This window comes from Apodemus sylvaticus, chromosome 19 (genome assembly GCF_947179515.1).
Source record: "Apodemus sylvaticus chromosome 19, mApoSyl1.1, whole genome shotgun sequence".
NCBI classification, from domain to species: domain Eukaryota; kingdom Metazoa; phylum Chordata; class Mammalia; order Rodentia; family Muridae; genus Apodemus; species Apodemus sylvaticus.
In genome coordinates this window covers 8,427,403-8,558,765 of record NC_067490.1, presented here as the reverse complement: position 1 = coordinate 8,558,765, position 131,363 = coordinate 8,427,403, and the positions used below count along the sequence as shown (strand labels likewise).

The following is a 131,363-nucleotide window of genomic DNA, read 5'->3' as shown; positions in this document are numbered from 1 at the left end:
CACAGAGCCAGACAGCAGTGAGCAGCAGATGGCCCACCCCAACAACCCCAGTCCCATCTCCACTTTTAAGGCCATGGTGTTCACTACCCCACAGCGACGTCATTCCACATGTGGATGTCCCTGGCCCACTTAACCTGTGTCCATGTGGCCAGTGGAAGCACTCAGTGGTGTGGGCTAGAGGAGGGGGTCCAGCCTCCATGTCCTAGCCAGGCGCAGCTGACTGGCAACAGGCTTCTGCCTACCCTCTGGCTCTCCTTGCCCTGGGGCCAGCAGCAGCTCCTGGTCCCTTAAGCACAGCTTCTGAGCCTGTGATTGGTCCACTTTGAGGGGCCTTAATGCCTGTAGGCTGGGTACACAGCATTATGTTTACAGGACCCTGCTAGCTAGCAGTCTAGTCCACATGCCTACGCTTCAGGTTGTTCAAGAAATTTCTTCCACAGTAGGGTTTGTGGAGTCCCATTCTTATTAGGACTATACTTCTATTTAAGAGGATTTGTGTCTTTTTAACCTGTTTCAGGCCAGTCTGATCTAGGCAGTTCCTGCCATGATTTCAGTTCCCTAGAGTTCCTGAGGGCTGAGGTCTGCGCTGCTGGAAGGGAGGCTTGGCAACAGGTGACTGGAGCAGCAGCCAAGAGTTCCCATCTCCTTCCACAAGCAGGAATGGCACACCTCCAACAAGGCCATAGGTCTTAATCACCACTGGAGCCGTTCCCATACAGACCATGTGCACAGAGCCCTCTCCTCCGTCAGTGACAGTTTAGACTTGACCTCTACTCCCTAACCCCCCTACCTCATTAAACCTTATCTTCATTCCTCATTACCACATTGTCTCTGTGGCTTGCTCTGAGAGATTCCTTGCACCCTGCCCCACCTCTCTGATTCAGTCCATCTGTCGGTGTTCAAAGTCCTGTTTCCTTACGATGGGAGGCGGTGTGGCGCACAGCTGAAGTGCACACGATCTCCCCACTTGGAGTCACATGCAAAGGTGCCCTCAGGAATGGCATTTGCTGGGCCCAGAACTCCACACTCCTCTGTACTTGCTGACCAACACTGGTGGGCAGTCTGACCTCCGCCTACACTCCTGGACCTGGCCGCTCTTGCTGAGGCCTCTGAGGTGTGCTCAATACATGTGGCTTAGGTGGTCCGTCTGTGAAGATCAGATACTAGTCTGCTCTACTCACAGGCACCGGATGATTTAAAAGTGTTGGTCAGTGGAAGACTGCTGTGGTGAGCTTTCGAATTCCTGCTATTTGGTAGTATTTCTGTGGGGGACAGAGGTATCCAACCATGTCTGTTGGAGATACTAGCACTTCCAAGATAGCAATACCCCATATTGTGCAGATGTTCAAGTCCCTTGCATACGTGGGTTTTGTAGCAGACTCTCCAACCCCCTGGACTCACTTTTGGTGCAGTGTGAGAATTCTCCCTCCAATCCTAGGTCCTGAAGATTTTTGTTTGTTTTTTCCAAAAGGCTCCTGGTTTCATTTCACATTTGTTTTTCAAGACAGGACTTCTCTGTAAAACCAACCAGGCTAGCCTTGAACTCCCTGCCTATCTCTGCCTTCCAAGTGCTGGGATTAAAGCCATGTGCACCACCACCAGGCCTGACTTTCATTCCAGTTTTAAGTTCAGTCTACTCTGACCAGATGTTTGTGTGAGCTCCGAGCCTCTCCCGTCTTGACATCCCATTGAATTGCTTCTGTTTGTTTCTTTGGATACAGTCCGAGGTTGTGAATGTAGTCATTTCCCCCCTCAGGCTTTCCTGCTTTGCTTCTGGCCTGTAGATGTCTCCTCTGCTGACTGTTCTGTCAGCTCTCAGAGTCTTGTCCCCCAGCTCCCAAGCACCCTAACTGCTTTGCTTTGTTATCCTGGAGATGGACCCCCGAGGTTTCTCCTCTGCTTGCAGGCACAGTGCTAAACTCTGCCACTAGAGGGAGCAAGAGGCACACCAAGGATGCCGGGGCTCTGGCTGCCTTCCAAGTGCTGCCCTTTCTGGCTTCTGTGTCATCTGCTTGCCTGCGGTGACTTTTCTAGCTCTCAGGAGGGAAGGGATTCCAGTGTGGGCCTCGGTTGTCAGCTCTTTGACAACCCCACCATCCCGTGTGACACGGCCACTTCCAGGTTCTGCGTCTCAGATGCAAGGGATGCCCAGGGTCCCCTCAGCATCTAGGCTCAGCACTTCTTTGTGCCTGTCACCTACCCTGGGATGGTGGCTACCCCTGAGAATACACATTTTCTTACTGGGCACAGGGTCGTTCTTCCTGGTGCTTTTGAAGCTTTTTCTCGATCATTTGTTTTCTGTGGTTTAATCTCTCTCTCTCTCTCTCTCTCTCTCTCTCTCTCTCTCTCTCTCTCTCTCTCTCTCTCTCTCTCTCTCTGTGTGTGTGTGTGTGCATGCATGTATTCTATTTGGGGCTTCCTGATTATTGTTGAACTTAGCATTTTTGTCAAGCATGGGATGCCCCCAGCTCCCATCTATTTCTGTAGTTCTGACTCCTATGTGACCGGTGACTCCTTGGTTTGGTGACTTCCAAGTCTCCGCTCTTGGTTCCTCTTCAGGCTTCCTTTCCCACTGTGCCTCAGTTTGGGTTGATTTCAGTTGACTAACCTTCCCCTGTGCCATCTAAAACACCGCTGCTCAAGGCCGAGGATTTCTTTATTTCAGTTTTGACCTAGGCCTTCCATTTCTCTTGACAGTCATAACGTACGAAGCTTCAAATTCATCTTGTGCATTGGGGTGTGCGAAGGGCTTCTGCTTGCTCTGCCATCTGTGTCATTTCTACATCTGTTTCTGGGGATTGGTGGAGAGGGAGAAAAGGGGAGAGAGATGGGGAGGGCGGATGTGTGTATTTGTGTGTGTACATGTCTTAATTTTTTGATTGTTTCTGTGTATGTGTGTGTGTGTGATTGTGTTCTGTTGTGTGATGGAACTTTTTGTAGACATGCTTCTCTAAAATGTGGAGTTTTTGTGTAGATAAAACATTTTGTCTTAGAGGAAGCTTGCTTACCACACGACTTTCCTCTTCTCTCTCTCTCTCTCTCTCTCTCTCTCTGTGTGTGTGTGTCTGTGTGTGTACACATACACCTTCAGGGAAGCTCTTTAAGGAAGTAAGCAACCCAAAAGTTTCAGAAAGTCCCTGAAACTGACCAGATATACTAGGCCTCTACCTCCTCAAGCATATAACTTATAAGGACTAGCTGCGCAGTGGTGGTGCACACCTTTAATCCCAGCACTTGGGGAGGCAGAGGCAGCTGGATCTCTTAAGTTTGAAGCTAGCCTGGTCTACAGAATGAACTCCAGAACAGCCAGGGCAGCATGGAGAAATCCTGTCTCAACCCCCTCCCCTCCCCAAAGAGCATTTATAACCTATAAGGACTGCTGACAGACATGGTCAGACAACCTGAGCTTACTAGAAGAGGCTCAGGGCAGCCAAATCACTTGGAAGAAACAGGCATTGGTGAAGATCCCCGGATAGGCTCAGATCACCTAAACTGACCACTAAAGCGTCTACACCCTGACAAGCTGCTACGGGCTGTGCAGCATTTTACAGACTCCCATGCTGGGTGGCCTTTGGAGATGCAGCTGTCTTTGAGTCAGTTCTGCTCCTGTAGTAACCCCAGTTAACACTCACTGGTTCACCATGTTGGCTTTGGCGGTGTCCTTCCTTCCTTTGATCGCCATTGGTCTCTTGTCTGGGGTGCAGAGACATCTGTTCACGTCTCCTCAGGGCTCACAACAGGGCTCAGTGACAACCTTGGGTGTTGGTCCTCTGTGCTGTTTGAAGAAAGGAGTCTTGGTCATGGCTGCTTTCTGTGCTTGAGCCAGCTCGTGAGCTTCCAGAGTCTCTGTCTCCGATCTTCCCAGTAGAGGCAGGCTGGGTGGGGTTACAGACATGCGCACTACTGTGCCTCGCTCTGGGGACCCAAACTCAGGTAGCCAGGCCGGCTCAGCTGGCGCTTCACCGATGGGCATTCTCAGCCTCTAACTGTTCTGTTAATGCCAATATTTGGAGTCACAGTCTCAGATTTGCTCATGGTTCCTCAGAATGACGTTATGAGAGCTAGCTCTCGCTGCTCGCTCTTGCTTTCAAGGGAATGGTTGGCCAGCGTGGAACGGGAAGGAGGGAGGGGCGGAGAGATGGTCTCCCGTGAAAGCCACTGGGTATGAGCGTGTTTTCTTACCTGTGGAATGAAAGCGGAGTAGCTCTCAGCCACTAGCCACAAGCTTGTCTGGTTTTTTTTTTTGTTTGTTTGTTTGTTTTGTTTTTGTTGTTGTTTTTTTTTTGAAACAGTTACAAAATTAAGACTTTGAAATGCCCCCCAAAGCTGTAACCACAGAAGGAACACATCTCTGGATGCTATCAGGCTTGGATGCACATCGGAAGTGCAAGGCTGCATCTGCCCTAGATAGAACAAAAGCTGGCGCCTTAACTTTGCGAAGAGGTCCCACAGCCCGGATATACATGAAGAACGAGTAGAGCATGGAGGGCCGGAGAGCTAGCTCAGCGCTTAGGAGCACTTGTCGTTCTTTGAAAAGACCTGGGTTCAGTTCCCAGGACCCAGTGGTGGCTCACAACCATCTGTGACTCCAGTTCCAGGGGACGCAGCACCCCTCTCAGACCTCAGCGAGTACCAGGCATCACACGGTGCACAGACATGCACAAAGGAAAGCATCTATATGTGTAAAATTTAAAGAAGATGACAATGGCGATGAAGTAGGAGGGGGAGGAGGGGGAGGAAGAGAAGAGGGAAGAAGAGAGAGAGGAGGAGGAGAGAGAGGAGGAGGAGAGGGAGGAAGAGGAGAGGGAGGAGGTGGAGAAGGGGGAGGAAGAGAGGGAGGAGGAAGAGGAGGAGGAGGAGAGGTAGCTGCTCTCACTCTGCCCACTTCTGCAATTTCATCTTAGGTGTGCCATCCCACGTGGCACGTGAGGGTCAAATCCACATTTGCTCCCTTCCCGTCTGGCCATATCTTCTGGCTAGGGTCACCCTGGCTCAGTTTCCCCTTTCTTGTGTTGAAACCTGTTTCTGTGTTCCAGTCTCCCCCCTCCCCCCATCCCCTCTCCCCGGTCAAGTTCAGGCTGTGTAGATAGGCTGTGTAGACAGAACTATCTGATATACAAAGGACATGGGCCATAAATGCCAGCCACCACGTGACTGAATGCTCTCAGAACCATATTAAACAGCCAAAGCTCAGGAGAAATTAATAAGCTTTTTAATTAAACTAACATGGCCAAAGTGCTCTCATTTCAGTAGACAATTGATATAAAATTAATGAGATATTTCACACTATCTCATCATACTTGAGTGTTAAACCTGGTGGCTCTCTGCTCTTTCTGGGGCCTTGTGTGACACAACAGCTCTGGCCACCTTCACAGAGGAGTTGGACTCAGACCCATGATGGCACAGGTATGCAGTCACGCTGGATCCAGGGCTTCACACGGTCACCAAAGTACACAGGGGGGGGGCGGGGAGGGGAGAGGGGGGAGGAACAGGACCTGCAGGAAGTGGAATGCCCCCCCCCCCCCGGGGAAGGGCGGGGCTAGATGGCTGGGGGCGGGGTCTTTAGGGATCTGGAAGTCAACCAAGATCACAGGCTTTGCCTCAGAGTGTTGGTCATCCCTGACCTCTTTCTCCTTTAAGTTGCTCTAGGTCAGGGTTGCTTTTAGCACAAAAACAGAGATGAAACTCGAACAGGCTTCCCAACATGTACAGGCAAAAAGAGAGTGGAAAGTGCCAGAGGCTTGGGAGTCAGTGCTCGGGAAGATGGAAAGTTCTAGACAGGGAAGGTGACAGCTGCGTGGCAGTATGAACGAACTCTTACCGAACTGCACCTCGGGTAGTCAAAATGATAAATGCTGTGTTACGTGTACAAATGGTTTCCCTACATAGCACAGGCTGGCCTCAAACTCAAGGGGCTTCTGCCTCAGCCTCCTGAGCACTGGAATTACAGGCAAGAGTTACCAGGCTCACTGCTCTTGGAATTTTTTCTTTTTTGGATTTGTTTTTTTGTTTTTTTGTTTTTTTCCCGAGACAGGGTTTCTCTGTGTAACCCTGGCTGTCCTGGAACTCACTCTGTAGACCAAGCTGGCCTCGAACTCAGACATCCGCCTGCCTCTGCCTCCCAGAGTGCTGGGATTAAAGGTGTGCGCCACCACCACCTGGCGGAATTTTTTTTTTAACCATCAGAAATTTCCAGTAAAAGAAACATTTCCAGTCCAACGATTGCTTATTCTTCCTTTGAATCGCTCTCCTTTCCAAATATTCAGGCGAAGAGGACCAGGCAGAACCTTTTTCTTTTTTCTTGTCCCTATAGTTTTCAACTTGTTGTATCTCAAAGTCAGGAGACACTTATGTGGTTTTTGTTGTGGTTGTTTGCTTTTTATAGATTACAATTGACAGGTGCCTCTATCTTTCCCTTTCTTTAATATTTCAGTAATAGGCAGGTTTGTTCATTTTTTATAGAAAGAATCATGTCAGGCTAGAGAGATGGCTCAGTGGTTAAGAGCACTGATTGCTCTTGCAGAGGTCCTGAGTTCAATTCCCAGCAACCACATGGTGGCTCACAACCATCTGTAATGCAGTCTGATGCTCTCTTCTGGTGTGTCTGAAGACAGCAATGGTGTACTCACATACATACAATAAACAAATCATTAAAAAAAAAAGAAACATGTCTCTGTTAAGGGGAGTTGACTGGAGAAGCCTCTATTTCATTCATTCAATCATTCATTCACTCATTTATCTTCAGATGGGGCCTCATGGAACCCAGGCTGTCCTTGAACTTGCTCTATGGTCAAGAATGAACTTGAACATCTGATTCTCCACTTCCTGAGTGCCGGATTCCAGGCGTGAGCTACCATGCTCTGTTTATGTGGCGTTAGAAATTGTGGTGTTAGGAACTGAAGTCAGGGCTTTGTGTATTCTAGGCAGACGCTCTAGCTCCCAACTGAGCCAGATCCTCTGTTTGTGGATTCTCTGTTCATCTGTCTCTGATCTTCTGTGTAATCCTTATAAGAGTTTAAAAAAAAAACACATTAAAATTTTTATTTAAAAAATTCTTTCAAAAAAATGCCATTTATTCCATGGCTTAAAGATGCTGATTGTGTGTGTGTGTGTGTGTGTGTGTGTGTGTGTATTTCTGGGGTTTGAACCCAGGGTCTTAGTATAGTAATAGGTATCATGGTGAGTGTTAATTGTCAAATTGACAGACTAGGGGGCTGGAGAGATGGCTCAGCGGGCAAGAGCACCGACTGCTCTTCGAAGGTCCTGAGTTCAAGTCCCAGCAACCACATGGTGGCTCACAACCATTTGTAATGAGATCTGACGCCCTCTTCTGGTGTGTCTGAAGACAGTTACAATGTACTTATGTTTAATAAAAAAATAAATCTTTAGGCCAGAAGCGAGCCCGGCAGGAGCGAGCAGGCCGACCAGAACGAGCAGAGATCCTCAACTCAAGTTCCCAGCAACCACACGATGGCTCACACCCATCAGTACAGCTATAGTGCACTCACAGACATCAAATACATACATCTTTAAAAGAAAAAATTCACACGTTGAAATAAGTTGATAAGAGAAAATGTACTGTGCACACACAAATTGCAAGGACTGCTGGAGTAATCTGGCTGCTTAGGAGACAGATGTCCCTAAGGGTCAGGGGCTGCCAGGGCAACACAGTGAGGCGGTGCCTCAGGGAATGCATAATGAACATAGGTAAGAACACAGTTGGAGTATAATCTTAGCCCCAGACATAACCGACTTCTGGCCCAGGACAGCAGTAGGGACCAAGATGGACGCCACTTACAGATAAAAGTTGGGCTCATTAATGACCTGGCGCAGTCCAGTTAAGGGCAGTTCTAGGAAGCCACCATTTTGCATGTATATGATGTATGTATGTGTGCGTGTGCGTGTGTGTGTGCGTGCGTGCGTGCGTGTGTGTGTGTGTGTTCTCAACTACAAGAAAAATGACCCTTAAGAATTGTTTAACATTTACCCATCTGTCCATATTGTAACTGCATCCTTTTGAGCTCTGAGAGAAAAATCCTCCTTTTGGCCAAACTTTAGTGAGGCTCTTGACCCTTCTCCTAGGCTCCACTGGTGAACTTCCTTGTAAAATCCAGTCTTCACGAGAACTGTTATCGAGGACACCCCACCCCCATATCCGATCCATGTGTGGGGGTGGGGGTGGGGGTGGCAAGGTCTTATGGAGTCTAAGCTGCTCTAATTTGTTTTGTAGCTGAGGCTAGCCCTGAACTCCCGATCCTCTTACATCTGCACCCCAAATGCTGGGATTATAGGTGTATATGTGCTTCCACACTTAGCATGGTTGACATTTCTGAGGAATGCTTTGGCCTCTTTGTCTTCAGGACAAACGTGTCTGGTGACCCGGATCCAGTCATCAGCAGGAAACTGGTTGGCTCAACCAGCTTGACCTCTGTCACCCACGTAACTTCACAATGGTTCTCAAGTCCTCTGCTCTGGGGCTGCAAAATCTCCAGCTCCCCTTGCTGCATTGAGGGGAGAGCCAGTCTCTTGCCCACTGCCAAGCTCCCTTGCCTGGTCCCTGCCCCTGCTGAGTTGTCTAGAGGCAGTCTGCCTTGATGAACTTTGACCCTTGCCTCCTACCCTGCCAGTAACTCCTCCATTGACCCACGTGGAGAGTGAATGTTTGTAGGCTTGTGTACTGTTTGGTTTCTGGGTTCCCTATGACCTGCGCTCTGCTGGTTTGGAGGATGATCTGACACTTCTCCCTAATTGTGTGGGAATAATGGTCTTGGAGGCTTTCTGAATGCTAAGAGGAGATAGAGGTCACCTTTATGCATTTTACTGGAGCCAGTACTTAACAAGCTCCCTCTGTGAGCTCATCTCCTGCGGGATTTCCTCTCTAGGGGTCCTGGGTAATGGCAGTCTAAGACATCATTCGAGAAGCCCACAGCGAGAAAAGAGATGGCACCGAGAACTGGGTCACCCCAGAGGGTTTATGAGTCTGGCTTCAAAGATGGGGGAGGTTAGAAAAACCCATATTCTAACTCAAAGGGCGCAGGCAGCTGCCGATTGCTTTAGATCCAAAAGGCCAAAGAGGAACTTAGTTCAGAGTAGGTGGGTGGGGGTTGGGGGGTGAGGAGAGCTTTGGTCTTCAGCAAAGACAAGGACAGAGAGGATGGCAGTGATTCTGCCAGCGTGGTCTACACAGCACAAAGAGACGATCCACCCACTCACGGCACCAGACGCACTCCTTTCCAGCACCAGGAAGTGTGTGCCACCACAGCGTGTGACAGTCCATCAAACCAAGCTCCAGACACTTGAAAGGACTGACATGTTCCATTACAGTGTGGTCTGTGTTCACAGTGAAATCAAACTAGGTGTCAATAACACGATGACGGCAGAGAACTCTTCAAACAAACCAGGGCCCAGGTAAACTAGTTTTAAATGATCCATGGCTAAGAAAGAGTCTCAAGGGAAATTTAAAAAAAAAAAAGACTCTGAACTGAGTGGAAATGAAAATACAATGTATCAAATTCAGGCCGCAGCTAAAGCCTGGCTGGGAAGGAGCTTTACATCGGGAATGCCAGGAGGGAGACAAAAGATCAAGTCTCTTAACTAGACATCAACCCAGATAAAAAGGACCAAAGAAACTGAAACAGATGGAAGGAGGAAATCTAAGAGATAAAATTAAAAATAACATAGGGAGTCGGTGGAACGGTGTTGGCTCTTTGAAAGGATCAATACACGTCTCACAGGGCTGAGAAAGGAGAGGAAAGAAATGGAAGAGACCAGAGACTCCATGGCCGCAGGGTGTGGCCAAGGGACCCTGCAAAGCACCCACACCTTTAACACCGACAGCTTGTGTGAGAGGGACTGGCTGTTGGAACTGCACAAATTAGCAAATGCATTGTCCACAAGGTACTGAGTTCAACAGCTCCTACTATGAAATGGAATCAGTGATTAAGATGTACCATCACCACTGCCTGACCATGGTGTAGGCCTTTAATCTCAGCATGCAGGAGGCAGAGGCAGGCAGATCTTTTTGAGTTCAAGGCCATTCTGGTCCACATACTGAATTCTAGGACAGCCAGACTATGTAAGAGACAATGTGTTTCAAAATAAATAAATAAGTAATCCACTTCTTGGGGCTGGAGACATAGCTCAGGGGTTAAAAGCTCTGTTTGGTCTTCCAAAGAACTCAAGCCGGGCAGTGGTGGCACATGCCTTTAATCCCAGCACTTGGGGGAGGCAGAGGTGGGTGGATTTCTGAGTTCAAGGCCAGCCTGGTCTACAGAGTGAGTTCCAGGACAGCCAGGGCTACACAGAGAAACCCTGTCTCGAAAAAAACCAAGAGAGAGAGAGAGAGAGAGAGAGAGAGAGAGAGAGAGAGAGAGAACTCAGGATCAATTCCCAGCACCCACGTGACAGCTCATGACTGTCTGCAACTCCAGTTTCTAGGGACCTGACACCCTCACAGCAATGCACATATGATAAAATTAAATAAATTATTAAAATATACCGTCAACAGAAGCCTGGCTCCTGCCTCAAGGGGAAGAAAAGACAGTTTATTCTGGAGCTAGACGTAAATGGCTATGACCCAGGAACACAGCCTAAGTTTACCCTGGGTGCTATATGCTTCAGCATTGTATCAGTTACATGGAGAGCTCACAGTACCAGAACAAAGCGAAGCTTAAGTCAAGGCTCTTTAGAACACATTTGTGGGAATATCAGGTAGGCAGGGGGTTTCAGCAGCGAAGGCACTCTTAGCCTGAGGGTGGGTAGAAGGTAGAGGTCTGTTTACCTAATAGTCACAGGCTAGCATATCACACACAGAGGTGACCCATAAAGTGGCCCCGAGGAGGCTAAGACACCCCAGGATAATTTCACCCTGGACCTGCAACATTCCAACTCCCCCAACTCAGAGGTGGCAATGACTGAATCATTATAGAATCTTTACATGGGTGTGGCTTTTTCTGGGACCCTCAGTTCATGTCCCCCTCTACCCTACCCTCCTCATACCACCACCAAATGCCTATTCTTCAGTGGTTCCATTGAAAATTTTTTTTTAAGATGTATTTATTTATTATGTGCAGTGTTCTGCCTGCATATATGCCTGCCCACCAGAAGAGGGCGTTAGATCCCATTACAGATGGTTGTGAGCCACCATGTGGTTGCTGGGAATTAAACTCAGGACCTCTGGAAGAGCAGTCAGTGCTCTTAACCACTGAGCCATCTCTCCAGCCCCCATCATACCACTTTTAAAAATGTAATTAAAATATTATTTCATTCCCCCTCTCCCTCCTGCTTTTCCTATGTCTCTCTGCCACTCCCTCGAAATATACAGTATCCTCTTCTTTAATAATTATTTTTACATACATATAAGTACATATACATACACATATACATATGCATTATATACATATACATATATATCATATACACAATATATACACATATATCATATACATATGTATACACATACACATACATCATATACATATGCATTATACACATACACATACACATATACATATATATCATATACATCTACATTTACATCATATACACATACATATCATATACATATACATTTGCACATGCATATACATCATATATATACCATATACATAAACATACACATATACATCATATACACACATATACATACACATATACATGTATGTCATACACATACACATACACATATATATCATATACATACAGATACACATATATCATATTCATATATATATACATATAAGCACATCATACACATATAGATCATATACATACACACACACACACACACACACACACACATATACAGGAATAGACATATAAACACAAATTGCTGAATGTTGCCTGCATTCTGTTTTAGTTTTGAATAACCAGCCAGGGGCTCACCCCAGGGGAGAACTTTAGCAGCTGCTAATTGCTTTATGGCTCTTAGGGACTGGGCCCTGTGAGCCTCCCTCCCTCCTCCCCATGTCGATGTCAATCGGTGTTCAGGTCCCGTTTAAGCAGCCACCCCCTGGGTGCTGTTTGTCTGTCCTCTTCATCTGCCCTTCTGGAACTTTCCATCTCCCCACAGAACTGGCAGCTATGGAGGCATGCCCTCCTCATCCTGTGGCTTTCTCACACTCCCCTTGTTCTCTCTCTCTACGGGCCTTTATGAGTTCTTAACAGATGCATTTCTCCAGATGTGCAGAGACAATCCACTTAATTCTTATCTGGGAATAAGAATAATGCTTTTTGCAGATGTAGTACTGGCGTGTGAGGATGCTCATCCAATGGTTGGAGCCCTTGTAAGTAGAGGGAGGTCTGGACGCAGCCACATACTGAGGGAAGGTCCTACAATGACCAGTATCTGTGCAGACATCTGGCGGTGGGGAGCAGCAGGGAGACCCAGAGTTCCTGGCTGACTCTGAGATGTGGGGCAGGTCACAGGACAGCTCCAAAGACAGAGGCAGGAAGGCGCCTAGGTAGGACCCTTGCCCAGTGACCCAGCCAATTCCATATATCTTAGGCATGGCGATGAGACTTAGCATGTACAAGGTCCCAGATGCAGCGCAAACTTCCCACACACAGCACTCATGGGTGGGTCAGGTATTGGGGAAGCAGCAAAGACAGGGGGTAGACCCACCAGTGAAGTTGGTAGTGTGAAGTCTTCAGAAGGGCTGGAACTTACAGTGCAGGGAGTAAAAATTCTGGGCCTCAGCCCTGCAACAGAGTCAGGTCACTTTAGAGTACACTGAAGGACAATAAAACCGGGAAGGGGAGAGGAGCCTGTGAGGTGGGGTGAGGCTGGGTCAAAGTTTCCAGTCAGGAAAGTCCTGCCATCAGGAAAGAGGAGAGAATCCACACAAAACAGCTATCCCTTGTTGGTGATGGCCATGTCCTGCCCTCACCTAGGATGAACTCCTTTATCCAGCCAAGGAGATGGTGTGAGGAGATCCAGGCTAGGCCCCGATGATGGGGCTATCCTGGGTTATCCATGTAGCAGTGAGTTCTAGTTCTGGAAGGTAGGGGATGAGGCCTGGGAGAGGGACAGAGAGATGTGGAAGAGAGAGAGAGGGAGGGAAGGAGAGACGGAGGCAGAAGCAGCCCAGGGGAGCAATCACTTGGAGCCACCCAGAAATGGTTTTTATCTGGAGCCTCATGGATGAAACTGACCTTTGACTCAGAGTCTGGAACTCTGGGAGTGGACTTTCTTGGGGAGAGGAGGAGGCTGCAGCTGCGCGGAGGGAGACCAGCAGAGGTAGGGAGGTGGGAGCTGCAATTTCTTGTCACCCTTGGCTAGGAGCTTGCTGCCCCTATATGATGTGTTGTGTGTGTTTGTGGGTGGGGGACAGCACACAGCAGACAGGCTTCTCTGAGTTCCCAGGCAGGAAGCCAGGTGTCTGGGTGGTCTGCTGCAGCAGGCTCTTTAGGGGCAGGGAACGCATCTGTCTTCCCCCGGGGTGAAGAACATGCAGGACTCTGTGAGAAAGGTAAGGAAAGAGTGAGAGGGAGAGCAACAGAGAAAAGAGAAGAGAGGAGAGTGGAGGGAAGGGGAGAGAAGAGGGCACAGAAAGGGAGGCGGGGCCAAGCATCCCCTTTTATAGTGGGCCTGGCTACCTGCCGTTGCCAGGTAACTGTGGGGCGGGGCAAACCTGGCTGTAGCCAGGTGACTGTGAGGGTGGAGTCCAGCCAGAACACTAGGGGCCTGGGGTGTTGTCCTACATGACTGATGGCTGCAGAATCATGGAGTTAAGGGCCTCTGGTGTCAGTCTAGTGCCTGGGAGCATGGGCAAACAGTCTTCTGTCTCTCGTGGATTAAATCCACTGGGTCGTCGGTGTTCAAATCTAGCTCAACCAGAACATAGACCGCCTTTCACCATCAGACAGGACTCTGCGTCTCTTTTGCCAGGGTGCAAAACTCAGTCATTGGGCTCTATACCCAGGGCCTCTTAGCGCCATGCTCAGGCCACCACAGCGCCTCAGACTGTCGATTATGATACTGTAATAATAACCACAAGGTTCAGAGTTCAGAAAATAAAGAGCTCCTGTGATTGATAAAGATGGTCCCAAGAGGAAAGAGAACAAAGGTTTGGTTCCACAGAAGAGGAAGCTATGTGGGCAGCGAACAAACACAAAGCTTAGACAAGGCACGGACCCCACCGGCATCCGCAATATGCAAATAAGGGGGTGGGGCATTCTCCTTCATAAGGCAAGATGGGAAGCCAGAGCATATGACTAAAAACTATGGGGAAGGGTGGCGGGAGTCCTGCACCCAACAAACTGGAGACTAATTTATCTGAGCAGGGCAGCTCGGAAAGAGCTCTGTTCTGACGTAGAGTCTAGTGATGTTGGGAGAATAGTTAGCACCGTAAGTTTGTTAGCTGGGCGGTTTAAGAGTTGCTTGTGCCAAGAGGTTAAGTGGCTGAAGTGACATCGGCAGGTTGGAAGGCATTTGAAGGCCTCCTGAGTGACCCCAGTTAAGTCTCCAGTCCCTGGTCCTCCTGGTGTGGATGGGGCAGTATTCAAGCTAACCTCAGGCTGGGTGTGGCTTTGGGGGTCTCGGGAGACTCCTAAGTCCTAATGTCTAAGAACAGAAGCCAGGTGGTCCTGTGCCCAGGCTGATGTCCAGGTCCACCAGTCTTCTGCATTCTCCTTATCAGAGCAGAGTCCTAGCCAGTCCACTTTGCCAGCTGGCCACTTACCCAGACATGGCCCCTCCCCCTACTCTGTTCATTTTTAGCTGTTGACACCAGGTGTCCCTGAGGATGACCAGAAACGAGGACTCAGGAGTCTACTAGTGCAGTAGTACAAGACACAGAACTCAGGATCCCAGGCCTGGGGAGGGGCGGGACTTGGGGGAAGACCTTGATGGTGAGGTGGGAAGATGGGACTGGAAGGGTCTTTTTCCAGTCAGCATAGTAGGTGACTCTCCTGTCCTGTAGGGTGACAGGGGTTCTCTGAAGTTCCTCTGGATTAAGGTGACAGACAAAAAAGCAAAACCCAAGAAGAGATGTGATGTGAGGGCTGAACCAAGTGGGTACAGGAGATGGGAGTGGCCGCTGTGGTAGGAGGCTGAGAGGCTGAGGTGGAGGGCTCAAAATCCAAAGGCCAGCTTGGGCTACATGGAAAGCTTGAGGTTAGCCTCAGCAACATGGTGAGGAAAACACACACACACACACACACACACACACACACACGCACACACAAGCATGTGTGTGCATATCCTACAAGGACAGAGAGAAAGAGAAAGAGGGAGAGACAGAGACAGAGAGAGACACAGAGACAGAAAGAGATAGAGAAACAGAGGCAGAGAGACAGGGACAGAGAGACAGAGAGATTTAGAGAGGGGGCAGAGAGATAGAGACAGAGAGAAAGAGACAGAAAGAGACAGAGACAGAGACAAAGAGAGACAGAGAGATAGAGGCAGAGAGATAGAGATAGAAAGAGAGAGAGACAGAGAGAAAGAGACAGAAAGAGACAGAGACAGAGACAAAGAGAGACAGAGAGATAGAGGCAGAGAGATAGAGACAGAAGAGAGAGAGAGAGAGAGAGAGAGAGAGAGAGAGAGAGAGACAGAGAGGGTCTACCCCCCAAAAACAAGAAGTAACATTCTAGAACTCACCCAGAGGGATAGGTGCTTCAAGGAAAGCCAATTCAGGACCTAAGCGTCCCAACAATGGACAAGTTCCTCATGGAGTGACCTCTCTGGTGTGTCCTCTGGCCCCCAGGGGAGTAGCACTGGCCCAATGTCTTGGGTGAGGGCCTGCAGCTTCTCCATGCTTCTTGTAATTTGAGAATTCAAGTTCAAGTGCCTGAGAGACAAGGGGGCCACGTACGCAGGGTATGTGTGACCACCTCTTTATGACCTGTAGGATCTGGGCTCCCTGGGCAGTCACCATGGGACTCTGGAATGTCCCTACTGTCTGTCTTCCAAAAATGAAGGACAGGGCATCTCTTCTTTTGGGACAGAGTTCCACTGAGCATTTGAGCAGTAAAACCCAATTCCCTGTGGGAATTCAGCAGATGTCACTGTCGAGGTGTGTGTGTGTGTGTGTGTGTGTGTGAACTCTGTCTCCCATATCACCACTCTGGCACACGGTGCCTCAGCCTGCCTCGATCCCCCAACTTCTGTACACATCACTGATGCCTTCCCTCTGTTCATAAACACAGGACACATGCACGCCCCTGTACTCGGGCACCGTTCTGATGTTTAATGTGGAATTTACATGATCCCCCACATCACATCCCACAGTTCAACCACATGAAGACATCCAAGGGAAAACTAGAGTCCTTGGACTCGGGCGAGTCCAAAACCCAAAGAAAAAAAAACATACAGAGCCATTTCTGTATAAGAATATATTATTTAAAAGACAGTTTAAAAATAAAAATTCTGTACAGCATCGTGAATTCCTGTTTTTATATCAGTGAACAAAATAGTTCTTAGAAAACATGGTCTGTGGCAGGTCATCGGGAGGGGGGGTCATCTGGGCATGACCGTCCTCGTGCGCAAGATCCTTGGAAGCCCCGCCTGGCTCTGTCCACTCAGGACTGTCCACAGTTCATCTGCTCTAACTGGTACAGGCTGCTGAAAAAGAGGAAGACGGCATGTGTTTCTCTGCGGGGTCTGGAGACGGCACAGCCACAGGGCCAAGTGGGGATTTGAGATGGTAATCACAGTGTGACCAAAAAGCGGAGAGACCTGGGCTGGGAGTGCGAGGAGCCAGCATGGCTCTTGCAAAGGACCCAAGTCTGAGCCCCAGCAAGCACAACCCCCTGTAACTCCAGTCCCAGGTTCCTGTTCTCTTTCCTGTTCTCTATGGCACCTGCTTGTGTGTGTGTGTGTGTGTGTGTGTGTGTGTGTGTATTTAAAAATAAAACATGGCTGGAGAATCGATGGCTCAGCGGTTAAGAGCACTGACTGCTCTTCTAGAGGTCCTGAGTTCAAATCCCAGCAACCACATGGTGGCTCACAACCATCTGTAATGAAATCTGATGCCCCCTTCTGGTGTGTCTGAAGACAGCTACAGTACATAAAGTAAATAAATTTAAAGATAAAATAAAACCAATATTCATTCCTTCTTTCCTTCCTCCTTCCTCCTTTCCCCTTTCCTCTTTCTTTCTTTCTTTCTTTCTTTCTTTCTTTCTTTCTTTCTTTCTTTCTTTCTTTCTTTCTTTCTTTCCTTCCTTCCTTCCTTCCTTCCTTCCTTCCTTCCTTCCTTCCTTCCTTCCTTCCTTCCTTCTTTCTTTCTTTCTTTCTTTCTTTCTTTCTTTCTTTCTTTCTTTCTTTCTTTCTTTCAACAGAAGTAGGGCTGGGTATTTCAGGTCTTCCAAAGGACCTAGGTTTAATTCCCAGTATCCACATGGTGGTTTATAACTGTAGCTTTAATTTCAAGTAATCCAGTACACACTCTTTTGGCCTCCACAGGCACCAGACATGCCAGTAGTACACAGACACACAAAGAGGTAAACACACACACACACACACACACACACAGCCAAAGGGGCTTGCTAACTGGAGGACGAAAGAGAACCATCTGGCCAGGACAAGCAGGTAGGGGGGTTGGGGGGAGGGGCAGGAGCAGACAGAAGGGATAACAACGCACATGGTTAAGACACCAGGGTGAAAACCACGACTTTGTATAGGAATCTAAAAAATTAATATGCTATGAAAGAATGAGGTTGGAGCTGGGAGATGGTTTAACAGTTAAGAATGCTGGCTACTTTGGGGTTCAGTTGCCAGCACCCATGTGGCAGTCCATAACCACCTGTAACTCCAGTTCCAGGAGATCCCATGACCTCTTCTGACCTCCGTGGACTCTAGCACACATGTGGGGTACATCCTCAGACAGGCAAACACATGTACACACAAATCGGATAAACTGAAAAAAAATGGGGTTGTCGGCCACACAACACATGTGGGCAAAATTAGACAATAGCAGCACCATTTTCTTTTCAAGAACATGACCTGGTTTCAAGGTTCACTGGACGGATGCCTCAGTATGGAACAGCAGTTCACACAACTGCTCAAGTCCCAGTGACGAACGGCATAGTGACCTCAGGCTTGCAGACGACAGCTCTGGGGTTCACACATGGCTGCCGCTTGTTACTAAAAGCATGTCCTAGGCTGACGTCTTTGCTGTTTCTCCTTCAAACCCAGCCTCTCCGGCTCCATGCACAAACCTGAAGCTTCTCTGACAGACCTAACAGCCATGTGCTTAGTGAGAGGTTAGGAAGCTCTGGAGCATGCGCGGGAGAGTGAGCCAGCGCATTCTCTGGAGCAAGCGCTGGCTGATGGGTGTTTGGAGTGAGGCGCTGTGTCAGCAGATGTCAGGTGGGACATGCTTGTGGTGGATGAGGGCAAACGCTTTTTAAAAGCTTTTAATATTCCAGACGCACTTCACAGACTATCTCATCTAAAGAGTGGCACACATCCTGGTAATTAATCCTTTCTCTATCCAAAGTGTGAACCCTTCCAAATCAGAGCCCAGGTTCTAATTGGGATGTGCAGGATTAGAGTTTCACTTGTTGGAAAGCCGGCTGCAAGCTGTGGCTTGGACTCCGCTCTTACCCTGTAAGTGTATCAGGCAATTGATACTTTGTATGTGTCCCTGGAGTATTCCCGTGCTGACACTCAATCTCCACTGTGAGGTTAAAGGTGGAAACACCCAACTATAGTGTTTGGAAGGAGGCTGTGGGAGGCGATTAGGATAGATAAAAACATCAGGTTGGACATCCCATGACTGAGTTTCTGGTGTTTTATAGGAAGAGGGTGGGGGAAACACACACACACACACACACTCACACACACACAAATACACCCACACACACTCACACACACACACACACACTCATACACATATACAAATGCATATACAAACACAAATGCATATATAAGCACATGTGCATATACACCCGCACACACATGCATGTACACATAAACTCTCTCTCATGCCCCCAGTCCTCCCCCCATATAGAATTCCTCCCACTTACTGCACACACTGAGACACCCATCAGTTTGGAGGAGAATGGCCTTCACTGTCTTTCACATCTCTGTTCTTCTCTGTGGCATTTTCGGTGGCCCCAGATGTTAAGCTCTCCGTCTTCTTCTGCAACTAGGGGAGCAGAGGTCAGAGTTAGGCCCTGGAGAGGCCTGGCATCCCTTCCTACTGGGTAGCGGAATGTAGGATTGCAGACTCAGGCCTGCCCCCCACCCCAGAGCAATGGCTAATGGGATAGCCATGATAGCAGAGGCTCCTGTAGCCTTCCTGTGGGAGTCTGGACTTGGAAAATGCCCTTGTGCTGTGGCCCTTTGGTGTGTTTTGCTCTTAGCCATTTCAGCTTTTCAGAGCTGTCTTGTGTCTGTGGCAGGAGATGCCAACCGGGAAGATTGGGATTGACAATCCAGATCACTTTTGGTCAACCTGTATGAGTTCACCATATGTCTGTGACATGCCTGGCACTGCACACTCCAGGTGTGTGTGGCACATGTGGCTGAGGGGCATGTGACCAACACCAGGCCACACCTGGGAAAGAAGGCAGAAGAGATGGATATTGAACCATCCATTTCCAGGGAGCTTGGGTGGATGGGTAGTGAATAGAAAATGGGAGTCTGGGGGGACATCCCAGATTGGGTGGTGGCATCACGGTGGCCAAGGAGAGGTCTGGAGTGTACAAGAACTGGGTCATGGATGTCCTGGTAGGAGCAGGGGGTCAGGTGGGTAGAGAAAGACTACATCTGGTAGCCATATCAGGCAGGAAGTGTGAACAGAATCCCTAGTGCCTCTGGAAGAAGAGATGCTCACGCAGGGGCTGAACAAAACAGCTGTGCTCCTTTTAAGAATCTGTTAAGACTGTAGTGGCTGCTACCCTCTCCTGGGATCCAGCATCCACAGTGCCCTATAAAACCTCTCCATCTCCCAGGCCACAAGGGTGGCCAAGTGGTCCTGTGTGCGCTGCTTCTGAAAGCAGGGACCTGGGTGCTAGCTTTGTTCCTCTGTCTTTTTCAATGCAGCCCTCAATGAATAGGCATCCTGGCCGGGAGGAGGCCACGGGCTGCGGAGGTAGACACAAGCCACAGAGGTGGACACGGGCCACGGAGGTGCTAAGAGACACTGCAGAGGCAGTTCTCCAGGGTCACACAGCTGGGTGCATGCTTTCATTGGCCAGCAGGCTCAGATGAGAGCACTGCTGGGGAAGAAACTCTGCTTTTCGCCTGTGTATGAATACACCGTAGCTGTCTTCAGACACCCCAGAAGAGGGCGTCAGATCCCATCACAGTTGGTTGTGAGCTACCATGTGGTTGCTGGGAATTGAACTCAGGACCTCTGGAAGAGCAGTCGGTGCTTTTAACTGCTGAGCCATCTCTCCAGCCCAAGGCTTGGCTCCTGTGCCTGGCCTTTGTACCGCTGCCTGCCGGTGCCTGGCCCACCTGCCCGCGCCCTCTGCACTGCCTTTACCTCCTTCATGGCATCGTCTAGCTGCTTCAGCTCCTCATAGTGTTCCCGGGACTCCCAGAGTGGCCGCAGCATGGTTTCCTCGACAATGGGGAAGAGCTGGGGAGAAGAGGGTCCAAGGTCAGCCCATAGTCGTGCTAAGGTGTGGAGAACCCTGGAGGAGGGCTGTCAGGCTCTTGTGGGTACTTGTGAGTCTCAGCGGTGTCACTTTGCAGTGGCCTCAAATCAAGGTCTTCAGGGAAATCCAAGGAACGTGAGTCTCCTGGCTAGTTCCACGTCCCGGAGACCCTGGTGCATCCCCACCCACCTTCCATCTCAACCTGTGGCTCAGATTCCTGTTTATTCCCCGCAGGACCTCAGAAAACCTACAACCTTTCCCTGTCTCCACTCCTTCCAGGAAGGCAAGAGTAGGTATGGCTTCAGAGTGGCTAATGCAGGGGACTGATCTGATATTTGTGGTGGTGGTCCTAGGAAGAGAAAGGATGTGGGTGGTTCTAAGATACCCAGAGAATGATGGACAGGGGATTGGAGTGTGTGTTTGGGAGCCGGGGATAGGGGGTGGGGAGCTGGAAGTGGTGGCCTTGGACAGGATGCATAGGCAGCTCAGGACCTGGAAGGAGGAGGCTACAGAGACCGGATGGTGGAAGGCTAGGATCTGGTTGTGGGTACCAATTCCAGTCGCTCCTTTAAGGCAAGGCCTGAAAGGACAGGAGAGCCAACAGCTGGTACAACTGGCTGGGTCGTAAAGCTGGCAGCAGGGATGGGCAGTGGAAGAGTGGGCACCGAGGGCCCGATATGCATGCATGGAGCTCTTTGAAGAGCATGGGGGCAGAGCACTGGGCACAGCAGAAAAGAATGGCTGCCAAGCAACCATTACCATGGCAACAGATGATGAAGCTGTAGAGAGTTCATGCATTGCACCATGCGTGCCTGTGTGCACACATGTGTTTACTGCTGCTGTACTGGCAGCATGTACTCACCATGCATATCCCTGAAGTGTGCATGCATGCCCATGTGCACACGTGTGTTTACTGCTGTTGTACCCGCACAATGATCCCTCACCATGCATATCCCTGAAGTGTGCATGAATTCACGTGTGCACACATGTGTTTACTGCTGGAGTACTGGCAGCATATACTCACCATGTGTATCCCTGAAGTGTGCATGCATGCCTGTGTGCACATGTGTGTTTACTGCTGCAGTACCGGCAGCACAATCACTCACCTTGGTCACTGTTTCAAACATTGGGATCAGGACAAACTTGAGGAACCCAATTTGGGCTGTCGCCTTGGTCACTTTGTCTCGGTCCATGAATGGGGCCACGGGAAGGCCTTCGGACTTCTCACGGTCACTCTGCAGGGGACACAGAGACAGTGACATTAAAGGCACAAAGGCTCGAGGAATCGGGTACACAGAGCAGTACTAAGAGGAAGAACAGGACATGCTGCCTCGCTGTGATCCTCCTGGCCACACAAAGGCAGTGAGGACACAGAGCCTGCAGTGTAAAGGCTACATGAGCCAAGGTGCAGTGAGTAGGTTGGAGCTGTAGGGACCAAGTCTAAAACCAGGCTGAGTGTCTGTCTCAAGGGCATGGCAGAAATTCTCACATCTACAATACACCCTAATCGGGGCTGGCCTTGAACTCCTGATCTTCCTGCCTCCCAGCTGCTAGGATTACAGGTACATGTCACCATGCCCACTTCTCAAAACGATGCCAAAAGCAGAATGTCATTGCTGCCGGATGTCTATGCAGACAGTGTTGTGGAGGCTGCTGGGGTGTGGATATGCCAGCCTCCCTGGTCTGCTCTTTCTAATGCAGCGCTGTTCGTCCACAGAGCTGGAAGGAGTGCTCGTGAAATGGCTCGGTGTTTCTTACCTGCATAAAATATTCTTCCAGTAAACAGTCCACCCACGGTTCTGACACCTCCATGGGACGGACCTCATTGGAGATATCACAGCATTTTATGAGAATCATCTTCAGCTGAAAGGAGATGCTGGCATTTAGGGTGTCGTCGGTAGATACAGCACAACCCCCGCTACTGTGTGGGCTGACTGGATTCACCATCATAGGTGGGGAAAAGGACAGGATGGGTGGGGGTTGTTGGCCAGTACTGGCCATCAAGACAAGAGGATTTCTACCTTGAAGGTCACTCTTCTTCTACTCTCTCTCTCTCTCTCTCTCTCTCTCTCTCACACACACACACACACACACACTGAGATCTTGCAGTCTGAATTTCCCAGCTTCCCCAGGGAAGGATATACATGCTTTTAGAATAGGACCCCGTGTTCTCTCATGTTTGAAACGGTCTCAGCTCAGGCTGGCCTTTAGAACTCAAGGCTGACCTTGAACCCCTTATCTTCCTGCCTCCCAGCTTCTAGGATTACAGGTTATGTGCTGCTGCTGCCAGGTCTAGTTGTCAAAACAATGCTCTAGCAAGAACAAAGCAAGAAGATGCAAATTCAAGGTCTGTCTACGCAGCCAGCCCGGACAACTTGATGAGACTCTTGTCTCAAAGCGCCGAGTCAAAACAGGGCTGGGGACTTGGCTGAGGGTGCAGTGTTTGCCTATCACATAGGAAGTTCAGTACCTTGACAAGTTAAGTAATTTTGTGACTGTGGAAAATAGAAAAAAAATATATGGGGGGGACATTGTGTTGTTCCAAACACAGAGCTTTCCTAAGCAGCCTGCCTATGCCTGGGGCTACATGCCCAGCAGACATGTCTCCTGTTAAGGCACCAAGTGTGTGACTGGCAGTGCCTGTGTAGGTCAACTCTGGCCAGCCTTCAAGCCAGCCCAGAGCACATGTCCCTGTAGTAATGTCCACAGCAACCTCTTGGGTGTGGTCTCCCAGGAGGAGGTAGCTCCTCCTATGCAGAAGGCTGGATTTCAGCTGGCCTGGGTCACACCAGTCAAAGGATTTGGACTGAGCTTTTCTCTTGAGCTAGCTAGAGAGTTAACTCTGCCTGGCTGTGGGGCTGGTGTCCTGGTGCTCTGGTTGTGCAAGGACAAACATCATGAGATACCGTGACCTTCCTGCATGAGAGTGGGGGCTATTGTCCAGGGTTGGAGGGTGAACAGGCAGGAGCATCTGTCTGAGGCACACAACCTTAGACTCTGGATTCAGGTCTACTTACTTCGTTGACTTTCCCATGTAGGAGAGGGAACATGGCCCGACTATGCCTTGTGTCTACATAGCAGGGTGGATTAATGTTTCCAACTCTGCCTGGGCCTCAAGGGCTTATAGATATTTGCTGTGCAGTCCCATTTCGGGGACCTGGGCATTGATTTTTCTTCAATGCTCTGTGGGTCCAACCCAGTGGCAGTTACAAGCTTGGTCTGATTGGTCTTATAGGGAAACTGTCCCAGTCTCGGTAGTGGCTGGGTCAGGCATGTTGCTATGTCTTCGGGCTGTGTTCTGGGCACTTCTGCTTTCTTGGCCCAGGAGAGGCCTGAGACTGAGACTTTGAACTCTTTTTCCCAGACCTTTCTCAGTTCCTCCTCCAGCCTTTGGGGACCTTGCAGTAATGCAAATTCAACCAGCATGATCTTGTCCCAAGAGAGAAGTGGATCTCTGTTATAGGGTGGGAAAGTGGAAGGTTGGGGGGTGAGGGTGGGGGTAGGAGGTGGGGGGGGGCTGCCATGGTGGTGGGGGTGTGTGTGGGGGTGGATATTCCTCCTGCTCCTCTCATCAGTGGGTGGGTGGGCGGGCAGAGGCGGCCGGGCAGAGCCTAAGGTAGGTGGGCATGCTTGGTCTGGGTTACCACCCTATCTAGCCACCTGAACCCTGGGCAGGGTCTTTGACCTTTTGCATGGCACACAGATCTAAAGCTAGCTTTCTTCACGCCACAGCTGGAAGGAAGGTATGCGGGGTGTAGCCACCTGGCTCTCTTTAGTTCCTCCCCATCATCCTTCAATCTTGGGTTTTCCCCCAGACCTTAGCAGATCTTGCCACGGATCCAACACGGCTGTACAATAGCCCGCCTCCTTTGTCCCTGCCTTCTATGCTTTTAGTTATCCCCAAATATATTGAACAGAAAGTTCCAGAAATAGAGAGCCCATCCGTTTTAACATCCATGTTGTTCTGAGCAACACAGAAAGATCTCACACCCTTGTCACCTTTCCCAGGATGGGGGGTCTTCCCTCTGCCCTTGGTCCATTTTGACATATCACCTGACTATTATTTACTGTGTGGCCCTCTTGGTGCTAGGCTCTTCTGTGCCTGATTTGTGAGTTAAACTTTACTGTGGAGATGTGTGAATAGGAAAAAATATGGTATATACAGGGTTGGGCTTCTCCATGGCTTCAGGCACTCACTGGGGTCTTGAGGGGTGTGCCTCTCTTCTTTCCTTGGAAAGAGGGTGCTCTTGAAGGCCTCAGCTTGGGGACGACACATCCTCCCACTGTTCAGGTGTTAGCCATGAGGGCCCTTACTTCTCTGCACCCCTGTCTGTTAACTGGGATTCAGCTTTTTTTGAGTAATGGCCCCACAAAAGCTCAGTGTTCATGGGATGGAAGCCACAGATTCAGCCTGACCTAAGAAAGGAAATTTTTTAATTTCTCTGTATAGTCCTGGTTGTCCTGGAACTCACTCTGCAGACCAGGCTGGCCTTGAACTCAGAAAACCACCTGCCTCTGCCTTCCAAGTACTGGGATTAAAGGCGTGGGCCACCACCACCCAGCTGGTGGTATTTGTTTTAAAGACGTTTATTTTATGTGTACAAATGCTCTGTATGTATGTGTGTGCAATGCCTGCAGAGGCCAGAAGAGGGCACCAGATCCCCATGGATCTGGACTTACTCGGGATTGTGAGTTCCCATGTGAATGCTGGGAATTGAACCCAGGTCCTCTGCAAGAGCATCAAGAACTCTTAACTGTTGAGCCAGTTCTCTAGCCCCATGGTATTAGTTTTAAAGAGATCAAATGGCTTAAAAGAGACTATGGTATGAGTCTCTCCAAAGTAAGGCACAAAACAATTAACATAATCTCTGAATGATGGGGTATTAGTTGTTATTTATTTTGTTAATGAGTTTTGCTCACTTTGAAATTAATTAATTGTCCAGATAGAGTCCTACATTATAATCCAGGCTGGCTGGGAACTCATTATATGTAGCCCAGGTGGGTCTATAGTTGCTGCAATCCTCCTGCCTCAGGCTTTCCAGTGCTGCAGATTACAGGGATGAAACATCTTGCTGGGTTTGCATTTTGCTTTTTTGGGAGGGACAGACACTGGACACATTCAGGGTATCTCCTTAAGGGAGGAGGCAGTATTTGAACCATGAAATACTCTCCAGGAGGTAGCTGTGTCTACTGCTGTCCCAGGAAGGGTTGTGATACAGTAATCCAGTCACTCCAACACTCCACTCACCCGAGCTACTGCTCAGCTTTCCAAAGACACAACCTACCAGGGTCAGGTGCTCCTCGTTGCTGTAGTCAAAATTCTCCATTTTTTCTTTGAAAGAATCCATAATTTCAGCATGCCTTGCCATGTCAGTGGCCAAGATCAGCGTGATCATCCCCTGAACGGTAAGAGGACATGGTGTCAGCACATACCAGAACCTCACAGAGCACTCCTCACGCTGTGTCCACAGGGTGCAGATCACAGGCTGACAGGCTGACAAATGGGTCATCAATGTTCACTTGTGAAACAAAACAGATTTTAGCCAAAGCTAGAGGTCTCCTGGATTTAGTCTGCAATTAGACCTGCTCAGCGGTTGCTGACGGGTATCAGTAATGGAGCTTCATTTATATGCAACTATGTATGGATTTTCTAAGTCACAACATACTTGATGATATTCCCGCTCTGAAGTTTGGAAATGAGGATTGTAAATGAGGCTGGAAGCTATAGCTATGCTGTGGTTGGAACATGGCTGATGCCTTCCTAAACTCAGGTTGAAATCTGGTCCCTATGGTGACTGTATCAAGAAGTGGGATCCTTAGGGAGTGTATGGGGTCTATCCTTATGAAGCAATTCACAGTCTTCCCCAAGTCACCCAGCACTGGGTTAAATCCACAGAGAGTGAATTCTCACTCTTGTTTTGACCATCTTTCTGTTCACATCACCAGAAACATGGTAGAATGTGGATGCCAAGCTCCCAGACATCCCAGCCTTGAGAACTGTGAGTGGACACAAACTTTTTCTCTTCTTATATTTCCCAGCCTGTGGGATTTTCTTATAGCAGCTGAAACTATAGACTAAGGCATTTATTTTGTTAAGTAAATACTTGCTTAGGAAAAGTATCATAATTTGAAACTATAGCTTTCATTTCTCCTGCCTACCTAGCTTCCTGTGAATCTACAGTATTCTGCTTGTCTGTATGTCTGCCCATCTCTCCTTCCATCCATCATCCATCTGCCATCTAGCCATCTGCCACCCACCCTCCCACCCATCCATCCATCATCCACCCATCTGCCACACAGCCATCCACACATGCTTCCATCCATCAATCACCCAAGCATCTGCTACATGCTCCTCTGCTTGTCCATCTGCATTCAACTCTTCCATCTATCTGCTCGTCCACCCGCCCATCTACCACCAGTCTATCCATCCACCTATTTACCATCCATGACCATCATCTGTCTGTCCTATCCATCTATCCATTCATCCATCCTTTATCATCCATTAATCCATCCATCAACCATTATCCTCCATCTATCCATCCTCTATCCATCCATCCATTCAGCATTCATCCAGCACCCACTCATCCTCCATCCTGTCTATCCAACTTCTATTCATCTATCCTTTATCTACCTATCATCTATCCATCCATCATCTATCCTCTATCTATTCATCCATCCTTTATCCATCCATCCATCTGTCCATCCATCTGTCCATCTGCCTGTCTGTCCATCCATCTTCCATCCATCCATCCATCCATCTATCCATCCTCCATCCATCCTCTCTATCCATCCATCCACACTCTATCTATCCATCTATCTATCTAACCATCTATCTATCCATCCACCCACCTACCAACAATTCATCCATCCATCCATCCATCCATCCATCCATCCATCCATCTATCCATCCATCCACTGTCTATCTATCCATCCATGCATCATCCATCCATCCTCCATCTATCCATTCATCCATCCTCTATCCATCCATCTACCCATCCATCATCCATCCATCTCTCCCACAAATATTTACATAACATCTCTCTACCAGGTGTAGAGTTTCACTCTTCCAAGAAAATAAGACCACCAGCCTCAAATGCTAATGTTAGACAGTCAATATGCAGAATCTCAAATGTATATTTCTTGTGTGTGACATCACCTTGTATTTTGAATTATGAACTTTTTTCTGTAAAGACTAGTATTAATATAACATTTGGTTATCCCTCAATGACAAAACTATTCTGTGTGTGAGAGTGTGTGTGCACACATGCCATAATTAGTACACGTGGAGGTCACGGGACAACTGTGACTGTCGGCCCTTGCCTACCACTGTTGTTTGCTGTAGTGTACACTAGTTGGCCTGTGAGCCTCAGGTGATTCTCCTGCCTCTGCCTCTCATCTTCTCATAGCACTTCAAGATGCTAGTATTCCCTGTAGCTGTGTGATTATAGCTGTTAGTACTACTGCATCTAGCTTTGATGTGGATTCTGGGAGTCTGAACCCCAATCTCAGGTTGTCTGGCTCTGTGGGAAGTGCTTTACCTATTGAATCATTACTATTCTGTGATAAAGTATTTTTAAAATGTGAATAAGTGGGGCTGGAGAGATGGCTCAGCAGTTAAGAGCACACTGACTGCTCTCCAGAGGTCCTGAGTTCAAATCCCAGCAACCACATGAAGATCCTGTTTGTAGGAATGTATTGTCTCCTCACCCGTTTAGATGAGTCTCTCTCTCTCTCTTCTGGGATGCTGTCTGATATACCTTGCTGGGGAAAGTTGCACACAAAGGGTGCCCCATCAGGCCCTCTGGGCACTCACTGGGTGGCACCGATCTGTGTGGCCATCTCCCTTCCTCCCATTGTCCTTTAGCCACTTCAGGAAGGTTGGTTATAGTCATCACCACAACCTATGGCACACACAGACAGGGCGGGGCCGCAAACATGAAAGAAAGGGTGGAAGCCTACAGATGAGGGCGGAGAGGGCGGGACTGGGCATCCGCAGTTCAGTACTGACTGTCATAAGCTCTACAGTTGGCTTGGAACCTCACAGGGAATGGACAAACAAGGAAGCAATGGTTTATGAGGTGGCTGCTCTTGGACAGAGTCAAGCTTGTTGGTTCCCCTGCATTCAGGTTCAGCTGTGTGGGGAAGGAAGGCAGCCAGCTGAGACTCAAAGATGGCAACAGATGACTCTCAGAGGGCCTGGTGATATTCCTTATGTGCATAGGCTGGGTGGCCTTGCTGAGTGCTGCTAGGTATGGGGGTATAGAGCCTTGTAGTTCTGGGGTCTGGAAGGCAAAGATGAAGGTGCTGACATGTTCACATTCCTCCCAAGGGTTGAGAGGAAACTCCTTCCTGCCCATTATAACTACGGTAGCCCATGACCTGGCTTTGTTTATACCGGTGTCTGCCTCTATTGTCCCACGGCCTTTTACTCTGTTCATGTCTCTTTCTGCTCTGTCCTTCATAAGGACGCTTGTCATTGGGTTAGAGCCCGATCCACAGTGGCACCAGGAGATCCTAAGTAGGTATGTGTGATGGTTTGCATATGCTTGGCCCAGGGAGTAGCACTATTAGGAGGTGTGGCCTTGTTGGAGTGGGCATGACCTCGCTGGAGTGGGCGTGGCCTTGTTAGAGTAGGTGTGTCACTGTGGAGGTGGGTTTTAAGGCCTTCATCCCAGCTGCCTGGAAGCCAGTATTCTGCTAGCAGCCTTCAGATGAAGATATAGAACTCTCAGCTCCTCCTGCACCATGCCTGCCTGGATGCTGCCATGCTCCCGCCTTGATGATAATGGACTGAACCTGTGAACCTGTAAGCCAGCCCCAGTTAAATGTTGTCCTTATGAGAGTTGCCTTGGTTATGGTGTCTGTTCACAGTAGTAAAACCGTAATGAAGACAGTATGCCAAGACATCCTCCATCCTCCTGCCCCCAAATAAGGGCTCATTCCCAGGTTCTGAGGGGCAGCTACCACTGAGCTGCTACATTTTGGACAGGAGTCACTCTGGGTCCCTCCCTCCCTTGTAAACAGCACCAGTGGCTCAGTTATGGTTTGGATGGGACTTTCGCATGGGGAGGGCAATATTTTAAGCGCCTAGAAGTGTTTGTCTCAGGGCAGGGGTGACTAGGCAGGATAATCTGCTAGTACAGGTCACAGGGGAGATGAATGGCCAGTCTGGTGGGTAGCCACAGCTGAAGCTACATGGCAGATGCCAGCTCCACCGGGTTGCATGTAACATAGGTGTCTGTCCAGAGTGCACTGTGGCCTTGAGCCAGATATATCCCTTTCTCTCCTCAGCTTCTTCCCTGACTGCAGGGACATAGGAGTCACCTTAAAGGGAGCCCATTAGGGTTGTATTAATAACAGCTGTGACATGCAAGTGACATCAGGTGCATATGGCAAAGGCCCATCTTCTTGGGGACCACTCTAGGCCCTGGTGGAAGAGGAGACGGAGGGCTGGTTTCAGCATCCCCGACGGGCACCGCTGTAACCAAGCGCCTCTGCAGAGCAGAGCTCTGCTCTGACCCCACACACCTGCCTGATCTGCCTGAAGCCCTCAGGCGGCACGCTGGCGAAGATGTTGCACTCAGGTCTCGCCAGGATCTGGAAGGCAACGGCGCAGTGGTGGTTCTCCAGCGGCGAGATGTCGTTGTAGCGCACAGCAAGTTCCGTGCGGGCGTTGATCTGGTATCTAGGGTATGTGGAGAGAGTGGGAGACTCAGGCACCTCACAGATGGCATTTGTAAGCCAGGGTGTGCCTGGTGCCTGGAGGGAAGTGCTTAGGGCCAGTGACCAGGTACCATCTGCGCATACTAGAAACTTGCTTCGTTTGAACCCTTGACTCTTATGCTTCTGTAACTAGATATCCTGTGCCTTTAGGTCTAACCTGTGACCTTAGCTATCTCCCTGAGTGATACCTTGAAGGTATCAGGGTTCCAAAAACTGCCAGGTTTTTCAGTATATGCAAAGACAGGATTTTGGAAAGAGGAAACAGGTTTATTCTCTCATTCTCTGTCTGTCTGTCTGCCTGCCTATCTGTCTGTCGGTCTGTCTAAATGATACATCTAAACCAGGATCTCATTCTGTAGCACAGGTTGGCCTGGGACCTGGCATCTTCTTGCCTCTATCCCTAGAGCTCAGGTTATACAGGAGTGCCCCCACTGTGCCATTCTAAGGGCTGAGTTTTGGGGGGGAGGGGGCAGGTTAATGCTAAAATGAAGAACTCTCTGCCAGCCTCGTGTTGGCAGCTGAGCTGACCACTAAATAGGCAGAATGGTAATAACAGATACATTCTTGGGACAGCCCCCGAGGAGCAGTCACGGCCATAGCTGGCATCTATTCTGTCCCGACCAGCCTCTGAGGGACACATCTGACTAGACCTAGGACCCACACTGTCCTGACACATGGTGGCAGTGGCCCCAGGTGCATCTGATGGTGAGGTACAGCCACAAAGATGCATTAGGAAAAAAAAAACCCATGTGTCACTGAATGCAAACTCACACCATGATAGTGGCCTGTCCGTTCCATGAGGCAGCATTCTACCCAATGCAGACAGGAAGTTAGTGTCCCAGATCTGGGTCTATCACATGCAAATTCTTTCTACTCTGCCCTCACTCACCCTGTCCCACCCCCAACCCCCTCTGCCCGTGCCTTTGGAAGCAGCCTGAGGAAGAAGCTTCTTGGCAGAAAATAGTCCGGAGACCTTTTGTCTCTACCTTGGGGAGGGGACAGGCTGCTGCTGCCCTGCTCCTCCTGAGCCTAGGCTGACACAGAGAGACTGTGGCTGCCTGGAGGGTTTGGTGGTCTTGGGGGTTCTGTCCCAGGGGAGGTCAAGGGCCCTGGACAAAGTCTGAAAGCTGGGAGCTGCATCCTGCAGGGCTAGGGGGTGGTCTAGATTAGCGGCTCGGTCTGAGAGTTGCTGAAGGGTAACCTGAGCTTCAAAGGAGAACCGAGAAAGAAATCCCAAACGTACGTATTGTTGTACCCTGGGTGGTCCAGGTCATGGCAGATGGCCGCAGTCATCAGGACCAAGATGTCCATCTGGGAAAACTTCTCCTGGATCAGGTGAGAGTCAGACAGTCTGTCCTCCTTGTGGGAGGGCAGGAGGGGTGGGGACAGACTGGGCTGCAGTGACAGAGGAGGACACAGTCCCCCCTGGGCTGGGGGAGAGGAGGGCCCCGGCACTCGGCAGGGTTAGGGACAGTGGGCAGGGGCTGTCATGACCCACCTGGAGGCCACAGAGCCAGACCATGCTGTACATCATCTGGGTCACACAGAAGCAGTGCCGGAAGTTGTGGAAGGGGTTGTTCCTGTAGTTGTCATGCACACAGAGCTGCGGGGAGGAAAGGGTGACCTCTGAAAAACCCTATAAGGCTCTCGGGGTTTTGCATGCTCAAGCCCAAGGCCTTGGATACTTCCAAGTTCACCAACATAGGACAGAATGGCCCAGGAGCCCTGCAATGTACCCCTCACTACTCTACCATCTGGGGCAGGGATTAAGGTATCCCCCAGGTGTCTGCTGAGCCACACTGGGATAGGAGGTTGGGAGTAGATCAGGGAGCACTTCACCGGGAGTTCTAGGTTCCCGGGCCTACGGGAACAGGGTTTCAGTTCTTGGTTAGCAGCAACATGCCATCGCTCTAAGAAAGATCACACTCTCACACCCACACAATCACACACATCCTCCCATGCACACTCCCAGACACACATGCACACGCAAACATTTACATGCTCACAGACATAAAGCACATACATGCTTGCGTAATCTTGTCACCGGCACACACTCAGACATGCACGACACCCCCTACTCCACCCACCTCTGCTTTCGTGTGCTGCCTTATGGGCCTCTCCTTGATGGTTGTACTGCTTCCTCTCTCCTCTGAGGGAATGGGGGGACAGGTGGGACAAATGACTTCATAGGACTTCCTTGACACCAACACCCACTCTACAGAAGCCCACTGCCACCAGGTCATGCAGGGCAGTCCACTCCAGTGTGATAGGGAGGAAGTGACTGGTCTGAGTGTGAGCACACCACTTACCAGCCATCTGCGGAGTGTGATTGGGTTGATGCTGAAGTCCCTGACCAGACCGAGGTCATGGTACATGTGCTCTAAACAGCTCAGCATCTATGGAAACAGGGCCAGGGGTCAGGGGTCAGAAGGAGCAGGTATACCAGTTGTCCCTCATTCCCATGTACTGTCCTGAGCAGTGCCACCAGGGTAACCTTGGAAGTGAGACCTTCTTATGGGTGGGAGAGGCCAGGGGAAGGATCACCCAGATGGGCTGGGGTGGGGGGGGTCTGTGATTGCCTGTGAGTCTCCTGAGAGTGAAGTGACAAGTTCAGAAGCCCATGAGCATTCCAGGCAAGATAGCCGCTCTGTCCATAGTGACACTACTTCAGGGGATGATACCAAGATGACGATAATCTGAGCAGCGGGCTCAGGGTCAGGAGGAAGCTAATCCATCCACCATCTACCATCTGACATCCGCCATCCACCTCGCTTGCTCAAGGCTAGAGATGGGAAGGGCTTTGATGGGCTGCAGTTTGCTCCTCTTACAGGGACTGGAGATGCTTTCTGACGTCTTCATCATGATCTGGAGGGTGAACCTCTTTGTCTGAACTAATCTCATTTCCAGGAATTCCGTCATCTGTGGACACTTGGTGGTGGTGGTGGTGAGGCAAGATAGACACGGTATTTAATCCTGTAGCCATTTTGCAGGTCTCTGCAGACGTCTCCCAGAGTTTTAACATTGACGAAGCCAGTGAGGAATTTGTAACTACAAGCCTGGCTATAGCCGCTTTGCTTCTGGGAGAAGAAGATCTCAGGGGTTCAGGAAGTCTACAATACAGAGTGAGCCAGCCCTGTGGGTACGTGGCATGACCCCAGCAGAGAGCACTTCCATAGAGACCACATATCAGTGCCTGCCTGGTCCTGGGCACCAGTGCTCCCAGTACCTGCACAGAGCAGTAGTTGTCAGTGCTATAGCCTGGCCTGTCTCTCCTGCATCTGGGCATTGAATTGTGTCCTATGGACATAGTCTATCAAGGCCCCACTGTGACCCTCCAATGTGACCATATTAGGGATGGGTTGTTATAGAGGCTGCTAAGATGAATGTGGCCATCAGGAGAGAGGGCCAAATTTGATCTGACCATGACTCTGTAGGGACAGATCAGAACACAGGCACACAGAGGTGACTGAGAGAAGACGCCAAAGCGAGAGAGAATTCAGGAACAACCAGCCCAAGATACCTTGACCTTGGACTTCCGTTCCAGGGCAGGAAGACAGTAAGACACTGGTGTTATTGAAACCACCCAGTCTCTAGTGGTTTGGCTGAAGCCAAAGGGGGAGTGGCACCGAAGGGCTATCCTTTTTTTTTTTTTTGTTATGTAATATGTATGGGCTGGGCATGCTGTAATTAAGGAAAAGCTTTGTGACTACAATATTTCAGTTCTGTCGGGAGCGGAAAATTCTATGGTATCATGAAGAGTTCATTTGGAAAACAGAAAGCAACCTCTTATTCACACCTAGTAGGGCACGCAGGGAGGCTAAGCAGGGGGACTTCAGACTGTCACAGAACATCTGGAGAGCATGCTGGCCACACATTCATATCTTCCTTGAGATGCCAATGGCTTTGAAGCCAAAGGTCCCAGAAGGGCCTTCCTGCAGAGTGACAGAGGTCCTGATCCTGGCTTGAGGAGAACTGGCTCCCAGGCTGCGGGCAGCTGCTGTCCACAGCTTCCTGCCCCTGCACCCATTGTCCTGGATGCCAGCTCTCAGGACCCTTGGGCTAGAGCCCCAAACCATTGTTTTTTTGTTTTTTTGTTTTTGCCTCAGAGGCCCAGACAGTGTTCTGAGGCACCCTGGAGAGATGAGATAGCTGCTGTGAAATCAGAGTTTAGAGATACAGAGAGCTGGCAGACAGAACCATCTGCCACCACTTCTGTGACGGACACGGTGGCTTCGGAGCAGTAGTGACAGTCTGTTTCCTTGACAGTCCTCAACCCCAGCTGAGCGAGTGAACCAGGTGGCTCCCGGATGTGGCCACGAGTCCTGAGTAAGTCGGGGAAGACTTACAAGATGGCAGTGGGTGGCTCTTCAGTGTGACAGAGCAGCCACCTTACTGTGAGTGGCCTCGGGGTGGAGTCAACGGATCAGAAACATCAGAGTAACATGAGATCGCATCCTGGGTGAGGCTGAGAAGGGCCAGACACTGGGCAGAGATGTGGGTCAATGCGGCATGACATCCACCAGGAAAGATAGGTGAGCCCCAACAGGGCCCTGATGTTCCCTGACATCTCAGGCCCGGGTGTCTGGCCAGGTCCTCAGCAAATCTTCAGTTATACATCACTGCTGGCCACACTTGGATCTGCCAGAGGCATTTCTGGCTTACCACCGGATGGTAGTGAGAAACCGCCCGATGCATCCCGCTAGCCTCCCTATGGGTTAGTGCCACAGGGCTGGGTCAGGCTGTGAGAGCCACTCACCAGGCCTACTTGCCTGCCAGTCAGAGAGCAGCTAGGAGTACAGTCTCTAAAGCGAGGGCAGAGGGGTCACGCTTCTGTTATAGATGGATGAGTTCTCCAGCCTCGGGTGGCACTGTGCTCTGAGGTCCCACGGAGCACGGAGCGGTGGCAGAAGAAAACTCAAGTATTGATTTCTATGCAGCCATTCTCACGGGTGACTTTGTCTGGTTAAGGTCAATGACTGGGTATTTGGACCTTTCTCGAGGATGCGCCAGAAGCAGGGCCGGCCACCTGCTGCTGGGAGGAGCCACTTGGCCTCTTGCTGTCCCTTTATTTGTCATGGCTTTGCTCTGTTCAGGTCCAGGAGGCATGACACTGACACGTCTCCTCAAAGCTCTATCTTTGTTTCCGGTACCTGTGCTTGGCGACATGTGACTCCACGCTGCACATCTAAGAGGCTGTCTGAACCTTTGATTTCTGCATTCTGTATTGTGTGCACATGTATGTGCCCTCCTGTGCTCCTGTATGAGAGGTTGCTATGGTATCGACCTTCATTGCTCACTGACGACCTAAGCCCACCAGCCTGCTCGGGGCGTTTCAGCCGCCCTTGCGCTGAGATTATAAGCACCGGCCACACCCACCTGAGGTTTACATGGGAGCAGCAGATTCAAACCCCGGTCCTCACTGGGCACAGCAAGTTCTTTTAGCCACCGAGCATCTCCCCAGCCTGTTCTCCGCTTTTCTGGCCAGCACACCCCAGCCAAAGGCCTTTCGCCGGGCAATCGCATGTTGGAAGAAGAAGCCTATTTGGGAAATATGGGGACCCTCTTGTCTAGAGGCATGGAATCCCATTTGCTGTGACTGATCTTGTCAAAGGCAGCAGGGAACGCTTTTGCCTGTCTTTATATGTCCGTGCTTTGGAAAAGCTGGGAAGAGTCCTTAGATTTTGGTGAGTTGTCCGTGAAGAGCGAGTTATATTCCATATCGGTATTTCTTTGTGAATGAGAAATTTTGAAGAAACATTTTCTTGTCAGAAGTGACTCCTTTCTCTGTAAACTTCAAACCTCCACTATCTTGTGTTCAGCTGCCCGGGGGTTGGGGGCACTCTGCTGGCGACTCTTCCCACATCTCCTTTGGAGGCCCCTTTCTGCAGGAAATGGCTGTTCCAAGCAGCTGCTCTGCTGCATGGTCCCCGTCTTCCCACGCCTCCCACAGATGTGGCTGTACCCAGCCTGGGGCCTGGGGTCAGCTGGGCATGCTTTAGCAGCAGCCTAGAGATGATGTTTGTTTTCCTCAGGAAAGCCCCTTTGCCTTGGGCTCTGTCTCCTGTACCCCCCTGAGCCCATCAAATGTCCATTTGAATTAAAATCTATTGATTTTAACTCAGGGGGTTTTAATTTAAAAAAAAAAAAAAGACAGGAGAAATGGACAGGAGGACTAGCCTGGGCTCAGTCCGCATTCGAGACGTGTAATCCGGAGCAGCTGTTCCCAGTGACAGGGGAACTTGGATGTCCCTCACCTACCTCGTTGGGTTCCCAAAGCCAGACATCAAAGGTGGGCTTCCGCAGGGCCTCAATGGTCTCTGGGGAGAGCAGGTACTGGAAAGGATGGGAGTGGTATGTTAGTCAGACAGTGGGGCTTCCATGAGTGACAAGGGCTGGGGCCTTAGAGGTCTGGGTGAGCATTTTCTATCCCGCCTCGTAGACACTGTGTACAGACTCAAGCCTGCCTTTCTCTGGGAAGTGTCAATGGACTCCCATCTGTAGTGGTCTGGGCTGGGGCACAAGGGGCTTTTCTTAGGGATGTTGTTTCAGTGATAGAAATAACCCTATAAACTCCACGGGAAGACCAACCGAGTCAACGAACCCGGACCCCTGGGAGCTCTCAGAACTGAGCCATTAACCAAGGAGCATGCGTGGGCTGGACCGAGGCCCCTGCACGAGTGTAGCAGACAGGCAACTCAGTCTCCACGTGTGTCGCCCAACGAGGGGGTGGGCACGCCTGTCGTTAAAGCTGTAGCATGACTGTGGTACCCATTCCCCAACGGGGCTGCTTGGTCTGGCCTCAGTGGGAGACAATGTACCTAATGGGGCAGAGACTTGATGCGCCAGGGTTGCGGGATATTGCGGGGGCACCCTGTCAGAGGAGATGGGGGAGATAGGGAACTCTGTGATGGGAGGGGGATGTGAGGAGCAGCGAAAATAAATAAATGAATAAATAAATAAATAAATAAATAAATAAATAAATGAAATATTATTTTCTATATTTGTCACGATAGCAATTTCATGACTATGTTCGTCAGAACTCGGATTCTAAGAAGATGATCTCCCAACTGTCAATTAGATCTCAACAGTAAAAGTTATATTAATTAATCACAGCACTCGGGAGGCAGAGGCAGATGGATCTCTGAGTTCGAGGCCAGCCTGGTCTATAGAGTGAGTTCCAGGACAGCCAGGACTACACAGAGAAACCCTGTCTTAAGCCCCCCCCCCCAAAAAAAAAGTTGTATCAGGTGAAGTGGTTTCCTGAAGAGACAGGAAACCACTCAGCGTGAGCTCAGATCTCTGCTGAGAAACTCTGAGAGGTTTGCCTTGACAGGAACGGCTCCTGGAATCAGCCCTGAGCTACATCATACTCTGGTTGATGAAGGCCTTGTTGAATGTCAGTTCCACTGGGGACTAAGGTTGAGAGGGAACTGTAGGAATCAAGGTTGATATTCTAGACATGAGGCAGCAGTAAGAAGCCATGTGGGTTCGCCTTCTCCATTTTCTTAAGAAGGGACTGGTGTGGAGGCCAGCTCAGGTTGTTCCAGGACTGGGTTGTGTCATCTCCAGAAGGATCTGGGCCATATTTTCCCTTGTGGAAAGGTATTGATGTCTGGGATGATAACTCAGTGTATGGCTTGGACCCAGGTGGAGCAAATCACTGACTTGGGGCCACCATGGACCTCTGGGGTTTCCACGAGGACCTGTGGGTGGCCAGCCTAATCGCAGAGTAACAGCGAGCTTAGAGTTAAGAGGAAGCATCTAAAATAACTTAACTCAAGGCTTGGCTTCTTTCAAAACTCACAAAAGCTTCTGTGCCAAGCTTTTCATAAGAACTCTCTGTCCAGGGGCTGGAGAGATGGCTCAGCGGTTAAGAGCACTGACTGCCCTTCTAGAGGTCTTGACTTCAAATCCCAGCAACCACATGGTGGCTTACAACCATCCATAATGGGATCTGATGCCCTGTTCTGATGTGTCTGGAGATAGCTACAGTATACTCGTATAAATAAAATAAATAAATAAATCTTAAAAAAAATAAACTTAAAAAAAAAAGAACTCTGTTTAGGAACAGGAGAATCAGCAATGCAGATTTTAAAGAACCTTGTTAAAGTTCCTTGGTGGAAATGTTTGCATGCAGATGTCTTTTACTGTCAGCTGCGAGGCCCGGGAGGGAGCCAGAAGGGCCATTACCTCCCTGCTCTGGAATCAGTTCTCTAAACAAATGTCCAAGAGAAAAATATCCTGCCCGAGAACCTCCCATCCTTCCTCAGTCAGAGACAGGGACAGAACAGGGTTGTTACCACTGTGCGGGGTGATGGGCCAGACCTGAGTTCCCGTGTTCTGGTGCTGGGGGACACAGAGCTCAATTTGCCTCCTGGGCCAGAAATCTATCTCACCTTGGGGTAAGTGGGGACATCACGTCGAGGCGTCAACTTCTTGGTATCCAAAAAACTGTATTTACATGGACAGTTGGTCCTGGAGGGCAGAGGGAGAACTTGGTTACAGCGGTGTGCTCTGGCTTGGAGGCACTGTGTGTGCTGCTTGGGGCATCCAAGCAAATGGAGCACCTAGCCACCAGCCAGCCCCAGGACCCATAGCCCCAGCCCTGGAATGCACAGACCCACCCAGCTGGATTTGTCCTCAGTCACAGAGACAGTGAGATGTTTGGCTCTTAATCTGCAAATGGGAAATACCCATAAAGCCAGATGCTAATGCAGCCAGAGTTCATGGTTAGTTTAACTTCTATAAAATCTTTTTAAGTGGCACAAGTAAAAAAAAAAAATCTCTTTTTATTTACCTTTGCTTTATTTCTGAGATAGGATCTCAAGTGACCCAGGCTGGCCTCAGACCTTGAATTTCTGATCCTCCTGCTTGGTAAGATAATAGAGGTGCCTAACTACCCTCAGTTTGTATGGTACTGGTCATGGAAGTCAGGGCCAACTGAACCACATCCCACAATTTTTTTTTTTTGAGACAGGTTTTCTCGGTGTAGCCCTGGCTATCCTAGAACTCACACTGTAGACCAGGCTGGCCTTGAACTCACAGAGATCTGCTTGCCTCTGCCTGCTGAGTGCCGGGTCTAAATGTATGTGCCAGCACTATCCTGCTTACAGTAAAACATTTTTATTCTTGAAGATGTGAATGGATGTGACAGTGTGTGAGGTCATCACTCAGCTGATGAGGTTGAAGAATCCGGAGTCCCCGGGCTATAGTAGAAGATCCTGACTCACAAAACAAAACAAAACAACAAACACAGGAGAAAACCAAAGAGAAGTCCTGAAGTCCACAGTCATCCATTTTCCCCCTAAGCCCCATACCCTGGAAGCTACTCTGAGAACACCTTGGAGTGTCCTTTCAGAAGGTTCTGAGGCATGGATGACACGCATGGCTAAGACATTTGAGCTTTCCCAATGACACTTGATTTGGGTTAAGAAAAAGAGAAAAAAAAAATCTAAGACCTGGAGGGTTCTAATTGTTTCTACTTATTTTTTACAACGTTACAAGTGAAAAAAAGATCACAGAACAGTATATTTAAGTTTCTTTGTTTCCTTCAAAACTAGATGACCACACCTGGGAGGGTGGGGGAACCCAGGAACCAGGCTTTGCAATGGATTTCAATGGAACCAGTGACCCCCACCCCACCCCCGCCTTCAGCTGGGTTGTCTGGAGTTTCCCGTGAGCCTGTGCTGTTTCCCAGCCCAGAATCATAAATCTTCTCCATTTGAAACACAGCCTTTGGTTGCCTCTCTCCCATCTGCACCACTTGCAAAACTTATCAGGTTGTTGTGACAGTCACGGTACCAAGGGGATTCTAACAGATTTAGCAAACTTATAGGATTTGCTATAGGAACCAGCAAAAGGAACCACAATCAAATGTCCAAGTGAAGCCATCTCCACCCTGACCACAAGCCCACTCGCTCAGGTTTGAGGTTGGCTATGCCTTTGGCTGTGTAGGGTCACATTGTTTTTCCTTCAGCCTGGCTTAAACACGCATCCCCCCTCCCCGGTACTGTTCTGTATTCTGTCTTCTGCCTTCCCTGGAAGCATATGGACGTCCTTCCCAGGCACGATGCTGACTGCTGGAATCCAGTTCCTTCCTAGCCAGAGGCCTTGGGGGCAGATTGGGCTGCTGGGTGCCTGCTGACCCTGCCTTGGCCACCACTTCCCATGGAGCCCCGTTGCTACAGGAACCAGCATCCTCTAGCGGGCAGAGCAGCTGGCGTAGTGCCTCTTCTTTTTGTTCTGTCTGGAGCTCATTTTTGCCTCATTTCCTGGGCTTCCCATCCTCCCATCCCCCTGGGGCTCGGTTCATGGCCAAGGCCATTTGTCTGAGACACATGCAGAGATTACAAAGCTCAAGCTTCAGTCAACACTCTGTTTCTGCCTTACCCTGTGCTGGCCTTGCTGATATTCTTCCCTTCCTAACCTAAACCTCAGTGAGCTTTAGGACCGTGTATGTCCCGTCTCTTGTCTCCAGGGAGGTCTGGTACATCCAGTTCCTTGTCAGGGTGTGTACAAAAGTGAGCAAATGTCTGTCTGTCCTTCAGGCTCATGAGTGTAGGGCTAGGCTCCACCTCACCTGGTCTCCTATTCCTTCTGCTCCCTAAAGAAGGGAAGAATGTGGTACCTGTACCCCTCAAGGGTGTAACCTTTCTCCACAATCTAGGTGAGACTACATACCCTCATCCCGGAGGGGAGAGGGGGCTTGATTTCTGAGTGTGCTTAAGTACTTAAAAATGGACTGCTTCCACCTGTCAGATGGAAGAGGTACCACAAATACCACATTCTCCATCCTGCATCCTGAACGTTAAAGCACCGGGTTGGATAGAAAAGTGGCCACAGGTGCCTGAACCAGGACTAGGCATGGACTAGACCCAGGCTAGACCGCAGGCCAGAGCTTCGCACCTGTCTGCTCATTTGGAGGCACAGCCTGAGTATCTCACCCTCTAGTGGGCATTGCTAACATCCCATTGGCCCGTCTCTTCCTTACAAGGGACGCCTCCAACACTGTCTCCAGAGAATGCTGTCTCTACGATCCTGCTGAGGCACTAGAGGGCTCTGGTTTGTGTCTCTGCTAGCTCTAAACTGTACTTGTGGGGTACAAAGGCACACTTGTCACCGAGACAAGCCAAAAGCCCACTACAGGCAGGCTGCCAGCACTGCTGATGGAGGCTGGCACAGAGGCCACTTGCCCCTACCTGGTCTTGGGAACCATGCCTTCTGGGGTGATCCCAGGCTGAGTGAGGTCTCGGGTCAGAGGCTGTTGCGTTGGTTCTCCGCCAGCCTCAGTTGAGTGTCTGCCCCCCACGTAACTCTGGTTCTTCTTAGAGGTCACGCCTGAGGGACTCTCCTGTCCTCTGAAGAGCTACCTTCACAGGAGCAACAGGAGTGAGCTGACCACTCAATTTCCTATGGCTGCAAGATTCTTTGCCCTGCCTTCACCCAAATCTAATGGAACAAGATAGCTCAGCAGTTAAGAGCACTGACTGCTCTTCCAGAGGTCCTGAGTTCAAAGCCCAGCAACTACATGGTGGCTCACAACCATGTGTAATGAGATCTGATGCCTTCTTCTGGTGTGTCTGAAGACAGCTACAGTGTACTGTATATTACATTATTATATTATATACCGTGTACTGTATATTATATTGTTTATTATTTATTATTATACTAAATAAATCTTTAATAAAAAAGAAAAAAGATCACCTTAATTCTACACCAGCTAGCCACTCCTGATCCTGATTGTGACATGGTCCCTGTAGGATACCATGATTCACCTTCCTTCCCTATACTGTGCCCTCTCTGTGACAACCGGACTGTCTATCATGGTGGGAGTCCATGGGGACCACCAGATTTCCCAGTATCCCCTACCTGCAGGCAAGAGACACACCCTACTCTCAGCAGGTAGCCTGAGGAGTGTTGTCTCCAGAATGCCTGATGTTGGGGTCCTAAGATGACTGACATCATTTGTTCAGGCTGGTCCTTACTCAGTACCCACTCTGTTCCTCTGACAGAGGGGGCTACGCTTAGGAACTAGGAGACTTGGGGATAAAAACTGGGCACTTGTTCACTAAAAACCAAACCAAATACCTTTTTTTTTTTTTACTGTTATCTTTAAAAACAGGTATCAGTTGAGCATGGTGGTACATCCCCTTAATCCCAGACAGAGGCAAATAGATCTCTGTTAGCTTGAGGTCAGCCTGGTCTGCATAGTAGGCTCCAGGACAACCAGAGCTAAATGCACGTGCACATGTACACACACACACACACACACACACACACACACACACACCCCAATCAAAATAACAACAACAAAAAAATGGACACCAAATTCTTTCAAGTGTGGAATTTACTGTTACACAGGGCTCTGGAAGGGAGTTATTTTCCTTGCATGTATAGACGTTTTCCAGGCACAAACCCCATCCCTTTCTAAGAAAATCTAGGGGTCTGGAAAGTCAGCTTAGCAGTTACTAGCACTTACTGCTCTTGCAGGGGGCTGGGGCTCTATTCCCAGCACCCACATGGCAGCTCACAACCGCCTGTAACTCTAGTTCTAGATCTGATGCCCTCTGCTGGCCACCATGGGCACCAGACCTGCAAGTGGGACACAGACATGCTTATAGGCAACACCCGTAGATATAAAAATAAATCTTTAAGAAAATGAGGTTACAGGAGGATGAGGACTGAAGAGATGGCTCAGTGGTTAAGAGCACTGGCTGCTCTTCCAGAGGTCCTGAGTTCAGTTCCTAGCAACCACATGGTGGCTCACAACCATCTGTAATGGGATCTGATGCCCTCTTGCTATGTGCATGAAGATAGAGCACACATGCACACGCATGCACATACACACACATTATATATATATATACATATATATGTCATATGTATGTGTATGTATATATATATGTATATATATATACACATACACACACACACACACACACACACACACACACACACACACACATATATATATATATATATATATATATATATATATATATATATATAATGAATCTTAAAAAATGGAAAGGAAAGAAAATGGGATAGAGTAGTTGATTTCTGATACAATAGGCTGTGTCACCCGTGTTGGAACCAGATCAAGGTACATTAACCACAGCCCATCCCATAGTTTCCACCGCACCCTGTCCAGGACCAGCTGCCGCAGGCTCAGGACACAGACTTACCTGCTGTTCCTAGCTGCCAACTCCTCCCGCATCTTTTTAATGTCACTCTTGCATTTTTCAATCTCCACCACTTTCAGTCCTTCCACTGGTGACAAAGAGACACAGACAGGGGTCACTCGAAGTCATCAGAGGGGCCTTGCCAGACTGGCAGCTGAGGGTCCCAGAAGGATGCTGGTTTGTGGCAAAGACTTCTCTACCTTCCCACACTACTATATCTGGGGTTCCCTCACTGCTCCATCAGCCAAGAAATAAACAGGCAAAAGTCAAGGAGGAGCGGGGTCAGATTCAGTCCTAGCCCTGGGGTCCCAGCTAACTGACTGATGAGTGGGCCTGCCAACACGCCCGTAGCCTGTGTGCTCCCTCAGTGCTGGAAGCTGGGTTCTTGTGGAAGAGAAAAAATTGTCTGTTACTTTATGACTGCACCTCAATTTCCTGCCAAAGGACACTACCCACAGTGTGAGTGATTCCCTTTCTCGATAATAATTGATTAAAAACACAGTATGACCCTTTCTACAGGAAAAAAGCCATTTGGGGACCTGGTGGGTTCCTGATGATGGCTCCGACCCAAGAAGAGGACCTGCAGTTTGGGTGCATGTGCAAAGGCAGCCTGGTGTGACTCAGCCTCCTTTTGGATTTTCCAGAATTTCCCAAGGTAATGGACAACCCGGGATAGGGTTTCGTAGGGACAATGTCTCTTTTGCACAAAGGGACATGGTTAGCTCTGGGTCGGTGGCTTGCTTCTGGGCCAGAAAAACTTCTACGCTTCTCATACAAGGCTGATCTGTGCAGACCAAAATGAAAGTCTTAGGAATCAGTGTCTGGGGACAGGGCGGTGGCAGCCTGGGGACAAGTCTAGGTAGAAGCTGAGGGGAACATAGAAGCTAGGCATGTTTGGCCACCCGCTCGGTCACCCTTCCTTTTGCATGGGGTTCTTCATGCTTTCTTGTATCACAGGCACCCCAAGAAGTTGTTGAAGGCCACTGGACATTCTTCTGAGGACATCACATCACTCAGGCACCCTTGGGGTTCCCTTCAGTCTTGGCCACTACAGTCTTATTTAAACTTGGTTGGTTGCATTTTTGCAGGCTAAAGACTTGCCTCTGGGACATGGACCGAACGTGAGGTAGAGCAGATTGCATTTCAGTCAATAGAGCCAAGGAGACATGTGGCAGATTCCACTTGCCACATGTGTGAGAGACAAGGCTGTCCTGTGTACCACCGGCTGGCTCTGATGTCTTCCCGTCTTGGTTTGTAAGGGGTTGGGATTATAGGCATGACCTACGACCAGACCTGGTGTTTGGCTGTTCATCACCGGCCCCATTCAGTCCTTCTACCATCAGATCCTACAGAAGGAAGCCTGTTCCCAGGGGTAGGTAGGTACGCCAAATTGCAAGGCCTTCAATGGTGGAAGGCCACTGGACTCATGGCGTGACCCAAGCTTCATCTATTAGGGTATTGTGGTAGTTTGAATATGCATGGCCCACAGAATGGCACTATTTGGAGGTGTGGCCTTATTGGAGGAAGTGTGTAACTGTGGGCGTGGGCTTTAAGGCCCTCCTCCTAACCATGTGGGGTGGGTTGGGGAGCCAGTCTTCTAGTAGCCTTCAGAGATGAAGATGTAGAGCTCTCAGCTCCTCCTGCACCATGCCTGTCTGGATGCTGCCATGCTCCCACCTTGATGACAATGGACTGAACCTCTGAACCTGTAAGCCAGCCCCAATTAAATGTTGTCCTTATAAGAGTTGCCTTGGTCATGGTGTCTGTTCCCAGCAGTAAAACCCTAACTAAGACAGGTTCCCTTGTTCCTCTTAAACTTGACCTATGGGTAGGCACAGATACTCCAAGCTGAAGGAGAGGTCACCCTGACCCATTTGCTATTGCCAGTGCCCTGGTGACACAACCAATGTAGGCTTTCTGACATGCTGGCCTGCGGAGTTATCTGCTTTGGAAACATGGGAAGTGCATTTGGACTTCAGAAGAGGGGAAATGCCTGCAGAAGAAGACAGAGAAGGTGATGGAGCCCTCCCTGGAACTGGAATTACAGATAGATGGGAGCTACCACATGAATGGGTGGCCGGAAATCAAACCCAGGTCATCTGGAACTGCAGCTAGCGTTCTTAATCGTGGGCTTCTCCAGCTCTAACTTCAGAAAGGGTTTCTGTGAGCTTCTGTACCTCCCAATTAAAAAAAAAACCAAAAAACAATTTAAGAGTGAATTCCTAAGGGAAATAGATGTTGGTTTTGTGGAAAAAAAAAAAACAAAAAAAAAACCAGTCTTAGCAGTAGCTAAAGGCAATTTTTCCTTCTTTCACAATAAGGACTCACAGGACCTGTGGGCATATTCTCTCTCTCTCCTATCTGCAAACCTAAGGGGCTTCACTCAAAGAGGGGGCAGAGAGCTGCTTTTCAGGGCTTTCTCCTGGGACCGCTCTTAAGGCTTGCCTCAGGCACAGTTCCTGCACCACACGGAAAGGCTGGTTCCATTTGCTTCAGTATGGAATTCTGGATTGTTTGCTTACCCAGTGTCTACCTCTGTCTTCAGCTGTCAGCTCTGGCTGGCTGTTGCCCACACTGATGTTTAGGTCTTGGTTTAGGTCCAGGGCACGAGTACAAAGAGTGGACGGGCCAGGGATGCCCTGTGTCCCCACCACAGCATGCCAGGAAGGACGTGAGTTGCTGCCGGCAGGACAGGAGGCATGGGCCAGGCTGTTCCACGGTTATGAAATCACCTTTGACCCACCAGTAATCCCAGACTCCTTAAAAGCTAAACATTTACACAGAAGGGGGGGGGGCGCTGACAGTCACAGAGGAGAAACGTGTATTTGGTTTAAGGTCAAAGAGCAAGGAGGAAATTCCATTCACAATAAGGTCAGCGCGGTGTGGGGGTTTACAGTTGGATGTCCCTTAGCCTGAGACACAGATAACAGTTAATGACACCCAGATGGGCCTGCATATGCACACATGCCTCGGAGTGTGGTTTCTGTCCGTGTCTTGGTGTCTGTGCTTGTGCATGGTTGTGTGTCTGTATGGAGCAGTGACTCAAGGTGTGTTTTCCTGGCAGCCTGCCCAGCCACCCAGGGCCATGATCCAGGAATATCACTTGATTTCAACAAAAGATCCTTGGCAGATATAAGGTAGAGAACTTGAAATGGGAGCCCCTGGATCCAAATGCAGCGTCTTTACAAGAAACAGACAGGGTGTACTGAGAAACGGTAGCAGCTATTAGAAGACAGGAGCAGGCTGTAGGCATGTCGTGACCCCAGCTAGGCAGTGGAAAGGATTGCTGGCCTGGAGTCCTAGAACCCACTGTCCCTCAGATCCCAGAGGAGCCGGCCCCACTGACACCTCCTCTAGCACCTTGGAGTGGGCATTGCTGTGACTTACACACGCTTCCTGTGTGTGCCCATTGCTGAAGCCGTCACTAACGTTTTTTTTGTTTTGTTTTGTTTTGTTTGATTTTGGTTATTTCGAGACAGGGTTTCTCTGTATAGCCTTGGTTGTCCTGGAACTCACTCTGTAGACCAGGCTGGCCTTGAACTCAGAAATCTGCCTGCCTCTGTCTCCCAGAGTGCTGGGATTACAGGCGTGGGCCACCACTGCCTGGCAGTCACTAAGTTTTCTGTGACTCCTTACCATCCCCAGGTAGGACAAGATAGTCTGGAGGACCCAAAAGACCAGCTAACTCGGGGAAAGCCAATCAATGCACTTGACACGATGGAAAATGTATATCACCTTATTCTGCTGAGCCAGATCTTGCATGATAGAAAAAAAAATTTTTTTGAAAAAAAAATGAGAAGCAATTACAAAGCAAAAAAAAAAAACCCAAAACAAAACAAAAAGCCATCCATTTTGTCTTATGCATAGAGTCAGCTACATATTCTTCAGGGGTGCTAATCTCCTGTTTGAATTTTGTTTACCCTGCCCAAGTTAATAAATCAGGCGCCCAGATATCACCAGGCTGAGCCTGACAGGGACAGAGCGCGTGACTGTGGAGCTGAGGGGAGGCAGGCTCCGAGGGCCTGTGGAGCGGAAGCATTGATCCTCCATTGATCCTGTCACTACAGATGAGGTGACTTGAAGCTATTTCCCTCCCCGAGTCTGGCTGGCTCTTTGGAAACGGAATGGAAATTGGACTTGACTCTCTCTTGCTTGCAGTGGTCAGAAACTGGGACTGAAACATCACACGTTCCAGACTCTGCAGAAGCAAGCTGTATAGGAGTGTGAAGAGAGGTCCCTCCTCCCACCCTACCCCCTCCACTGCCCTGCCTTATGGAGAGAGGTTCTACTGGGCCAGACATTGGCCATTTGGGTTTGTGGTTTGTGTTCTGTGCATAGACAAAGCTTCATACAAGCTGAGCTTGAAACAGAAACGTGTGCTTAGATCTGCCTTTGTCCAGCCTCTGTCGAAATCAGGACGGCACACAGAAAGGATGCATCTGCCTTCAGCGCTGACCCACTCAATCACTGTTCTCAAGCGGCTAATTCCGATGGAGGTTACAAAACAACATAAGCAGAAAGGAAAAACAAAACAAACACTCTACTCACATTCCACCCGTTTCTCCAGCACGGCCAGGTGATTTGCAACTTCAGCTTTCAACTCGTTGATCTTAAACGCTCTGGGGGCAAAACAGCGGGGAGAAAAGATAAAACAGGAGACCCAGACCAGCCAACGTTTACAGTCCCCTGCTTGGGGTGAGGTCTCCAAGGAGGCTGGGGAGGGGAACCACGACGGCAGGAAGTGCTTTTAAAGAATGCATAATGTCTCTAAGTCTGATCTTATCACTACTTGGTCCTGGCCTCTCTGAGTAGACTTACGCTGGGTTCACCCATGCCCTCACCCCGCCCCGCCCCATCCTGCCCACCAGTAAGGGCAGCTGTGGGGTACTGCCACGCTCTATGGTGGTTCAATCATTTGGTTCTAAGTGACAATGGCATACCAATCAGAAGTCATTTTGGGAAACTGACAACGGAATTATAAAGTGTTGGCAAACTAGAGGGAAGCCTTCCACCCCCACAGCAGCATCTCAGTGGGAAACGCTCCTTTGTAGAAGGGTGTTTTGTAGATGGCTCCCAGCTTTAGAAGAACAGAGGCAGACGGATTTGCCACCTCCAGAACTCATGTTCTACAAGTGGCCACTGGACATGGTTTGGGGGATATGGTGAAGGTTTGCTAAGACGTGCCCAGCTAGGCTAGCCCCAAAAGCTCCAGAGGACTGACTATGACTAGGGCCAGCTCCCGTGAGTCTGGAAAGGCTATACAGAGAACATACGGTACCTGGAGAATTGTTCTGCCACCTGGGCCAGCACACCCTGGATAAGTTCTTCTCTTTCTACAAGCCAAAGAAGAGAAATGGGTGTAGCACGGGCTGGGAGGACAGACGTGGAGACAGGCAGGTGGCTAAGGGTCCGATCCCTGTGTGAGCTACAGCTGCCACTGTAGAAGGATGTTTGGCTTGCCCACCATGGGTAGCAGGGCCTCCCTGGGTTTTTCCTCTTGTCTGCTGCCTGCTCGTCCTGGTCCGTGGCCAGTGGTCCTGGGGCTGATGTTCTCCAGAAGCTGCTGCAGCTAGATAAGGCAGGCAGGCTTCGGGGGCTCTAAATATGGGCAGTGTTCTCACGGAACTCAGTTTATGGGGACAATTACTGTGGCGGAGTGGGGTCAATGCACCACTGAGTGAAAACATGGTGTTCTCAGGATGGGCCTGCAGAGAGGAAGCGGGCTGGGTGGAGTAGGCCTGGCCTCTTCTGGTCTGCCCTGTAAAACTGGGCTGGGTGGTTGGTTTTACAAGGTTCAGATCCCAGGCTGATCATAACTTGTCTCTTTCCTATTTCCTGACCAACCCAATTCTGTGACTTGCAGATGGTCGTGACCTCACCCTTTGAAGTGAGTCTATCTGTGCTCTTGAGAAGGGGAGAGCTTTGCGTCCCAGCTAACCGTTCCCTCATGGCCTCCAAAGTCAGAGACTCTATAAAGGCATTCATAGACTCTTTGTTGTTGGCCTGATGTTTAAGTCTTACCAGCAACCAAAACATAGCAAACCAAACGAGCACGGCTAAGACAATATTTCAATAACTGTCCGTCAATGGGACTCAGAAGCCAAGAAACGTTCCTGTGTTTCCACCCAGTGCCTGCTTTCTAGCAAATGGTCACAAACATACAGAGAAGATAACACACCACAGCATCATTTAATATAACGAAATCAGCACAGCTTGTCTGTGTGTGGTGGTGGCAGCGGTGGGGGTGGGGGGAGCGGGTGGCGGGCAGCTGTGACATAGGCATATTACAGATTTTGGGGACTAAATTGAGGTCACCAGGCTTGTTGACAAGTGCCTTAAACCACAAAGCCATCTTGCCAGCCTCAGGATTTATTAAATTAAATATCATGTATTTGTACTGTAGACTCATATTCTACTATTGATAACAAATCCAGCTCAGCACGCCTTTAAATCCCAGTATATGGGAGGGTGGGGCAGGAGTTAGCAGAGTCAGATGGGCAAGAAGAACAAGGTTTCAGGTTAGCTTTAGCAGCACAACAAGCTCCTGACTAAAATGGAAAGAAGAGGAAAAAAACTAAATAATCATTTAAAAATGCACATGTCTGGGAGGCAGAGGCAGCCAGGGTTACACAGCAAGACCCTGACCCTAAAAACAAAATAAAAACCAACAGATAAAGTTAACATCCGTTATTAGCCTTAAAAAGTGGGTTTTAGGTGCTAAAGAAATTAAGAGCACTTGCCGCTCTTGCAGAGGACCGGGGTTTGACTCTTAGTACCTGCGTGGGGGGCTCACAGCCAACCATCAATATAAATCTCCAGTCCCAGGGGATCAAATGCCCCTTCTGATCTCCACGGGTCTGAGGCAGGCACGCAGTACATAGACATATGTTCAAGAAAAAGCACTTATAGCCGGCGGTGGTGGCGCACGCCTGTAATCCCAGCACTCTGGGAGGCAGAGGCAGGTGGATTTCTGAGTTGGAGGCCAGCCTGGTCTACAGAGTGAGTTCTAGGACAGCCAGGGCTATACAGAGAAACCCTGTCTTGAGAAACAAACAACCAAACAACCAAATGTTCATTCAAATGATCTTTGAAACATAGTATAGAATGCTTCTATTTTTCAAACACATTGGGAAGGAACCTTCCAGAACACCAACAGTAGTTATCTTTTGTTTATGGGATTCTATTTTCTGATCTTTGATGCCTTGGAGAATCTTTATTTTCTACCCTGAACTTATATATTAATTTTATAACGGGAAAGAAGTGTTGTCCCCTCAGATCTTGGACATCTTCAGTCTAAGGAACAGATTATGGCCGGCACCAGAAGTCTCCTTGGCCTCCCTCAGCCCCCTTCCCTCCACAGGCCACCTCCATCCTGATGTAAGCAGCCGCCGGCTCACGGGTTCCCAGGTGTGCTGTGCGTGTCCTCCTGTGTCTAACTGCTGTCTTAGTCTACCGAGGAGGCTGGGGTGCATGTCATGAAAGTACAACAATTGCCACCAGGCTAACGCCCCTAACAACTCCAAAATTAGCAAATCGGGTTATCAGCCGCGAGGATGGCATTTCAAGCAGCATGTGGCCAGGTGACACTGGGCTGGCACAGGTGGGGGCATGGAGTCCCTTAAGGAAGTCGTGCAGTTGGTGCTGGATGGCGTGTTGATGTGAGCCTGAAGGACGTTTCCATGTGCGGACACCACACTCCACCTCTGGGCGTCTTCAGCCGCAAGCTGAGCACTCCCTCCTATGGACGTTTGACATGCAGGGAGCAGGGCCTGGTCTAACCTACTGCCTGGTCTAACCTACTGCCTGGTCTAACCTACTGCCGGATGTTTTCTGTCCCCTTCCTCCCTTGCTTTTGGCAGGATTTGGTTCATAGCCCAGGCTGGCCTCTAACTTGGGCTATCTTTAAATTGCAGCCTCCCACGTGCTGGGAGCACCAGTCTCAGCCATCATGCCTCCTCCCCTCTCCTCCCTCCTTCCCCTCTCCCCCTGCCCCTCTTTCCTCCCCTCTCTCCCTCCTTCCCCTCTCCCCCCTCCCCTCTTTCCTCCCCCTCTCCTCCCCTCTCTCCTACCGCTCCTCTCCCCTTCCCCCTCCCATCTCCCCTCCTCTTCTCCCCCTACCCTCTCACCTCCCCTACCCTCTCCTCTCCCCCTCCCTTCTCCTCTCCTTTCCCTCCCTCTCTCCTCCCCCTCCTCTCCCCTCCTCTCCTATCTTCTCTCCTATCTTCTCCCCTCCCTTTCTCTCTCCTCTCCGCTTCTCTCCTCTCCCTCCCTTCCTTCCTTCCTCAAATATATTTGCTAATGTTTATGACTGGACACAATAAAAACAAAACAAAACAAAACAAAAAAACCCCGAATCAATCAATCAGCGGTTCTCAACTTATGGGTCTCTATGGCCCTTTCATGGGGTCATGACCCTTTCACAGGGTCACTTAAGATCATTGGAAATACCAGATCTTTATATTGTGATTCATAACAGTAGTGAAATTACAGCTGGGAAGTAGCGAAGGGATAATTCTATGCTTGGGGGTGGGCCACCACCACACGAGGAACTGTATTGTAGGGCCGCAGCATTGGGAAGGTTGAACCGCTGGCCTAGACCAACCTGCTAAGCCTTCTCTGCTTTACTGCCTATTGCAGTCCTTCTGGTGTCACGTGACCGTACACTCCCCGTGGGTTCACTCTGAGTGCAGGTTCAGTCACCCCAACCCAGCATCCGGTTGTCTACCCAGGTGTCAATCCAGATGTCTGCCTTAAGCCACTTCCTCTTGGTGACCACCTCCCCGTGGACAGCTAGGTACAGTCTACCTGACTCACCTGCTGTCCCCACACCCGGCACACACCGTGCAGCCCTATGCCACAGTAACAATTTCACCAACACCGTGACCTTTCAGAACTCATGTCTGCTTGCTTTACATCACCAATTAAAATTCCCCATGAGGAACCACGGGGTAATTCTCAGAACACAATAAAGGCATCAACCTATGGGTCATCTGCTGCCTTTGATCTTGTGTTCCTGGCTTCTCTGTGTGGCCCACAGGCACCTGTCTATCCTAAATAATGGCATCTTTACCTCAAGCTTGTGTCTCCTAATCATTCAAATGGAGCTCCCTACCTGAGACCCAGAACACTTTCAAGCAAGTGGGTGTAGACAACACATGGCCGCCTGGCTTCACATCCTGTGAGAAGAAAGGTCGCTTCTCATAGTGTCGCTTCTCATAGTGTCGCTTCTCATAGTGTCGCTTCTCATAGTGTCGCTTCTCATAGTGTCGCTTCTCATAGTGTCGCTTCTCATAGTGTCGCTTCTCATAGTGTCTCTTCTCATAGTGTCTCTTCTCATAGTGTCTCTTCTCATAGTGTCTCTTCTCATAGTGTCTCTTCTCATAGTGTCTCTTCTCATAGTGTCTCTTCTCATAGTGTCTCTTCTCATAGTGTCTCTTCTCATAGTGTCTCTTCTCATAGTGTCTCTTCTCATAGTGTCTCTTCTCATAGTGTCTCTTCTCATAGTGTCTCTTCTCATAGTGTCTCTTCTCATAGTGTCTCTTCTCATAGTGTCTCTTCTCATAGTGTCGCTTCTCATAGTGTCTCTTAGAAGCTCCACTCAGTGTCAGCCACAGAACCACTGTCGAGAGACTTGGAGTCTAATGACTGGTCCTCTGAGAGGCCTGCATATACCAGGAGGAGAAGTGACCTCCCTGAGCCTGTCAGGGCCTCAGTGAGCTTCTGTAGTCTCCTTGGTGCAGTGCGGTCTTAGGTTAACTCATCAAGAAATCTTTAGAAGAAGCAGCAGTTGGAATCTACACGAGTTGCTGATCTCTGAGTATTCATATAAATTCAGAAGTCATCGAACAATCAGTATTGTATGTGTGTGTATGTATATGAGTGTGAGAGTGTGTATGTGTATGTGAGTGTGAGACTGTATATACGAGTGTATGTGTGTGTGACTATGTGAGTATGAGTGTGTGTATATGAGTGTGTGAGTGTATATAAAGTGTGTGTGCGTATGTTTGTGAGCCATATGTATGTGAGAGAATGTGTGCATGTGTGTGTATAGTGTGTATGAGAGTGTAACTGTGTGTATATGAGTTTGTATATGTGAGTGTGTGAGAGGGTGTATATGAATGTGTATGAGTGTATATGTAATTGTGTATGTGAGTGTGTGAGTGTCTGTATGAGCATGTGTGTATGTGAATGTGTACCGTGTATGTGACTGTGTGTGTATATGAGTGTATGTATGTGAGAGTATGTGACTGTGTATGTGAGTGTGTGAGAGTGTGTATGTGAGCATGTGTGTGTATGTGAGCATGTGTGTATGTGTATAAATGCAAGTGTGTGTATATGAGTGTGAGTGTGAATATGTGTATATACACATGAACGCCACATTCACCTGTATAGATTTGGGGATGACTTACAGGAGTTGCTTCTTGCCTTCTATGTGGGTGCTGGGGTTCAGGCTTGGCAGCCAGTTTCTGACCCACACCACCACCATAGCCAGCCTCTGTTCATTCTGTGGGGCTGCTGTCAGGGTCTGATACCAAATCCACAAAGGCAGCAGCAACAGATAAAGAGCCACAACCTACACCCTTCCTGAGCACAGACACAAATTCAGTAAGAAAAATCAACTAAAAACACATTCAGCAATATAAAAAGAAGGAAACCTTACATGAGGGTCAAATGTGATTTGTACCAGGGATGCAAGTTTGGTCCAATGTTTTAAAACCAATCAATGTAATCCACATTGGTGGCATAGAACAGGAAAATTTCATTATCCTGTTAATTAAGTCACGGAAAGGCATCTGGTAGGGCTGGTGAGATAGCTCAGTGGTTAAGAGCACTGACTGCTTTTCTAGAGGTCCTGAGTTCAATTCCCAGCAACCACATCTGTAATGGATTCACAACCATCTGTAATGGGATCCAATGCCTTTTTCTGGTGTTTCTGAAGAGAGCAACGATATACTCATATATGTAAAATAAATAAATAAATAAATAAATAAATAAATAAATAAATCTTTAAGAAAAGAAATTTAAAAAAAAGAAAGGTATCTGGTAAAATCAACACACATTCAAGATGAAGTTCTCAGAGAGGCAGAAACAGGGAGGAACCTCTTTAAGCTGGTTTTACAAAAGCATTAACAGGAGCTGGAGAGATGGTTCAGCAGTTAAGAGCACTGGCTGCTCTTCCAAAGGACATGGGTTTGATTTCCAGCAACCACACGGTGGCTCACAACCATCTGTAACTTTAGTTCCAGGAGATGGGATGCCTTCTGGCTTTGGTGGGCACTTGCATACACACGGCACATATATGTGCATGTAGCTACAACACCCATACACATAAAATTAAAATATAAAAGAGTTAACACAACTCTTCAGCTTCAGGTGTGACAAGGCAGGATGGGCTTCTCATGATTACTATTTGACACAATGCCAAAAGTTCAAGCTAGCTCAATAAGGTAAGAATAAGAAATAAAAAGCACCCAGGCCAGAAAGGAAGAAATAAATCAGCAGCCCTTGACTGCTGACAGCAAGACTGTCTACACAGAACATTCCAAGGATTCTACAAAATGAAACAAATACCGCTAACAAGTGAATTTAACAAGGTCGTGAGATACACACACGATATTAATAATAGGTAATGATTATATTAGAAGCTCAATTCCATAGATAGTCACTCAGCAAGGCTTCATGCCTCAGGTACAAACATAACAAAACATGCAGAATTTATGTGCCCCAACTCGAAATGTCACTAGGAAAGATGCGTAAGTAAATAATAGCTCGTGTTAATGGCTTAGTAAATTTGACACAGCAAAGATGTCAATCCTCTCTACCCCAGTATGGCAGGCTTAAGTTTCTTTCTGTCAAAAAAACACACGGCAAGCTCTTTTGTGGAAATAGATTATTCCACAGGCGAAAAACTTATGCAAAATGTATTGCCCATGGGCTGTGAAACCATAGCACACAGGGGCACAACCTGCAGAGTGCGGAGGAAGTCAGGGACTTCCTAGACGAGACACCCAAATACTCAGGGAAATCACTAAGCCACTTGATCGAAATTAATTGTTGTTGTAGGAAGGGTAGTGTTGAGGGGTGCAGAGACAGCCTGAAACCACGCTTCAGGCAGTCATGTGCTCAGGAGTAGTTAGCCAATACAAAATGGATTCCATGTTTTGGGGTGTGTGTGTGTGTGTGTGTGTGTGTGTGTTTTAAGAGAGGGAAAGAATATGATGTTGTGTGGGTGGCTGGGATTATGGAAGGAAGTGGTGGAGGAGTAAATATAAGACCAAGATATATTTAAACAAATAAAAATAAAAAGTAGCCAGGGTGGCAGTGACACACACCTTTAATCCTAGCACTCAGGAGGCAGAGGATCTCTCTGAGTTTGAGGACAGCCTGGACTACAGAGCAAGTGCCAAGACAGCTAGGGCTATACAGAGAAACCCTGTCTTGAAAAGCCAAAATAAGTGAATAAATACATATATAAAATAAAAATGAATTAAGTAAAAATAAGTCATGAGCTCCCCTGTGGCCCCCCAAAGACAAACAGCTGGTCTGGCGGAGTATTTGCAAATCCTCTGACCATGATTTGAATACAGTGTGCGTGAAAGGCTGTCAAGACTCCACAGCAGAAGACAACACAACTTGAAAACAGGCAAGAGGTGACACACTGATTGTGTGCAGACAGGTGCAATCAGGAGACCTAGGTGGCATCCACATTCACTAGGAAAGGCAAATCAGAATGCGTATCCTAAGATCAAAAAGGCTGGCCACACCCAGGATCAGGGAGGACTAACTTGGGTCACTCATATCTTGCTGGTGTTGTGGGGATTCTGTGGAGAAGTTTGACAGTAGCTGACCTTCCGGGTCGAGGAAGGAAATCTACGCTCCCATAATCACCTGTGAGTTGGCAACCTGGCTGGAAATGGTCCCAATCTAGAAACAAACGTGTGACTGGATAAACTAACCACCCTCCTCTGAGGACAGGGAGCACTAGGAGGCCATAAAAAGAACTTACTTCTATAGGAACACGTGGACGGATCAGAGTGCTGGTTCCTAATGAAGCAGATAATCCCCCAAATGACAGGTATGACTGCATTTATTCAATGCTCTAAGTGACAAAATTAGAAATCTGGTGAACCCAGGTTAGTGACCAACAGGGGTCTGGGAGGAATGAGTTCAGAAAGGAAGTGATTACCAAAGCGCAGTCCGAGGAATGCGGCTGAGGGAGGGAGATGCACACAGGTGCGTGCCGGTGTGCATAGCTGGGTCCCTGTGCTGCAAGGTGGTGCAAGGTAAGCTGGGAAGGATTCTCAGGAGTATCTGAATTTGAACTCCAAGCCACCTCAGAATGGAATCACACAATAAGGAAGCCAGGAGAAGTGGCTCAGAGAGAGATAAAGGACCCCGGGTGGAGTGTAGCGGACTTGATTCCCAGCACCCACTTGGCAGCTCACAGCTATGGTAACACCAGTTCCAGGGGAATCTGACGCCCTCTTCTGGGCTCCTCGGGTATAAGGCACCAAGGTGGCACACAGGCATTTATTCAGTTAACAGTCATACACATAAAACCGAAATAAGTATCTTTTCAAAAAAGAGTTAATGAAGAGCTGTCCTTTGGATTCAGGGCATGGTATCCCTTGGGTTTTGAAGCAGGATTTTTATACTTGAATTTGATTCTCAGGGGGAAGCAGGAATCAGGGCTTGGGCAGACACTGGTATGCCCGTCTACGTTAAGGCTGAACCTTAGCCTTAGTCCATGGTTCTCTTATGGTATTTGTTCAGAGAAAAAGTGAGTGGCTCACCCACCGGGGTCACAGTCAGGCTGTGACATAGATACAACTCTGCACAAAGAGCTCACTGGGGGCGTTTTTACAGAGGAGAATGAACTCCTTTTCAAGAGAAACGAGGAAAAGAAAAATCGCCTGTAGCACAGGCAGCTACCCGCCCACCCACAGGTCCATAAACACAGCCCTGATCCAGAAGTGTTGCCAGCCATCACAGGGATACATTCATCACAGGGATACATTGTTTCCTCCCAGTGGGCTTGAAAGCAAGCAAGGAATCCGTGCAGAATCCTCAGGGCAGTGTGTGGCTTTTGGTAAATGTCACTGCCACCTTGCTGTCCCAGGGTCACTAAGGCTGGCTGACTGACAAGATTTGTCCTAACATCTCTTCCCTGGTGACTTGCCCTTCCCTGGTGTGCCACAGTCTTTGGGACAACAGGATGTTCAGGACACACACACCCCCATCCGCCTGGGCATCCAGAGTCTGTCCACCGTATTGTTCAGTCATGATTATAGACGGAGCTCACTCGCACAGATCAAGGGTGTTCACTGCGACAATTCCACATATGAACACACTCAAGTTCTGGTTGCACACCTGTCTTCTCACCCACTCCTTCCACTGCTTCCCTAACAATTCTTTCTTTTACGTCCCTGTTACCTTCTGAATAGATTCCCACATGAGAAAAAGCATGCACTGTTCAACTTCAGTGATGTGTTTATAAAAAGATAAAGAGAGGAGGAATATGTCTGGTGGAGGTGTAGTCAGGTATGGGGGAAGGGTGCCTCCGTGGGCCCATGCTGAGGCATCCCTCCCCCCTGAGGGACCAGCCACACGAAGGTATAGTATAGAGTTTATTCAGGACTTGGGGAGGAGAGTCAAGATGGTAGTAGAGGCAGAGAAAGTAGGGGGGGGGGGAGAGAGAGAGAGAGAGAGAAGAGGAGGAGGAGGAGCAGGAAGAAGAAGAAAAATGAGGAGGAGGAGAAGGAGAAGACACAAGAATATAAGAGAAGTAGAGTGGGGAGGGAATGGGGAGAAAGGGGGAAGGGGGAGGGGACAGAGCAAAAGCAAGAAGGCTAGTGCAAGAGAGGGCGGAGGGGCCCAGCAGCCCCTTTTAGAGGGTGTCAGGCACACCTGGCTGTTGCCAGGTGACTGTGGGGCGGAGCTTAGACAAACCGTTCACATTCATCCCCTCAGGTAGCCTAAAACCCCTGGATGGTGGTGGTGGTGGTGGTGGGGGGGGGGGGCAACAGTTTTCAGTTGCCAAGCCTTCATCCTTCCCAACCTGATGACGAAGCCACACCCTGTCCGCAGAATTCCCAGGCTCCACGGCACATCCTGACACGAAGAAGGAGTTTAAGCACATGCAGACATTCTGTTCCGAGGACATCTTAGAAGCTCCGAGAAAAGTCAGCGATAGCCAAAAATGCCCATAAATCATGGCTGCAGGCAACTGTCAGCTCTTTGGGATCCCTCTGGACCTCAGAGGTTTTAAAAAGAGTCTGAGGGGAGGAGTCGGTTTAACCGATTTGGAGTCACGCAGAAGCCTGACACACAGGAGGGTTGCAAGCAACTTGTTTTCTAGGGAAACTCCAGGACCTGAGCATCAGGCTATGCAGAATCTCTGCTGGCCCAGGCTCCTAGGAGTGTAACTAGCTCATGGGAGCACTCCAGGGAGCACTCCCGGGGACTGAGTGCAGCCAAGGTAGGGAAGCACCTTGCATATTCCAAAGAGCAGCTTCCTTCAGGCTGAGGAGGCTTGCACACAGCCTTGGCAGGCTAGGTGGCTTCTTGCCCTTAGCTCCTGCTGGCTGGGGCCGAGTTCCGGAGGCTGCAAGCGTCCACAATAAAGGCTGCCTGAGGGAGGGCTGGGGAATCTCGCATCTTAGTGCTGAGTTTCATTTTAGGACACTCTTAGGGCAATCTAAGAGCCCCCCCCCCCCCATTTTGAGGATGTTTGGACAACACAGCAGGGGAGCCAAAGAACCCCAGACCTCTGAATAGACCAAACCTCTGTCAATTCTGGGGGAGCAACAGGGGTGTCCGGTTCGATGTTCCCAGACAGAATCCAGCTGGTAGGCACATAGGTGCATATGGCATAGGTGCCCTGCCCCCACGGGGTTTCCCCGTGCAGCATACCATGGCCGCTGAGTCTTAAGTCCGACTCCAGCTTGGGTTGTAGGGGACATTCAAGGAACCTGTCCCTGCCTCGCCCACTTCCAGGAACTGTTTATGTTTCAGACAATTCCTGACCCTGCCTGGGCCTCCTGTCACTGAGTGGCAGAAGGACACAAAGATTTGGTTAAAGGGACAGCCAGGCAAGTCTGTCATTCTGTTACAAGGAACAATTGTACACCGCGGCGGTGAGTTATCTGGGGTAAGCAGGCTGGCCTTTCCGAGTTCTTTGCATACTGAGAAGAATCCGGCAACACCACTGCCTGGTTTTTGTGCCCTAACCCCCGAGCTGGTTTGGATATCTCCCCTCTTCCCTGTCCCAGTCTCCTGTGTGGAGCTGGAAGGCCTGGGTGTCAGCATGGACACCTACATCTTAGCTCTCTGAACCCTGTAGAAAAAGCTTTAAGTGCCCCAGGGGCTGAGTGTGCTGACATACATTTGAAGACCTCCAATCGGGGAGGCTGAGGCAGGAGGATGGTGAATGGGGGGACAGCCTGAGCTACACAGTGAGATCCTTCCCTAAACTGAAAATAAGGTTTGCACTGCCAAGTCTCACCTGGCAGGCAGGTAGGTAGTGATGGCTTACGGCCCCACGGCCCCACGGCCCCACGGCCCCACGGCGGCCCCACGGCCCCACGGCGGCCCCACGGCCCCACGAGGCTTGCTAACTACTCTATTCAGGTGGTGCGGTGAGCCTTGGGCTCAAAGGCAGGCAGCAGATGGGGTTCTGAGCAGCTCTGAAAAACCGAAACCAAAAATGGAGCAAGACTCAAACCAAAACAATGATATTGCTCTCCTTTTTGGATGTCGTTGGCAGTCATCATCATCATCATTACCACCACCACCATCTTCATCACCACCACCTCCACTACAGCCACCACATTAGGGAAAATAAGCCCCTGTTCCTTAGACTCAAAGAGACAACCCTCCCAGGGGTCCTGAAGTCAACGGAAGGTACAAATATTTTCCCTCTCAGCCTCCCTCCTCCCCCCCCACCATTGCACGCGCGCATGCCAACAGAGAGTGCAGGAGAACCAGCTGACTCTCCGCCCTTGCCCTGGGAACCAAGAGGGACCAGACTCACCTCCTGTCCCACTTCTGTCCTCTCGCAGGCCCTGCAGCTGCGTTCCAACCAGTCTACCTCCAGAACAGTCCGGGGGGACGTTCTAAGGCTGGAAGGGTCACTGGCCCGCTCTCTGTTTATGGGCACCATAAAACTGACATTCAGGGGGAGGGGGAAGGGGGGGGACACTTCCTTTATGACCCAGGAGGACAATAAAGTTATATGATTAACAGTGACTTTGCCTGGCCTTCTTAAAGTCACAGGTTCGCTGAGTTCGCCCTGCTGGGAAATCAGTGTCTTGGCAGTCAAAGGCCTGGCAGAGGGCATTTCAGTAATCAGCTGGCCAAGGCGCCAAGGACTCTGATGTCCTCAAGCCAATGTCTGGCAACTGCCTTGGTGGTTCGGAGCCATCAGGCATGGGGTGTGTATACGGCATTGTTCCTGGGGTGGGGGATGGGGGTTTGTCCTGTTCTGTGTGGCCTGAGTGATTGTGACTTCAGGTGCACAGCAAACATTCTTTCCCTGACCCCCACTCCCCTTCTTAAGAGCCCGGGCAGAGGTGTGCACAGTGGCAGCCTTCATAACTGCCAACGCGGGAAGCCACCAAGCTGCCTGCAGCAGGGAACTGAGCTTCCAACTACGGGACAGCCTGGGAAAGGAAAACCATGGAGACAGGGAAGCTGTGTGGGGGCAGGTAACAAGGAGCAGTGGAAACACACACTCACACACACACACACACACACACTCACACACACACACACAGCACACCACACATACACACATACCACACATACACACTGCACATACACAAACATACTACACACACATACACACATACCACACACACATACACATCACATGCACTACAACACTACACACACACACACACAAACCCAAGTGTCCTCAAGGCCAAGCCTATATAACTTGATGGTATGACTGCTTGATGGTATGGGGAAGGGTTTTATTGTAGATGTTCTGCTGAACATGGCCAGCAGAAGGTGTGTGCATGTGTGTGCACTCCCATGAGTATGTGCGTGGATCCGTGTGTGCCCACATGTGAGTGTGCATGTGTGTGCACTCCCATGAGTATGTGCATGGATCCGTGTGTGCCCACATGTGAGTGTGCATGTGTGTGCACACATGTGCATTCAGGCTTGTGTATGTATGTGCAAAAGTGTGTGTGTACATGTGTGTGTGCATGTGCATGTTTGTGTGCGTGTGTCTGTATGCACCCTCATGTGTATGTGTGCATGTATGTATTTGTGTGTCCATGTGTGTGCACATGCATGTGAGTGTACATGTGCACCAGTGCATGTGTGTACATGTGTGTGCACCTGCATGTGAGTGTGCATGTGTGTGCACATGCATGCACATGTATGTGTGTGTGCATGAGTGTGTGTCTTTGTGTGAAGGGTGGTGCTGGTGAGAGATTAAGAGAAAGAGAGGACAAGAAATGTCCAAGAGAACACAGCAGATATAGCAGGGTTCTAAGGAGAACAGCTGGGGGAGGGAAGACATGAGCTGGAGAAGTGTAGGGGAGGAGGCAGGATATGAGGAGCTGAGAAGAGCCAGAGTGCTAGGGTGGACTCAAATGTGTCCATTGACTCAGTATCAGGTGCTTGTGATACTGAGGGAGCCTGGAATTAGCGTGTGTCTGATCTAACAGGCACCACAGGTAGCCATTTGTCCCTTCTGCCAGGGATAAGGGAAATGGCTCCTTTGGTAGAAGGAACTGGCTTCACAAGATCCTGAAGTACGCTGGCTTTTGTCTAACTGTCAGAGTATGGGGGAATCTCAGTTTCCTTTGTACTAACAAAGAAAATCCTAGCGTCATTTGTAGATGTGTACCATGTGTGTTCAAGGACAGCCTGGTCTACAAAGCAAATTCAAGGCAATGCAGGTCTACACAGTGAAACCCTCAGACAGACAGACACCATCCAGCCATTCAGTAAAGTAATCTTCCTGGGGGGGGGGGGGGGCGGAATATAGATTTGTGCACCCAGTGCATGCAGTACCTCTGCAGGTCACAAGAGGGAGCAAAATCCCCAGATGCTGGAGTTACAGGCGGTTGCCGGCTGCCATGCGGGTGCTGGGAATTGTACCCAGGTCTCCTGGGAAGAGCAGCCAGTGCTCTCAACCACTGAGCCGTCCCTCTAGCTCCAACACAACAGATTTTAAGATGTCAAAATGATTAGGATACAGGAACTAAAACTGGATCTTCCAACACATGGTTGTCTGCCTGGCGCATTCTAGACTCTATAAAATAATTATTAAAGAATCAAGCAGTGTTCACAAGATAATGTCAACAGACATACATACATTCTGATTAGACGTGCAGCCAGCTAGAAATCCAAAACAAAAATCTCATTTATAGTCCAGGGATCAAAAAAAAAATATTTAGGAATAAATGTTTTAAAAAGATAAAGCCAAATGCCTGTCTCGAAACATTGACTGAACTGTTAGGTGAGATCTGGGTGAAAAGCCTCAATATAGTAGGGGCATCAAGTACTCTAAATCCATCAGTATGTTGAAAGTACTCACTATCAATATTGTAGATCATTTCTTACTTTTCTTTTGAAACTGACAATGGAGAAAACAGTCAAGTTACTTAAAATCAGCCCAAAGGAAGACAAATGTATGGGGGAGGGTTCTCTCTGCTTATACCAAGTAGTTTGTTTAATACTGATGTCAACACTAGGAACCAGAGTGGCAGATGGGAAAGGAACTGCCTAATGGGTTGGCCTAGTGCTGTTGGTATTCTAATGCTAATCTGGGGCCCCAGAGATGAGATATTGATGTTGAGTGACCCCACCCCCAGTTAATTGTGATTGGTGAATAAAGATGTCAACAGCCAATAGCTGGGCAGAAGAGAAGCTGGGTAGGGTTAAGGTTCGGTGGGTTTGGGAGAAGCAGAGAGAAGCCACCATGGAACAGAAGAAGAATGTGCAGGAGAGGAGAGAGGAGAAGCTGCCACCACGGGTTAGCAGAGCCATCAAAACAAAAACAAAACAAGACAAACAAGCAGACAAACAAATCGTGGCTATATGGACTGGTCAATTGGAGCTAAGAGCAGCCCAGACGGAACAGAGAAATTAATAAGTAGTAACTCGGAGTTTTCATAGGACAGCGGAGGGTAGAGAGCCAGGGGGAGGGCAGAGGCAGCAGGATGGGGCTTTGAGGGGGAAGAGAGAGGCTTCCTTCTAAATCCCAGAGGGGCTGCATTAGGAGAGACAGCTGTCAATCACAGCACCAGGAAGGGCTTGAAGGGAGGGGAGCATCATACTCTCCAGTTCCTCAGAGACAAAGAAAAGTCTCTTTTGCAGGTTCTCAGGCAGTGGCGGGAAGTCCCCATGGCACGATTTAGCCTGACCTTGTCACCATACCAAGGGGTGAGGTGGCTCGCCCTGGGCAGGACTGCAAATTACCTTAGAGTTACCAGGGGAAGGGGCTGGGCTTGTTTCCCCACTAATACCAGAGTGGTTGCCAGTTCCCTCCACAAGAGGGCATGGGAGATGTCCCCTCCTCCCCCCAAGCTACCACACCTGAGCCTTAAAGCAACAGGTCCCCGTGATCTAACAATCAGAGCAGACAGAAGGACAGACAGCAGTCACTGAGAGTCTAGAAGGAGCTGTGCTGAGTGGCAGTCTGTTTCAGTCAAGGTGACAGACAGTGGGTCCCGAGCTGGCACGCTCTCAGTGAGTCTGGCTGTCACGGCGCGGGTGGATTTAGAGAGCAGGCCGGATGGTGACCCCTCTGTAAATTGATCTGATATGGATCACATCTTTAAGACAAAAACTGAGTCTTGAGAGGGGACAAGGGAAGCACTAACCATCAAAGAAAATGTGTTACTTCTAATGGCGTCAAATTCACTCGCCCCTCTGATGACCTCATTCTGAGCACAGAAAAGGTGGCAGGGGAGGACCATGAGCTGGGGGGCGGGTAGAAAAAATACGAGCTGGGTACCCAAGAAAACACAGCTATGTGTGACAAAAGAAAACCACACGGATTATAGTTTCCTACAGCAAGCCATCATAAAACAACACGGGCCAGTTTAGAAAGTGGCCTAAAAGCTTAGAACACATTTCTTGCCAAGTAAGATATTCAAATGGCTGGTACATCTATACACCACCTGCCCGAGAGCCTGGGAAATACAGCTGGGCCTGCACTGGATACAGTGGCTCTCATGTCTACTTGAATGTCTCAGCTAGCGCTGGTGGCTGTGAAAGACCCAGGCACCGTGACAATGAATGCTGCACCTGCCTACAGTAATCGCCTCCTCAGGAACCCACCATCTTTCTTTGCCACAGTTTCCTCTTCTCTGAGGACTTCCTAAGATCATCTTGAATAACGCTAACAAGAGCCTGGTTTTATCTCCGGGCATGTGAGAGGTTAACACACACATAAGGCACACTCTTGCTGCTAGGTTGCAACCAGGACACAATATTCTCGAGCACATCCACAGGAAGGTCTTCACAGCGATCACAGCAGCTGAGCCCCACATTAGAAGTGACCCCCCCCCCCCCCCCGTCCACCTACAGGGACTTAGAGTGCAAGCACATTCAGCGGCCTAGAAACGGTCAAAAGCCTGTGAATCTGGAAGCAGCGGCATTGAACCAGAGTCCAGACATCAAGGTGGGGGACACATAGTAGGACTCTGCGTCAGTGGCCCTAGGGAGCTGGCAGATTCTTATGGTGTGCGTTTGGGGGAAGCTTTCAAGGATAGTGGAAATATCTCTCTTGACTGGGGTGACGGCTAGCCAGCCTTCATCAAATTCCTCATGTGGTACCTTGCGGATCTGCGCATTCAGATTAGATCTGGCGGGATGCTGTGATCTGCTGGACATCAGGGATGTCTCATTACAGAGGGTAGTTGGACTGTGCATGGCCCTGAAGCACTAGCAGTATTCAATGCCAGAGCTGTTCTTATCCAAAAGGAACCCTTCAGTCAAGACAGCCACTGCTTGGCACCCACATCTCTCTCTGGCTGTGTCCTGCTGCAGCCCTGGCCGGCTAGACCACCCTGGAGGAGAAGCGTGAGCATGCAATTTCAGGACCAGTTATATTTTGCATTTTATACCCTGCACCCTATTTGTTTTTAAAAACAATGCAAGCAGCGATGATTAAGTGTGTGTTTATGAAACCTAAAAGCTCTGGGCTGAAATGGCACTAAATATAGAAAATATTATTAAGAAGCATTATGATTGTTCACGAGTAACACATCTGCGTTCAAATTCAGAGCAGGAACTTGGCCTCCGAGCAAAATCAGAGCCCACACTCCGTGTGTCGGTTTGGCCCTGAAGGAGCGTCCCTGCTCCGGTGAAATCCTGCAGCTCTGTTGAGACAAGCTTTTGCCCGTCTGTTTGCCCGGGAGGTTACTTTAAATGATAGCTACCATTTATGGATCCCGCTAAGTGGTCAGCCCTCAATAGTCATTTTGCATAAATCACATCATTTACCCTCTGAAGAACCCTGGGAGGTGTCTATTTTCGTTCCTATTCTGCACAGGAAATGGAAGCTCATGGCGTGAGATAGCTCCCCTAAGGCACTTCACGCAGCTGGCGGATGAATGCAGCTTCAGATGGGCCCTCTAGCCTTGGATTCCTATTTTCAAGTTCAAAACTCTAAGTCTGCTTTCCCACAAAAGGGACCCACAGATCACGTAGGGAGGTTCTCCAGAAGGCCTTCCAAAGGAGGGGAAACAGAGGCACATTCATGAGGAAATGACCACCGTGGAAATACGGAGATCTGTCCTCTGGGGTCCCTTTGGGCTCCTTCACTGGTGACATCAGAAGACTGCCCTCCGGGGAAAAGATGTCTGACTATCCAGTACTCCGGGTCTTCCCTGATCCGAGGAAGTTCTCAGGCAGAGGGGACTCAGGGATGGAGAAGGATGTGGCTGGTGGGTTTCAGAACTGCCCCCTGAGACAAGGGACATTAAGGATAGGCGAGGCTGGAGCTCCTATTCTTTGCTGGGAACCTTCAGGCCCTTCCCCTCATGGCTTCTTAATTAGACTTCTAAAAACAATGACAGGCTTATTCAACTCTCTGTGTATCTTGAAACAGTTCAATGCAACATCTGTTGGGGTTTTGTCTAAGCTCCACCCCACACCAATAGCCAGGTATGCCCCGCCCCAGAGATCTGGCCCACTATAAGAGGGGCTACTTGCTCCTCCTCTCCCTCTTTGCTCTCTGCTCTCCCACACTCTCTCACCTCTCTGCCCCTGGGGCTCTTCCCCCCTCCATGTGGTCATGGCCGGCCTCCTCCTCCTCCCCCCCCCTCTCTCTCTCTACCTCTTGTGTGTGGTCCCTCAGGGGCAGAGGTGCCCAGGCAAGGGCCCACCTGGACACCTTCCCCACACCGCCTAGCCACACTCACCTAACCCCCTATACTCCCCCCTGTTAAGCCCCCTTCAATGGTGCCGAAAGTCCTTTCAACATCCACCCCAAAAAAGTATGCACAAAAATTCAAAGCAGCATTGCAAACAATAGCTACAACCTTCAGGCGTGTCCCCTGATGAATGGGGTCAAAATATGGCCCATCCACAAGAGGCAGAGTCAGTCACCCCTAGATTGGATGGTATAGCAGCTTCAGGCCACACAGAATGGGTGGGTCCCCAAGGCGTGCCCCCAAATGCCACAGTGACATATCTGAAACGTGGGGACTAGGCAGATCTATAGACTATGCGGGCTAGAGGCTGCCAGAGAGGAGGGGAAGATCCGGGGCCCGCAGGTGCCGGCTTCTATCTGGTGATGGAAACATTTGAGGATAAACAGTGTCAATAGCTACACAATGAAATACACGCCAGCAACCTGCTCCGTCGCATGCATGCTGAGCCGTGGGTGTAGCAGCATGCAAATTATGTTTGAACAAACAGGGAAACTGAATGCAAATTCCTGAGGGATGGACCTCACCCTCCGTCTTCTAAGATAAGTGTGCACCCCAAGCTGACAAAGCAGCTGCTTCCTCTGGTCCACGTGGACCTGGCAGAATGCTCGGTGTGGCAGAGCCTGGAGTTCAGTGGACACACTCGCTCTATAGACATTCCTGAAGCCTCGGGGGCACCTTCTGGGGCTCGGAGGCCTCTGTTGTAGCCACTGAGACACTATGCACACAGTGTGTGGGAGCATGCGCAGGGTGAAGTTTCACCCTCATGGACACACATGGGCCCTTTGACCCAGTCTTCCTAGATCTCCAGCAAAGGCTGCCTCTATCTCCACAAGGGAAGGGGGATTGTGTGTGCCTGTCCCCAGCAGGAATTCTGAGCACTGTCTACCACTGGCCACCTGCCACTTGTACCCTGCCCTCTGTCCTTCGGAAACAGCCGTGCCAAGGAAGCAGCTGTAAACAAGGCTCTGGACCTCCCCTGCACTGGAGCCTAGAGGCAGAGCATCCTAGCCGTACCCAGTGGAGCTGATAGCATATACTGATGTAAAGGGTTACATGGGACCAGCTTCAACCCAGATAGACACCAGGCTGGCAGAGTGTGGCAGCCCAGGCCTGACCTGGACTCTAGTCGGTGGGGCCGGGGGTGGGGGGGAATCCGTGGTCAACAGCTACTGTGTCTTGAGAAAAACCCCGGACACACAGCTCTTCCAGGGAGCACAGGGGCGTTATAGGTCCCATCAGCTCCAGAAAGTCTGACACATTTTGCTTTGTACCTTGCTTTGAGCAAGAAGTGAGGTGGGAGTCTGTTTCCCTGCAGCCGCTGTGCAGCCTGGCGGCCTCTGCTTTGGCTCTCGCCTGAGGGCAGCTCAGACCAGTGTAAGCTTGCTTCTTTCGATGGACCATACTGTGGTCCTATGTGGGTCTGGGGGCTTAGGACTGGCATGTGGCTCGTATTCTGACATCTTTGTCTCTCTCAGGCAGGCTGCTGCAATGGGCTGTCAACCACAATGGCTTATTTTGCTATTGAGAAACGCCTCAATTTGAGCTGGAGAGATGGATCAGTGGTTAAGAGCACCGACTGCTCTTCTGAAGGTCCTGAGTTCGAATCCCAGCAAACACATGGTGGCTCACAACCATCTGTAATGAGTTCTGATGCCCTCTTCTGGTGTCTGACGACAGCTACAGTGTACTCACACATATAATAAATAAAAAAGTAAAAATAAAAATGGTGGACTACATTGATATAAAAAAGCCTGTCTAATGGCTTCTGTCACAGCTAGTGACTTTATTTCCCTCACAAAAGGAGAATCAATCCAGTAGCAGAACTGTCCCCCAGTGCTAGGGAAAAGAATCCCCACCTCCTCCCCCACCTCCCTACTCCTCCTTTTACTTAAGTTTTTCCTTAAGTTTTTCTTAAGTTTTGGAAGGTTTGTGTAACCCAGCCTCATCTTGAAATCTCAGGCTCAGGCTGTCTCTCCTTTCCAGCCTCCTGAGCATCAAGGCAAACACAGACTTCCACATTCACAGAGGCTGCAACATCTGCAGAGAGAAGTCAGTCAGTCTTTCCCCGGCTAAACCCAGCAGGATCTGTAGACGTCTCTACAATCCTGTGGTCAAGACTGGCCTGCCCTCCCTTCTGAAGTCACACTAGCTCTCGAAGACGCTCTTGTCTGGGTGTCTCCTGGGTACTTAAGCATTATACAGCAGAACCTGTTATCTTTTTGTAAGGCATAATCCCCTACGTACAGTACTTGGCAGGAGGGGAGACCCTCGGAAGGGCAGGTAGAGGCCATACTGCTGTCGGTCAGCATTAGAAAGAGAATTCCACCTCCTCTCCTGCGTTCTCAAGCTGTGGTGGGTAAGAACCTGTTTGTTGAGGGACCAATGGAGCTGCTGACAGGTCATGACCCCAAGGATGTCTGAGTGATCGTGTGACAAAAGTGGGGTGGGGTGGGGGTGGGAGTACAAGTGGAGGTGAGAGTTGTGTTGGGGAATAGAAGAATCAAGAATTCTGAGAACCTGCTCCAAGGGTCTGCCGAGTCGGGTCTACCATCTCTGGGACACCAACTTTGCCTTCATATTGGTCTATTGAAGAAGAACGGGTACCTGGCACCCAGAGCCTGTTAGACTGCCTAACGACTGAGGATAACCACGAGGGAGGTGCTGACATCCCTGGGGGTAGGGGACAGACACTACCTCTGGTGACAGTTCTTTCTCATGCAGAGCTCACACTGACACACCCAGTTTTGGCCCAGACTTCCCCTAGGTTGCTTCTCTTTTTTGTTCTCTGTGTAGCCCTGGCTATCCTAGAACCTACTCTGTAGACCAGGTTGGCCTCGAACTCACAGAGACCTGCCTGCCTCTGCCTCCCAAGTGCTGGGATCAAAGGTGTGCGCCACCACTACCCAGCAGCCTTGGCCCTTTTCTATTGAGCAGAAGTTATTGCTGCTGGCCACACCCACCTGCTGGCCACACCCACCTGCTGACCACACCCACCTGCTGACCACGCCCACCTGCTGACCACACCCACCCGCTGGCCACACCCACCTGCTGGTCACACCCACCTGCTGGCCACACCCACCTGCTGGCATTCTCAGGAACTCATCCTCCCTGCTCTTCCCTCACTTAAAGGGTGCTCACGCTGAGGGCGTGAGGCAGGTGCTTGCTGGATCTGTCCCACCCTGGCCCACTGAGACGATTCATCCTTCACTCTGCATTCACTCTGATATCCTGAAGCTAGGATGCACACACGGAGCCGCGCTGTCTGTTTCTCCAAGTCCTTGGTAACTCCCTTGACCCCAGCTGTGGGAGGAGCCTCAGTACCTGCCCTACACTAACCCTCCAGGGAGCTCAGCTCTTACACTCCAAAGGCTCTGCCTCTACCCAGCTCCAGCTTTTGTTAGTGAGTCAGAACCTGACTCTAGCGTGGCTTGGCTCCAAAGTTACACAAAATCCCATTCTTTGAGTATGTATCAGGATTGGCTTTTCCAGCACAAAAGCCATATATATATGCACATGTATATGATGTATATAATGTATATGTATGTATATGATATATAGATGTATATGATGTATACGTTCACATGTATGGTGTATATGTATATGATGTATATATGAATATGCATATATGTATGTATATATATGTATATGTATATGATATATATGTATATGGTATATGTGTATGTATATGTGTTATGTGTATGATGTATGTGATGCATTTGTATATGTATATGTGTGTATGTGTGTATATATATACATACATATACATTATATACATCATATACATATGCATCATATACATGTATACACACACACATACACACACACACACACATTTTTACAGTGGTAGGACTCTAACCCAGGACCTTATACATGCCATGTGATTAACTTTAAGTTCCTGCCACCTTGAATTCCCCACCAGGATGGACTGTGCAGCCTTGAACTGTGAGCCGAGATGAGCCCTTTCTCCCTCGGCTGTGTTTGTCACTGTAGTTTACCAAGGCGACAGGCTAGACACTAAGTGTGACTCCTGACAAGAAGCCTCACGACCCTGGTAAGTGTAGGAGTAGCCATCAAGAACTACCAAGGCGCTGGCTGAGATGTCATAAAATAGAAACCAGATACTTCAAAGACACGGCCGGCCAGTCATCATTAGAGAATCACAAATTAAATTTAAAAAAAAAAATCACAAATTGAAACCGCGGCACACTCCACTTCCACCGGAATCAGAGTGACCGACAGTTCCGGAGCAGAGAAAGGAGTCAGTCAGAACAGAGGCGGCAGAAAAGGGAAGCAGCAGGCTTGGATGGTGCAAAACTTATACTTGACCCCACGACCGCACAGCCCCGCTCGAGCCCCACCCCCACTCTCTAAGCTACAGCAGCTTGACTCATAAAAAAGTGACCCAAATGCCCGTCCAGTGAAGGAAAAACATCAGGATGACCGTTAGCATCTACCAGGCACAGTGGCCTGTGCTCATGACACCGATGGGCTGGGTCTCAGGAGCCTCATGTGGACTCACTTCCTGGGTCATTTCTTTGTGCATGAAACTCTGGAAAAGGGGCTGGGGAGATTGGCACACACACACACACAGTATCCAGGGCCAGATAGGCAGAGACAGGAGAATCCCTGGGGTTCACTGGCCAGCCATCTCACACACACACATAACACACACACACACACACACACACACACACACATCACACACACACGCACACACACACACACACAGAGTATCCAGGGCCAGATAGTCAGAGACAGGAGAATCCCTGGGATTCACTGGCCAGCCATCCTAGCCTAGTCAGTGAGAGCCAGGACAATGAGAGACCCTGTCTTAAGAAGCAAGCTAGAAGCTCGTGAGGAACAGGCTCATAAGGAAGGACTTCGACCAGGGTTCAAGTCTGGGTTCCATATGTATGCACATAATCAGGAAAGAAAAACATTTACCCCCCTCCTCCCTAACGCCTCACACAAACTCTGGGAAACACGGTCTATTGGATGGTCTCCAAGAGTGAGGCAGCTGTTGACCGAGGCAGCTGAGCGAAGGACACCAGGAAATAGTCAGGGGAACCTCGATTTCACCGACGCTGACAGCAGCGTGCATATTCTTCAGACCGAATCCAGGTGCTCGTTCAAGTGCATTTTATTACGAATAAATCACACACAAATAGAAGTGATTTTTTAAAAATGCTAAAGGAAATGGGATTCTGTAAGGATGCCATGCCTGGCTGAAATACCCTGGGAAGCCTGGTGGGTAGAAGCCTGACTTTGCAGCTCACAGGAATGGTGAGTGTGGATTGGGAAACCGAGGTAAGATGAGGTGAACTGACCCCAGGATCTATCATGTGCTCCTGGTCAGGGTGGAAACTCAGAGGGGCTGCCTGGATGTGAACCATTTCGGATTCTGGGATTCTGCGGTGGTAGCAGGTTCAGACATCTAACCGATTATGCATTCCATCACTCGGGGAGGGGCGAGGAGAGGGGGAGGGGAGGCTGGAATTCTCTCTCACTCTCTCTCGTTTTATTTAAAAGGTGATAACAGGGCCTTACCAGACACTTGCTTGACAGCCACAGGTCTCACCTTGTAGGGAGTTCTGCAAGAGAAGAGAGCGTGGCAGTGAGTGGCTGCTGGAGGCGCTGGCTTCTGGCAGCGATAAGCCCTCCCTAGGGAGCATGACAATTCAGTCACCTAAGCTCCGGTGATTTTTCTTTTTATCTTGAGGTGCTGGAGATGGAGCCCCAGGCCCTGCTCATTGCAAGCTCCTGTTCTGCCACTGAGCTTACACCTTGTCACCCCTTCCTGTTCCCTGCAACCTGGACGTTCTGAGTTCTCTCATTCAGATGTCATCTAAGTTTTGAAGTTATGTAATTTACCTGGAGTCCCTTCATAATTTTCACATTTGGTTATAAGGAAGCAAATCTCTCTTTTTTTTTTTTAAAAAAAAGATTTATTTATTATTATACATAAGTACACTGTAGCTGTCTTCAGACACCAGAAGAGGGCATCTGGTCTCATTACAGATGGTTGTGAGCCACCATGTGGTTGCTAGGAATTAAACTCAGGACCTCCAGAAGAGCAGTCAGTGCTCTTAACTGCTGAGCCATCTCTCCAGCTCCACAAGGGAGCAAATTTCTGTCACTGATATAATTGAGAACCAGAGATATATTATCAGGTGGAACCAGAGGTCTCTGACATCTTGTCCAGTTCTACCCCCAAACCAGTACAAGATGGCTCCCACTTGTCTATGTTGGAGTTCACGGCACTGGACTGGAGCCATTGACCCTGTCAAAAAACTATACCCCATTATTCGCCACACTGTTTGAAGCTGTGCAGAAGACTTGGGCTAACTGGATGGCAGGATGTTCCGAGAGCCCGCTGTGGTAGGAGCTGGCAGTGAACAAAACTAAAACGTTCCTATTATGGGCAAAGATCTCCTATGCTCAAGTGTGGGTCTGAAGGGACAGTCATACTGTTATGGTGTCTGTCTTTGGGATGGGCGACCTGTTTACCATCCTGTGGTATTTTGTTTTGACTGTAACCAGCAAGCAGATACCACTGGCCAGAGGTAAGAAGGGGCCTGGACAGAGACCGCAAGACCTTCAGACAACAGGCAAAGTTTCCTGGCTCCCTCTCATGGCCTCTTGCTTTGTCTTGGCTCCTGGTTCCCAAATCCCTGCAGCTCAGTTCTGCAGAGCCAGTGACGTGTCTTCCGGGACTGAATAAACTCCTGGCTCCATCTGAATTGAGTTATAGCTTCCTCACTCTCTTCCTGGACACTGTTAATATAATGTAAATGACATAAACCCTTCCCTTTCTGGAGTTGATAAACGGCCTTGTTCTGCAATCGTAACGGCCTGGGCACTGGCTTTCCTCATGATGCCTTGGGAGGCAGCAGCCTGGCGCCGCTGGCTTGGGCATCTCTCTGAGAGGCACGTGCACTGAGCAGAGGGATGGCTGTACGGCCCTCCTCGCTGGCGCCCGGTTGCTTTACGGGAGAGCTGTATGTCTCACAACTTGGCTAAAATCGGAAAACCCAAGATGTGTTTGTGTTATGTCAGAAATGTGCAGTGTCAAATTTGGCCCTCTCCTCTCTCCGTATGCTGCGCCATATGGCCCCACTCCCCTCACACCATGTAAGCATCTGTTCCCCTTCCCCAGGAAGAGAGTAAGGGTAGGGTCCAAGAGTTGGACACAGCCAGACCTAGAACATTCTTTGGCCAGAGAAAGAAGGCAAGATGGGATAAGGTCCTCTGAGAGAAAACCTGTAGCTCCATCTGGTCAGGCTCTGCTACATCTGTTCTCACTTTGATCCTGAGGAACAGGCCACTCATCAGGCCTTGCCAGCTCCAAACACGAGCAGAAGCCCATTGGCTTCCCATCTGACTGCTGTGACTTGGGGTTGGAAACAGGTGCAGAGAAACAGCCCGGAAAGCACGAGGCCAGGAGAGATGGAGACAGCTAGCCCTCCTGCCAGGATGGAGGTGGCTAGCCTTGGAGACTCAGGAGTCATGGAAAATCCATCCCATGAACAACAAACAGTTCCAAGTGTGTGAATGAGGGTTGCCACCTATAGCCATCCATAGAGTGGGAGGCTGGGGCCGGGGGAGGTGACCACATACGTCCAAGCTGAAGAACCGCATGGTCTTCAGAGGTGGGGGAAGTTAAAAATGCAAGCACAGGTAATCAGGCATGCACCGGGAACCATGGGTGGGGGTGGGTGGGGGTGAGCTGGGCCTAAGCTTGTGGGGAAGTTGGTGTGAGGGGGACATCACACAGATGGAAGAGTATACCCCTGTACTATATCCTCTGAAAATGGTACCAGCCTGGCTCAGAGGGCAGACCTTCCAGTTCACAGGCCCACCTCTAAGCCCAGAGTGGTTCCCCTCGGCACGTGGGTCTCACCCCAGGTCCCGCTCTCTGGAACCCTTTGCAAAGCTTTACAAAGACCTGGGGTAATAAATCTTAGAGGGGCTTGTGGGTTAGCTGGATCCCTTTAAAAGAGCTTGTCAGTTCTAATGCCCAGCAGGGGCTACTGGCCTGCTGACCTGGTTTAGACCGTGCAGCCAGTGTGGGCGAGCGGATGCATGTCTTCACGGCAGACAGGCATGCCTCTAGGCCAGGAACCCCGGGGAAACTGGGATTGGGAATTTCCAGGCCAGATGTGTGCTGACCCACATGTCTTCACACACACACACACACACACACACACACACGGAACCTTTGGCATGGGGCTAACAACCCCTTCCCAGAACACTGAGAAGTGGGAAGAGAGGATGGAGATGGAAGTGAAGGAGGACATGGAGACCCTGAAGACAGGAAACTCACACCCAGGGCAAGTGCGGTCCACCGTGCCTATGTCTGTTACCTCCATATCTCTATGTGGATACTCGTGAGTCTCGCCTATATCTACCCACTGCATGGGGCCACTGCCAGACCTAGGTGACTGAGCCCACAAATGTGTTATTCACGTTCCTGACTCACTCAGATGTCCACCTATCTAGCTCTGTCTCTGTAGCCACACCTCTGTAACCCCAACACACAGCAGCAGACACCACACATTTCCAACTCACACATTTCCATCCTGTCTCCATCCTGAGAGGTGGTTTTCAGCACGCTGCAAATGGTGCCATGCTCATTATGGACTCTTGGGCACGTGTGTGTGTGTGTGTGTGTGTGTGTGTGTGTGTGATGCAGAAGTCAGAACTCAATGGACAACTTTGTAGAATTGGGTCTCTCCTTCCATCTTCGTGTGGGTCCTGGCCTTGAACTTATGTCTTAGGCTTGCGTGTGAGCGCTTTACCAGCTGACCCATCCTGCCAGCCCCAGAGGCTGCATGTGCAAGTTCTGTTTTGCTGAACTGCACAAATGACAGGGAAACTACAGGGACTTCCCAGGCCACCTGGAAAAGTGACATCCTTAATTCCAGGGCCCTTCCCATGTCCTCCATGAGGGTACAGATAACTGACTATAGCTGTCCTATCTATTTTTCCGAGGGCACACAGAGCCACTGGCTACCCCTCTGCCTCCTACCTGCTATGCAGTGAATGTTCCAGGAAGGGCTCAAGTGGGGAAGACAAAGTCCCCAGGACACTCTGGATCTCCCACAAGGAGCTATGCTTCTAGCCCAGGCCCCTGTGTCTGCACAAGGCCTCCTCCCAGGGAAAATGGTTTCCTGAGAAGGAAGGAATGAACCAAGCCTCCGCCTGCCTCCCATCTGCCTCCTTCCCTTTCCTGCTAAAACTTCACACATTTTAGCAGTAGTAAACAAAACCAAACTGCAGACTCTCTGGCACATGGTGGACGAGTAAGACACCCCAGGAGGAGACGCGCTTACCGCTCTGAATTTGCAGGCATGGTGGGATCAATGGAGACCATGGCGTCGTCTGTGGTCAAAAGGGAGATGGTGGTGTTCCTGCAAAACACTCATGTCAGCTCTGCTCCCCTCCCCCTACACACGCTTGCACATGGGCCTCAAGTGGCAGAGTCCAGAGGAACCAGGACCCGAGAACAGGGGTCCAGGTGTTCTTGGTTAAGGACAGGTAGGGGCATCTGGTTGTCCTGTAGACAGGTACCCCACCCTACACCCCCTTTATCAAGTCAAATGAAAAGGCCAGGTGTATTCTAAGAGCCTGTCAGATTTTAAATAATTTAAAGTGGGAGCTGGAGTGAGGATAATTTATTGGGTTGGGAAATGAAGAGAAGCTGTCGCTTACCTCTCTGCTTCTGCGCCCTTGGAGAGACCCCTGAGCCTGCTCCGTCTCTCTCCCACAAAGCACAGACTTAAATGATCTCAAAGCCTGTCTCCTCCTGGCCTCTCAGCTAGGGGCTTCTGATAAGCTGATATTTCTGCCAAAAGAACTAAGCCCTCTGATTCTCAGCCGTGAATTTTTATTATTGCATTTTTATTTGTGTGCATAAGGACAGATGCAAGCCTGTGTGGGTACCTGGGATCAGAGGTCAGTCTCCATGACATCCCTCAGGCACCATCCACCTTGAATTTTGAGACAGGATCTTTTACTGGGACTGGGGCTTGCGATCCAGTTTGTGACATTTTCAAACCCATACAATGGAAATGGGACCCAGATCCCACAGTGTACCCGAAGATGTGTGCACAGCGTGTATTTTACAGTTCTTAACCTGGGGCATGTGCTGTGTCCTCCCGATCACGGCTTCATCTCCTTGTCTCTTACTTGCTTATAAAAGGCTTCCCGCATCTTTCTATCCCATTACCTCTATCAACCATGACCCTAACTAACGTGATCTCCCTCCAACGCCATTCCTGAGCACCCCTTCCTTTTTCTTATCTATTTCTTTAGTTGTCTCTGAGATAGGGTCTCACTGTGTGGTCCCAACTGGCCTCTAACTTACAATCCTCCTGCCCCAGCCTCCCAAATACCAGCATTACAGGCATATACCATCTCGAATGGAAAATTAGATGCTAAAACGGGCCAAGTGTCTCTTATCCAAAATGCTCATGACCAGAAGTGTTTGGGATTATTTCTTTTCTTCAGATTTTAGACTACCTGTATATATGGGATGTGATATTTGGGGGAGGGAGGCTGACTCACACCTAAACATACAATGTACATATTTCACTCTGCATCTTGATTGACATACCCTACCACGCCAAGGACACTACTCTGTACATCTGGGGTCAGGTCAGTGCTAAAATGGTTTCAGATTTCAGAAAACTTGGGATTTGGGGTTTGGGGACTAGTGAGGCCCTGCCTCTAATTAGAAAATTCCTGTGCTACTACGGGCTGAATTTAGGAAAGAAACTGTGGGGTGGATGTTTGAGGATTTTGTAGGCTAGGCTACTGTTTTTAACACATCTCTGACGCAGTCCTGTGTCGAATGCTGATGGGGACTTTGGAAGCACTTAGTTATTTGTGGCTGGGGCAACTCCTTGGTTGAGCCAGGACCAAGCTTCCTGTGGGGTTCGCTTCTCTGGTTTGAGAGAAATCAGAGCAGAAGCCTGGGGGATTCCTCTGTCTACAAACCCCCAACTTGTAGCTTCAGCCTTGTCTGGTCCACTGTGAGGCTAACACAGTTCTCATCACGGAGCACACAGGGGACACTCACCGAGGCAGGCCAGTGGCGATACAGAACAGGTCCATGATGTCACTGGAGTTGCAGTACTTGCTGAAAACCACCTGCAAAACACAGATGCTGAGCTGGAGCGTTGGTTCAGTGAGGAATATGCTTCCTATCCAAGCACGAAGACCCAAGTTCAATCCCCTAGAACCCATGTCCTGGGCTTGCTGGTCACCCAGGCCAGAGAGAGAGATGCTCCCTCAACAAACAGGATGCATATATATCTAATATTCTGGGGAATATCAGCTAAAGCTGATCTCTGGTTTCCCACATGCACATGTGCACATGTGCAGCTATATACATACATGAACACAAGTGTGCACATGTGCACATATGGGAAAAAGCACAGTCCACAGGCAGTGAGGTAGCAGAGCACCCACTGGTTTCCATGGAGATGCTGGGTCCCATGCACTCCCTTGCTGTTTGGAATGGAGGGTTACTTTTCAAAGCTGTGGGCTCTCAGACGCCACGTGAGCATCTTTTCATTTGGTCAGTGTATACTGTGTGTGGAAATGCTCAATTCCTTTGTTAGGTGAAAATAAATCACTCTCCCGTTTCTTTGTGCCTGCAGTGACCTGGGCTGTGTGTGGCACAAAACTGAAAATGAAGTTCTTCCAGGGTACGGCAGCTCAGCTAGTCTCCAGTCATCTTATGGAGTAATTACGGTGGGGGGAAAAGCGCGCTTAGATTTCTTGATTTTTTTTTTTCTTTTTAAAAGATTGCCTTTTTGTCTTTGGGAGATGAGGATCTGGGGCTGAATGACTAGATCAAAGGGGGAAATCAGAACGATAAGAGAACAGTTGCGAGTCGCTATTTGTCACAGCAAAACGTAAACCGTTTGCACCGTGGCTGTACGCTGAGCATCCAGTCCCTGCCCTGTAGGACAGTAAGGGTTTGCCTTGCATCCACCTGGCTACACAAGAGAGAGCCCTCATGTGAGTCTCAGTCTTTCCCTCCGATAGCCTATTTTATTATTCTCACCAATGTCTTCTTGTACGTAATTAATAAATCAAACTGTCTCAGCTTTCTTTCTCCCATCCCTTCCTCCCTCCCTCCTCTCCTTCCTCTCTTGTCCTGGGGATCAAAGCCAGAGCCTCCGCAGATCGACAGACATCAGTTGGACACTGAGCTATATCACCCAGCCCCCCTTTTGTGACAGTATCACACTGTGTGGACCAGAGTTGAAATCCCTCATCTCCAGCTGGGATCACTGGCACCCCTAAGCCCCATTTTCATTCCATAGACATTTCTCTCAGATGCTGTTTCCTGGCTCACTGTGGTAAATGCCCTTCAGTCTCTGCATGTAGGGGAGGACCGGACCCGGACTGATAAGACAGTTGTTATTTTTTGATGCCGGACACAGTCTCTTCAGCTGAGTTGCTTCTTGTTCTACTTCAAAATAGTGAAATAGAACAAAGAGACAACTGTCTCCAAGCACTTGGCCTTTCTGTGACTGGCCATTTCTGGAGGGCACACTGCCGGGATCAATGATACAAAATGATAGAAAATGATACAAAACGATACAAAAGATACAAAAGATACAAAAGCAGAGCACGTGTTTATGCCCCGCCCATTCCACCCTTTGTATCTGTACCACAGGCTACAGTTGTGATCTGCGCCATTCATGGGCTCTGTCGCTGATGTCCTCAGCTCCAGATGCCAATACGGCTCACCTCTGGCTACACCCTGACTCTTGCAGTTTCTTCTCCCTGGCTCAGTTCCCACTGCATCCTACCCTGCCACGCCCCTGAAGAGTGTCACTTTTCTCTGCCTGTCCCCGCTAGCTCCTGCCACCCACAAGAGAGAGCCAACTCTGCTGGGCATGTAAGGTACTAGGGCTTGCCCCTTCCCAGCCTGCATCCTGGCTAAGTGTCCCCATTCCTGTCTCTGGCTCCAGCCCCACGGATGCTCCTTCTTAGCCCTCCTGCCCTCTCTTCATACTGCTATCTACACACAGTGGCAGTATCTTTTGTCCTTGCTGTCAGCAGAGCACACCTTTACCAGTGCCAGTCTTGTTTACTTGTTTGTTTTTTATCATGAGCATCCTGGCATGGACCCCTAGGCCACCGTTTATGTTGCAGATTTGCCTGAGCATTCAGTCCTCAAGGCAGACAGGGTCTTTCTTGTATCTCACTCTGCCTGTGCAGTTTGGTGTTTGAAGTCTCACCCTTGTATGAGCTGAAGGTGGGGGCAGCAAAGGAGGGGGGAGGTATGGAGACCCTTTCTAAGAAACACCTTCCCGGGAGACCTGAAAAAGGGGGGCGGGATAAGAGGCTCTTCAAAGTGTGCCTGCAGTCGGAGAAGCAATGGATCCTGGGCCAGCTCAGGGATGCTATGCACAGCTGGGTGAGGCGGAGGAATCTATACTTCGTTTTTTTTTTTTTTTTTTTTTTTTTTTTTTTTTTTTTTTACTAGGCTGGGGGCATTCTTTGAGGGGCAGGAGAGTCTACAGGATATTGGATATGGTGCTGCTGGCCAGCTATCCTTCTACAATACAGCTATGCCCCACCTCCCCTGCAAGACACTTAGGGTACCAAGTGGCTGGGGGGCATCTCCAGCACCCCAGAACCCACAGAGCCGATCCTAAAGTTGCAGCCTCTCTATAGCCGAGAACTACTTACACCAAGGCCTCTTAGAGCCCATGTGGTATCCCGTGAGGCTCTCTGCCCTCCTCGTTTCTGTAAGTCGGAGAAAACTCCCTGACTTCCTTTGTTTTTATTTTGCACGTATTTAGCCGTGAATACGCATGCATGCCATGGCTGCAAGCCAAGCCCCTTTATCTGCTGAGCCGCCTCTCTGGGCCTCACCCACTTCTTCCTGCCTCAGTTTTAAGTCCTGTAGAATGGGCCCACAGAGGCAGCAGCTGTCATCTAGAGACAGCTAGCCTGAGTGACCGATGCTCTTCAAGGTTCTACTGTCAAATGTTGTGAGTCTGAAGAAGTTCAGAGGCCACCGTGAAGGACCACACCAGGAACAGTGAACGGCAGACATCCCCAGAACCGAGTCCAGAGTGACCTCAAAGCCCACCCCCACAGGATGCCCAGGACAAACAGCAAAACAGCATGGTGAGGCTCCCAACCACGCCCAGAATAATTCACCCCAGAGCACAGAGTGAACCCCAAGAAGATTTTATTGTGCAGATTTTCTAGCTCTACAAAGAAGCCTTTTTTGGTTTCTTTGTAAGCATTTTTAACAAACTGGTAGGTTTTTTTTTTTTAAGCCGAAATGAAACATTTTAAAATAATATCTGGTTTTTTTACTGCCATCTACGCCTCCTCCCCAGATTCAGAAACTTGTATTAAATAATCTCTCTTTTCCATGGCAACAGGGTTATCTGCTGAGGTTCTTCTAGAGCAGTGGGCGACGATCGCATAGCAGGGGCTACCATGTCGGGTCGGGTCAAAGCTTTGAACTTCCTCTAAGCGGGTGGGTGGGTGGGTAGTAACCTGCTCTGACCCCAAGAAGGTCAGGGTCTTCTCAGCGCAAAGAAACACCTACGCTTCCTTTAGGCCAAGCACCTTGCCCTGTCCTGGAGATTCTTTGAAATGTCTTTACCCAGATTTATAAGGTCTGCGGATGAAGTGGGAAGAAAAGAGAACTTCCTTTGTGCTTGGGCTTTCAAAGATAGGATAGCCAAGAACGAAGGCTTTTAAAAGTTGAAAGGTAATTTCCTAGCCTAGGATGGTGATATAGGCCTACAAGGCCAGCATCGGAGAGGCTGGGACATGTGGATCATGAATTTGAGGCCAGTCAGGGCTGAGTCTATGACCTGCCTGTGCTCAGACCTAGTCTCAAGAGAAAGGGGGGATGGGTGAAGGGAGGGGAAGGGAAGGGAGGGGAAGGGAAAGAGGGAGGGGGAGGGGAGGGGAAGGGAGAGTGACAGGGAGGGGGGGGGAGAAAAGTAAGCTTTCTAGCCAGTCAAATGGAAGGCCCCGTGGCACCTGATGCTCTTGCTGTTTCTGTGCAAACAGCTGGGCTGGCTCTACAGAAGACAGGCTTGTTCTGGGACCAGGATCCATCTCCTGACATTATTTCTGACAAATGGCCTAGGGAAGCTGTATAGAAACTTGGAATGAGCAGAAAAGACTCCCTGGGATGATTCTGGTGGAAAGCAGTGACCCCACATTCCTCTGTTCCTATGGCCAAGACCACTTTCTTGAGGTCTCTTTAGAACTGGCTGCAACAGGAGTTGAGCAGAAATCCTTTGAAATATGGACCTCTCACATGAAGAAGAGATTCTTTGGTGTTAATTAGTCTCCAGAGGGGCCAACGCCAGGAAAGCCTGAGTTGGGAGAAGCCAGAGGACAGGATGCTGAGATGGCTGGAGCCAGGAGACTGCCAGCCTGGACCAACTGTCTCTGACTCCCAAAGCCAGCGGGCTGCAGTGTGTGGCGTGGGCGCCTCACACAGCCTCATGAGAAAGGGCACAGGGGCTGTGTGTCTACATGTTGAGTAATTTTCTAGATCCTTTGTTCCTTACTCAGAAACAGACAGCACAAGGAAATAGAAGTTGAGATTTAAACAAGATGCCAAGGCAGCCAGACCCACAGGCTTTCATACTGTAGCCTTCCAGCTTCCAGGGTATCTGAAGACAGCTACAGTGTACTTACATATAATAAATAAATAAATCTTAAAAAAAAAAGGCAAGAGGGTTGGGGAGGGTTAGAGCTCGGGCTAATTGGCAATCAATGGCCCTGTCAGCTTGGTTGGGTAGAGAGAGACCAGTGGTTCTCAACCTTCCTAATGCTGAAACCCTTTAATATAGTTCCTCAAGTTGTGGTGACCCCCAAAACCATAAAATTATTTTCATTGCTACTTCATAATTGTAACTTAGCTACTGTTATGAGTCATCAGGTAAATATTCTTGGAGACAGGGATTTGTCAAAGGGGGTCACTCGAGATCCACAGGTTGAGAGTCGCTGGTAGAGACTTTCTGACAGCTTTCAGGATTCCTTCTTCTGAAAGATTAGAGAAGCAAGATTTGGAGAAACACAGTCACCAGGCACAGGGTACCCCTCCAACAAGCACTCTCTAGATATGCCCTCTAGAGTCTATGCCCTGGCTCCTGGTGACCCCGTCTCATCATTATGCTGATGGAACTGAGCCCCGGGGTTGGGGTTGGGGGGCCTTCACACTACTTCAGGAAAGTTTTCCTCAGAGACTTGGAGCTTGCGGAGATGGACAGCGGGTTCAGCAGGAGCACAGGGGCCACCAGAGGGATGCATCAGGAGAAGGCTCAGGACACAAAGAACTGTGGGCTTCCGTGGGAGCAGGGCACGAGGGACGGAAGAGTCAGCCAACTGAGCATTTGATAGGAACTCAGTTGTCCTCTATTAGGAGGTGTGGCTGGGCAGTGTGGCGCACGCCTGTAATCCCAGCACTTGGGAGGCAGAGGCAGGTGGATTTCTAAGTTTGAGGCCAGCCTAGTCTACGAGTGAGTTCCAGGACAGCCAGGGCTACACAGAGAAACCCTGTCTCAAAAAAAAACCAAAAAATTAAAATGAAAATAAAAGGTGTGGCCTTGTTGGAGGAAGTGTGTCACTGGGGGCAGGCTTTGAGGTTTCAGAGCTCAAGCCAGGCTTAGTGTCTTTCTGTCCTGCTGCCTGCTGATCCAGATGTAAAACTCTCAGCTCCTTCTCCAGCACCACGTCTACCTGCATGCCGCCATGCTCCCACCATGATGACAATGGACTAAGTCACCCTGGCTAATTAAGCCAGCCCCAATTAAACATTTTCCTTTATAAGAATTGCTGTGGTTATAGTGACTCTTCACAGCAATAGAAACCCTAACGAAGACACCATCCTTCACATAAAAAGCATGTCACACTGGGGGGGACTGGCTGACTTGACAGGCCTAGGTTCTAACGATCAGAAGTCAGGCACCAACTCTGGCCCTTCTGGCCCTCACTCTATTGGAAGGGCCTCAGACCCCACTGTCAGATCTTACTTGTGTCCTGGTCCAAAGCACTTATGATCAGACTCAGTGCCTTGCCCATGGTGGGTGGGTTGGAGGTCAAGCCTTCTCTAGGGTGGGTACTGGGGAGGTGCTAGTGTAATGCCCAAAGTTAACCTGTAAGTTCTACCTATTGAAGGACCAGGTAGCTTCCTGGAATGCTGGGAGTTGTAGTTCTTTTAACAATGCCTCATGGGAAAGTGTGGTGGCCTATAGATTTGTCCTTATAAGGTCCTGCAACATGTGGCTTGTGGCCATTTCAGGGAAATTCCAGGTATTAATCTTGATAAAAGCTCATTTTTTTTTTGTCAGTACTTAATACTTCATAAAGCTTGCTTTAAATTTGGCCCAAAATGGTGGACTTGGCTTTTCTCTGGTGAATCTCAGGATTAGCACTAGCTAGGCAGTAGGTGTGCTGTTCTGTTTTGCCCTGGATCAGTTTGGATTTCTGCAGCATGCGTTTAAAATGAAAACTAAAGATCTGCATATTCATTGAATTTTTTCAAAAAGTTCCCAAAGAGCTGGTTGTAATTCCTCATCACCTCAGTTTTTGTAGCAGGGTCTTGCCCATGGCGGATGGGTTGGAGGTCAAGCCTTCTCTAGGGTGGGTACTGGGGAGGTGCTAGTGTAATGCTCAAAGTTAACCTGTAAGTTCTACCTGTTGAAGGACCAGGTCTTGCTATGTAAGCTCTAGTTGGCATTGTACTCAGTATAAAACAAGTTGGCCTTAAACTCAAAAGTAATCCTCCTGCCTCAACCTCACCAGTGCTTGGATTAAAGGCACACCTGGTTGCCTTTTTAACCAAGTAGTGCTAGACAGAGATCTACCCTAAAGGAGATGTCTGGAACCCAGCCTGGCTTCCAAGGCGGGCAGCTCACAGTAGCTGTTTGGAGCGCTGATGGGAAGAAGCCCCCACAGGTGCATAAGGAGGCCTGGTATGGAAGCCTGGATTTGGGTTCCGGACACAAAGTGACTTCGATCTCCATCCTGTTTACACTTGACACCAAAAATGGCTGCCACGGCAGCTGTGACTGTTCCCTCTTCCATGCAATTAGGAGCCTGTACGGAAGTGCCAGAATCCCACAGAGAGGGGCCCAGGGCCTAGCAGCCAGCCTCTTGCCTGGCACACTTCTGCTGGTGCCTCCTCCGTGAGCTCCCCTTCAATGAGGGATCACAGACCGCTCATCTCTCTCTACATGTCTACCTGAAGCACTTCCCTGAAACTTCTATGCACATTGGTTGATGGCCCTATGAAACGGCTGTTTGGATTGTATCAGGTCCAAAGGAAACTCCAGTTTCCCCAAACTCCAAAAGGCAGCCCAAATATCCAGCAAGGAGCTCAGCCCCGTATGGGGGGATTTCTGGTGGTTAGATAAAAGCCAGTATTCCTCAGGAACTTGTGAAACTGGTTCTCATATACCAAAAGGAGTCATGTCTCTCACCTCCAGCCAACTCTGTCCCCTGCGATTCGTCTTTGTCTCAAAGATAGCCCAGGTCATCCATGTCTAGTCTTCTGGCCGTGTTCACTCTATTTCTTTGTCTCTCTGCTCTGGACACTTCTAGAGGCCTCTGGATAGTCTCATGCTCTCTCTCTTCTCTCTCTCCTCTCTCTCTCCCCCCTCTCTCTCCTCTTCTCTCTCCTCTTCTCTCTCTCTCTCTCTCTCTCTCTCTCAATAAAAACCTTCCCTTTAACCATACCAAGGAGCAGTAGTTATGTGGTCAGCTTATGCAGATTGGCCTTAAGCCAGCAACCACTAGAAACTGTGTGTTTCTAACACAGGCCAGTGTGGTTCTACAGTTAGGAAATTCTCCCAGGCCCCGGGGGCAAATTCGATAATCAAACAGCAATTGAGGTTTGGGCTGAGTTGACAGGCTGGGAAGAAAAACCCAAACCAAACTTAGTCTTAGCTGCAGCCCCACAGCAAGCGCCCCCACCCCTACCCCCGGGGACCTGCAGTGCCTGGGAACTTCCTCTGTGGTCCAGCTACGCTCCATTAAGATACCCCATCCTGCTAGGCTGGGTGGGAACCGGGGTGGCATGAGTCTCCTCTCCATATCGCTGAAAGCCCGTTTTTTTAAAAAAAAAAAAAAAACTATTTTTTAAACCTCATGCTGGGGAAGTCCCACTGAGGAGCTGGCTGCGGGGAAAACATACAGCTTTTCATGTGTCATAGTTACCATAACCCTGGTGGTAGACATTTTTCAGTCAATCGCCTTAGCACAAATTTTCACCAAGTTTCTTTGAACTCAGAGTAACAAATCTCCAGGAAAACCCTCTTCATAGGAATTCTGTCGTCTATGCCCCACCCTCTCTCAGAGGCTTCACAGCTACTGTAGAGGACAACAGCCCAGGGTGCTGGGACCCTATAGTGCTCATTTCTCCTGCTGCTGGATTTCCACAGTCCTCTACCTCAGTGCACACACACACACACACACACACACACACACACACAGACCCTCGAAGAGCAGATTAACCATTTGAAGAGTCTTTTGTTTGTGGCACTCATTGAGACTATGTCAAGGAGGCGATGGGGTCAGAAGTCAATCATACTGGCCCCAAGGGATCAAAGCAAATACTAATGACCATTGAATTGGTAGCAAAAAGTAGGTCCCCTGGTGGGGACCACCCGCACTTTCTGGGGCGCCTGTCAGACATTCTTGCCACACCCCATCCTGTAGAACACTGTTCTCCAAGACTGTCCTGGTGTTGGTGCCTTGAAATCAGGGCAGCTGTAATCACAAGAAACCCTCCAGAGCTGGCCTATTAAGACTCTTATAGAAAGCTGGAAGGTCATCAGACCGTCAGGGATGAGCCTGCCCCCTCCTGAGTGATGGTCGGGCCAGCTGTATACAGGGGTTACAGCACAGGAGGTAGATGGTTAACAGAGATGGGGCTCTGTCGGGGCTGCTATGGGGAAGGTGCTATCCATGCTGAGTGAGACTTTCCGTCATGTGGCTGCTTTGGCGTGGGCCACACTATGCTACGTGAGTTAACCCAATTCACAGGTTGGTTGGAATCGGTCCTTAGGCTGATCATCGGTACCTATCTCAGGGGGAACAGAGGTTTGTTTGGTATTTGGATGGGAACCGGTGGGTGAGGGCAGCAGACAGTGTGTGCTAGGCTAGGGATGCCCGAGGTGATGGGATGCTATGGTGGCTGAGAAGAGAACCTCACGGGAGGTGATACGTGTGGAACAAGTTGGGTCCAGGAATGAGGAGAACCCTAGGTGAACCACGACACTCTTGGCACCTAGGATGTGTTATTATGGAGGGTGGGGTGTTTGTAAGATGCTGTGCTGGGAAACTGGGTGCAGGGAACCCTGATCCCACTGTGTACTCTCAACAGTTTCCTATAAAGCCACCATAGTCCTCAAGAATGGGGATAACACTACATATGGGTCCCGAGGTGTTACGGAAGATGCCAGCTAGGAAATGGGTTTCCTCGCAACTCTAGAGTACCTAACTCTGTTAAGTAAGGTGTACGTCCCTTGACTCAAAATCCTACTTCCAGGGAGCAATGACCGTAACAGTAAGAGCTTTGACCTCACGCTGGCCAGACACCATTCCAATGAGCCCGAGGATTAGCTCATCCAGCTGTCCCAGGAAACCAGGTCACCTCCTGGATTCCCACCCACCCCCACTGCTCAGCACAGCACCTCGCCAGCAGTTGGGGAAGCTCCTATGGAACAGTTTACCACAAACACATGGAAATGAAAACCATATGGGTCTCATAAACGGTGCGATGGTTTCAGTTGAGTGCATCTCCAGACAGAATGCTACCGATGCGTTCAGACACGTTCAAATGGTTCCTCTGAAGGCCGTTTAAGGCAACAATGGGAAGCTGTGTGGAGGGGAAAAAAAGCAACAGGCACAGCTGTGGGCACGAAAGACACCCATGCACCCATGCAGGCATGCATGTGCACACACATGCACACCTGCATGAGCACCCTGTAACCGAGGTCCCTGTAACCGCTGTAGTGACAGCGGCTCCTTGGGTGGCGGGATAATGGACTCTTTTATTTTCTTCCTGATAATCCTCTGCATTTCCCCAGCCTTCTACCACGAATACGTGGGGGCTCTCATAACCAAGGAAAAAGTTATCTCGCTCCCACAGCCGAGGCTAGTCTCTGACGAAGGAGCAGGTGTGAGAAGAGATTTTATCCGTATGTATAAAAGTCTCAAGCGAGGAGAAAGGGTCTCTCTACTCCATTTTAATTCGGAATGAAAATTCCTTGGCTCGAAGCCAAGAACAAAAAGAAAATTAAACAGCTATCCAGCGGATGGAGGTTGGGACTTAAATAGCATATGGCTGGTCGTGGAGGCTGTGTGAGCAGGAGGGACCCAGAGAAAATCAGAAGGGAAGAGAGGCATTGGAGAGGCTCTCAGGGGTAGAAGGCACAGACACCAAAGCAAGGTTGGTGGTTCCTCAGGAAGGCAAGCAGGAGGTGAGTGTGGTTTTACCAAGACAGAAGGCCTTGAGACAGCGCGTGGCTAGTGACCTTGAGAGCGTTCAGAGCAAAGGGAGCACCAAGGTTCCTAATGGTCGGACTGAATCCAGAGAGGGAACCCTGTGGGCCCATGCCTCAGAGCTCCCACATACATGTTCAATGTTCCAGAGACCCAAGTGTCCCAGGTGACTCTCCCGGTGAGTCACAGGCCATTGTCCACAGGGATTCAGGTCTCTCCAGGCTTGAAGAATTAAACAGCCAGGATCATTTTAGTACAACTTCATGGGACAGGGGGTTATCTTGATTTGAGAGCTGCCATGACACACGCAGGCAAAGCAACCCCAAGGCTGACACGAGGCTACAGTTGCCACTTGGGTCCCCAATTCCAAACACAAGGCCACACATTTCCTTCCTTATTGCTGCTAATACTATTCTGAGTGCTAGAAACGTGGCTTGCAAAATAAGTGATATTTCAGACATGGTGCTTAATGGCTTATATCTGCTTTAAATATTAGGCTTGTGTACACGTCTGTGAGAAGAAAAATGGTTCCGTTTTGGAGACTGGAGAAACTTCTGCCCAGTCATTAGGGCTGAGGAGGGTGAGGTCCTAGCAGCAAGGATGGTTTAGTAGCAGAGGATTCTGGGACTGAGTGTCTGTGGATGGCTGTGCCCCACCTCAGAAGGCCCAGGACTGGCTACAGCTTGTGCTCTCCTGGCTGTCTCAAATCTTCAGGATTGCTCTGCTCCGCTGCAGAGGTTATACACTGGCCCAAGGACATATGTGGCAGGAAAGCAAGAAGAGAGAAATCCAGCGCATGGATTCAAGACGGCTTGAGCAGCGCAGATGTCTTAGCCCTGCGGAGGCTCTGGTTCTCCTGACAGAAAGCGAAGACCATTCTACCTTGGCTACAGGCATGCTGTGAGGACTTACCTGTGCCGGTGGAGAGCTTTTCATATCAACCAAATGGCTGGCAGAGTGGCAACTCTGACTACAGGATGGATCACTTAAACCCAGAAATCTTAGCACCCCAAAGACCATTTCACGGGTTGGTGAGATGGCTTAGCTGTTAAGAGCACTGACTGCACTTTTGGAGGTCATGAGTTCAAATCCCAGCAACCACAGGATGGCTCACAATCATTCGTAATGAGAAACAAATAAAAAAAAAACAAACAAACAAAAAAACCAAACAACAACAACAACAACAAAAAAACCTATGGGCTGGAGCGAGCCAGGGCCGGAGTGAGCAGGCTGGAGCAAGAGGGAAAAGGAGAAGGTGGGGGGGGGGGGGAGGGAAGACCATTTCACAAGCAACAGACAGAATTTCACAAGCAACAGACAGACACCAAGGACATGTGGCCTCAGCATGCTGGCCAGGGTTTCTGGGAGTTTCCATCAGTGTGTGGACTGAGAGTCAGCAGTATCCCAACCATGGCAGGCAGTCTGAGCTCCTTCCCGGAGGGTTGAGGTCTCCCCTAGTTCAGCAAGCAGGCTCTAGAGGGGAGGTCCTTCCCACAGGCCTAGACAAGCCCATAGGCATAGGCACAGGGTACAGGCCCCACCAGCCTCCAAGCCCCTATTCTCAACGAGGACCACCAGAGCACATTTTGTGTCCCCTGGTTTTATGCTGTATAATAATAGCTCTGTCAACACTGCCACCACCAGTATTATCAAGAGCTATCGGGGCAGAGACAATTCCCAAGACAGAGGCAGAGTACATGGACCTCAGGAGCCTAAAGTATTATCAGCGGCACAGATACGGAAGGATGGAGTAGGTACTGGTTCTGATGCAAACTTGAGTTTCGTGTCTCAGAGCCTGGGATGCAGGATCAACTGGTGGTGTCTGAAGCTGCTTCAGTTGCTCTCTATGGGGAAGAAGGGGTCCCAGTTCTGCGGCATGTGTCCCACCCAGGATGGACGCACGGTCTAGGTCTGCCCGACTCTCACCTGCTGGTATTTAACGCTACATCCTTGGAGTGAGTATTGATTTAGCTCCTTCCTCTGTGGAGAACAAACCAATTCACGGTCTTTTTACTTTGTCCATCACAGACTGATTCATTTTCTAAAGCTTTTGCCAGCTATTAAGCCTTTACATAAGCCTCTGTGGGCTTGTCGGGCTCTGCCCATCCCCAAAGCTGCCAGAGCCTCTCAGGCTGGTTGCTGGGAAAACCAGCTGGGCCACCTTCCAGAACAGCCAACTTTAGGACAAGGGCACTGCCTTCACATGTTTGGAGGGATTAAAAGGTGTGTGCTCATGTGTGCATGCATGCATACATGTGTGTGCATGTGTTCTACTGCCTTTACAGTACCTGAGAAATAAGTGTTTAACACGAAAATATTTAATATCGAGACTAGAGCCAAAACTGCATATTCTATCTCCAAATAGAAACTTGTTTACCAAAGAAGACATTGTAAGCTATCTATGTATTGTCTGTCCATCCATTTATTTGTCTTAACACCTATCCATTTATCCATTTATCCATCCATGAATCATCTATCCATCCATCTATGCATTATCCATCCTAGGACCTACATCTCTGTCCATCATTCATCTTATCTGTCTATCCATCCACTCATCCATTCATCCAACTCCCCATCATCCATTCATCCATTCCCCACCATCCAGGCATCCAACTTCTCATCATCCATCATCTAACTCCCCATCATCCATTCATCCATTTCCCATCATCCATTCATCCAACTCCCCACCATCCATACATCTAACTCCCCATCATCCATTCATCTATTTCCCATCATCCATTCATCCAACTCCCCACCATCCATACATCCAACTCCCTATCATCCATTTATCCAGCTCTCCATCATCCATCACCCAACTCCCCATCATTCATGTATCCAATTCCCATCATCCATCATCCAACTCCCATCATCCATTCATCCATTTCCCATCATCCATCTCCCCATTATCCATTCATCCAACTCCCCATCATCCAACTCCCCATTATCCATCATCCAACTTTCCCTCATCCATTCATCCAACTTTCTATCATCCATCATCCAACTCCCCATCTACCCACCCGCTACCTATACTAATACCTATATCTCCATCCACACCCATCTTATCATGTATATTTCCATCCACCCACTTAGCCACCAGCCATCACTCATCCATCTGGTCTACCATATCTCCAACCCTTCATCTACCAAGTAGCCTAATACTACTTATCTATTCACCTACCTATCATCCACCTTACATCTATCCATTGACCCATCTATCTGTCTACCCATCCATCCATCTACCCATCGCCCATCCATATTTGAATCTCACCCCCAATTATAAATTCTACATGTAAATTTCAGCACTTTGTTCTTCCTGTGCTGTCTCTTGCTTCGGAGTGCTTAGCAATGACGTCACACCCAAGATGGTTACAGCTAACCAGCAGGCAATCATGCTGTTTTGTTTGCTAAAATAAACACTGCATTAGGCCTCATTTCCCTTTCTAATGCAGGAGATGTTTTTCTGGTCATTGTGTTTGAAAAAGAGTATGAAATAATAATAGAAATTTCCATTTATTACTGTGTTCCAGACCTATTACTGAAATTATCTCTGGAGGAGGGGGGCTTGGTTCTAGGGGCAAGATCACACGTGAGCTGAAGTAGAAGGACGGTGAGCCACAGCCTCAGCTCCCCACTCCTAGCCCCACAGGGTTCCAGCACCTGCCCTCTGGCCCCACCACTGCTCAGCCTACTGCCCACTGGCCTGACTTCCAAGCTCACAATCGACATTACTTTTCCCTTGTGTTTCATGGTATAACTTTTAATGTAAAGGTTGCTTCTTAAGACAAACACAACATGATACATGCACAGAAGAAAGCTAAAAACAATCCCCCCCGCCCCCCCCCCATGGGGTCTTGGTGTGGAAGCGGACATCTCATGGGCAGGGGTGGTGGTGGTCCCCTCTTTTCACCATTTACTGAAACACATGGTACTTCTGCTCCCCAAAGCACCCAGTCCAGAGTGGACACTCTTATTCTGCAGACTCTAAAGGCTCGTAGAGTTAAGCAATTTTCCCAAAGCCACACAACAAGGGCAAGGGAAAGAAATGAAGGGCAATCTACAGACAGAGTGATGTCCCGCAGGAAGTGGGATCCAGCGACTCCTGCCAATGGCAGCTGTGAGCTGAGCGAGCCCACAGTGCATTGAGCACACGAAGGGGAGCAGCCAAGTCCAGAGTGTTCTGCATATACAAAGAGCAGCCCCAAGACATCCTGCCCTTCCCTCCCCCACCAACCCCACGTCCCTGGAGAGATCATGAAATGAGAGATCCAGCTCTCATTTGTGAGCCGATTTTCCCTTCCTGGAGCCAGGACCGTCAGCTTACTAAGGGGATGTATGGTTTGCCTTGCGGTTTGGCGTTTCTACTCTGCAGTTGGCCAGCAGTAACACAGCATCCTTGTGGGGCAGTGAGATGCATTATTGCTCACCTTATAGAGATGACATGAAAGGAAGAAAATGGAGGGTGCCAGTTCCCAACATCTTCTTTGAGAGCACACACCTCCAACACCCTAAACACCCCCATTAGACTCACTCCATCTCCCCCATGGTCCCTCCACCTCCCAATGTTGTCCCAGGCTGGAGACCAAGCCTCTAACACATGGGCCTTTGAGGACTCATATCCAGACACACCCATCCAGTTGATGGAAGACATAGTTCTGAGGTAGTGTACCAAGACTTCCCTACCACCTGGGTGGGAACAATGCCAACTCCACCTGCTTACAATTTTATCCCTGAGCCCAAGATGTTGGGGCTGGGGGACTATATCACCCTAGAAAGACCCAATTACACTGCAAAAGGAGTCTAGCATCAGGGTTCCTGGTCCCATGCCAACTCTGACCCTGAGCTTGGGACAATAGGTATGTGTTTTTCACCACACAGAGTGTGTACTCTAACACCCAGGAAGATATGGATGTTGGGTACATCAAGCAATGCTCACAAGCAGATGCTATACTTATCTCTCTGATGGGCTATAACCCCAAAACTCTCACCAGTAGAAGAGGCTGGTGTCTATGGGAATCCCACTTTGGGAAGCAAGGCAAGACCACTCCAACCTGCTGAACCTCCTTCAACTCCCCAGGTTCCCTGGCTGCTAGCAGACTCCAGGACCTGGGTCCCTGCCTGCCCTGCCGGTCTCAGGATCCTCTGCTTGGATTTGTCTATCATGTTTGATATACTTGTCTCTCTTGTCAAAGCTCTGGGTCACTTTGCTTCTTCTTCTTTTTTTCCTTTTAACACTTTTAGTGTCTGAAGCCAATGTCACCACTATAAATAATGAATCACAGGCGCTAACTGGAAAGAGAGAAGACAAGATCAAAAGACCGAGGAATGTGATGTGCAGAACTCAGGGCAGAGGACTGGCTTGTGGGTGACATTGCTGGGGCTTTCCTAGTGACAATCTCGTGGCCTTCTTCCACCAGGTTGCCCCTAGAATCCTGGCTTCAAGACAGCACCCGAGAACGGAGCAGTATGAAGATACAGAGAGAATCCTTTGCAGCCCTCAAACTCCCCAAGACTCAGCAGAGAGCTTTGAGATCTCAGGCAAGGCTATGGCTTTTCAAGTGTTTCCCACCGGCTAAAGGCTTGTCCCCAGCTGATGAAGGCATTGGGAAGTGGCAGAACCTTTAGCAGATGCTGCCTCATTGGTGGAAGGAGGTCACCTGTGGTATGCCCTTGAATGGACACTGGAACTCAGCCTCATTTCAGCCTGTTCTCTGCTTCCTGCCCTCCAGGAGGTGAGCAACTCTAACCTAGGATGACGAGATGCCCACCGTGATACCCTACGCTCTCCATGGGCCAAAGTGATGGTGCTCAGTGGTCATGATGGAAACCTCTAGAAACTTTCCTTCTTAGATACCATGATAGAAGGCTGAGGATGACAGGCAGCCATTGATCCCACCATTACTAGTTCCAGTGGGAATGATAAGGAAGGAGAGTGCTTTCAGCAGAGCCACAGTGGGAGATGCTGTTTAGTCAATGAGTGCAGAAACAGAGGCAGACAGTTTTCACGGTCCTCTTGGGGCAGGTAGACGGCCGGGCTGCATGGATGACGGCCAGAGAAGAAACAGGTGGATTCAGAGAAGTGGTGCTATCGAGGCTCTGAAGAAGGCTCAAGTGTGGCTGGTATGGGACACCTGCTGGGAGCGGAGGGTCTAGGACCTCAAACAGAAACTCCGGTGACTAGAGCTCTCATAACATGTCTGAAGGTCAGGCAGATCTTTCCTTCTAGTGAAGAGCTAATGATGGCTTTGTAGCCTGGGTCCCTCAAATGTCACCCTACGCCCATATAGCCAGTGTTAGTATATATTGCTTTCAGTATAATTTAAACCCCCGCTCAAGGTACTGTGCTCCACCCACCTGTCCAGTTGAGGACCAAGTTCACACTGGTCCCTCCATTCTGCCTGCCAGGAGTGTCACCATCTCTTCCTTTTGATACCAATAGATAGCCCCCCTCTTCTACAGATTTGGTATCTGAATAGTTAGGCCCAATAGGCTAGTAGGCATCTGGGGGCTTGGGGGAGGGCTCCCCAGAACCTCTTTGCCTGCAAAACATTCTAGATATTTGCAGTTTCCTTATCCAGCCCTCTGAGCCAAGAGGGTGGAGAGAGAAGTGAATGTAGGGAGATGTCCTGAGTGGGAAGGCGTCTGTCTCAGGATGTGGAGAAGCAGGCATGGGCAGGCCGGAACACAAGGTAGCAAGGAAGCCAGCACAGATGGGAGGCTGGAGGGGTCACCATAATAACTCTGGTGACCTGTGTCCATTCCTTTTGTCACTTAGGACTCCAGAAGCTGGGAGACAGAAAGGGAAGCACTTGTTTCTACTTCTCCAAAGAGACCCTGGGAGCTGGATTGTGTCTCCCTCAAACCCCTACACTGCCGGCACTCTAGACTGAGTTCCAGAGATGAGGGCTTCACAAGGTGACAGAGTCACAGCTGTCCTGGGTGAGAATGTTGGAGAGATCTAACACAACTGATAACCTTCCAGGAAGCGAGCAGGGCACAGACACGCACGTACAGAAGGGCGTCCATGTAAGGACCCAGGAACATATTGCCCGCAGGCCAAGGAAAGAGGCCTCAGGAGGAACCAGCCTTGAGACACTATGACCTTGGACCTTCGACCTCCAGGACTCAGTTTCTATGCTGAAGCCCCCTGTGCGCTAAGACAAGCTCCCTTTCTCCTCTCAGCTGCTTTGGTCATGGTATTTCTGTCATTACAGCCAAGAAGTGACGGATCCACCCCTGCTGCCTCGGGGACTCCTCCATCAATGACTCCATTTGCCTTAGCGATGATGACGCAGACAATATCACCTCCCACACTGGCTTTGAGGGGCTCAGTCTAGACACAGGGGCCCAGAAGAGAACTTGTCCTATAGACTGTGGTTGTTCGAATAAGATGTCACCCATCATCTAGGGTGTTTAGATACTTGATCCCTAGTTGGTGGAGCTGATGGTGAAAATATGCCAATAGGGTGACTTTTAGAGTTTATGGTCCTGCACTGCCACCACTAGCTTCAGGCTTGCAGTTCCAGAGGGTGAACTAGTTAGTTCCAGGTGTGACCCAGTTCCAGGTGTGACCCAGTTCCAGGTGTGACCCAGTTCCAGGTGTGACCCAGTTCCAGGTGTGAACTGCACCTAGCTCCTGCCACCATGCCTGCTGCTCGCCCGGCCATGCCCCTCCACAACAGACTCTCAGCTCTCTGGACTCGTAAGCCAGATAAACCCTTCTTTCTATAAGTTGCCTTGGCCCTGGTATTTTGTCACAGCAATGGGAAGGTAACTGATACAGACTCCCAGAGGCAGTGTGGTCATTGGCTTGCTCCACGGCCAGACTCTGAGCTGTGGCTTTCCTGTCATTTAGCAATGGTGGCACCGTCAGCTCTCACACCGTCTCAGATGTTTCCAAGCACACACAGTCACTGTTCTTCAAGCCTTTAATCACGGCCTAAGCTTTGATTTAGCCTCGCAGGACCAGCGTGTCATTGCTCTGTGAGCAGCGGGCTGGGGCTGTGTCCCAAAACCCAGCCTCCTTGGCCATGGACTCATTAGGAATATGAGTTCCAGGTTGAGACACACTGAAGCTCACTAGGCAGTAATGCCAAACGTGCCACTTTTCTGGCTGTGTTTGAGATTTGAGAAACGACTGCAGAGAAAGGCATCATGGAAGACAGCTTGAGTAAACTGGTCACCACCAATGATTGCTTCATCAAAATAAATAAATGAATAATAAATAACTAAAATGCAGCTGGATACCTGACTATAAACAGGCCCATTTGGCCACCCTTGGGCATTTCTTGTGGTAGTTTCTACACAAGAAGCTCAAACTCCTTTGGAGGAACAGCCTGTCCACACACCAGAGACCTGGGCTAAACAGATTCTCAACTTCCACCACTCCACAGGTGGGCTCTGCTTTCCCAAAGCCCGGTGGAAGGCTGGCCAGCCCCATGAAGCTGTCAGTGAGGGGCTGGGAACTTGTCAAGGGGCCAGGTGGCAGTGTGGTAGAGTAGAGATCTTCCTTCTACATAGTCCTTTTTACTGCCAAGTTGGCTTTGCCTGTAGACCCATCACTCAGCCTCTGGGCAATGCTTCCATCCCACAACACACACACACACACACACACACACACACACACATGAACCTGAAGCCCACAGCCAGGGATACCAGGTGAGTGTGTCTTATTCCACCTGTGCCTTTGACCAGGCTGTCTTCCCTTCCAGTCTCCTCGGTGCCATCCAGTCATGGAGACTGGATGTAGAAAGAGGGTACCAGGGCCCAGACATGGTCCAGAGCCCATGTTTCACAGAGACCACACTGCTTTTCTGCTAGAGAAAGTGCTAGAAGACCAAAGTGCTGGCTACAGAGCTCTGTGCGCTGAAGTTAGGGCTGCAGAGACATGCATGTAACAATGTTACATATAGTTTATCGCAATTGGAAACAAATTAGACAGCAGGTCTAAAGGGCAAAGAATAACAGCCACAAGGAGTGTCTGTTTGGGACAGATGGTCCCAGCATGTGACCGTGACCGGAGAAGAGGCATAGAGGTGGGCAGGGTGAGACGGAGAGGTTACCCACAACTGCACACTCCTGTGCTTCCAGCACGAATGCCAGCTGCCTGCGCTCAGGGTATGCTAATGCACACGCAGGAGATGCCATACTGTGGGCTGTCAGAGGTCATGGTCACTTCTCAGGCCTTAGGAGCCGGTCAGGTCACAGAGCACAGCTTCTGTGGGTGGAATTTCCAGACTGCGGCTGAACTGCTGGGAGGTTGAAGCCCTGTGCGCATGGCAGGGACCCTGCGAGGAGGTGTTTCCCTGGTGATTCAGTCAGTCCTCCCTATCAGTCCTCCTTATCGCTTCCCCCCACCCCCTGTCTCTCAGGGGTGTGGCTTTCTGGGTTACTGGCAGCCTGATGACCTGATGACTGGATAGGAGGGGGCTTTCTTGTGCAGTGAAGAGCCGCGGGGCACACCTGCCTCTCAGACAGTCAGTCATATAAGCAGAGTCCAGCTGGCACGCCCAGAGGTGCTTCCATTGCTGGCACTGGCTTGCATGTCAGTCCCACTACTGAGTATGCCCTTCCTATGCTCTTGAGGGACTCCACCAGGGACCAGAGCTGTGCTTTCTACATTTTTGAGGCCAGATGGACCCTCGCACTCAGTGCACTCTGGTGAGGTCTCTGGCCCCTTGGACTCTGGCCATGAATTTGTTCCAAAAGGTGTGGCTTCTGTAAATCAGAGATGGAAGCATCTGGAGCTTAGGGTCGTTGGTCCTGTCTTTCTGTTTGGGGCCACTTTGGGGCAGACTGAGTGGATTTGGGAGAATTGGAAGAGACAAGATGTACCACAGCTTCCTCTGGGCCCTCAAACTTGTCAGATCTCAAGGTATGAAAGGTATTGAGAAACAGGTCACTTAGGCCTGAGGAGCAGCTGGACATCACCTAGTTTCCAGGTCTCCACCTGCCCCGTGAGTCACCAGCCTCAGCCTCTGCATAGTCCCTTTGTGGGAATGTCACTACCTTCCCATTTCTCCAGAGAAGAAAATGACTTTCACATCTGTCCTGTTAGGTTATTTGGGGGGAGGGTGTCTCCTTGTAGCCCCTAGCTGTCCTGGAACTCACTCTGCAGACCAGGTTGGCCTCGAACTCAGAGATCCTCCTGCCTCTGCCTCCGGAGTGCTGAGACTAAAGGCACATGACACCACGGCATGTGCCACCACCACTCAGCTTTGTCCTGGTTAGTTTTTACTGTCAACCTGATACAACCCAGAGTCACCCAGTAAGAGAGAGAGTCTTAAGGACCTGCCAGATCAGATTGGCCTGTGGCCATTTTAGTGGGGAATTGCTTTGATTGCTGATTTGAAGTAGGAGGTCCCAGCCCACCGTGAGCAGTGCCATGGACAGATAGGCCTGGACTGTATAAGAAAGCAAGCAGAGTTGGGAGTGGTAGGGTACACCTTTAATCCCAGCCCTCAGAAGGCAGAACATAAACCAGAGTGGGAGAGCCAGTAAGCAGCATTTCTCCGTAGTTTTCTGCTTCAGTTCCTGCCAAGACTTCCCTTGGAGATGGACTGTGACCTGAAGCGTAAGCCAAATGAATCCTTTCCTTTCCAAGTTGCCTTTTGGTCGTGGCGCAGAAACCAAAGTAGGACACCACCACCCCCAGTCGGCAAGACCAGAATCAAACGCTGCAAGGGACCAGGGACACTGCTCAGTAACCATCAAGAGCAGAGCCATCTCTTTGTGCCACAGGGCAACACCAGTGTCTCCGGAGGACTGCACGTTATCAGCAGTCACCTCTGACAGGGTCAAGTGAAGTCGGAGCCTGTAGCATCCTCCCCAGGCCAAAGGTCCTTGGGAATGTTTGGCTTAAGAGGACCGTCAGATCAAAGCTGGGCATGGAAGGAGGGGCCAGGGGCTGGTCTCTGGTTTCTCAGTGACCTTCCCAGGTTGTCCTAGGATGCTCCTGCTGGGCTTCCCATCAGGCCCATAACAGCAGTTTGCTTATTGCAAGAGAAACTGAAAGTTGAGGTGATGTTGCTTATCTTCACAGCCAGCTCTGATCCCGGCAGAGACCGGGGGCTATCTCAGGCTAGTTAGTGGTCAAGGTAGACACAGAGCTGGCCATCCATTTGGCCCCTGATCCCTCCCTAGCTTCACACTGGGCCCCTGAAAGATGAGGATGCCCCTCTTCTTCTGGTTCGCTACCCTCAAGGTGCTGAGCCTATTATCTGTTTATCTAAGATATAAACACAGCATAGGGAGGCGCGTGGGTTCTGCAACTGCCGAGGAAGAGCCAAGGGGAGCCTCTGAACCTGGTCTGATGAGGGAGAGGACAGCGGATATGAGTGAGAGAAGATGAGGGGCTGGAAAGGTGGCTGGGCGGTTAGGAGCACTGACTGCTCTTCCTGAGGTCCTGAGTTCAATTCCCAGCAACCACATGGTGGCTCATAACTATCTGTAATGGGATCTGATGCCCTCTTCTGGTGTGTCTGAAGAGAACAGTGTACTCATATACACAGTGTACTCATATACAGTGTACTCATATACACAGAATAAATTAATCTTGAGAGAGAGAGAGGGAGAGAGAGAGAGAGAGATCAAACAGTGGCAAGATAGCCACTGTGTGTCTAGATGGACAGGCCCACCTGTTCCAACGTAAAAGGGCAAGACAAAATATCCCAGGAAATGATAGGACAGTCAGAACCAGGGGACATTGTAGGTGACCCCATGCTCACCACAGGACCAAGCTGAGGCAGGTGTATCCTTCACACAGCAAAAGTTGGAACCACTCACGAGATGGAGCCACAGGCTAGGAAAGAAGGCTGTGTTCCCAAGGGCCCTGGGCAGCTGCAAAAGGCCTGGGCAGGGCAGAGGATTCGAGAGAAGCAGAGAGCAGGGAACCACAGTCCCAGTGAGCGACCCAGCAGGGCATGCAGGGTGGAGGACTCTCAGTGCGGAGGGGACACCTTCACTGTGGAGACAGCAGGTGAGAGCCTGTCAGGTCCATAAAGATACGATAGGAGCAGGCTGGGTGGAGCCCAGGAGCGTGGTGCCAAGCCCAAAGCAGGCCTTGGCACCTTGAGCTCTGCACTCCAGCAGGCCAAAGGTCAGGCGGCCACATCCCCAGAGACAGACCATCTCAAACCAGGCTATGACTGTGCCCTGCCTGTGGCTCTTCCCATTCCAAACAGAAACAGCTCAGCAGAACTCAAGCAGCTGTCTCCATAGTAAGACCAGGGCTCCAGCTGCAGAGATGGGCTGGCACAAAGCCACAGGCAGTTTAGAGTGACTGAGGAGAGGCGGTACCAGACCAGGGCCAGGCTCCAATAAAGGCCCCCGAGCTTCCCCCACTGCCCTGTCACTGACTTTTCAATCAACCCAAGGCTGGTTGGCCTGAGGTCCCCCAAAGGCCTCTTATGTTTTTCCCCACCAGTCTGCAAACCCAGGTCTGGCTAAGCTACCAGGCAGGAGGGCTCTCTGGCTCTCTGATACGAAGTGCCTCATTCTTGTCATCCCTAAGTGGGTAAGCTCAGTGCTCCCATTCTCTGCAGATAAGATAGAGGACCAAGTACTGAGGTCTGGGGAAGGGGGATGAATCTCCTCTCCCTCTCAAGTGGAAAGCTAAGAAAGGGCATAAAAGAATCCTTGGAGCAAAGATAGAGGGGGCCTCCTTTCTAGAGAGCAGATCCGGCTCTCAACTCCCTGCTTCTTTAACGGCCGACCTAAGGACCTCTTGGTCCCCATCTCTGCATCCTGGCAAGCCCAGGGACAGTAGGACAGGAATGTAGAGACTTGGTCGAACAAGCCACACTGCCCCTATTTGGGAATTTGGAAGATTGTAACCCAGTATGTCCTAAGGCTTCTCAGTCTGCCCGATGGGAGATTTCCCTATCTTTACAGAGGAAGGGTGCTAATCCACGAGGCCCCACTGATAATGCAGACTCCATCATGTCCTTCTGTGACATGGTAGCCGGCTGGAAATAACTTACAGCACCTAGCATTTGTGAACTTGCCATCCCCAGGCCAGAGGGGCAGTGATGGCTCATGCAGGCTAATGCAGTCCCTTGAGTATGTCCATCATGCTGGACCCCAGCCTCCAACATCCAACTTTAGGGTATGTACACTGGCTACCTGATCTGCCTCATCCGGCTAAGCTGTACAACAGCATGCCCACTCCTACCCTCGCTTCACAGCTGAGAAAACAGACACAGCTACTAACCCGAGTAGAGATGGGAAGTGCAGGTCCCAAGAAGTGAGACCCTCAGGGCGCATGGTGTCCACCCCCCTAAGGGCCCTGCAGATTTTACATGGGGTTCAGGAAGACAAGTCCTCTGGGCTCTCCTATCTTCTTCTACATGAAATGTCCCAGAGATAGAAACCAGAATCCTGCCCTCCCCGCCCCCCTGCCAAATTCTTGCTGCCATCCCCATTAAAGAAAGCTGGGTGCTGTGTGCATCTGGAATTGTCTGCATACACCAAAAGCAGCACCAAGCAGCGGCAGCCAAACTGCTACACTGGTTCCTTTGAGTTCCACCCTTCTAAGATCAAGAGGGCGTGGAGTCTTCTCCCTGAGCTTTGCTGGGCAGGTAAACACTGGCAAAAGCCAGCACTAGCAATATGGTCGCTCCCTTGTCTGGCTGAAACCGTGATGATGAAGAGTTGGCAGGAGCCATGGGCAAGTTCCTCACCAAGATGACAGAAAGCAACATACAGCCTTATCTCATCCCAAGGTTTTTCTCAGGAAGCAACAGTGGCCTGCTCCTTGACCTCCCGTGGAGAGGAGACAGAGTGGGTAAATGCAAGCCAGGAACAGTTGCATGCTGGGAACTTTCAGGAGGTGCCCATGGCCTAGGAAGAGGAAACACTTTGCATTGATGTACAAGGTCCTATCAGTGTGGATGGGTGCAGGGCAGCAGGGTGTGACACAGACACAGGGAGACCCAGAGACCTGGTTCTCACCAGGGTAAAGGTTCACCTCAGCACCCGGTGCTAAAGACAGAGTGGATCAGTGGTGAGCTGACCACAGTGACAGGGTGGAGGCGTGCTTGCTCCTCCAGCCTCTGCTCTGTGGTGTGAGTGCAAAGATGTTTATGAAAAGCATAGACAGAGGGAAGAATAATGCCTCTTGTGCTCTGCGATGTTCCAAGCACTGTTTATATCTCCCATTTACTCTCATTACAGTCTATAAAACAGATACGATGATCCCTTCACAGAGACGGATGCCAGGCAGAGGAGCCCAAAGGAGCAGAGCCAGCACCCCAGCAGACCTGCCTCCACCCAGGGCCATGACTTTCTAGCCTAGTGCAGGTGCCTGTCCCCACCCATTCCAGGGTTGGCTTATAGGTGACCTTTCCAGAGGTTACCCAAGTTCAGATATGTCCACTAGGAAAGCCCACCTTACTCACAGCGACAGACCAGTCTGATCAAGCCCTCCTGAACCTTTCTTCTACTTTCTGTTCATTGCTGAGCAGCTCTTTGCGGACTTTGAAGGAGATCTTAGGAAGGATCTACCTACCACTGCTGGCTAGGTGACACCCATCTTTCCTCTTTAAAGAGATCATAGAAGGCCAGAGATATGGCTTAATGACAAAGTATCTGCCTCCCATGCATGAAGCCCAGGGTTCCATCCCTCGCACCAAAATTAAAACAAAACAAAAATGAAAAAAAAAAGCTTTAATAGATTCTCATTTAGTGGGGTGGGGGTGGGGGAAATGTATGTGTACAGAGATGTGCTTTGTATATCTGTGCTCCTGTGGACTGAAGCAGGAAGACACACGAGGAGAGAGCCCTTCCTTCCTCTGGGAGGAAGAGGAGGCTGTTAAATCTCCCCAGTGCTTTGGAAGTCAGGAGCCTGGATCTGGTCCTGCACCTGCCCTTCCTGTTTAAGCAGTGATGCTTGAAGGTGCCTTCCAGGCCATCCCAAGTCCCCGAGCCTATCAAAGGGGCCGCTTTGGAGGAGGGTTGGGACTTTCTATTTTCCCAGGATCGGGCTGGGTTTCTCCTACTGGTGAAGCAAACCAGTCAGCCGAGCTATGATAGCGCACACCTGAGGAAGGAGGCCCGTACCGAGCAGGCAGCCCTCCTTGGGTTCCTTTGCTGGGTCCACAGCAAGCTGCCGAGCTTCCCTGAGACGTCCAGTTGCAGTCCGGGTGCAATTTCCCCACAACGCGTTTCCATAGGCACTTTAGGAAAAGCGACAACCCTCCTCCAGGCCAGCTTGCCCATTGTCCCTTTGTCAAATTTAACATAAGTCAAGGGCACTCTGTGTCCCCAGAAGGGTCTTTAGAAGGGGAGGGGCCGCGAACAAAAAAGGGTCTGCGGTGAGCCACACTCCTACGTGGCTCAAGTTGGTTGGGAGGGCAGCGTACAGCAGAGCCAAACGCGGGTCCCTTCAGTCCCCGCGAGGCCACAGAGTGCAGCGGCAGGATCCCCCCAACACTGTCACCCTCCATCTGGGACTTGCCCCGCGGGTCTGCTCCTCAGGCTGCCGTGCCTACCGGGGCGAGCCACCAAGATCAGCTCGGTCCGTGGGCTCCGAGCCCGCGGTGGGGACACCTGCGCCTATTAGGGCGCACGGAAGCCGCGGAGGGAGGGGGATCGGGGTACCTTCTGGATGCGTCCATCGATGTCCAGGTAGATGGCCTTGGGCCGGTAGCTTGAGGAACCGGCCCCCATCGCGCCTGCAGCTGCACTTGGACTTTTTCACCTTACTTTCTCGCCGCGGCCGCCGCGCCGGGAGGGCGGGGGCGGGGGGAGGGGCGGGGGAGGGGCGGGGGCGGCCAGCCAACCAGAGCTGGCAGCTCGCGGCCTTCACACGCCCCTCCTCCCACGGCGCCGGCCCGCCCCGCCCTTCCATCCCCTCCTCTCCCCTCCCGTCCCTTCTTCAACCCCTCCCCTTCTCTAGCCTCCTCCTTTCTCTCCAGGGCTCCTCCCAAACGCCTCTCCCCCTCCCCACTCAGGCTCGGTTCCTTCCCTCCCCACCCTTTCTCCTCCTCCCTCTCTCATGTCTGCCCCCTCCCTCCCAGCCTTTCCCCCATTATTCCAGTCTCCCAGGCTCTCCTCTTTCTCCCTCCCACCTCCTCCTGCTTTCTCTGCCCACCTTCCTCTATCCCGTTCTCTCTCTCTTCCTTCCCGTTACCCTGCCTCCCCCTCAGCCACCTTTTTTTTTCTCCCTCTTCCTCACCTCAGTCTGGTCCTCCCTCACCTGGGGTCCCTCCTCCTCTTCCATCTCTTTTCACTCCCCCACCTCCCTCCTCCGACCCCTTTCCCTCCCCTCCCCATCTTCCCCTTTGATTCCTGTCACCTCAACAGCCTGTTTCTCAGGGTCCCCTTCATACATGGCCACTGCATGTATTTAGCTTGATCAGAGATCACCCCTATATACACCCCTGAGCCTGGGAGACTGGAATAATGGGGGAAAGGCTGGGAGGGAGGGGGCAGACAACAGCACTCTCTGGGCTGAGAGCTGTGACTGTGGTTCACTGTGCTGGGAAATCAGCTCCCCCTTCCCCTCCCCCCTCCCCCACCCCACCCCCCTCGCAGTAAAGGCCACCCTCCCTTAATTTGAATCGGGAGTGGGGAAAGTTCCTTCCCCAAGCAGCCCGTGCATTCCTGGAAGGGCCGGGAAGGCCGTTTCCCTCCACCTGGAGTTGGCCGTGCAGCCTCGTCCCTGCCCTTTAAGCTGAGGGAAGGTTGCCCAGTCGACTATCTGTTAGAAGCAGCACTTCCCCTGCCGCCGCCCCCACAACACTCACATTACTTTTGCTATTTTCCATAGGGGGTGGGGGCGCACGGTAAGTCCAGGGGAGAGAAGAATCCCAGGTCTCCTTAGCCTCTGGACATAAAGAACTCTCTGGGGCTTTCCTTGTGGGGACAGCTGGAGGAGGGGCTCTGAGCCTGTTGCTCTTGGAAGCCGCTGTCAAACCGCTGGAGAAGGCGCCTATTGTTTGCCTTGAGTGGATTTCCAGCCACACTGCCCATCTGCTGCTGTCTGGCTTGTGCTCAGAATGCTGGGGCTCCTTATCCTGACGATGGAGGAGGCTTGAGGTGCCTGCTATGAACACTCTGGTGACTGTCACCAGAAGGAAGTAGCCCCCAAGGTTCATTAGCACTTTGATGGTTCTAATCCACCCAGGCCTTCTGGGGGCCCTGCCCACTCCCCAGGTACAACGAAGGAGACAATACTTGACACCTTGAGAATGACTTAAAAAGTGACTGGGGTTTGGGGGCGAAGGCACGCAGGGCTTTAAGATGGGGTCTGACACCCCTGGTTGGTTACAGCTAGCCCGCTGACTTGTGGCTGTGACCTGATATCCTCAGAAAACCAAGCTGGTGTTTTGTTGTCGAATGAGCCAACGCTATTGGAACTGATGGGCAGCCTGTTGCTAGGGCCACCTTGTGCTCCTTCCTGTACAGCCTGCCACGGAGAGCCGACTTGGCCAATGGCTGTCTTCTCCAAACCTTGCTGTCATCTGGCCTAGTCCCCTGGAACTGGTTCTTTCAAGACCAGATATTTGTCGTCCCCCCCCCGCCCCCATCCACCCCATTTCCCTCCTCCCCCATCCGTGCAGCTGACTTGCAGCTTGGAGGGTGTGGTTCTACATGTCTCCTACTGGGGGTGTTGGGTACCAGGCAGGCTGGCCCTTCCAAAGCCTGGCTAGACCTGTCATCAGAATAACAATTACACCTAATCTTATAGTTCATGATGCAGCTTTCCTCTCAGGAGACTTCTGAACAGACATTTTGTCACCGAGGCAGCAACTGTTACCCAAAGGGGAACAAACACTTGCCCTGTTCCCATCCCCCCAACTATGGCTTCTCCTTCGCCAATGACTTCTGAATTCAGAATTGTTGCAAGTACTGGGAGGTTTGGGGGGGGGAGGTTATGGAGGTGAGCAAAATCACCAAAAATCCCTGGGTGGGAAGAAATAGCATCTTAGAGGTAAGACTCAATGAATAAATAGAAACACGGGGCGTTGAGTAATATCTCGTGCCAAGGAGAAAAGTTGTTAGAAAACAGGGAAAAAATGTGGGGACATGGAAGCTGGACTTAACAGGTCACTTGGTCAGCTGGTTACCTGAGTGAAGAACTTCCCAGCCAACTGTGGCCTCACTTCAGGGGGTAGGGGGTGAGGGGGTGGGGGTGGGGAGATGGGGGGGGGAGGATGCTACAGGGCAGACCAGTTCAATCTCCTGAGGCTCACACAGGTGACTCCAGGCTGCTCTGTATCTATCCGATATGATGCAGCCTCATGGGCGGTTGGGCAGAGGAGGGACATGTCTGACTAACGGTTCACCAGCTCTAATGAGTGGATAGTGGCGCTCTCCAGCAGGGGTACAAAGTGGGAGGTCAGCCAGGAGGTGGCGATAGCTTCCCAAAGCGTGATGGCCATTTGGACAATGGTAAGAGAGTAGGGTTCTACAGAGAAATAGGACCAATAGAAGATTATGTATATTATATATATTATATATGTATGTATAGATATACATACATATACATACACACACACCACACACATATAGTTAGGGTTTCTGTTGCTGTAAAGAGAGACATCATGACTACCTCAACTCTTACAAAGAACAACATTCAATTGGAGCTGGCTTACAGTTTCAGAGGTTTGGTCTGTTATCATGGTGCAAAGTATGGCAGTGTGTGGGGAGACATGATGCTGGAGAATGAGCTGAGAGTTCTACATCTTGATCCTCAGGCAGGGGACTAAGACACATTGGCCAGACTTAAGCATACATAACCTCAAAGCCCGCCCGCACAGTGCACACTTCCTCCAACAAGGCCACGCCTCCCAATAGTGCCACTTTCTACGGGCCAAGCATTCACACGCGTGAGTCTATGTGGGCTGTGACTATTCAAACCAGCACATATCCATATACCTCAACACAGGGTGTGCCTGATAAGCCTATCATTAATTGGAATTATTTTAAATCAAACATGTCTGTCATTTCCCTAACTCACACATTGAGGAGTTAACACTTCCCCCTTTGGATCTTAGGTTTACAATTTCTGCCTAGCTTTGAGGGGGATGGTGGAGACTGAGGCAGATTCGCACAACCTGTCATCAGCACAGGGGAAGACCTGAAGGATGGCTTCTTTCGAATGCATGGGACTCTGTCACTGTAGTAAAGAAAATGTTAAGTTAAACTACCCGTCTAAGTTCAGGACCATTGCTGCCTCCAAGGGATTGACAGCAGGCTGGAGACCCAGGAGGACCCGTGCTGGTGCCTGTCTCTAAGTCTGAAGCTTGAGGGCCCAGAGCGCTGCTGACGTATATCCCAAGTACAAGGGCAGGTAGACACCAATGCCTGGCTTATGCAGGCAGGAAGAACAGAATCCTCTGTCTCCATTCCTCCTCTGTTTTATTACGTCACTTGATGGGTCAGATGAACCCCACCAGCATGAAGGTGACAGCCATCAGATTCAACCTCACCCAGAACCCCCTGTAAGACATCCAGGATAAGGCATTGTACCCCCATCAGACTGGCTCATTGAACCGACCCTCCTGGGGGGTGGGAAATAATTGGCTTCCATGTCCAGTGTCTCCATGCCAACCGCCTTCATGGGCAGCCATGATTTCTCCTTTCCACCAGCCATCTCTCAGGCCTAAGCATCCCCAGGGTTGGGTAAGGGATGGCCTCTCTGCACCTTCCACAGCAGCTCCAGAGGCTCCTAGTGTCCTGACTTGCAGGCAGCTCACAGAGCCCCTCAGATTCGAAGCAAAACCAGAACAAACTATCTGCCCCTGCCAGGTGGCCTAGGGATCCCTGGTTGGGTGAAGGACCCAGGACCTGGCCCTTCTATCTCTTGGGTTGGTCTTGATCTTTTGGGAAGCTGGTAACCATCTTAGTCAGGGACACTGTTGCTGGGAGGAAATGTCATGACCAAAAAGCAGTCATGGGGAGGAAAGAACTTACTTTGTTTACACTTCCTTATAGCAGTCCATCATCAAAGGAAGTTAGGAACAGGGTTTCTCTGTGTAGCCCTGGCTATCCTGGAACTCACTCTGTAGTCCAGGCTGGCTTTGAACTCAGAAATCTGCCTGCCTCTGCCTCCCAAGTGCTGGGATTAAAGGCGTGTGCCACCACTGCCTGGCTGGAAGTCAGGAACTTAAACAGGGCAAGATTCTGGAGGCAGGAGGCTATGAATGGACCACGGAGAAATCCTGCCTACCGGTTTGCTCTTCGTGGCTGGCTCAGCCTGCTCTCTTATAGCACCCACGACCACAAACCCAGGGGCAGTGTGCCTCACCACCACTGGCTTGGCCCTCTCCCACCAACCACTCATTAAGAAAATGAATGCCTCAGAGGCCTGCCTACAGCTCCATCTTACAGGAGGCCTCCTCTCAGTGGAAGTTCCCTCCTCTCTAGCTTGGTATCAAGTTAAAGTAAAAACCATCAGGGGCGTTGACTGGACTCAGTCAAGGGGTGTTAAATAGAGGGGCCTTCTCTGGTGTGGGGGATCCTGCTTGTCTCTCGTTTGCAAGGAAGGTTGCAGGGAGGGGGTAACCTGGGAGCTGGGGTAGCCTGGGAGCCGGGGTAGCGCTGGCCTCCATCCCCAGCCCCTGCAGAAGTTGTAGCTGAGTCTGGTACCTTCTGATGTCTTTTTGGTGTAGCCTACTCTGTCATTGTCAAAATGATCCGCTAGGCTTTTTCATATTAAGCCTTCAAATAGAAGCTGAAGGGGGGAGGGGCCAAGACAGGGGCCCGGGGAAGCAATTTCCGGCCTCTGGTTTCCTTGCCAGCACTAGCTCCCTGTGTTTCAGCAAGAGGCAAAGAAAGCCACGGTGAGGCAGGACAGCAGGCTTCTCAGTGACAGCACCTGTCCTTGAAGTTGGGAGACGGGGAAGGAAGGCTTGAGCATTGAGGAAAGCCAGTGGGGTTTCCCAGCTGAATTTACCCAGGGCCAATGGCCCACTTGTCCCTGGCCGGTCTGAACATTGTGACAGCAAGCTGCCGTGATGCCCTTCTGTCTGTCCATCCTGAAGTCTATCCAGTGTGTCTTATGACTACTTTGAAAAGAGTCTAGCTGCTTCCTAGTCTACATCTTTGAACAAGGGGACGGCAGAAGGGACTGTGTCAATTTCTCAAGCAAAGTGTGTGTTCAGCAACTGTTAGGGATGTGTCCTTGTGGGGTCCCTGGGGAAGGACAGGAAACACGCAGCACACGCTGGCTGAGTTTAGGGCATGCACATGCGTAGATGCCTCAGTCTTTCAGAGGAATCTGTGGGGTTAGCACAGAAGCATGGCTTTGAACACCACGCCTAAATGGCACAGAGCACGGGAGGCTGGGGAGGCTGGTGAGATGGTTCTGCCAGTAAAGTGCTCGCCTTGCAAGCAAGAGGACATGAGTTTGATCCCAAGTGTCAATGTTAGAAAGAAAAAAAGAAAGAAACAAAGAAAGAAACAAAGAAAGAGAAAAGGTGTCTGTGTTGTTGAGCAACTGTAATCCCAGAACTGGGGAGGCAGAGATAAAAAACTTAAAAAATAATAAAAAAGGTGGGGCTGAGCCGGGCAGTGGTGGCACACGCCTTTCATCTCAGCACTTGGGAAGCAGAGGCAGGTGGATTTCAGAGTTCAAGGCCAGACTGGTCTACAGAGTGAGTTCCAGGACAGCCAGGGCTACACAGAGAAACCTGTCTCGAAAAACAAAAAAAGGTGGGGCTGGAGAGATGGCTCAGCGGTTAAGAGCACTGACTACTCTTCCGAAGGTCCTGAACTCAATTTCCGGCAACCACATGGAGGCTCACAACCATCTGTAGTGAGATTTGACACCCTCTTCTGGTGTGTCTGAGAAAAGCTACAGTGTACTTACATATAATAAATAAATCTTTAAAAAAGTAAAAATAAAAAATAAAGAAGTAGAATGCACCCAAAGGATAATATTCAAGATTGCCTTTTCCCTTCCTATATACCTGTGACACATCCACGTGCACAGGGATGCGTGTGCTCTTTAACCTGACCTGCCCTAAACAGTAATGTTCTGTGGAAAGACTGGTGTAAACCTTGGGTTTGCTTTACTCCCTCAGTGACTGTTCTTTATAGCCCCTGTCACTACAAATCATGGCTAGCCATAAACACTTCAGACGAGACAAAGTCCCTCCCAGGTCCTGTCTGGGTCAATCAATGCCGGTCCCTGACTCCTTGGGCTCTTGTATGCAACTAGCCCCCTGGTGCTGGGGACGTGGATGCCCTTGCTAAGGTGATGTGCTTGTGTGATGGCACATGCCCTGTGCTCCTTGTGATGGCTTCCTTTCTTCTTCCTCCTCCCCTTCTCCTCCTCCCCCATCTCTCTGCCCCCCCTCCTTCTCTATCCTTGTTTTGGTGTTGCCCAAGATGACCTCAAACTCTCAGCTGTCCCCTGTCAGATGAGATTACAGGGCCACCCCATCATGTTTGATTCATGTTGCTATTCCAAAAAAACAAACAAACAAAACGATTTTGAAAATGAGATTTGTAAATGAGGAGGTGGTGGCACATGCTTTTAGCCTCAGCGTTAGAGAGACAGAAGCAGAGGCAGGCGAATCTCTGAGTTCAAGGCCAGCCTGGTCTACAGAGGGAGATCCAGGGCAGCCTAGGCTAAACAGAAATGCACACTCGCGCGAGCGTGTGTGTGTGCGCGCGCGCGCACACACACACACACACACACACACACACACACACAGACTGATAGACTTATAGGTGAATGTATATTTTTTACATTTTGTGTGTATGCAAGAGCATATGTAAGTGTGTATGTGATTTTGTGTGTGTGTGTGTGTGTTCATGTATATTCATGTATATGAAAGGTACCATTGAGTATATGGTGGTCAAAGATCCACATCATGTCTTCCTTAGCTTCTTTCTGCCTTCAAGCTGCAGGGGTGCCCCTGCCTCCCCCTCCCTAGTGGTAGAATGACAGGCACCCAGCTCCACGCCCGGCTTTCACGCAGGTACTGGGTTTTAAATTCAGGTCTTGTTAGCAGGACCTTCACTCATTGGACTTTATCCTAGAGCTCCATGTGTTGGGTGAAGAAGACACACTATTATTATTATAATTTTTTGCCAAATAACCCCATACAATGAATACATTTCTCATCACCCTATGAGCACAAAATATCAAGTGCCTTTTGACACACTTTCAGCAAAATTAAAAGCACTCGGTGTCCCTTTCCCACCCGGCCGGGGAGGGGGTGGGGGAGACGGAGACTTTCAGTTCTCTGTCCACACGTGCAAACTCCAGCCTTGTGCTTCCGGGCCGCTCGTTATTTTCCAAGTGAGTTAATACGCTCTGCTGTTTATCCTGCCGTAAGGTCCAGTGTGCTCTTGACTTTTTATGCACTCCTTCTATAGAGGGGAGATGGCAGCCCTTAGAATGTTAGTTTGTGAATACTTCTTCATCGGCATATCGTCCATTAACTTTACATGACAGTGCATATTTAAGCCACCAAATTCTGTACTGCTCTCCCCAAAGCTGCTCTGGATTTCTCGTCGGCTATAAAAGGCAGTGTGCCCTTTAAAGTAGAAAATTGAAAAAGAAGAAATGACCCACATTTTCAGTGGACTTGCCTGATGGATTTGGCAGCCCTGCGGAAGCAATGTCAAGGAGGATAATTATGCTGAGTGCTTGGACAGGCAGGGATGCCTGTGGGACACAGCAGGGGACACCAGGCCAGCTACTCGGAAGGACCCAACCCAGCTGGGTGTGAGACCCTTGTCTAGGGAAATCCGCTAGGCCTTTTAAGACCCAGCAGAGGTGAATTGGCTTGCGGTGGAAATAGAAAATGTTTGAGTCTAGGGAGAAAAGAATTTCCTTGGAGGGTGAGGGGTGGGGGAGGGAAGGACCGTTTCAGAATGGTTTACAGCAGTGAGGTATTTTTCGTCACAAAATCAAACAAAAAGCAGTCACAAAGCACCCTGTAGTGGCTGATGGGAGACAGCGGATCTAAGCTGATGCAGAGACGTCTAGTGCCCCCTGGCGGCTGAGATGAACATTCCATCCTCTCCCGGGCTTTGTGGAGCCAGGATGTGGGATGCGATGCCCGATGCCCGATGCTCACCGCTGCCTCAGCCAGGCACTTGCTTTGGGTGCTCTGTGTGGGGAGCACCAGGTCAGGGACTCCTTCTTCTAGTCCTTCACTTCCCTTACTCATGGGTCCTCCATGCAGTGCATGCCCGGGGGTTGGTCTTTTGTTGTGGTCTGCCCTGCGGTCCTGTGCCTTCCTAGGGTGACTTTTAGACATAGTTTTATTTTAGCATCATGTCCTTTTCTCCCACTGCCTCGTTCACTATCAGTCTTACAGATAACATGATATGGACTGAGCAGGATGTATTTAGGAGTGTGTGTGTGTGTGTGTGTGTGTGTGTGCACATGTACGTAACAACAACTAAAGAAAATGAGGCCATGAATATGAGAGAGACAAAGGGGGTACATGGGAAAAAGGAAAGGAAAGGTTGGAAATGATGCAATTATAATTTCAAATAATTAAAAAAAATACATTAAAATAAAAACATTCCCTACACAGCCAGATCTCCCCAGATCTCTGAAGTGGGTAAAGCGTCTGTCCTAGGTACTCAGGTTCCTGACACTCCTGTGAGGCTTTGTATAGTGCTGTCCCTCCTGGTCCTCAAGATCATTTGTCAGTGGGAATGGCACGTGGCTCTTAGTGTTCTGAGTGACAGAGGAGAGATGATGCAGATCCTTCTACCCAGGGCCTGGGGCCAGGCCATCGGCTGCAGGGGGTGTGACCGAGAGCTAGCCTGGAGACACCTCAGGGCCTTTAGCAGCAGGTAACCCTGACTTTCTCTGGGGCAGCCTGTGATGGACTGGTGAGAGGCATCGTGACAGTTATCAGACTGACATCCTGCATGGGTCTCCTGCTGGTCCTGGGAAGTGCGGCCTTGCACATTCCGTTCTTAGCCTCCTCAGCATCCTGCTTCTGAAGATGCTTCTGTACACAGCTTAGACCCAAGTGTGTGTCAAGGCCAACCCAGGATCCAGGTGAAGCTCCTGGCCGGTCCTGATGCTGAGCGAGCCATCACATTGGTACCAGCAGGCAAATGATCTCTCAGCAGGCCAGCAGGCATAGACCTGTGCTTCCAGTGCCTCTCCAACTTAACCACATTTCTTCAGGAGGAAGGCATGCCCCCTTTGTCCACCAGAATGTGTCAAAATACCTTCAGTGTTAGTTTTAGAGGCTACAGGTTGTGTGTGTTTTAGTACGAGGAGAAACGCTAGCCATGTATCTTGGACACTAGTGATTCTCTTCTAATCCTGCCCTTCGGTTCTGAAGGCATTCTGATGGGGTCCCTGGCCCATGCTGGTCATTAAGGGGTGAGAGCCACATAGAGCAGGGGTCACTAGGGCCCAAGAGCAAGTCCCCTAAGCAGACAGAATCTCTGTGGATTATCTCCATTGGGTATCTTCCATCATAAAGCTATGACCAGAGCTGTGGATTCTGGGCACAACCTGAGGCTCCCCTGCTGCCCCCTCCCCCTTCACTGAAAGTATAAAGACCAACATCTCTATATAAGAGAAAACATACAATATTTGTCTTTTGGGATGATTTTTTCTAGATCCATCCATTTACCAACAGTTTTCATAATTTCATTTTCTAATCAGATGCGTAATATCCTGTTATGCAAATGCACCACATTTCTATTAGCCATTTATCATCTGATGAACATCTAGGCTGTTTCCAATTTCTTGCTATTATGAATAGAGCAACTATGAACACGGCTGAACAAGTGTCCCTGTAGTAGGATACAGAGCCCTTAGGGTCTGTGCCCGAGAGTCGAATAGCCGGATCTTGAGGTAGATCTATTCCCAGCTTCCTGAGACTGCCACACTGATTTCCGTGGAGGCTGTACAAGTCTGCACTCCCACCAGCAATGAACAAATGTTCCCCTCACTCCACATCCTTGCCAGCATGAGCTGTCACTTGTTTTATTCATCTTGGCCATTCTGACTAGAGCAAGAAATCTCCAAGTCACTTTAGTTTTCATTTCCGCGGTGACTAAGGATGTCGAACATTTCCTTAAGTGTTTCTTGGCCATTTGTGTTTCTTCTGATGGGAAGTCTCTATTTACTTCCGCGTCCCATTTTTAATTAGGTTATTTGTTTTCCTGATGCCTGGTTCCCTAAAGTTCATCATATAGTGTAGATACCAACCCTCTGTCTGATGTATAGTTGGTAAAGATCTTTCCCCATTCTGTAGACTGTCTGTCACATTGCCTGATGGTGCCCTACAGAAGCTTTTATATAAAATCCCATTTGTTAATTGTTAGTCTTAGTGTTTGTGCTATTGGTGTTTTGTTCAGAAAGTCCTTTCTGGCATAAATGTTTTAGACAGTGGGACACTGGCATCTGAGGAGAAATCTTTGAAAGAACAGTCATCCAGTGAAAGTCAGATGCAGCCAGAGCAGGGCCAGGTGTTAAGAGGACCAAAGCAGAGTGCAGGTCAACTAGCGCTCACAGCACTTGGGATTTTTTTCTCTTCTAGATGTGATAAGAGCCACAGGGGGATGGGAATCAGGGGAGTGGCCTGAGTTCATGTACACACAGAAGGCCCACGGTCAGGGTACCAGGCCAGCACACTTAGAGGCAAGGTCTCATCTGTCTGCCGAGTGGCAATCCTGAGCCTCAATATTCTTATTCAGTATAATGAGACCATAGAGTAAAAGGACTTTAAAGATTCATGGAGGTTGCCACACAGTGATGGGTCCATGCAGGCCCCTTCCCTTCCTGTCCTATGCTGTCCTGGGATACCATTTCCCCACAAAAGCACTCAGTCACGGTTGCTATGATGCATGTAGTAGCTTCCCCTTAGAGCATAGATTTAAAGATGGCTGAAAAGAGGCCTCTTTCGAGCAAGAGAATGATGAGAAACTGTTCAGGACCTGGAGATCTCAGCTCATCTCTCCCCCTCGGAGATGTTTCCAAATGCTGGCACCAGCATCCCGAGGGGCGGCAGGATGGCTTTGATCTTTACCGTTCTCTACGGGCACAGGGCACCTCCTCAATCACATCTGCTGCCAGCTAGGCAGGAAGCAGACTGATGACCAGCAGCCGGTGGAGGCTGGGTGTGTGGCGCCATCCCTTTCCCAAGGCTGTCTCCCTGGAGACCTGTGATGTTCATGCAGGAGTTTCTCTGGGAAGCTCAGTGATATGCAGGGCCCAGTGGTCACCGAAACAGACGTCTCCACCCCTCCTCCTCCAAACCCATGACAGAAGTGACTTTAATGGCCATTTGAATGGACCATGCTCTTCCGCCATGCATGGAGCGTGGTCAAAGACCTAGCATGTTTGGCTGCTGCTTGCAGTGAAGTTTGGTGCTTTGAAAGAAAATAGGTTGCAACCATTCATTCCTCTGGGAGGTTGTTCCCAGACATGCTTCAACCGATTCAATGATACGTTCATGTGGTCTCTGAATTTCTTTCCTTTCTAAGTTGGGAGGACCAGCCGAATTTCGCTCCATCCAAGGTGTAGTCAAATGCCCAGAAGCAAAAGAACACCCCAACTCTGTAAACACGTGCACTTTTTAAAAGTCCAGAAGTGCGCTGGCTTTAGATGCAATAGGAACTGAGGACACACTGTGTGTCTGTCTGTCTGTCTGTCTGTGCTTTCTTCTCTGCCCTGCAGACTTTCCCATGTGGACATTGTTAAAATCTACTGACAGGATGTCCAGTTTCACATCTCACCATCCGGGTGACTCAAGAGAGAAAAGTGGAACTTTCTGAAAATCTATGAGAAACGACCTGGGGAGTGCCTGGGTCTGATGGGGCCACATTTTAATGTCATAACCATGAGTCAGAGGTTGCTTTGATAATTATATTTTTAAATAGGTTTTTATTTCTATGCTAGAACTATTTTAGACTTATAGGAAGACTGCTAAGCTAGAACACACAGTCCCCAGATGTCCCAGAGTGGTTCTCCTGACTGCTAACATCTTAGAATAGTAGGGCACATTTGTTAAACTAATGAGCTGACATAGGTACATTAGCACTAACAAGACACCATGTTTTATTCAGGCTCTTTGGGTTTGCCTCATTTTTCCTTTGTGTCCCCAGATACAGTGTGACACTTTTCATGTCTCCTCACAGCAGCTGTGGCAGCCTCTCAGCCATTCCCTGGGTTTGATGACCTTGACATCTCTAAGGAGGCCCAGTCAGCCCCTTCGTCAACTCTTCCTTAATTGGGATTTGTCTGAGTCTTTTCTCCTGAGCAGCCTGGCCTTGCAGGGCTAAGGTTAAGATAAAGTGCAGCTCCTCATGCTGTATAAAAGGCAAGGCCATGTATAAGGCTCTTTACTCTTGGCTTTGACCTTGATCAGCTGACTGGGGGGTGGGGGGAAGTATTGGTCAAGTTTCTCCCTGTAGAATTATTTGTTTGTTTGTTTGTTTATCTTTTAGTCCTTCCTAGAAGGAAGCAACTCTGTGCAGACCATTCTCTACCTCCTGACTGGGCACAGTGTTCCCACATAAACCTCAGATCCTTCTGCATGGGAAACCAGCTTCTCTGCCTCTATTTGTCTCTTCAGCCTCTGATGAAAGTCACCGTGACCTCGTGGGAATCTGTCTTGCACACCGGGTTTAGCGGCTGCTCATACTTCTTCTTTACCTTATTACTCTCAGATGTTCAGTTGACTCCACACCTCTTTGGCAGGTCTACAGCAATGGGCTTCACCTTCCTTTTCCCTTCTGTGAACAAACATCTCCTTATCCCAGACAGGAAACTGATGATGGACCAAAGTAAAGACACTATAATAGTCCAAACTAGCTAAGTCAGTAAGTGTTTGGGGGTTACTCACGGGAGCATGGATAACTCAAGCACAGTTGTATCACCAAAGCCAATTCCAGTGTAGGTGACAAGGCCATGCATCCATCCCTGGGGCTCTCTGCACAGCCTGCAGGCAGCTCTGGGCTTTGAGGCTCTCCTCATCCCAATAGTTCTTACAGCTTAGATAGCTTTGGGGAAGGAGGAACTTCGTGAATCTGATGAGTTTTAGATACTTCCTGATACTTGTGAGTTGTTGAATTTCTGAATCTTAACAAGCTTCTCCCAGGGATAGAATATTTCCATTCAGAGAAATTAATATACAGCAGGGGTGTAGGTGTGTGTGTGTGTGTGTGTGTGTGTGTGTGTAACTCAGAGGTTCTTAAAATTATTTATTTATTATGTATATGTGTATAGTTTGCTGAAGTTATGCACTCTGTGTGTGTGTGTGTGTGTGTGTGAGAGAGAGAGAGAGAGAGAGAGAGAGAGAGAGAGAGAGAGATCTTGGAAGTTAAAAGAAGGTATTGGGTCCCCTGGAACTATGTTACAGATAATTGTGAGTTGTCATGCATATGTATGTTGGGAACCCAGGCCCTCCGTGAGAGCAGTAAGTGCTCTTAACCACGGAGCAATCGTGTTCAGGCCCTCAGATTGACCGACAGTTGATAACCTCACACTTCCAGAGGGTGTGTGGGGGAGGGTGTGGGCTTCAGGGAGCAAGGCCCTTGAAGAGGTAAGAATGAAAACCCAGGACAGACTGACTTCATCAACCCAGGCCAGTCTAATTCCAGGTGGCTCACTGCCGGTATCTTTAAAACGCAGGACAGTTTGGAAAAAGGTTCCTAGGCAACATTCAGTCCAGTGCCAGGGGCACAATAAAGGTTAAGGTGTGACTAAGTAGAAACCTCTTTACAAAGCATGCATGACCATGCAGGTGGGTTCTGTAGCAATGGCCTAGAATCTTGTGTAGTCTCTGAGATAGAAGCCAGCAGGCCATAAAGTACATGTGACATCTTCCACAAGGATGGGTAATAGTCCAGGAGGGATGAGTCTGGGATAATCATTTTGGGAAATTTGCGTGAGGTCTGCCTCCACACCAAAAGGTGGGTGAGGTCTACCTCTACAGATAGCAGAAAGGTCACCAGGTCATTAACGAAACCCACTCCCAGCCATCTGGGTGGGAAAATAGATATTTTTAATCTATTAAAGACTCCACAAAGAAGAGGTCCTTGTGTTTAACATTGCTGGTTTCCCTAGTGATCTGTGGGCCTGAGGACCTTTGTGCGTACATCATGCCTTTCTAGATCATAGTGTGAGTGCGAGTCTGTGGAAGCACTGTGCAGTGACTGCCAGTTTCCCGCCATCTAAGACTCTTCCCATTTCTTTGTGGGAGAACACTTGCAATATTCTCCAACTGCCTTTGCCCTATTGTACCTGTGTCTTTGGGGAGAGATTCTATAATCAGAGACGTGAGTCAGTGCGCTTATGCACGTGGAGGAAAAAAAATGCACGCAACCCCGTGCTCCCATCCAATGCAGCAGCACGCAACCCCGTGCTCCCATCCAATGCAGCAGCCTGCCCTGCTCAGGCTTGAGCTCCAGCTTCCTGATCACTTCCTAGCTCTAGAGAGGAAGAGCATGACGGGAGAACTGGCGTCAGGTCAGAATTACCAACCTCTCCGGGAAGCCTTGTTTAGAAAAGTTCCTCAGCTGTGGAGTTGAGGTGTCTGAGCCGTGAGATCAACAGGTTACACATCGGTACTTGGCAGGGGAAACAGCCTCACTTCGGGTGAATTGAGGACCTCTCACTCTGGTGTACCAATCTGGGTATATGAGTGCATTTAAACCTGGGTATATGAGTGCATTTAAACCTCTCTGCGACTGACGTGGGGGTCTGCGATTTTATTGCATTGTTAAAGCTGTGTAGGAAGAAAAATCCGTGTTGTTCTTAAATAAGCTAAACAACATCAGGGTGTGCATGCTCTGAGGCCATCTGCTTTCGAACATTAGATGGTGCACGCTCTGCTTGGCAAATGAGAAGCACGGCTGTGACCACACAACACCTCTGCCTCCTGAGTGTGAAATGTCCACCGTACCCTGTTGATTATTTTGCAGTAGAGATGATATACTGTCCCAGTTTGTTCCCTGTTGCCGTGATAAACACCATAACCCCAAAAAACATGGGGAGGGGGAGAGAAGGGTTCATTTCCCTTCTCTTCATGGCTTCTATTTCCATGTCACAGTCTTTCCTTCAGAGAAGTCAGGGCAGGAACTAAAGCAGAGAACATGGAGGAATGCTGCTTACAGCCTTGCTCTCTGTAGTTTGCTTAGCCTGATTTCTTACTATACCCCATGACCACCTGCCTAGGGGTGGTGCTGTCCACAGTGGGCTGTGTCCTCTCATAGGGCCAGTCTGACGGAGGTATTTTCTCAATCTTTCTCTTCTCAGTGGACCCTGGCATGTGTCAAGTTTACAAGACCTAGCTGGCACAGATGGCCTGTCTTGCCTTTTACAAAAGGCGAGGCTATCCTCCCTCTGAGGTCCTGTCTAGAAGCACTTGATGAAGCTGATGTTTATGTCATAGGCTTATTTGAAATGATGCTGGTGCAGAGAGGAAAGGGGAGAGATAGTTTGAGGATGGATGGATCTTGGACAGGCAGGTGAGTGGATGGATAGATGGTGGACAAATGGGTGGGTATATGGAGGGTGGACAGGTGAGTGGATGGATGGATTTGGGTAGATGAACAGGTAGAGTCATGGATGCATGAGTGGATGGGTGATCTGTGGATGCTGAATGGATGCATGAATCTGTGCGTCTATGAATGGGTGGATGGATACTTAAATGGATACCTAGATGCACTGGCCTGAGCCAGAGCCAGGAGCCAGTTTTGCCCGTAGCAGAGTATTGCCACAGAAAGAAATTCTGAAAGATCATGACGGGAAGTTGCCACCATGTGGAAGCCACAGTGCAATAGTCCACAATGGGCCCCAGGAACACAGCACATGCTCAGATGCCTCCAGCCCTACTTTCTGTCTTCTCTATACTCTGAGGCTGACCCACACGGGGACACTGAACCATGATGGGCTTAGCCAGTGGAGAGCCCCATCAAGAGCTAGGAGACGGGGTGAAGATCAAGTCCTCACCTCTGGCTGGTGACCAAGGGTCACCTACTCTTCAAAAGAGCCTCCTGCTTGTGACTGGAAGCCTCTAGGGTGTTGCATGGAGGAAGTGACCAAGCTACCAGCCCCCACCAGCTTCCCTTGAATTCACAGATAACACACTCACACAGTTGTTCATTTACAACTTGCCTTCTGGGTATAACTACTGGGCGCTGCTATCTCCTGCCTGGAAAAGCTTGCCCTTGTCTTTACTCTTAGGTCAGCTCCGCCCACCTGCCCTAACTTGAGTCAGTCAGTTGAATCTCTAGTCGCTCTTAGACATCTCTGACCTCCCCCACCTACAGGGGCAGCCACAGCCCACCGCTCCTCCTGAGACCTCACATGGTTGCCTGGTTCTCCTCTCTCCAAAGCATGGCAAACTCTCTTCTCTCCTTCCTTGTATCCCCTTTTCCTCCAGCGACCTGGAAGTCCCACCTGTACCTTCCACCCAGCGAGTAGCCCATGCCTTTCTTTACTGACAGATCAAGAACCAATTGGGGAACAGGACCCTAACATCAGACCCACCCCCTATGCAGGACTTGTTAAACACTCAAGCGCTGGCCCCTTTGACCCAGGTGGTTTCAGGTCCACTATGCTTAACCCCTAGTGACCACACCATCCTCTGGACAACCCTGATCCCCTGCCTAGGTCTTTACCCAAGCCTCTTTCTATATAGCATACCTCAATTGTTTCAGTTCCAGCTTGTGTCCCATGAGGACAACTGAGTTATGGTCTATCAATACCTTGATCAGAAAAAACAGGTCCTCAATGTGGACTGAGTTGGGCTGTCATTTATAGGAGCTAGGTAGAATGATCCCCTTGCTGGAGCAATGCAATGTGGGCAAACAAGGATGCTGTAGCATCTCAATGTCTAAGATCATTACCAGTGTCAGCATGGAAGGAGGAGGGGGGGAGCCCTGGGGAGATGCTGGTGTTGCTATGGCAATGGCTGTGATTGAGGAAAAGGAGAAATGAAACCCACTGGTCTGGTACTTAAGAAGCCAAGGGACTGATGATCAAGCACTGCTGAGAGATGTCACTTGTTATGGCTGCAAGGGATACTCCCAGGTGGAGTGTTGCTTATTGTGATGTGGTGCATAGGACAGATGCACAGAGAATTGTTTAGCTCAAAGATCAACAGCACCCAGGTCAGGGCAGTGATGATAAAGAGGGGAGGTCCCCAGCACATGGCATGGAGACCTTTGAGCTCAGAATCCCATGCCAGCACTCTCTTGCCCCTGTGCCAGGAGACCAGGGCTCCGGCCACCAAGCAGTTAATGTTTATTGCTTTTTGTATCACTGTGCCCAAACCTGACAGAAACAACTGACGGGAAAGAAGGGCTTACTCACTGTGTGTTGGGGGTGGGGACATGATGGAGCAGAGGTCCTCATCTCACAGAGGCGAGGGAGAAGAAAAGAAACAGAGGGAACAAGAGAAAGCCTGTCATAGTTGGCTTTTCCTCTTCTACTCTTTTATGTGGCATCTCAAGCCACATTCAGGGTGGGTCTTAGTTTGTCTTCTCTGGAAAAGCTCTGTCACACTGAGTTGTACCTCGGTCTCACAGGTGGTTCTAAATTCAGCCAGGAAAGGAGTGAAGAGGAGTTGTGGGGTGCCACAGCCCGGTCCTGAGGAATGGAGGACCTGCTCTAAGGAAGACCATTTGTCTTGACCCTGGGTTTGTTATGAAGGAGAATTCTTGGAAAGCATCTGTGTCTGCAGAGGCTCACTGACTGACTGGCTGAAATTTCAATGACTGCGGAGAGGTTGGAATGATGCAGATCCTAATTATAATCTAGTGTGGGCTATCTTTACCTCACTAAATTGTTATTCTGTCATTCCTTGACTTCTCTGTGTCAGACCTAACACACTGACAGATAGATTAAAAACCTTTTAGAATGTTTTGATAACTAGAATTTCCACACACACACTTTTCAGGGTCTTCTTAACTACTTTAAATGACCTGGTAAAAGAACGTTGTTAGCTGGAGGTGGTGGCTCATGCCTTTAATCTCAGTACTTAGAAACCAAAGGCAGGTTGATCTCTTGAGTTTGAGACCAGTCTGGTCTACAGAGTGAATTCTAGGACAGCCAGAGCTATACAGAGAAACCCTGTCTTGAAACAAAAAAACCAAAAACCATGTTGGAGAGATGGCTCAGAGGTTAAGATCACTGTTGTAGAAAGTTTTAATCACAATGCAGGGTTTCTACCGCACCTTTGACCATTTAGTTTCCCGACAAAAGATACACACAATCTCTATATTTACAATAAGCCTTAATTAGCACTAGAGCTGGGTAGATATCTACCCTCTATGCTATTAGAATCTACTTCCCTATCAATAACTCCGGGTTATTACTATGTTTCATCTGGGCTGCTCTTAACTCCAACTGGCCAGCCCTCAGGGCCACAATTTCATGACTTACCACCTAACCCATGGCTACTTCTCTCTCCTCCTCACCTCCTTCTTTCCCCCGTGTTTCTCCTCTGACCCCCAAGCCCAGGAATTCTAACCCCCACCCATGTCTCTTCTGCCCGGCTATTGGCTGTCAGCATCTTCATTTACAGATCAGAAATAACTTGGGGGCAAGGGTGCATTGCTTCACTTGGGTCTATGTGTGGACTCTAGGTCTTGAGGGCCTGCACTTAGCATTGCAATACACAGCAAGACCAAACCCCAGCAGACCACTGGCTGCTCTTCCACAGGAAGAGCTCTTCAATTCCCAGTAACCATATGGTGGCTCATAACCATCTATAATGAGATCTGGCGCCCTCTTCTGGTGTGTAGGCAGAAATAAATAAATCTTACAACAAAACAAAACAAAACAACAACAAAACCAAAGAAAGAAACAGAAATAATAATGTTAAGATATAGGGGGCTGGAAAGATGACTCAGCAGTTAAGAGCACCGACTGGTCTTCTGAGGGTCCTGAGTTCAAATCTCAGTAACCACATGGTGACTCACAACCAACTGCAATGAGATCTGACACCCTCCTCTGGTATGTCTGAAGACAGCTACAGTGTACTTACATATAATAAATAAATAAATATTGAAAAAATAATGTTAAGATATGCAGAGCATTGCGGGGGGGGGGCGCAAGGGAGGGGGTTGGGGCTGAGAGATGGCTCAGTGGGTAAGAGCACTGACTGCTCTTCCAAAGGTCCTGAGTTCAAATCCCAGCAATCGCACAGTGGTTTACAACCATCTGTAAAGAGATCTGACACCCTCTTCTGGTGTCTGAAGACAGCTATAGTGTACTTACATATAATAATAAATACATCTTTTCTTAAAAAAAAAAATGCAGGTCAGGCCTGAACCTCTCCATCAGTGCCTGGGTCCTAACTTCAGCACTATAAAAATGAAGGGAGTAAAACTAAACCTATCGAGGGTAACTTGCCTCCCTCGTTTTCCTCCTGTGGTATCGGGTCAGCACAGCTCTGCTGGGAGCCTCATAGGTGCAGGCCACAGGCCATCCAGCTAGTGTGCCTGAGGGAAGGGTCTCTTAAGAAGCTCTGCCACTGTGACCGCCCACACTTGGAATTTGGGTTGGAGATTCATTTAGTTTTTGCAAGTCCTGGGAGGGCTCTGGCAGCCTCTCCCATCTTCTTTGGCACAGTGACTTCTGGAAAGGACTTCCTATTTTGGCATCTTGGAACAGCATTAGAATGTCACTGTGAACGGAGGATTTGGGGGCTGTGAAGACAGGCATAGCTGCCCATCGGATGCTATGTGGGGCTTGGTGGGCCCCACAGCAAGTCAAGATAGCCGGGCCGTGAAGGAGGGAGGCAGAAGGTTTTAAATAAGAGCCTGGGCAGTGCTGTGATCTGAATAGCTTTCACCTTTAAACTGATTCTTCGCTGAGTTCCTAGAGGCAGCCTAAGATGTCTCCTTTCTGATTTTATAAATTGGTCCCAGATGGCAGAATGACAAGTCAGTGAGATATTGTAGATGAGGCAGGTCTTGCCCCCGGGAGTCTGTGGAGACCCGCTGACCACAGGGAAAGTCAAACTCACAGCTCTCCCAGGGCCCACTGCTACACTGCGAGAAGGGAACAGCCAGGGCCGAGGATTATGGGAAGCCTTACAGTCTGTTGAATTGTAGCCCCCTGTGTCCATCCGGGCCATGACTGTGGTGCTATTTGGAGAAAGGGGATGGGCAGATGTGGATAAGTTAGTGTCCTAGTCTCATTCTGTCTCTGTGGGAAAGAAACAAAATAAAACGAAACAACCACAGACAGAAAGCCACTCAGGGGAGAAAGGGTTTGTTTCTGTTCACAGTGTTGTGGGAAGGCAAGGAGGCAGGATCTTGAAGCAGCTGGTCACGCGAGACCCACACTCCTTCGAGTAGACAGTGAGCATGCGCACTGCCTCTTGTTCTGCTTGCTTCCCCGCCCAGGACCCAGGCTCAGCGAACAGTGCCTCCCACTGGCTAGCTAGTCCCCGCCCCCTCAGTACGGTAAGACGACCCCCCATAGACAAGTCCGCAAGCCAATCTGATCTAGACAACCTTCCACTGAGCTGTTCTTTCCAGGTGATTCAAGGTTGCGGGTAGGGTTGACAGTTTAAAATTGAGGATTGTCGAGATGATTCCAGGCTTAATTAAATAAGACTGAAATCCAATTGACAAGTGTCTCTTGAGAAAGGAGAGGGCTAGGCCGGGTGGTGGTGGCGCACGCCTTTAATTCCAGCACTTGGGAGGCAGAGGCAGGTGGATTTCTGAGTTCGAAGCCAGCCCGGTCTACAGAGTGAGTTCCAGGACTACACAGAGAAACCCTGGGCTCAAAGTCAAAGGGGATGGGGTGTGTGTGGATGGGGGTGTGTGTGGATGGGGGTGAGGTTATTAAAATGCATTCCGTGGGGGAGATGCAAACAACCCCCCCCCCAGGCCTCCAGGCCACCTCTTAAGGTCTTGGTGGGAGTGGGGTGGGGTGGGGGGTGGGGTGGGGGGTGGGGTGGGGGGGTGGAGCCAGTGAGTTCTGTTGGCTTCCTTACGGAGCAATGGATAGGGGTTACAGCAGGAGCATGGTGATCTTCAAGCAGTCATGCCGGAAGGAAGGTCTCCTCTCCACTAGCCTTTCTCCCCAGGTTATGCACAATCAAGGCAGAATTGCGTGCACCTGGGTGAGAGGGACGGCTGGACACTCAGGTGAGGGTTTGAAGTCTGCCTTTCACCCCTGCATCCTGTGTGTGCAATCAACAGGGGCAGCTGCGAGGAGCTTTTGTGAGCAGTTCTGGTTTGGGGCATCTTCCTGTTGTAAGATGGAGAGCCTGGCGCCAAGTACCAATAAGCTCAGGGAATACTGATGACTGTAGGTGACTCTCAGGAGTCAGGCTCTCCTCAGAGAGGCCCAGCCCTGCCACCACTGTGCTGGAGGCCTTCTTGTTTACTATCACCTGTCTCGGTCGGAATGCTTTGATATGGAAGTCACTGGAACTGGAACACAGGCTGCTTCAAGGGGAGTTTTAAAACACCCAACTTCCATTGACTGTCTAGTTCTGTGCTGAGGGTGGGGTAAACACTGTGCCCACATGCCTGACTCAAAGAACCTAAGGGGGAAAAGAGCCATTTCTGCTCAGACAGCCCAGACTGTGGTTGCCTGACTCTGTGTTTGTGGGCCCGATGTGAGGTAGAAAATATGACAGTGTGAAGGAAGAGCTTCTTTGTGGAAGACAGGAGGCAGAGAAGGGGAAGACAGGAGGAGGCCAGGTGACACCTTCCTAGTGACCTACCTCCCTCAGCAGTTAGGCGCCACCTTCACTATTGCGTTGTATTATGAACCCATCAAAATGATTAATCCACTGGTTATCACAGAACCTTTGAGGTCTGCCTGGAAATGCCTTCAGGGACAAACCCAGCAGTGGATCTTAGTGACCCAGTAGCGACCCAAGATAAACCAGTATAAATGGGAAGGCTTAAATGGAAGGGGGGGGGGTCCAAAAGAGAGCCAGACCTGATGGCCTTCGAGAGTGTGTGTGTGTGTGTGTGTGTGTGTGTGTAGGGGACTGTTGGGGGAGGGGCTGGCTATGCATCTTCAAATGTCAGGAACCGCACTGAGCGCACCGTGTCCCTGTCACTTCGGGCACCCGTGGTTCTGAGCTCCAGCGAATAGGCGTTGTGAAGACTCGGAAATGATAATTCCATGGCCACTTCCTTTTCTACCTGTGGTTGAGGGAGACACCTGCTGTTGTCTAAACTACGCTTGCAGACCGACTTCTTCCCATCTCAATAACCCCAGGCCTGTGCATTTACAATTTGTGGTTGTTTTTCAGATTTCTCTGTGTAGCCCTGGCTGTCCTGGACTTGCTTTATAAACCAGACTGGCCTTGAACTCATGGAGATCTGCCTGCCTCTGCCTCCTGAGGGCTGGGATCAAAGGCTTGTGCCGCTACACGTGGATGGCATTTATGATTCTAATTCCTGCACAGAACTTGCCACGTAGCCCCTAGTCTCCATGTCTGGAGCGCTGGGATTACAGGATTGTATCACACTTTGTTTATGCAGTGTTAGGATCTATCTAGGCCAGTGTTCATGTTTGCTAGGCACCTTGAACTGAGCCACACCCCTGGCCCAGCCTGTTATCTTCTTCTTTTTAAATTTGTTTATTTATTTAATATATATGAGAACTCTGTCTTGGTGCTCACCAAAAGAGGGCGTCAGACCTCATTACAGAGGTTGTGACCCACCATGTGGTTGCTGGGAATTGAACTCAGGACCTCTGGAAGAGCAGTCAGTGCTCCTAACAGCTGAGCCATCTCTCCAGCCCCCCTGTCTCTTCTTATGAGCTGAGGACACTAATCCTTGTAAGAGCTCCACTTTTGGGACCCTGTTCACCTTTGTTACCTTCTCCAAACACAGCCACTGTAGGGCTATAAGTTTATTTAGGGGACACAGTTTAGACACTTCTGCCACTAAAGCCATGACAGCGTCTTTGTTGTATTGCTCTGTGTCCCTTATCTCATTGTAAACTTGAGTCAGGGCATGTAAAACCCTGGACCAGGTTTCTGCAGAATCTGAGGAACTTAGATTACTGATGTATATAAACTTGGGTCCTTTGACCCAAGCAAGCACTATGTTGGAGAACCTTCTCCTGTGGAATAGATCATCTGTATGCTCACCACTGCATGGGCAAGCTCACCATTGCATGGATGTAGAGAACACAAGAGGTAGGTACCAGAAGATATGGGATAACAGCACACCTCTCATTATGCATCTATATGACGCAAACTTTTACCTTCTAACTTTGATACAGCTTGAATGTGAGCTGTCTCCCACAGGCTTGTGTGTCTGAACACTTGACAGCTTATGGTGCTGTTTGGGAAGGCTGCACCTTTAGAAGGTTGAGCCTTGCTAGAGGAGTTAGGTCAGCAGGGGTAGGGCCTTGGGGTTTAACTCAGCCCTGCTTCATGGTCCATCCTCTGCTTCCTGATCATAGACACAAAATGAATGACCAGTCGTCTTCTGTCACCACCCTGACTGGCTGTCTCTTTGAAGCCACGAGCCAAGATAACCCTCCCCTTCTCAGGTCTTACCTTGTAAGATATTTGGTCATAGCAAGGAGGAAAGTATTACCCTGTGGGAAACAGCCATTTTGCTACACCATTTGGGGGCAAAAGAGGAGCTTCTCCCATAGAATGAGCTAAGTTATTTGAAGCATTTAAAATAAAACTCAAGATTTTCACTCAAGCATCGATGTGTATAGGGTTGTACTATAGACCTGGGTAACACGGTCCGGGACAGGCAGCTTCCAGGGTCCTGCATCCTTAGACCAGTTCTTCCGGCAGGAGAGTAGCTTGTCACTCACAGCTGTCTGCCTGGAAACTTCAAACTGGGGATACTAGGCATGGTGGAGTGATTCTTTAATTCAAATACTTAGAGAGGTAGGGAGGTGGATCTGTACAAGGTCAAGGCTAGCCCAACCTACATAGTGAGTTCCTTGGTTAGCCAAGGGCTGAATAGTGAGATGCTTGTCTAATACTGCAGTCTGGGTTTAACCTTGGCCAAAAGAATCAGACTCTGAGGCTGGAGAAATGGCTCAGTGGTTAAGATTATTGACTGAGTTCAATTCCCAGTAACCACATGGTGACTCGCAACCATCTGTAATGGGATATGATGCCCTTTTCCAGTGTGTCTGATAATAGCTACAGTGTACTCATATTTAAAAAAAAAGAAAGAAAGAAAGAATCAGACTCTAAAGGTGGAGGGACCTGAACTGTCTGTCATGTGTACTTGGGTGGCCTGGAGGTCACATCTCTTTCGCTGCAAATCCAGAATCCAGCTGATGCCAAGATCTTGTGGCTGGGGTATGGTGAGGCTCCAGCTAAGGAGTAGAATAGGTCCCCAGGTCCCTAGGCTGAGGAGTGACACATTTGTTTTGTCTCCTGATTAGAAGGATTTGGCCTCCCGATGACCCCAATACAGATTTCCACAGGGAGAGTTGTGAGTTTGAGAAAGCAGTAACTGGGTCATCCCACTTCCAAGCAGACAACCTCTCGCTGGCCCCTCCTCCCCGTTACAAGGCCATCCCTAAATTAGCATAAGCACATTGCCATATGCATGTCAGCAGAGCGGTGACTGACAGCTCGTCCCAAAATGGAAATGCAGATGACAGGAGTGGCTTGTAAAATAGCACAGGGATTACATTCTGAAGCCCTCAAGAGAGAAGCCAAGCCTAAAGCCCTTGCCCCTGCAATGGGGCGTCTCAGCAGCACTGAGGGGTGAGGCCTCTGCTGGTACAGCAGTCTAGACACTACTGAGCCCCCCCACACTGGACTGTGAGGTCCTCGGATCCTGTGACAGTTCCATACATCAGCTATTGCCATGATACACAGATGGACGTAAGGCACAGAATTTAACCGGTAGGCTTCTCAGGAAAGATGAGGGAACTAGCCATGGCTGGATATCTAAGAGTCTACCAAGAGGCACGTGCCATTGGCTATGGAGAGGCTCCTCCAGGGTCCTCATGGAGACTGGGGTGAGGGAGAAGGACACTTGGCATTTCCAGGATGGTAGCAAACTGTCCTCTTCCGAGCCCAGTCACTGGCAGTTAGGATCGAGGGTAACGGAAGAAAGACATGTCTTCCAGGTTCCACTGCAGAAGAGGACAATCTTGTAAGATCTTCATGCAAAGCTTTTATGAAGGAAGAAAGCAGACACCCGCCAAGGCCCCTTTGACTCAGTCATCTGTCAGTAAGATGTTTGGAATGCCACCTGTAATTGGGCAGTGTGTTGAGAACCAGTTGGTGTCCCCTTGACTTGCCTGGTGGAGTTTACTATGGAGCATGAAGGCAGATTATCAGGTGAAAAATTCCAGCTTCACGTGGCAGGTTTAGATGGTACATGACAAGCTCTGAGACTCAGAGGTGCGTAGACCCTGCCCAAGGAACGGTATAGCCACCCAGGGCCATCTCAGCCTAGAGGAGTCAGGGCAAGGGCAAAGGTAGCTTTCTGCTCTTTGGTCATGGGGTCACTTCACAATCTGGCTAAGTGGTACTGAGTTTAGAGAGTGAGGAAAAGCCCCCAGGTGGAAAGAATAGAATACCCAACAAAAATATTGAAGAACACTATGGTCTTAGGTCATGGAGGTAGACTGGACCATGCTAGACTTCCATAGAATAAAACGCTCTTTGCTATTGCATGCCATTTGAGTCTAGGGTATCATTGACGATGGAGATCCAATGTCCAATCACCTCTTCTAACTCAGCTGTTTTTGGCAATTCTCAGTAAAGCACAGACAATGGTCAGAAGAAGCTCATCCCTCTGGCACATCCAGAACACGCGCGCAGTGCCCCGTGATGCGCACAGATGCTTGTAAATGTCTTTAGTTTAATGGTAGACGTTGTTCTTATTTTTAGCCCTTGGTTGTGATCATTAGACTATTAATACAGAAGAAGATGCTTTCAATGTGGGTGTGCTCCTGCTCTTCCAGATGGAGATGGGCTGCCGTGTGGCAGGTGTTTACATTTGTCGCGGAAATCTGAGCTCCCTGTCCGTTTCTCTTTGCTGGAATCTGCCTTACAATCTTTCCGGGGCTGGGATGAATGTCACATTCTTCGTTTGCGTCATGCAGAACATAAAACTGCACCAGAGAAAAAGGTTATTTGACTCAAACAGCCATGCACAATGGCAGTGCTTACTCAACTCAAATAGGTACTTTGTTCAGTGAACAGTAGCTTACCCCACCCCCGCCCACAGCCGAGTGAGTTAAGATTCGTCCCGGGTGGCTGGGGATGGTGGCATACATCTTTAATCCAAAAGCAGGGCCGCACAAAAAGATCACAAGACAAAACACAGAAATGAAAGAGATTCCTCAAGGCCATCTCCACCAGGTCACCTCACGGTGATGACAGGTCTAATCTGACCACTGCTCTAAGAGAACAACTGTATACTCCATCACAGATACAGTGCAAGAGCTCCATCTTTGCAGGGCTCTTGAGTCGATTTTCCATTAAGTGTGGGTGAGGACAGTGGCTGGGGATGCGTGGTCATTGTTTATGTACACTGTTAGCTTACAGATGGTTCCTCTAGGCTCCTCCCAGGGACCTAGCAACGGCTTACGTCATCACTTGCTGCCAGGTGCGCCAGGTGTAGGCTGCGGGTAAAAGGAGCCAGCCATACCACGCCACGCCACGCCCCCTCTCTCTTTCCCCCTCCCCACGTTCTCTCTCTCCCCTCTCCTGTTTTCCATCCTCTGCATCCCTCCTTTTCTGCCCTCATAGCTCTGCCCACCCACCCCCCCCCAGCTGTCTGTTCACACGTCCACTCATCTGCCGCTACCCCATCATCTCAGATCCTTATTCCTTTCCCCTAATAAACCCTCTTTAGACCAGATCTGTTGCATGGCTGAAGCATGGGCCTGCCAGGTACACCCTTTGCCATATTGTATTTCATAATATACACCCTCGCGAATTCTCTGCTAGATCCTGCTGGGAAGGGGACCCCAGCAATTTATATACAGCAAATGATTATATATTTAAATGCCCTGTACCCCGATGCACCTCAATGAGAAGGGACTCTAAAGAGTTTTTTTCCCAATCGTCTTCTGTCTGAAAGCTACTTCAAAGAGCCATTAGAATGTCCTTCAGTATTCTTTGCC

The 131,363-nt window shown here is 49.7% G+C and overlaps 1 protein-coding gene across 2 annotated transcripts; it reads right to left on the bottom strand.

Annotated features, from left to right (window-relative positions):
• Nucleotides 1-16,155: 16,155 nt before the first annotated feature.
• On the bottom strand, nucleotides 16,156-104,093 carry Pde9a (phosphodiesterase 9A). Of its 2 annotated transcripts, none has more exons than XM_052163641.1 (19): nucleotides 103,961-104,093; nucleotides 77,934-78,004; nucleotides 76,186-76,263; nucleotides 72,401-72,444; nucleotides 48,733-48,787; nucleotides 48,003-48,073; nucleotides 43,458-43,542; nucleotides 38,670-38,748; nucleotides 36,532-36,606; nucleotides 32,583-32,669; nucleotides 31,772-31,876; nucleotides 31,517-31,599; nucleotides 30,079-30,235; nucleotides 25,836-25,949; nucleotides 22,309-22,413; nucleotides 21,657-21,785; nucleotides 20,436-20,531; nucleotides 18,970-19,091; nucleotides 16,156-16,564 (listed from the first exon to the last, which is right to left on the bottom strand). In XM_052163641.1, the coding sequence occupies exons 1-18, from the start codon at nucleotides 104,027-104,029 to the stop codon at nucleotides 18,990-18,992; spliced, it is 1,605 nt and encodes a 534-aa protein (XP_052019601.1). In that variant the 5' UTR covers nucleotides 104,030-104,093; the 3' UTR covers nucleotides 16,156-16,564; nucleotides 18,970-18,989. The 2 variants fall into 2 exon arrangements, with proteins under 2 accessions (XP_052019601.1, XP_052019602.1); XM_052163642.1 differs by having other exon boundaries at nucleotides 16,156-16,561.
• Between the last annotated feature and the right edge of the window lie 27,270 nt (nucleotides 104,094-131,363).

Bases quoted from the DNA above. Each gene is read 5' to 3' on its own strand.
- Pde9a (XM_052163641.1), bottom strand. From the start codon at position 104,029: ATGGGGGCCGGTTCCTCAAGCTACCGGCCCAAGGCCATCTACCTGGAC. The intron at 43,543-48,002 runs GTGAGTAGAGTG...CTTTGTCACCAG, and splicing joins GCTGGAGAAACGGGTGGAAT to TGGAAGGACTGAAAGTGGTG. The intron at 31,600-31,771 runs GTGGGTCATGAC...CACCTGATCCAG, and splicing joins TCTGGCTCTGTGGCCTCCAG to GAGAAGTTTTCCCAGATGGA.